The 113,460-nt window shown below is 38.4% G+C and overlaps 4 protein-coding genes across 7 annotated transcripts; 2 read left to right on the top strand and 2 right to left on the bottom strand.

The window, feature by feature from the left end:
- Window positions 1-2,079: 2,079 nt before the first annotated feature.
- cfap43 (cilia and flagella associated protein 43) lies at window positions 2,080-48,344 on the bottom strand. Of its 2 annotated transcripts, XM_018092211.2 has the most exons (39): window positions 48,263-48,344; window positions 47,231-47,460; window positions 42,998-43,251; window positions 42,305-42,401; window positions 41,633-41,800; window positions 41,130-41,280; window positions 37,065-37,218; window positions 35,381-35,463; window positions 33,205-33,336; window positions 32,512-32,628; window positions 31,080-31,160; window positions 30,011-30,159; window positions 28,614-28,717; window positions 27,586-27,741; window positions 26,777-26,946; window positions 25,224-25,379; window positions 23,426-23,556; window positions 22,394-22,553; window positions 21,836-21,925; window positions 20,131-20,208; window positions 18,136-18,261; window positions 16,565-16,669; window positions 15,504-15,620; window positions 14,205-14,411; window positions 13,483-13,689; window positions 12,405-12,494; window positions 11,396-11,476; window positions 10,175-10,300; window positions 9,691-9,810; window positions 8,952-9,059; window positions 7,891-7,977; window positions 7,726-7,814; window positions 6,870-7,077; window positions 5,953-6,065; window positions 5,534-5,693; window positions 4,674-4,838; window positions 4,130-4,210; window positions 3,406-3,559; window positions 2,080-2,383 (listed from the first exon to the last, which is right to left on the bottom strand). In XM_018092211.2, the coding sequence occupies exons 3-39, from the start codon at window positions 43,125-43,127 to the stop codon at window positions 2,211-2,213; spliced, it is 4,824 nt and encodes a 1,607-aa protein (XP_017947700.2). In that variant the 5' UTR covers window positions 43,128-43,251; window positions 47,231-47,460; window positions 48,263-48,344; the 3' UTR covers window positions 2,080-2,210. The 2 variants fall into 2 exon arrangements, with proteins under 2 accessions (XP_017947700.2, XP_017947698.2); XM_018092209.2 differs by lacking the exons at window positions 47,231-47,460; window positions 48,263-48,344 and adding an exon at window positions 45,992-46,096.
- kiaa1191 (KIAA1191) lies at window positions 46,352-60,587 on the top strand. Of its 2 annotated transcripts, NM_001126878.1 has the most exon segments (9): window positions 46,352-46,479; window positions 48,299-48,412; window positions 48,598-48,672; window positions 49,493-49,683; window positions 51,388-51,505; window positions 54,036-54,160; window positions 57,648-57,751; window positions 57,981-58,105; window positions 59,480-60,579. In NM_001126878.1, coding segments are annotated over 7 exon segments (903 nt in total). In that variant the 5' UTR covers window positions 46,352-46,479; window positions 48,299-48,412; window positions 48,598-48,644; the 3' UTR covers window positions 59,692-60,579.
- Window positions 60,588-61,381: 794 nt separating this feature from the next.
- simc1 (SUMO interacting motifs containing 1) lies at window positions 61,382-69,161 on the bottom strand. Of its 2 annotated transcripts, none has more exons than XM_031898835.1 (10): window positions 68,878-69,161; window positions 67,024-67,707; window positions 65,418-65,647; window positions 65,014-65,083; window positions 64,793-64,935; window positions 64,357-64,446; window positions 64,143-64,271; window positions 63,235-63,391; window positions 62,737-62,839; window positions 61,382-62,156 (listed from the first exon to the last, which is right to left on the bottom strand). In XM_031898835.1, the coding sequence occupies exons 1-10, from the start codon at window positions 69,031-69,033 to the stop codon at window positions 61,939-61,941; spliced, it is 1,980 nt and encodes a 659-aa protein (XP_031754695.1). In that variant the 5' UTR covers window positions 69,034-69,161; the 3' UTR covers window positions 61,382-61,938. The 2 variants fall into 2 exon arrangements, with proteins under 2 accessions (XP_031754695.1, XP_012815268.1); XM_012959814.3 differs by having other exon boundaries at window positions 62,737-62,821; window positions 68,878-69,160.
- Window positions 69,162-71,211: 2,050 nt separating this feature from the next.
- Window positions 71,212-81,103, top strand: thoc3 (THO complex 3). The gene is made up of 6 exons (XM_004912853.2): window positions 71,212-71,478; window positions 74,147-74,303; window positions 75,792-75,996; window positions 78,696-78,857; window positions 79,313-79,413; window positions 80,691-81,103. The coding sequence occupies exons 1-6, from the start codon at window positions 71,227-71,229 to the stop codon at window positions 80,852-80,854; spliced, it is 1,041 nt and encodes a 346-aa protein (XP_004912910.1). The 5' UTR covers window positions 71,212-71,226; the 3' UTR covers window positions 80,855-81,103.
- The last annotated feature ends 32,357 nt before the right edge of the window (window positions 81,104-113,460 follow it).

Below are 113,460 nucleotides of genomic sequence, written 5' to 3'. Positions count from 1 at the left end.
AGAATATTATTAGCAGCTGGGTATGTTTCACAACAGGGGGTGCTCATATTAGTTTCAGTCATGTGACAAATTAGGTCACTACACACCAATTATAACAGACATCACCAAGCTCTGTATATAAGGATATTAATGACAGCATATTAATGGCTCTTGTGTATTATTATATACATAGCATGGCTGCTTTTGTGTTTTCAGGCTGATCTCCACTTTTGCTCCACTCTGTGTAGCTGCATGCAGGCAGAAGCTGTGATTGGCAGCACAGCTACAGGAAGATACTGATTAGAGTGAATCCACATAGCTCTGCCTGATTAAAACCTGAAGGCAGAGAGCAGCAGAGGTAACACACTCTGTGTGAACATGCCCTAATGTAGGGAGCAGAGTCAGACTGGGAACCCACCAAAAACCTTAGACCATAGGCCAGCTTTCCAAACTATTTTTCCTCCTTTCCTCACCCAACCTATTTATTCTCCCAGACTCTTTTATTTTCATGCTGGCATCTATTCTTCCATCTATTTCTCCTCTTTCTTCCCATTCAGAAATAGGGAATGACCATAAACAGGCCGAATGGTCAGGAGCAGGAGGGCCCACTGACACCTAGGCCCACTCAGCAAAATTTTTTGCCCATATCCTGGTGGGCTAGTCTGACACTGGTAGGGAGAACCCAAGTACACAAGTGTTGGATTATTGTATTGTTCTGAAAAAAGACACTTTTGGGTCATTTCGAGTGCTTCCATTCAACTGTTTTATAAGTACATGTTTAATTTAGTACTTACTCAGATCTGCCACGTGGGCTTTCCCAAAACCCACACAACTTGCTAGTTTACTCAGAGGTGTGGGTTTAAGGAGATGCAAGGGTGTTAGGAGTGTAGCGAGTCTGGTTTCTTTAAAAATTATTTTGCCCCATTGTGACATGACTGCACATACCACATTACTTATTACACAGCACCATTCAACCTATTGCTCTTCCAGCAGTTATTGTATGACAACTTCCTGAACCCCTGCTATAAACAGTGTCTTGTCTGCTATTCCTGCCAAACCCTATATTTTCTGCTTCCACCATTACCCTTCTTTGCTTCAATCTCCTTGTTCTCATTTGTGGGAACACTTTAAATATATAACATGATTAATGTGACATCAAGATTTCTCTTTTCCAATCATTCCCCAACCCCCATTACAAAAGCTCCCCAGCTTACAGCCTATTGGGTGCGGTTGGACTGCAAAATCTCATAGTCCTCTTAAGCAGATCTGGTTCCAACCTAGAGCTGGCAGTTGCTGGACTGCCCATGCCTGTACTAGAGTGTGGATAAGTAAGCATAGTTGCTTAGGCTTAATTGGTCCTTATAATCATGAATCAGAAACAGAGACAAATCACATTTGTAGAGTTTATTATTCTTTGTTCAAATCTACTTAGTTGTTCTTATGACACAAGATTCTGCAATGTCACAGTACTGATTCATTTCTATAATGAACAAAGTGCGTTGTTGCAGTAAACATACTAAACACAATATATAAAGATAAACATGACAAAATAAGGCACAGTATAACCAGGATAATGAAAACAAAACACTGGCTTAATATGACTGGTGTGCATATAAAACACGTGTTTTAAAGGAGAGGAAAAGGCTAAGTCACTTGGGGGTGCCAAAATGTTAGGCACCCCCAAGTGACTTAAATCGCTTACCTTGTACCCTGGGCTGGTGCCCCTGTTAGGAGAAAACCACACCAGCCCGGGGTACTTGTAGCAGAGCGCTTCCTTCTTCTGCGTTTCTTTTGCGGTGAATTCCCTAGGCCGAAAAAGTTTGAAAAGTTTTTAAAGTTCGGCTTTTCACTCTAATACGCATGCGCAGCGTGCCAACGCAGAAGAGGGAAGCGCTCGCGTCTACCCTGGGCTGGTGCTGTTCTCTCTTAACAGGGTCACCAGCCGGGGTACGAGGTAAGCGATTTAAGTCACTTGGGGGTGCCCCAAGTGACTTAGGCTTTCCTTCTCCTTTAAAGGGTAAATTAATAAAGAAACATAAAAGAATGCTTTTCCATTCAGTTTCACATCCACTACCCTTTAGAAGGGAACTTATCTTTAAATGAACTTTACATTGAACTTTATTTTTAATTGGAGTTTTTAGAAACTTTTCAGTTGGTCTTGATTTCATTTTTAATGATATGCTTATAGGTAAGGCTAATGGACAGTTTTATTTCCTGTGTAATGCTGTATTCTAATATTCCATTTGCACTAATGCAGGAAATGTTTTCATCCTCAGTCTATCTACTTCAGTTCTTAGCTCAATGATCTCTTGGGCTTGAATCTTAGCAAGATCCACTAGTTTGCGTCGCTGAACAATCTCCACATATCTTTCCTTCGCAGCCTTCTCTGTGCTTTGTTCTACACCTGTTTCAATGACAAAAAAGATTAATGAAATGAATATTTTCCACCAACAGAGTAAATATCTATAGAAATAGTAAGGTATACACACTATACTGCAGGAAGCTCACATTGGGATGTGGCAGGGTTTTTACAGCTTTCCGGTTTATTAACTGGGTGGAACTGGCATAATGGAGATAATACAAATAGGAAATACTCTTGTTCCAGCATATATATGGATAACAGTGATACCATGGTCACAGATAAAATAATATACACATGGGTCTGCACAAATGAAATGTAGTGTACTCCCACTCCCCTCTGGGATTCCCCCTCATCCTGGCTAGACAACATCTACCCCCTACAGTCTACTCTAGAGTGTACTCATTTAAAGAGGTAGTTCCCCTTTAACTTTTAGCACATTGCAGAATGTTTTGACCCCTGTATGAGTCCCTCAGACGGGCCTACCCAATCGATATCTGCCTGAAAATTGTCCAGATTTGGCAGGTTTAACAATCCTGTCGGGGCAAGGAGCCCGTGGGCTTGTTCATGTGGTCCTTATCCTGACGGCCACCATCTTGTCAATGTGACTTGGTTGTTTGGCCCTCGGAACAAACAATAGGATCAATCTGATATCGCCCACCTCAAGGGGGCACATATCGGGGAAAGATCCGCTTGTTTGGCAACCTCAACAAATTAGTAGATATTCACATGTATGGCCACCTTTAGTTTTTATTACTTATCTTTCTATATAGACCTTTCCTTAATAATTTTCTGGTCTGTCCTTCAAAGCACTGGCTGGTTGCTAAGATACACTGGACCCTAGAAACCAAATAGCTAGTAAAATTCCAAACTAAAGACTAATTAATACAAAAACTATAGGTGATACTAAAAGTTAAAAGCAAAGTTTCAGAAAAAGAGCTGACTTTTTATACCACCATTCTGTACAATGTATATCAGGCCTGTTCTGCATGCCAATATTTCCCATTTCCCATAAAAGTGCATAGTCTCTATCTATACATAATGCCATATGCTCAAATTTTACTCACCAACTACATCATAAATGTGCTTTCTTTCAGAAAAAGACACCAGCAATTCCTGCAGATCTTTGTCAAGGTCTAGGTTTGCTGTTCTCTTTTTATTTATATTTGTTTCTAGGTCCTTCAGACTTTTTTTGTAGGTCTTGACATTTTTCTCATGTTGCTGGAAAGAGAAATGTAATGAGTCTACGGCTGTCTTTAGCAGTATAACAAATATGTCTAAACAGCTTGATGCAACTTAGTAACCAAAAGGCCTAATTTTCATAGCTTTGCTTGTGGATATTTTCTTCTTTGTTAGACACGTTAATAATGTGGCATACCCCTAGGGTGGTGCTACGTTTCTGCTAAAATTAATAGCTTAAAGGCATTTGCTGGTATATAGGTGTGCTTCTTCCATCTACAAAGTATTGCTGGATGCTATTTGGCTTGGAAGCGGCCAGGAAAGTGAATGAACCGTAAGAAATCAAGCAAGTGGTGTGCTTAAGAATTTGTATAAACAAATGCACCTTGTTTCATGAAAAACATGAACAATATAAAATGACACATCTTTTTAACATTTTCTGTAACATTTAACATGTTACATATTTTAAAAACCTAATTATTAGATGCCAATGTTTTATAAAGAAATTAAAAATATTCTCAGCAGCACTTGTAACCATTGCTTCTATAATAAGGAATAGCAGAAAACCTGTGCTTTTGTCACCCACAATGACTAACTGACTCTTCTACTTACTTTTTCTTGAGCATTGAGAGTTGCTTCTAGGACCTGTATCTGATCAGATATGCGCTTGTCATAATTCTGCTCACTAAGGAACTATATTGGAATAAATAGAGAATCAGAGTTACTAAAGCAAGGAACAGAGACAGCAGAATTGTGCAAGAGATGTAGCTGTAGAGGAGAGTGACTGTAAGGTTCCATGATGTAGAAAAAATATGCACAGCACAACAATTCTGCAGACTGGTGGAGGGATGCCTTGTAGAAAACTACTGAATTGGGATCCACAGTGTCCCTAATAAAAGTGTTTTACACACATTACAACAGGCCTCTGCTCTAATCAGCAGATTGCCTGGAAGATAAAAATATGATACTCACAACAAGAGTGAGTTTTTTGTAGCCGTAAAGTCTGTTGGGTTAAAGAAACTCACTAATGAACATTTTAGAAATCACCCTATAGGAATAAAAATTCTGATGGCTTTTTGTACTACCCCACTACACTGCTTGCTGCAGCACTTTACATTATTAATATATAAATCCAAAACATCTGATAGCAACTTACTACTTGGAAATCTTTTGAGACGTGAAGCAAGCTAATATCCCTAGATTTCTGTTCCAAATCTTCCATTTCCATCCGTATTTTCCTATGTTCCCATTCCAGCTGAAAAATCCCTTTTCGGAAATCTTTGCTTTCAACCATGCTTGCAATTTTCTGTTCTCCCAAACCCTGAAAAATCATAAAAGACAGGAAAATTGGTAAACATAAAGTAGAAAACATTTGTAAACTTTGCTTTCCTAGCTCACATGCATCATGCCTAAAAGTCAAAAATGTATAAAAATGGAATTCATATACAGGTATGAGCCCTGTTATCCAGAATGCTCGGGACCTGGGGTTTTCCAGATTCACCCATCACTACTGCTCACCTTTCCTGGTTTTCCCTACCTTAGGGTTTTCTTGGGGATTGGCTATTTGGGCTAGCTTGGGGCTAATCTCCACTGCATTGCATGATGCATGTGAATACCTGTGTTTAAGGAAGGAAGTGTACTTTATTTTTCTTCCCAAATGATTTTTTTGCAAAGTCTGCTCCTTAGAAGACATGTTTCAATATCTTGCACTGTTGGGATAATACAAGAGACAGGCTGTTTGGAGATTTGAATTTCTTTGGCCTTCAGCTTACTACTGTATGTGCATATGACAGAATTGAATACATACAGTATGGAGGAAAAAGTAGTTTTAGAGGCACATAGCTTTTATTTTTTTACAATCCCTCCATTGTGGTGACTGATGATTTTATTTTATTTTTTTATGCAATTTTTTATTTGGACACCCATGTTGCTCCAATAAAAACTCATCAGCCTTGTGACTTTCCATTCTAGCAATGGTGGTTAAAATAAAGAGCTATTTTTTTGCATTTAACTAACCCGTATGGTGCTGTTTAAATCTTCAATAACACTCCTATGAAGAAGAATGGCGTCTTCAAAACTGGGAATTAAATCTGAATTTTCCAACTCAACTTGACCTTGTTTAAGAAGGAACTGGACAGTCAAATCGAGCTGAAATTTCATTTTTTCACTCCGCAACCTAAATCAAGAGAGTATTATTAAAAGATAAATTAACATCATTGTGCAAATTATAACTTTAATAGGACTGTATGGTTCATAAGAGGCATATTTAGCATTTATGTGAAAAAAAATACTAAGGTAAGATCCACTTAGGTTGTCATCTTGTGGTAGAGGGGCTATTACTACAGTCAATTTATATATATACAGCCTCAAATCATGTATGAATGTATTGCAGAATTTATGCCACTCAGAATTTCTGTTTTTGTAATGTTTCTTACACATTGAGTTCCTGCATGATATTCTCAGTATCCTGACGTATCTTCTCATCTTCTTCTATCCTCTTATCTAGGAATGCCTGCATTTCTGCTAAGACAAGGGCCTTGATCTTCACCTAAATTAAGGAACAAAGCTTGTAAGAAAAATAAACCATTTCCATAACCAAATGGTTAATGAATCTTGGTCAGGTAAGGTTTTACTACACAAAATAATGTGAATTTGACGTGGGCAACTCTCATATTTCATTCTGACAACTCTGATGAGTAGTCATCTATATAGGGAAGGAGAACCATCAAGTGGAATATATATAAAAAACATTTTACCACGAGGAGGCCTATCCTATAAATTGATTGGCTTAGGTATATTTTCTTGCATGCATTTTTGGGTTTATTTTTTTTTAAATATGCATATATATGCTATACTGGCCTTATAGCATTGTTCTGTGTCTCAAAGGAATAAATAAAATAAGAATGAGGAGCAGCTGCAACTCTCACTTCCTTTTCTGCCAATGGCCAATCTGATTTGTCAGAAGTGTTAAAATTCTGTAAAAGTAAATTTTCAATTTAGTAGACAGGGTCACAGACTCTTAACTGAGCCCTGAAGTGCCATGCATGGTGCGACAATTGGGCAGTATAGTCATTTTATTAAGGAGGTACAAACAGTTACAAGTGTACGAGGAAAATAAACTGCTATGCTTCCTGCAAACATACAAAGTGACTATAAAAACTATAAAAAGTAAAGTAACACAAATTTTTCACCAAAACTACACTACTTTAGGCATTGATCTTAACTGAACTCAAACACTGCTTATTTGGACAGCAGTATCAATTTAATTGATAAAAACAAAAATCATCGATGCAACAAGCAAAACAAAAAATACAAAAGTATGGAGCAAAAGAAACAGACATGCACTTCATACCTGCTGTTCATATTCTATCTTTGATCGTCTTGCAAGACAGAAACGCTCCCACACTGGAAATTCTACTCCTTCAGGCATATTTTCTGGGGTGTCAAGTTCATCCATAGCTTTCATTAGCAAAGCAATGGAATCCTTATTTGCCTTAGCTGATCCTGGTCGTTCTCCAAATGGTGCTGCACTGTCAGTCTGAGTCCTCAAGCGCTGAACCCTGAAAAATAAACCAAATAAAGAAGCAAAAAATCTTTGGCTCTCACAGAATCTTCTATCTGTCCCTCCCTACACCCGCCTGCGCTTGGCCTTCCCGCTTGCACCAGTTTAGGTTAGTAAGGAAGCAGGATTTATATGACCACAGAGGAAAGCAGACCCCATGGTCTTGTATGCCTACATTCCATACAGTATGTTAATTCAGTAAATATAATGCTTATTGCAGTTACTTTTATTTGTAAAAAAGTAACCTGTATATTACCCAAAATTGTATGTTAACTATTGACCATATGAAGTTATCTTACAAAACAAAAGCCGGTATGACTGCACACTGTAATTGCAGAAGCAAACAGTCCAATCAGTTCTGTAAAAACAATTTATTTTGGGCAGAAGGAACATATTTATTTATTATTTTTCCCCCAAATTGCTCCCCACTGTACTTCACTGTTATGTTTCTGTGCCTTGTAGTGCACGGGCTTAGAATACCTCACAGATGGGTTCATACTCGAATGAGAAATTTTGACATACAGTTTAGTATTTTCAGTAACATCCAGTAGCAAATGAAATGTAAAATGTCTTAATTGCATTATATTTGATACAAACATTTCTCTAAGAAGAAAATCATGCAATAAAAATTGAGAAACTTAATTACCTTGGTCTTCGTTTGTAAAGCTTATAAAGTTGATCAACTTGGTAAGATGTAATGTCAGAAAACTCCTTCTTAAAGCCACGATCTAAAAGCTAAAACCAAATACAGATATACCATACAGCTAGTGGTGTAAATATAACAGTAAAACGTAACAAGTAGTGCCTTTACCTTATCCTCTGCTACCAGATTGTCATAGGACTCCCTAAATGCAAGTACTTGTGTTTTAAAAGACTTGACAATTTCCGCTGTTTGATTCTAAAAATACAACATGGGAAAGAGAGAGAGAGAGGTAAGTTATACAAAGGGAATTATCTTACTTAGCCTGCTACATTGTATCATATAGTGACTAGTGATGAGCGAATCTGTTCTGTTTCGCTTCGCCGAAAAATTCGCGAATCTTTGAAAAGATCCGCGAAACGGTGAAAAATTCGCGAAATGGCGGAAATGTCGTGCGACAAAAAAAATTGTCGCGCGGCTATTGTTTCGTCTCCCGCGGCTATTGTTTTGTCGTGCGGCTATTATTTCGTCGCGCGCGGCTTTTGTTTTGTCACCCGCGACTCTTGTTTCGTCGCGCGGCTCTTGTTTCGTCGCCCGCGGCTCTTGTTTCGTCGCGCGGCTCTTGTTTCGTCGCCCGCGGCTATTGTTTTGTCGCGCGGCTATTATTTCGTCGCCCGCAGCTATTATTTTGTCGCACGGCTATTGTTTCGTCGCGCGCGGCTCTTGTTTCGTCGCGCGGCTCTTGTTTCGTCGCACGGCTCTTGTTTCGTCGCCCGCGGCTCTTGTTTTGTCGCCCGCGGCTATTATTTTGTCGCGCGCTATTGTTTCGTCGCCCGCGACTATTCTTTTTTGACGCCGGCGACAATATTTGGACGTGCGGCGAATTTTTCCGCAGCGAAATTTTTCATCCGTTTCGCGAAACAATCCGCCAATGGCGAAACGCGGAAATTCGCCGCGAATCCATGCCTGGCGAAACTTTTTGCCCATCACTAATAGTGACAACCAATAATCAGTTTAAACACTGAATGTCCTTACTGCATAGTTATAATATTACATATAAAGTGCAAGTTAATATTTTGCACAGGCAATCTGCACAAGCTTCAACAGAAACACATGAGATTTTGGAAAATTGAGAATTAGGTACTATTTACAAGCAGGGTCTGTTTGAAGAATGCACCCCCTTTTTGAAATGTAATGTGAGATTGTAAAGGAAAGCTTAGCCTCCCACGCACCTTTTGTTTGCGCTTCTTATCCAGAATATGAGCTAGGTGTGCCACTCTTGTGTTTATTTCCTCTTCAATGAGAAGTGAGAAAAGGAGATTATTGATTTTCAGTTCCTCCTGCAGGTAATGATATTTAGAAAGATAAAGTCAGCAGACTTACAAGAATATATTATTATGATGCAGGTGTCACATGTGATTACCATGAATACAATACAATTCTAAAAGCAGTTTTTGAAGTACTGTTTTAATTATGTTGCCAGTTTTAGAGAGACATCAATTTACTATACATTTACATTTGAGGGGGAATTGCTGCATAATTATGTATCCTAATGTACCATTATAGTTCACTTAACAAAAATCTATGCAAACAACAAGTCCTTAGAATACTGTACGTATGGCTCTGTATCCCATATGTACATGTCAATTTTTGATACCGCGATCTATGAAAAGTACCAGCAGCCTTGCCTGCTGAAAGAAGGATCCCAAAAGATAAGTAAGTTCATGATAGTTTGCTTTTATCAGTGTAAATACAATTGAAAGTGTAGATGCCATCAACAGAAAAGTCGAGTGACAACTAGAACTGCATGTATAGATTTGTCTATTGCAAAAGACCTATTTTTGAAGTTTCCCTGAAATTAGCAGATATTTTATGTATTCAATCCACCCACTAATAATTTTTTTCAACTGAAAGTTCTGTGCCTGTGTGGGCAGGAAGACATTAAATGTAATTATACTTCTTACACAGTACCTGGTAAATTGCCATTTCTGATTTCACTTTTTTTTCAAACAGTCTGGCCAACACATCATCAAAACTCTGGGTGGTTTCAATTACAGACAATTGAAGTTTTTTCATTTCTGCTTCCAAAACCTAAGGAAGAGATATTCTTTTCTTCACCAAGAAAGGAGAATCACAGGAACACACCTTCGGTAATTTGGTACTTTGCCAATAAAAAGAAAGGGACACTTCTAGCCTTAATGTTACTGCTTTCTTCATTATCTATACCTGCTATATCTATTAATCATTTCACAAAGCAAGAATAGCAGGAACGTGCTAATATGATATGTTATTAATTCATGCTTAAATTGCCATGATCGTAACTTCTTTAAATATATATTGATCATTTCTCTAAAGATTTCTGGAGTTGCATTTTGGAATCAAGGATGCGTTATATTTTACATAAAACAGAAAATATCAGTGTTTTGCCTGACACAAAGTAGCAACTTGTCTTTACCTTACTGTATTTCTCCTTTTCTTCACTGAGGTCCTTACATTTTTTCTCGTACTCTTTGAATTGCTTCTTTTCTTCGTCAGTCCATTCAGCCTCAGCTCGAGCTATAAAACCTGGTTGTGGAACTTCCTAGAACAGCAAATTGATCAAGAAAGACCCCATTACACAAAAAGAAGGGGTAACTGCCATTACAAAATAAACTGTGTTTCTTCTGAGTTTGGATAATAAAAGAAAGTTTATGATAGTAACCAAAAATGCAATTAGTAGAACAGAAATCTTGGAAGTCCTTTAGGAACTGTTAATAGGCAATAAAGCAGCTGGGCTACTGGCCCTGCAATGATCCTTGCATTGATACATGAGATAGCAGAAAATATACTTCAAAAAGATACTTCAAAAGCCTCTTTTCTCAAAAAAAGGTTCATTAAAAAAATTAAAGTAAACCATAATAGCAATCAGGTGAGCACTTCCTGTGTATTTAACTTTATTTGTTTTAAAATCCTTAGGGCTCTGGCACACAGGGAGATTAGTCGCCCGCGACAAATCTTCCTTGTCACGGGCGACTAATCTCCCTGAACTACCATCCCACCGGTGAACATGTAAGTCGCCGGTGGGATGGTACACGCTGCGCGAGGCATTTTCAACGATTTGTCGAAATCGCGCCGCCGCGTGTGCCAACTGATGGCTCTTGGATGGCAACTCGGGGAGATTAGTCGCCCGCGAACAGGGAGATTTATCGCGGGCGACTAATCTCCCCATGTGCCACAGCCCTTAAGCTGCCATTGTTATGGAGGGTGAAGACACCCAGAGCTACTAGTAGCAGCTACTTGTCATGGCTACAAAAATAGACAATGCTGATAATTTACTGATAATTGTCTCTATGTGTGTTTCAGCAGAGGAAATTCACAGAATTATCTACGGCAGGGTAAGCTGTGACAATTAGCTGCTACTAGAGCTGGCCATACACACACCGATAGTATCATACAAAACCTTGTTTCGTATGATATTCGGTGCCTGTATGGCAGATCAATGAGACAACTGATATCGCAAGAGCATTGGATATCGGTTGTCTCGTTAATTGGGAGGGTGAACACATCTACATTTAGGGCTGAATCGGCAGGTGGAGGTAGAATTCCTATTGTTTCTACTTCCATATCTGACGATTCTGCCCTGAACGTCAATGTAATTTTGTTATAATGAGAAATTATTAAAGATAGGCGTTCTCACCATTCGAAGAATATCTTCCTTCTTTACTTCTAGGACACCACCCATCATGTCATCCAGGGCTCGCTGCTTAGCATTGTCTTCCTGAAATGATTAAAAAGTTACTAGCAATTAGCATTATTTACCACTATGAAGGCATAACACTGCAAATATTTATTATATGACTGCAATTGTTTCACAATTGTTTCATTCAGAACCACAACATCATTTTTAAGTGTTAACAATACAGAGAACAAGCACCACAGGGTTAACTAACTCATATCATAACATAGGACATGGGACACATTACTAACTTGTTGGCACCAGACCTTACAAAGGAAAAAGCAAAGAAGCATTTTTGAAAAATATATCCTATAAACTATGAAATCATTATTTTTTGCAATTATTTCACCCTCTAGTTAAAGACAACTGCACATACCTACATCATTTACATATTTTTAACACTGTGAAATCTACAGCCTACCATTTTGAGGCAATGTACACACCAGGGAGAATAATAATCAAGTGAGATCATCTCTGCTAATTCAGGTAGTCATCTTTCTGACACTGACTGCCTTGCTAATGAGTCAATTAAATTGTTGCCATTCTCTTAGTAACGATTAGTGATGCACCAGATCCATAAGTTTTGGATTAACTGTACACAGAATCCTCCACAAATACTGAACTGAATCCGAACCTTAATTTGTGTATTTGAAATTTGATATTTTTAAAATTGCTTCAGAATGCTCAAACATTTACCTATACCTTCAGGATGAATACTTAACAGTACTTAAAAAATGCAATTTTCTAGTTAGGATTACCCAATTGCACATACTACTAAAAAAGTATATTTTTATGAAAATGGTTTATATTGCAATGGTTTACACTGCATTGTTTGGGGGTATATTTTTCTCTTAGGGGTTCAAGGATTTGGAGTTCAGAACCAAATACTGAATTTTCCTGTGTACTAAATCGTAGACCCATCAATGGTTCCTTCAATCCAATAAAAATGAAGGAATCACTTTGCATATACCTGTTCCGCAAGGCGCTTTGCTTCTTCCTCTTTTGCTAGCTTCTCTGCCTTTGCTTTCTGTTCAGGTGTTAGGTACCTTTCTACTTTTACCTGCCAGAAGAGAGGAAAAAGTTAGCTGCAATAGGTAAGGTAGCTCAGTAAAGATCAAATAGTTATTGGGTGTGTTTTGAGGAACCATACTTACACAGCTTAAACAACACTCACTGAACAGAATTCTACCCTTGATATTGGGTATGCGATTTGTGGTTGTTCAGCAAGCAAATGCTTGTCTTGGTTTTATTAACTTTGAGGAAAGCATTCTACCAATTTTTAAGGAACAGAATACAACACTTTACAACATGAGCTCAATGAATAGGGCTTGAGCTGTATATACTTTTTGTCTACTGATTAAGAAATATGTTTTTTAAGTAAGCTTTATCAGAAAGGTCTAAGTAAATACAACCATAAGCACTCACAGAAAAGATGCACTCTATCAAAAGAATCACAGGATTTCTTGTCTCCTTTTTTGAAAACATGTTCTTGGGTATCTGACTTGCTCTCTCAGAAAACCCCTTCATTCATGGGGCCAGAGTTTGCACAGTTCTCTCCTCTCTCCATTCTCCTTCTCCCCCATCCCATAAGAATTCATAAAGCTCACTCCCCCCACCCTTAGGAATGTGTAATCTGAGCTTTAAGGGCTAAGCTGCAAGCAGGAAGCTATGAAGACCAAGCTAAAATGGCAGCTTCTAGGGCTGTTTACTCAGGTATGATAAAGCTTTCTGCAGAATAAATATATTGTTCTAGGTGGCACTAATGTGGTGAATCTATTGGCAGTAAAATGCCAAAATGACATTCCTTTTCTTTTAAGGGTACATTATTGGGCAAAAAGCAGCACTTTTTGGAAGAAGCTCTGGATTTTTGTTTGTTACACAGTGCTGTCTTCTGCCTGAGGCTTCTGTGACCACTCTATATTATATTTTCTAAAACTGCATATACTGAAGATTTAGTAGGGTTAAATTAAACAAGTTTTTCATTTACACATATATAGAAACATACTTGCAGTACTTAGGTATAGAGGTATGTGACTCTAGTTTTATACCTCTGAATCATCCACAGTCAGCGCTCTCTCAGGCTTCTCATTATCAGTAAATGTAGGCTCCAGGAGTTTCTCTTGCAGGTTAAGTTCGACCATGATCTCCTGAATGCGATTATTTCTTTCCTTCACACGTGTGACCTCTTGCTCTTTTTGACGACATGCTATATCAAAGTCTTTGTTGAAGGCTTTCTTGATATTGTGAATGATGTCCTGTGTTGACAACATGCATTTTTCTATTATCCTTTGCTTATAGTGTTGACATGTGTTTATTTACAACAGCCCCTGCCCTAGTGGAGCTTAGAATCTAAGGTCCCTATCACAGTCACACATCAGACATGTACTAGGGTCAATTTTATCAGGAACTAATTAACTATTTATTAGTTGTGTTCTGGCAACAGTATGTGTACACAGTAAGATAAGTCTCTATTGGCTATCTATTAATAGGTAAGAGAACATAACATTATCGTTGCTTTTCAATACAGTACAAATATCCCTTTATTGGAATTAATAAAAAATGTATTCGGAAAATTAAAATGTAAATGTCTTGTAAATATCCCAAGTAACCATACAATTAGCTTAAGCATACTGTTAGTGCAACATTCATGAAGTCACAAAAATACTATAGGTAAATACAGCTGCAGTATTAAAATGGCCAATTATAACATATATTAATGTTGCCAAGAGAGACATTTTCCTTATGTTTGGAGTAAAAATCATTTTCTTACTTGCAATAGAATGATCTGGTTAATCTTCTCTTCTCTAGAATGAAGAATTAGCTGACTGTACAGGTAACTGGTATCCCCACCATAAAGATCACTCAGGCTGCCAACCAAAGATGAGCTGTCTTGACTCTTTGACACTGATTCCTCTTCCACTTCCTCTTCGTCATCAGCCTTAATTTTTGGCTGAGTCTCAACAATTTCCTTTCGAACCTTACAATATCAGAATAATAGTTTGTTGTTGCTGTTCCATGCTAATGATTACTTGTTGGTAATATAAGTATATATTTAGTATAGTATTGTCTCTCCATTTCTCCCCCTCATCTTACTGCTTTACTCTGTCTTGTGTGGAAAGCTGAACTTCTGGAATGTTCTTGCAGATGAACACAACATGCAACTACTTACTTCTAAGCATCTCAGAACTTCTGAGCTTCTCATAGTATTTACTTTAATACCTCACTTTCTTCCTTTGTTAACTGTTGCCTCTATTCCCTTTTCTTCCCCATAAGCAAGTATTTTCTAGGTCACTGTTGCTCTAATTCTCCAAACATACCCATGTATCATCTGACATGCTACAAGATACAAATTAACTCATCACACCATCCTACTAAATGTTTCTACAAACATAATTGCATATTTGGTTCCTATGTTCATTATAATAAAGAATAAATTCTGTGTGTGCAGATTCACCCACAGGCCCCCCTGATGGATTCTGTTCTCAAGCTAGCCTTAGTTACGTCAACCATGGGCTTGAAGATAGAAACACCTATTTGGCAAAAAGAAACTCCTTGTTTTCTGTGCTGTGAACAGATATTTCTATGCACGTACACTGGTAAACTTGAAACGCCTATGCTCATACATTTCTTATGACATATGCTGCTATGTCACAAAGTCTATATAAACCCAGTGCTGTCTTTGTTCTGTAGTTCTGACTATCTTTTGCTCAGAACCCACATACGTGTCTAATAAACCTTACCTATTTGCCTCAAACAACTTTGGATATCTGAAATTTCAATAACAGTTACTATCATCAAAGTGAATAACTGCATGAAATCCTAAAGTTTCATTTACAATGCACTTGCAACTAGTGATGAGCAACATTTTTCACCAGGTTTAGTCCATAGACTCCAAGGGCTGCAAAAAAAAGTCATGCAGTAAAAAAAAAATTAGCATGGTAGCCATAAAACAATTCCTTTAAATCTGATTGCTTAGATTTGGATCGTAGAACCCTGACTTACATATGCATTTTTATTTTTATAAATAACAGTATTCATATAATTTGTATGAAAGACCAGAAGATCTCACCTTGAGATCAACAGCTTCAATTTTCTTGAGATTTAACACTCTAGCAAAATCTTCCAGTTCCTTTGGTGTTCGTTCTTTCATTGGATAATTCATAACTTCATATCCTGTATGGAAAGCCTTCAGTAATTCAAAGGTAAAATAATATAAAGATCAATTAGCCTTGCTCTTTAAGAGTAAAATTACAAAGTTTCATAGGATACAAATAAAAAAAAGACGAATGTCCATCAAGTATCAGACCCGACATCAGACAAATTATAAAAGAACAACTCTTTCCAGTTATAGTACAATAATCAGATGATCTTAAACAAGCGGTTTAAAATGAACTTTAAATGCAAATTATTAATTCACATAAATGAATGACCGGTAGGAGACCATTGTAAACCTAAAGGTATTTGTTTAATAAAATATAATTGGGATAATTTGCATGTTCAATTTACATAGAACATTACTACTTTCACATTTATTAATAAGCAGTAATGACTTAAGTCTGTTTTGGTATTTAACTAATTCTGTTTTGTAGTATTCAGTATTCTGCCACATTAAGGCTAATGTCCCACGCAGAGATTAGTCTCCGGTGATAGATCTCTACTACCATGGGCGACTAATCTCTTCTAAATGCCTTTCCACCAGCAAAGGGAATCACTGGTGGAAAGGCCTACTGTACTTCAGTTTTCCGAAGTCGCACAAAGTTACCTACAGGAGGAAACTTCAAGCAACTTTGGAAAACTGAAGTGATGCATTGGCCTTTCATTTTGTTGCTGGTAAAAAAGGTATTTAGGAGAGATTAGTCACTCTCAATAGCAGAGATCTATTGCAGGCGACTAAATCTCTCGGTGGATCATTAGCCTAAAAGTGAAGACTTTTTTATCTACAGTCTAGGCAACAAGCAGGCCGACACTGGTATGCTCCTTGTTTTCATTCTGAAAGTCCCTATTAGGGCTATGACACATGTAGTTATATGTATCTACCTTCTTGTCACAAAACACCAGAAAATACCCTGACATAGACAGAATTGTCTCCGCTAAAACATATAATATAAAACATATAATAAATGTATTTACCATAACAGAACGTCCCTTTACAGCCATGGAATCCCAGCATTCCTGCTTTATAACTTCTCGAAGATATTGTTTGGACAAATTTTCCAACTCAATCTCTTGTCGCACCTTCCAGATACCAAAAGAAAGTGTAATTAAATTATTGTTGTAAAAATATACCCACATCATGGGAAAGCATTTGGAGGAGATTTGTTGCCAGTCCTGGAGGAGATACATTTTGGGGCAACTACTGTATTTTGAACCAAATACTGTAGTAAAATATTTTATATCAACTGTATAAAGTTAATTGTCTCTAGGCTCGCACATAATGAGGCTTCCCCCAGGGCCCCCCCCAAGCATCCTTCAGCTTCCCCCAGGGCCCCCCCAAGTATCCTTCAGCTTCCCCCAGGGCCCCCGAAGTATCCTTCAGCTTCCCCCAGGGCCCCCCCCCAAGTATCCTTCAGCATCCCCCAGGGCCTCCAAGCATCCCCCAGCTCCCCCACGGCACCCCCAGCATTCTTCAGCTTCCCCCCCTAACCTGCCCCTGGCTGCCTCCGGCTCCCGTGATGTCTTCCTCTCTGTGCCACAGCTCCCAGCTGCCTCTGTTCTTTTATAAGTTTGCGCCCTGTGCTTGTGACGTCAGTACGCACGGAGAGAGCCGCGGCAGTACGCACAGAGAGCCGTGGCACATAGAGGAAGATGTAGTTCGTTGTATAAGACGCACCAACTTTTTCCCCCCCGTTTTGGGGAAGAAAAAGTGCGTCTTATACGGCAAAAAATACGGTAATCCTCTTGTGTGTCAGCGCCCTTAATAGTAGCTTGTATAACAATTAAATAAGCTTGTTAGTTTTCAAAGCTCAACTTGTTATTAGCAATAATATAGAAGATTTCCACTAACTTACCTTACTTACCTAACTGGCCTTAATTTGAAGTCTTGAAGAAAAAAAGAAAAAAGAAAAAAATCCTGAAATGGGCAGTGCTGGGTGGATCATAATAAGAATCAGTAGTGCAATCACAGAAAAGGAGTAGAGGCTGGTTGCACATTGAAGTAATAAGCAATGAGCAATTGTGGTTATAAAGTTTGTAATAAGATGACATAACTATTTATTATACCATAAGTTGGTCTTTTAAGACACCAGGAGATTCGTAAAAGGTGTGCTGAGAAAGGGTTTTGTAAAGCATCTCACAAAATAGTTTTTTTAGGTAAAAACACATTTATCAAAACTGATGAGTGTATCAATTTATGCATATGTGTTTTACAGCTATAAGTAGTCAAACACATTTTTACTTGGCTATTAGTGTTCAATACAGTTTAGCAGCAGCACTGTACACAAACACTAGGTCTGGACTAAGATTCAAACTAGGGTCTGGTACTTGGAGGCCCAAACAGTCCCCTACAGGTTTAAGAGCTAGTCACTGGCATCCTGAAGCAACCCTCTGCCAGTTGCTAGAATCTATAGTTTGCTAGTTCAGGCCTGAGATAATTTATTTGGACAATTATATATCATGCTACAAATCATTCACGCACATAAAATATATTGTTAAGCAGGAAATGTTCCATTTTTTTAGCACGGATTGTAAAACATATTACTTACTCTTGCCACTTCCTTCTCACTCTCTAGATACAGTCTCTCCTGCTCCTCAGTGTCCAAGTTAAACTCCTGCTGGTCCAGCTTTTCTATGTCTGGTAATGATTCATTCTCTCGCATCATTGCTTGTATCTGCAGCCAAATATATAGCGAAAGCTGATTTGCTTCTGTATGTTTTACACTACAGTGTCTCACACGTAGACAGAGTTGACGTGTTTATTGGCAATCTGGCTTAAAGGAGAAGGAAAGGCAAAGTCACTTGGGGGTGCCAAAATGTTAGGCACCCCCAAGTGACTTTAATAGCCTACCTTTTACTCCGGGCTGGTGCCCCTGTTCATAGAGAACAGCACCAGCCCGGGGTACCTGCAGCACTTCCTCCTTCCTGTAGCGATGCGCGCGCATGCGCAGTAGAGTGAAAAGCCGAACTTTTACAGAGAAGTCGGCTTTTCACTCTACTGCGCATGCGCCTGTGTGTAAGTCTTAGCGAAACGCAAGCGGAAGGAGGAAGCGCATCGCTCCAGGTACCCCGGGCTGGTGCTGTTTTCTCCTAACAGGGGCACCAGCGAGGTAAGCGATTAAAGTCACTTGGGGGTGCTTAACATTTTAGCACCCCCAAGTGACTTAGCCTTTCCTTCTCCTTTAATCATATAAAATTGCTAAGGGAGGCAATATCCTGTGATTAAGCCAGATCGCCGCGAGAAATATGTTTTATTCACAGCTATCCCAATGTTAGTCTATGGCAGTGATCCCCAATCAGTGGCTTGTAAGCAACTTCCCACTCCCTTTGATGTTGCTCCCAGTGGGCTCAAAGAAGGTGGTCATTTTTAAATCTCTGGCTTGGATGCAAGTTGAAAGCACAGAGACACAGTTTTACTGTAAGCAGAGCCTCCTGCAGGGCAGCAGTTCACATGCCAATCACAGTACTTCTGTGTCATCCCCAAAGAGCTTTCTTCATGTTTGTGTGGCTCACCAACACCTTTTACATCTGAGTGTGGCTCACAAGTAAAAAAAGGTTTGGAATTCCTTGTCTATAGCAAGGCATTTTTGGGAAGATGTGTAGCCAGCGGCAGCAATTTTTTACCGCTGGATACAAATCTCCCCATGTTTCAGTGCCCTTAAGGGGCAGTATACTACCTTGCTTAACATGAGTAAAATGAATAGGACATGTTCTGAACTTACTTTTTACCTATCACTTTAATAACATAAATTATATGGGATTTGTTATTTCTTGAGCTAAACAGAGCAAACAGGGAAAGTGGGGTACTCCATGTTTGTTTTTTGGAGTAGATAAGATTTATATAGTCATATACTGTCCGTTTAAGTAGTACAGAAAATACTATATCATTTACATAAGTCCTTGTACCTGTGAGGTGTTGGAGCTTATAGTCTAATATTGCAACAAAGGACCCCCCCAAAATTTCATTAGAAGACACTTAACCGAGAAGCATGTCTACGAACTGTGGAAGGAGAGCCACCAAATGTGAGGGGTTGGGTTCATGTCCAACTCCATGAAATGCTCTGGTTCTAAATGAACCCAATAACTCAGTGCTGTGAGGGAGAAATGCTATCAGGCCACCAAAGAGTCCTAAAATATTGCATTATCACTGGCAGCTGCAAGTTCTAGTGGGCATGTGTAATAAGTGGTGTATTTTATGCCACATTCAAAGATTATATCAGGTCAGACTATGTTTGACCTAACAGCAGCAACATTTTAGACCTTCTAGAGTCTAGACATTTCCTCAAGCTTGACAAAAACACTAGAAGACAAAAACTTGACAAAAACACGAAGTTTGAAATGTTGATGCTGTTCAGGTTACAGCCCTTTCTACAGAAATAAAGTCTTATTGAAGAATATACTGTCCAGAGGTATCTTAAAGTGAAAGGATTTTTTTAATCATTGGTGGAAGTGGGGGACCTGAACCTAATTTAAGTTAATTCGGGTGACTGCTGACTTCTAGAAAAATTGATATGTACGTATAATAAACAATAGTGATTACTTACAGTTTTGCGAAGTTTTTTAATGCCGGTTTTAATTATTTCCTTTTCTGCTGCATATTTCTCTGTTTCTTTCTTTTTAGCCTTTTAAGCAAAAATACATACGATTTAAGTAAATAAGACCTCTAACAATACTGTTTTAAATAGTTTGCAAGGTAAGCAGTATAAAAGCTACAGGCTCAGAAACCAATACTATCTCATTTACATGGTGTGGAATTTGTCAAGCTATGGGATAACCTAGGGGGGGTCCAATAAAACCTTTCAGCAGGGGCCACATTCACAGCCTAATGTGATGCCTCCCTGAGGGGTTTTTGCAGCCTTTCTAGTATCTAACCATGGCTTAATCAGATACTTATTAGAGGTGCCATCCTTATTGCCCCATACATCAGCCAATAGGCTGCCAACTCAGTTAGCAAGGGCAATAGCCATATCTTGTGGGAAGCTATTAAATATGACAATGATTATTTACACCTGTATTTGTAATTAATTAATGATGAAACTGATTCACAGTTAAAATGTTTTGGTTCTAAACAGATTCTAACACAACTAGTCCAATCTATCTCCTCCTCATATTGTACATCAGCTATCAGCATTTTGTTCTTCCACCTCTGTGTTCAGCCCTCCATTTTCCCTCACTTCTCAGGCCAACTCTATCCATACACAGCCCTCCTCCCTTGGTGCTGAACCCTAGCCCTAGGACTGCCGAGATAGATGGAAAAGAATGTATAAGCACAGAGGAGGGATGAGCACCAGTGAAGATGGGGTGAATGCTGAGAACTAAAGCAGAATATGAGGAAGGAAAAAACAGATGTCCATGTAAAACTGCTGCCATGATAAAGAACTTACTGTTTAAAAGTATTTAGGGCATAATGTTCTAATATGTACTCCATAATACATTCATATTAGCATAATGCATCGTAATGCATGTAGTGAACATCCTTTCAAAATAAGAAGCTGCATTTCAGAAATGGCTGCCAGAATACCATCATCGTCTTTGCTTTTCACATTAGCATGAAGTTTTTCTTATTAAGATTCACCACATATGGTCAAAATTGAATCTTTCTCATTTGTAACAAAGGGATTCTGGGATCAGAATTTGGGATCAGATTCGGTTACCGGTTTTGCCCGGTAAATGGGAATTTTTTAAGAGCCTTAAGGAATTTGTTCCCAGTATCCCTTTGACTTACTTGCATATGTATGAGGTGGTCTCCTCAACATTTTAAACTGTTCGTGAATCCTCACTCCTGGCTCTACTTAAGCTGATCAGAAAACCCTGTACTACACTGATGAGACCCATGTAGGGCGAAACCAGTCTGTAGTTGGGAATCTGATCAGCTATTGTCCTGGCTTTTGCTTTAAAACCCAGTGGGTGAGCTTTAGCCTATAGGATAAACCCATGTAAAGAGCCTTAAGGAATTTGTTCCCAGAATCCCTTTGACTTATTTGCATATGTATGAGGTGGTCTCCTCAACCATTTTAACTTGTTCATATGTAACACAAACACCCCTTCCAGCTGTTACAAACAGAACAATATATTAACTTTTCAAGTTAAAGATGACTCAGTGTGGTACAAATTTATAAGTCAAAACAAATGCAACTTTACCCAGACAGCAACATTAGTATTTAAAACATAACCATTGTCATTTCTTTTCCAGAAGATGCTGTTTACGCAGCATTTTCTGGAATAAATACAAAGGTTTCTTTGTCTTACTTCCTCCAGCTTCCTGTAAATCCAAGTGACATCAGCAGAAGTGTTTGGAAAGGTGTCCTGCTCAGTTACATCCACACTTAGATTTCTGTACTAAAATAATAAAATGATGTTAAAATACCATATCATGCTCAAATTATTCATAAAAGCATAGCACAATTTCTACAACAGTAGTTTATGGGTATATTTTCAGATCCTCCAAACTCTCTGTAACATAAAGGCTCAGTGCATGCTTTGTCTGTCCCTTCTGGGTCAAAGTCATTTTTATCTGCTTAAGAATATGCACCAGTCAGTACATACATCTCTGATACCAACAAGAGGGTGCTGTTCAGGGGACAGAAGAGGGGCTATAAAATTTTGCTGCATAGTGACTAGAAGACAAATGACATTTCAATCGAATGGAAATCAATTGTATGTTTATCCTCTGGACCAGCAGACACTAATCAAAGGTAGATTATTGGATACTGGTTTAGTCTACAAGTCAGCTAACTATAAATAATTAGAATATTAAAATGATCATATGTCCTGTTAGGCAAGAATGCAATCCAATTATCTTTACACCTCTTTTTCCTTGCTTTCCACGGCCATAGAACTGGTATCTGCTGTCCATTCTGGCATTCTGCTCAACATCTGATTTTCTTCCTTCATTGCAGCTTGAAGAGAAAGTGTAAAAGCCTTTCCATACTCAACAGCTGCACCCAGTCTGCTACTTCCAGTTGATCTGTGAACAAATAATGTATTTCAGTAGCTTACTCTATGTACTAATAAAAGGCCTGTCTTCTGTCGCACAACAAGAATTACAGACTGAATTCAGGGCTTAAAGATTGTCCCACCAAATATTAGCAATGTGCTTGCCAAATAAATGGACAATAGGGCTTAATATTCAGTTATGGTATTTAGCCCATTTATGGCTATATCACTGTCCCGCAAAATATGGGCTTTTTCATGCTTTTGTCAGGTAAAAAAACAAGAAAAAAATAGAAATATTAAAGCAATAAACTAGTACATTTTGATATTTTGATTTTTTGCTTTCCACTATCCTGAGGACAAACAATTATTTTTGAAATTACCATATTTTATGGGATACAAAAGCTGAAATTGGGTCCTATCTGAAACCCACAATTTACAATATGTTTGTAGATCAGAGTATACTAAAAAAAAACAGGTTGGGGATTAATTACTTAGAAAACTGCCTCTATTCAAGCCCAATACAGAAAACCACTCTAATGCAGATTACAGCAGCCCTACATACAAATATTAAGTTTTAAGGTACAGTAACTTGTAGTTACACCATTGTCAGTATGCACAACAAAAAAAAGAATATTAAAAACAATATTATACAGTCAGTGATGGGCCTAAGCTTCAGGGCACCTGAGGCAAGAACCCGCTCCAAGAATTCCCCCCCCCACCCCCGTGCGACTCACACGCCAGGGCAACAGATTTAAAGGGGCTAAAAGTAGGGGAATGCAGGCAGAGTGTCCAGAGCCAACCCATTTTTGCGCCATATGAACATGCCTCTTCTGCCTACCCCTAGTTCCAGCCCTGTATGCAGTTATAATATCCCTTAATATTTTTAGTGCTATTTCTACTCACTTCCATTGCAGGCACACCAGGGCTCCATCAGACGTTCCTGTAGTGATGATACTTTGACCATCCAAGGAAAAGGATAAAGAATTGATACCGCCTGTGTGGTAGGAATGACATTGTACTTGTGCCACAGTTTCCTGGTAAAAGGAACAAAGACTTTATGTATGTATTTATTTTTACTGCACCACAAATGTATGCAGGACTTTACAAGGCATAAACACAAACAGGGGTATAGTTACTATAATTTAGTGAAAATAAATAAATATATGTTTAAGTGCTATGTAATACTAAGCTGGGATAAGGACCTTGTCACAAAACACTGATCTATTAGGGAAAAAAAGACAAACAAGAAACAAAAGTGGGCAGGGCAGGGGACATATACATTGGTCTGTTTGTCTCTATAATATTTTCCCACAATCTATGTTGAGAGGTTTCTTGCTAACATTTAACTATATAGCTGACATTTGGGAAACCAGTTTCTCATTTTGATTTCATGAGGCCTTCTATAACATCCTGAGAATATGAGGAGCTATAGATCAGTAAAATATGAAAAGTCACAAGTTTGTCAATCCAGCCACTAGTGATGAGCAAATTTTTTAGTGGCAAAATTCTGCATTTCGCAATTGCCATTTTTTTTGTGAGAAAATGACAAAATGCCCATTGACGTTAAGGTATTTAGCGTAAGAAAAAATTTGTCGCCTGTGTAATTCCATATGGGATTAATGAAACTGTACAGAAAATAGTTATATTAACCTAACTGAATTCTAAAGATGTTGAAATGATTTTCCTTTTTCTTTTTTTTTTTTAATATTGTAGATCAGTGCTGTCCAACTGGCGGCCCGCTCTGTGTGGCCCCCCACCTGTCTGGCTGCTTTGATGGCTTACCTTTGTGTAAGCTTTAAATAGTATCAGTACTGAGATTAACTGGCCCCCTGCATTGCTCACACCTCAGATTCAGGCTGTAATCCCCCTGTATTGTTTAAACATGTAATCCCCTGTGTTTTTCACACCTTTTAGTTTCTGCATTGTTTAACCCCTGCTGTGTTTACACCTCAGGCTCAGGCTGTAATCATCCACATTGTTCCCCTGTTCACACCTCAGACATTGTATGTAGTGCCTGGACTATGCTGCCTGTGTGTATGGCACACACAGACAGCATAGGGTAGGCAAAGTATGGCACATAGGCAGTATAGGGCAATGAGGGTATGGAACACACAGGCAGCATAGGGTAGGCATAGTATGGCACATAGGCAGTATAGGGCAGGCAGAGTATAGCACACACAGACAGCATAAGGGAGGCAGAGTGCTGCCTGTGTATGCCATACTCTGCCTGCCCTATCCTGCCTGTGAGAGGTGAACCTGGCAAGGGTTTGTTCTGGGAGTTTGTTAGTAGTTGGAAATAGCCATTAAATGGTCCCTAAGGTGTGTAATTATGTTGCTGGGGGTTGCTGTGCTATCCACAGGGGAGGAGGAGGCATATGGATTTAAGGGTGTGTCTTAATATGACATAATATAATTCTTTCATATTTGAATAACTGTTGATATCCCGGCAGTGAGGACCAAGCATTTGGGTTTTTGCTGCACTACCACCATTGTGATAAAATGGGTGTGGTTTGAAGTGGGTGTGGTTGAAAAAAGGGGAGTGGCCAAAACTGGTTTCCATTAGCGGCCCTCCACCATGTATGCTTGAGAAATTCCGGCCCTCGGCACCGCAGAAGTTGGACAGCACTGTTGTAGATCATTAGCTTATAAAAACATTATACAAATTGGAACATTTTAAAATAAAAGAATAAAAAACACTTACCATATTCTTTATGTCTTTTACATATACAATTCCATCCCTCCCAGACACAGAAATCCACTTGAGATGAGGAGACAAGCAAAGTACTCCAGGCCCAAGATGGCTACCCCGTACCACCTTCTCTGTAACAAGTGCAGTCAAAGGATCTCCAGATATTTCCTAAGGAAAAGAAAAGGTAAAATTGCAATAAGCACACCATACATTCGCAATAGTCTATACTGATTTATATTCAGCCACAGGATAGCACTGGTTGTTTTTACGTCACTGTTGTAGTTATTCCTAGGTAGACCTTCTGCAGACACAGAAGAAGGTGACAGACAGGCAATGCTGCTATAGAGTAAGAATAAGATGCAAGAAAAATGGAAAGTTGTGCTCAACCACTAAATTGTAAACCATTAGGCGGGGGTGCAATGAGGCTGTGACCACAAAATACATATAAACAACCGCAAAAAATCCTCTGCACTCACCCATTATCAATATGTAGAAATTGGACATTAGGACATTTCTGTGCATTCAGCTACTAAGAAATGCCTTCCCTCCCCACCCCAAAAAGAGGGATTGTTTGTCCGTACATTGCAATATACTTCAAGCTGGCCAACTACGTCAAAGTCATCCCTTCTGGCCAGTCCTACACTGACTGACCTATATAAGTAATTTAAGATTAGTACTGAGCAAAGGGACTAAGTTTTACCTGCAACATGCTTGCTTATAAGGTTAAAACTCCCATATGGTTGCCCTTTTATTGGCTCCATTGGGATCACCTGACTGTAGCTGGGAATAGTGGGGGCTACAACATGGAGCTGGCCACTGCTCCTGTATAAACAATAACACAAGAAAAAGGGAAAGTTGTGCTCAACCACTAAATTGTAAACCATTAGGCGGGGGTGCAATGAGGCTGTGACCACAAAATACATATAAACAACCGCAAAAAATCCTCTGCACTCACCCATTATCAATATGTAGAAATTGGACATTAGGACATTTCTGTGCATTCAGCTACTAAGAAATGCCTTCCCTCCCCACCAAGATAACAACAGGTAAACCAATTTACATCACATATTTACACTGCATAATGCTATTTAAAAAAAAAAGTATTTTTTGCAATGCTAAAACCAAGTCCAAAACCTGCATAAAAAGCTGCATCATTGTGAAACTCAAATAAAATGCATAGGTTGTTATAAAATAAACCTGCCTTATTTTTACTGCAATTTACATTTGCATTTTTTTTATTTGTCCTATTGATTTTAGTGGACTATGCCAAATCTATAGTGGTGAAAATATAAGTTTAATTTCTTATGCTTATCTGTTGTTTAAACAAAGCCCCACCTAACACGTTGGTATTCAACTGTTTGGCCTATAGACCAAATGGATTGATACTATAGGGGTGGCCATGCACGTTACGTGTTTTTGGACCAGCAGACGAACTACAGAAACATCAGAGAGTATAAGAAACAAAATTATACATAAAGGGCAAATTGCAGTAAAGCATGATCAGTGAAATTTTGTCTCTTGGATATTAAAACTTTTACATTCACACAGTAATGCCTCTACTGTACCTTGTGGATTACATATTTTAAAAGCATTGGTGCATAGCTGCCAAATCCAAACACGGAGCTGACATTGTAACCCAGAACTGCAGAAAACAGAGGCTGATCTACATCATAAGAAATCTTCTGAACCATTGCATCCTTAAACATTCCTTTCTCATCAATATATTCAGATGGACCTAAGAGGAAACAGGACATTAAAAAATGGAGCAGCATTGACACATGGCCCTAGCAACTTCTGGCCAGTATCCATAACCTTGTCCAGCTTTCTCTGATAGTGTATTTGTAAGTGCATGCACTGACAAAAGGGAACCTAACATCCAGCTTGGACAGGGTAGTTCTGGGGTTCCACTTGCAGGCTGTGCCAATAGCCACTACTAACTGGCACCAAGCAAATCAAATGGTAATGCTGTTATTATTACTGTGTTCATTGGTGCGCATGCCGTGATGCCATCCCCAAAATATTTGCCTGCCTACCAACATCTAAAATTTGTGGCCATATTTCACTGTGCGATACCTGTAATATTATTTAATCAGCCACAGCAAAAGTGGGGCCCTCAGAATCAAAGATGGCAGTTGCAATTGCTGTGCTACATAAGACCAAATAACAGCTGGTAAACCTCTATACTTGGGGAAATCATTGACCATAAATACAGGTTTTGACTTTTACTTGTTTTTTTTTAATAATTTATCAGAAGTCTGAACTCATACCAGTCAGCTAGCCTACAAGATGGATGTAGTTGCGGGGGTCAAATATAATGGGTACTGATACTATCCACTGATCAATTACAACTGAATACAATTTATAAAATGATTACTTGATAACATTTGAAGTGGTAGAGAAAACATCTCCAATCGTGTTCCTCCTTTCTCTTCTTTCCCTTCATTCACAGGACAGATAAGCGCCATAGCTTTTGTTTGCTGTGAATCTTCAGAACTTAGTGACGACAAGGTGAGAATCTCTCCGCAAACCACTGGATGAGAAATCAGGGTGTATTTTATGATATCTTATGATTTGCCCAAAGTGTTAATTTAAAGGTCCCCATACACAGGCCGATAGTAGCTGCCGATATCGGTCCCTTGGACCGATTCGGCAGCTAATCAGCCCGTGTATGGGCACTTCCGACGGGACTGCCCGACCTATATCTGGCCTGAAATTGGCCAGATCTCGATCGGGCAGGTTAGAAAATCTAGTCGGATTGATGCCACAAGCATATTTTGCATTTATTCATCTCCAAGAGATCTGCTAAACCATTGCCACTCCTGAGGCAATCGTAATGGAAAGCTGGTACTATGGAGATTAATGTTGTATATATTAATATGTTCATATTTATAAAACCATACCTTTGCTATAAATAACTTTAGTATTATATGTGACCACAGTGTGTTTAAGTAGTAGTTAAATTTCACAATATAATATAGAATGGGCAAAAAATAGCAAGTTTTTAATTGGTCTTCCCCTTCTTTCTTTTTCTAGCTTGCGATTCAATATGATATCTGGTTGTTTGGTTCAATGACTCTCTGGCAACCAAAACCGTGATGCTACAATTTTATTGTTACTTTTTATTGCATAGCTTTCTACTCCCTTTTTCCATTCATTTACAGTGCTGTCATTCAGATCACTGTCTGGTTGGTAGGGAAACCAGATAGCAGCTGAAATTATGGAAAAACAGAAAAACTGTTGAACAAAAACTTAACTCAAAAATGACAAATAAATTATAGAATATAAATAATATCTCAATAAAAGTTCATTTTAAACTGAACTATCACTTCAATAATGAGTTGCAATTAATTAAAAACAATTTTAACCAATCTAAAAACGAATGTCATAAATTATGCAACTTACCGATGTATCCAAGAACCTCAAATGAATGGGAAGGTCTGGCATCCAGAATAAAAATGTGTCTGTCAGCTGCCCCAGTGAGAAGAAAATTACCCCTTGGATCAAAACTAGAAGACAAAAATGTTACTAGAGATACTGTTGAGTGATTAGAAATAAATGCAACTCTCTGACTCCACATGTGCCACATAAGCTGAGCATGCCACACTGCTTTTGCTCAGCAGCTTATTCATTTAGGCACACACAGGCAGCATAGGGCAGGCAAAGTATGGCACACACAGGCAGGGTAGGGCAGGCAAAGTATGGCACACACAGGCAGGGTAGGGCAGGCAGAGTATGGCACATGGGGCATAGGGCAGGCAGGGTATGGCACACACAGCATAGGGAATGCAGAGTATGGAACATATATGCAGCATAGGGAAGGCAAAGTTTGGCGCACACAGGTAGCATAGGGCAGGCAGAGTATGGCACACACAGGCAGGGTAGGGCAGACAGAGTGTGGCACACACAGGCAGCATAGATCTAGGATGTGAACAATAAAGGGGCTTAGAGGTGTGAACAATACAGGGTTAACATATGTGAACAATCCAGGGGCCTTCAGTCTTAATCTGAGGTGTGAACAATGCATGGGGGGCAGTTAATCTCAGTACTGATACCATTTAAAGCTTACACAAATGTAAGAACAGCCAGACCGCACTGCCCTAGTGGATTCCAGTGTAACTATTGATCATACTGTTATGGACTGGCTATATTATATTGCACAATAATTACTGTTAATATATCAATATTTTAAAGAAAATGCACAGAACATGCTAATTTATTATTCATAAATGTCCCTGCTATCCAGGGATATTTAAAGGAAGATGTAAGCCTAAAAAAAAAAAAAGTAATTATAAGCTTGTAAGCATCTTCTCTATTTACATTAACTAAATATTTGTAATTGTTTCATTGTAATTGCAGTTGAAAGCAATCCTTCCTACACCGCTGGTTCTAATTCTAGAAACAAAGTAGCAAAATTTGGCTCTCCTTCAGCCAAGATGCCATTTCTAACAATACTTTGCATGTTTCTTCACAGGTCTGTTTAACAAAGGGCTTCTGCTACATTGTTTCAAATGAACCAGAAGTACAGATATTAATTTCAATATCAATGATATTAACAAATAACTAAAAACACTGGAAATTAGTAGGAAGTCAAAATTCACCAAATAGCTTTTCATAGTTTATCTTACTGACAAAACTGCCAATGTTATACCACACACTAACATATGACACCTATAGCTTTATTGACCCTAGCAGTTGTACAGTAACGGGATTCTGATTCAGTGAAATTCTGGTAAAACTCAGACACTCCCCAGACAAGATCGTGAAACTGGTACATCATAGGAAAAGCAACTAGAACTTACTGAATGTGTTGTACAGGAACACAATAAAGTCTCATTCTCTGGACAACTCGTAGAGCTTCTATTTTCATAGCATCAATAAAATATATATGTCCAGTGCTGCTACCTACAGCTGCATAATTAGATGAAGGGCAGCATGCCATGGCAGTGGCCTTAAGGGAAGAAAAGGAATAAAATAAGATTTCAATACCCAGAACCTAGCATTGAAAACATTTAGTCAATATTAACTGTAACGCATATATATCGCCCCCATCCACAGTTTAAAACATACATACACCTTTAAAGGGATGTCACCTTCAGGTTAACTTTTAGTATGTTATAGAATAGCATATTCCTAGCAACTTTTCAATTGGTCTTCATTTTCTATACTTTTTGAGTTATTTGCCTTCTTATTCTGACTCTTTACAGCTTTCAAATGGGGGTCACTGACCCACTCAGCCAAAAAACTATTGCTCTGTAAGGCTAAAATTTTATTGTCAGTGTTGTTTTTTATCACTCATCTTTCTAAATATGGCCTCCTCTATTTATATTCCTGTTTCTTTTTCAAATCATTGCCTGGTTGCTAGGTTAAATTAGACCCTAGCAACCAGATAGCTGCTGAAATTTCAAACTAGAGAGCTGCACAAGAAAAAGCTAAATAATTAAAAAAAACACAAATAAAAAAACAGTGAAGACCAATTGCAAATTGTCTCAGAATAGCACTCTCTACATTATACTAAATGTTTATTTAAAGGTGAACAACCCCTTTAAAATAAGCCTTAGGTTGTGGACAGTCGAATGTCAACGATTGTGACATTTTCAAAACTCAAATCTGAATATGCAGATTACAATTTGGTTTGGTATTCAAACAAATCTTTTATGGAGGATTTTGTATTCAACTGAATTAAAAAATAATTTAATAATTTTAAATTTTAAAAAATGGATTAATACAGAAATGCTGATTTAATTGATCCAGTGCATGCTTTAGATTTATTTCTATGTGTGGTGGAAGTTACGCCCAGTGTCCAACTGTCAACTAGGCTAATTTAAGAGGAAAAAAAGTGCACATTATAAGTGATTACATTATAAATACCTGTATATTTAGGCTGAGAGAGCTTACACTTCTTCCATCCTCCACTGACCATAACTGCACATGTCCTGATATATCTGTGCTCTTTAGAATAAGATACAAAGAAACAAGTACTTTTTTAGAGCTATGCCAAGTTATTGCACAATGAAGCGGATTTACCGCAGAAAGTTTCTATTTCAATATTCAGTGACAAATTCAGCCAACTTATCAGGTGGTAACTCATTGGTCAGTCAGGCTACACACATAGTAGGACAAACTGACCAGTGTAGGGCCAGATCCAAAGTTTTAGTTGGTCATTAGACATAGGCTGAAGAACTGACAATGGTAAGTGCCAGAAAGTCTGTTTCACAACTGGCCAAATGGTTGATTTTATGTATGTATGTCTTTATTTATAAAGCACTACTTATGTACGCAGTGCTGTACAGTAGAATAGATTTATACAAACGGGGTTATTAAAATAATAATAGATAAATACAAAATATAACAATAAATATAAATAAATACCAGGTACAGTTGTAATAAGTTAAGAGTCAAAGAGACAAGAGGATGGAGGTCCCTGCCCCACAGAGCTAGATTGTATCTGCACAAACATAGCCAGATTTACTTTAATCAAATGAAATAGCCCAGACAGGTGATAGATTTCCCTTAAAGGAGACATATCCTATAAAAATTAAGAATGTACCAGGGAATTATACTCCTCTAGATATAGAAGGATTGTGCTTAAAAAAGTTGTGTTTCTGACTGATTTATTGAGAAATTCCACAAAAACCCCACTAGCCCCGCCCATCTGTTCCACTTCCTGCTGGCTGAATTCTCTGGATGAGCTGGGGAGCCGGCGGCCCTCCGTACACTGCACTGTAGGACAGGAACCAATCAGCAGCTAGGCTGACCTGATAGGGAACTGAAGCCTCTCTGTGCTTGTGTGAGTGCAGGGCTGTGATTGGCTCTCCCCCTCCTACTGTGCTTCAGGCAGGGGCCGTTAGGACACGCCCATCCCTCATTTCAAACTCGGACAGAGAAGTGAGAGGATCTATAGGGAGCTCCAATAAAGGGGCCATTGTTACAGATGGGGTTAATGTTTAGCCCAAAGGGAAACCAGCACCGGATATTATTCATAATTGCCTACAAAATTACCTTTTTTTCCCATTTATCCAATATGTCTCTTTAAGGATTAACACCTCTGACCTAGTGCATACACAAAATTGCATATTCTAGGTAATGGACTGATTCTGTATCACAGAAATTAACACAAAGGGCAAAGCCATTTTTTTCACAAATTACAACAATGTGTTATTTTTTTATATTAAATGATAAATATTATATTCCAAGTTTGTTCCCTGTAAACAATTGTCAGTAAAAGAGGTAATGACGCTCTCATCTCTGTCTGAGTGACAATATAGTAATATTCTAAGAGAACAATGTGTAAATCACATACTAAGCAGTATTTGTTTCCAAAGGTCAGGAAATCAGCAGCAAGCAAGTCTCCACTGTAAACATCAAATACTTTATATGTTTCTCCAGGATTTCTGTGGTTGTAGAGATATACAGATCCCTACAGAAGAAAAGAAAAAAAAGGAAATTATACTTAACAATCATTCTCTGTGACTTTAGACCAAAACAGACTATTCTACTTAAGAGAATAAGCCTACAACAGTGCTATAGCCACAAAAGGGCTATTCTTTTTTCACAGTTTTAACTGTTGCTAGAACTTTACTAACAAACTATATGACTAACAAGGGGTCTGCCATATTTGTATATCTTTTCCAATAGTAAAATTTCTATCTTCTTTTCTTTAGCTATACAGTTATTATAGAAACTTACTTATCAACAGACATAATATCAGCATATTATTATTGTGTGTTTCATTAAATATCAACTTTATATACATATTATATTGTCAAAACTAATTATAATAGTGGTACAGTATTAACAGTAGTTACTACTAGGTAACAGTACAGGCTTAAAGCCCAAGTACACACTTGTCAGCCCCCAACCTTATAGTCTTTACATACCAAAGACCCCCATCCCATTAAAGCCTTCCTGCAGCATTATGTGTTGACCCTTTAACAATGCATGGTATTTAAATTATTTAGCGAATAATATCATATTTGTGTCCCAGAGCTCCTACCTTACAGGTTGCAATTGAGAGCATTTTGTAATTGGGGGAGAAACTGATGCTTTCAATGGATTCCTGCACACTCCAGCAGTCTTCGAGTTTTAATTCTGAACCTTTTATTGTACATGAACGCAACACACCATCCTAGATTATGAAACACCAACAGATAGGTCAGCACCACAGATGTCAAAAGTGAGAAGAGTAACTACTACACAGCCCATAGCCCATCCAAATGCACAGGGACCGTGGAACCACTGTGTATCCCAGAAACATTTATTTTTAAACTCAAGAATATCACCAACTTCTGGACACTGTGGGGATAATTTATTATTATTGGATGGTTTTCCCCATGCAGTAACCCATAGAAGAAACTTCATGCAGGTAGAATAACAAAAGCAAATATTTGATTGAAAAGAGTGCAAATGTGTCCATTGTGTATCCAGCGACAAAACTAAAGCCAAGTGGCTTTTGTGAACAAAAAGTTTACGTAAGTAGTTATATGTACAGGTATGGGACCTGTTATCCAGAATACTCGGGACCTGGAGTTTTATGGATAAGGCGTCTTTCTGTAAGTTGGATCTCTATACAATAATTTTACTAAAAATCATTTTAACATATGATGGATTAATTATATCTTAGTTGGGATTAAGTACAAGGTTCTGTTTTATTATTACAGAGAAACAGGAAATCATATTTAAAAATTCCAATTATATAATTACAATGGAGTTTATGGCAGATGGCCTTCTTGTAATAGAAGAGAGATTTTTTACCTGTACTATATATGTGGGTATATGCTTACACATATGTTATGTTTACTTCTAAACTCCCAACTGTTTCTGTATATAGTTACATGTACAGCAATCCCCTGTAATTTATCTATAGTTTTCATTATCTGACTGAATACAATTCTGGTTGTAGCTAAAAGGTCTTATTTTTGTTTCTGCCTTATCGAAATGGAGTAGAGGTAGGACTGTGAAACAACAGATTAACATGCCCGGTTAAACCTTGAGCAGCATGTTATATGAGAAGCAATACTGTGAGCAGTGAGTCACTACACAACAAATGCAAGATATAGTGAATTATAGTAATTATTATGTGAATGTGCATGTCAAGGTTATATGTGCAACGTGCTCAATGTAAAAGCCAGAAAACAAGCTCATAAGGGTAGGAGAAAAACAGCCTGATGAGCAGCCTTATCTATTCCCTATCTTTGAACTGGTATTTGTTTGCTTGACATACGCCTGCAAAAGTAAAATGAAAACAGCATTCTTTGGATGATTTGAATGCATGGGTTTCCCTCAACAGGATTATATTTAAACACATGCGAAAGTTATGCTAGCCTCTGTTGTGCAACTCACAGGAAAAGAACATTTAATCTGAGAAATTATATTTAGAGTGAACCATATTTGATCATATTTGTCAGATTTAGCTGCATATGCACTGAACTTCAGCCACTTACAAAAGAAGGGTCACATTTAAACAGAGGGATATTATTAGACACAGAACTTTTTACAGAGTGGGCAACCCTAGTCTGCCCCTTTACAGAATAGGCTAGTTTTGTGCCAGCTTTTTATAGGGTTAGTAATTTGCCAGTTGAATTCTGCTGCATCTTGAGTCAGAATTAGAAAACAGAAAGGGATAAAGGGATAAACATATACTGCTTTCAATTAAATATCTAAATACCCTTAATGTTAAACCCTTTTAAAACTGGAAAGATTTAATTAATTTATATTAGAAAGTTGCTTACAATTACATTTCTTTCAATAAGCAAAATGTGTTTTGCGTGGAGATCCCCTTTAACTGTACTGTTCAGAGTATGAAAAAAACTTGGTAAATATGTAGGTCATGAAAAATAGAAAATGATTTCAATATAGTTAGCCAAAAATATAGTCTACAAATTCTGGAGTGAATTGACATAATTGTGTTGTGGCTATAACGTTAGACATCCGTTCACTTCGGCCTTTATAGATTACATTTTTGGCTACCTAACTATACTGTAAGTACAGACTAACTTTTTATTTAGTGTTACTGTTACACTGAACTGTTATTTTAAATATGGCTCCATATCTCCTTTATTAATAAGAGGCCAATGTTCTCTGAAAGATACAAATGCTGGATAAAGTCTATCAATCATTAAACTGGTCCTTGGAATGTATATTATGGTATTATCTACAGGATATTAACTTACTTTCCCAGCTATATAGAGTCCTTCCTTGTGAAACGCCATTGTCTTTATATTTCCTTCTAGAAGAGTAACCCCAGATAAAGGATCTGAAAAAAAAATCTTGATGAAGCTAACCAAAGGAAAGAGATACTACAGCAAAACAACACAAAAATTTCATTTGTGCTTCTATTACAAATATAATCAGCTTGCTGTTGATATTAAAACAGGGCTTTTCTTCCTTACAGGTCAGGACACAAAGTAGCCACATGACAAGTTGCTATTGTGTATATTCAGCATTTTAGTAAGTTGAATATCATACTTGTTCAGCTTAATTTTCCTACTTGCTTAAAATTTCATGGAAAATTCATTTTGAGACTTTTCTTGCACTTGTTACCACATCTTTAGGCGTTTGCGATTAACCCATTTATGATTATACATGAATACTCACAAAACTGAGAAAAAGTCATGCTTGTAATTAATAGTTTTTTTGTTGCTTTTTCCTTTTTAAAATGATTTCATATGATGTTTGATCATTGTGCCCCATAAAGAATGTATGTGTGTTAGCTTTGCTTGTGCATCAAACATAAATTCCCTGCAATATTTATGAAGGGAAGCTGACTAGGGGTGGTAACAATATTAAAGTGATACTGACACCAGAAATTAAATATTTTTTAAAGTCTGTCATAACATTGGCTTTGCATGCTATGTTTAATTTGCCCAATGCTTTTACATTACCTAACTGATCTCCAATGTTTCTCTAGAGGCGGCTGCCATATTTGTGCAGCAGCAGTCTGTTACCATTAAAAGTTATAACTGTTTAGAAGGGACAGTCAGGTTGGCAAAACAGTCTGGTTTGGAAACTTCAAGTAACAATTACTTACAAAAGCAGCCCTATCAGTGAAAAATGATCAACATGGCCTATAGCTAACTTTTCACGTACAGTTTTTTAGTGTCAGTGTCACTTTAAGAATGTTGCAGAGATTGTTTTTTGCAGAATTTGGTAGAAGACAGTTTAAGCTGCTGCAAATATCCATCAATGGCATAAGCCTAAAGTAAACATAATACAACTGTACTATGGGCTGAGTGATTCAATTAAACCCTACACATGGAACAAAAAAAACACAGTAATCATTAGTGGAATAGGGCAATGACACATAGGGCAATTTTAGCAAATCTTGTTGCCAAGCTCAGCAGAAAGGTTACAAAACGCACAGAATAACCCACTTCTGCCAAAGACCTTCTTTATTCCAAACATTAGAACTTCCCTGATATTCTAATGTAACATTCATGCCAGAGGAAGTTATCAGGAGTCCAAATTATCCTGTCATGCTGCTGTTGAGAAATGCATCCTGTGTGGTATGTACAGGCACAGATACTGAAGCAGTAAAGCAACAACGAGCCAAACTTCCTGACTACAGAAATGCATGTTTGGCCAGCTGTAGCCATGTGCTTTTAAATACAATAGCAAACAAAGACACAGCAACATAGAAAGAAAAATTGCACGTCTACGAAACAGATCTACAATGAAATTTATTGATCCTTCATAAATCAATAAAGAAAGAAATGCAATGTCAGTGTGGGTGTCATCCATATAAACATAATATATATATAAATATAATAAGGGGTAATACCTACTTACATATACCATATTATTACCTGCATGTGGGTCCTGAGGATATAAAACTTCTCATATGTACCATTTAATTACCTGCATCTTGGTCTTTTTGGGCCAGTACAATGACTTTCTGTGTCTCAGCACTGATTGTTAGAATCTTTCCCCTTTCACAGCCCACATACAAATCAGAAGTGGCATTCCAGCAATGGAAACTTGGCTGGACAGAATGTTTTCTTTGTTCTTTAGGCTGAAAAGACATCCAGAAAAGACACTGGATGAATTGTGGACAATATCTTTGTAAACAACACAAAAAATAAAAGTGTTTAAATAAATAATAATTATATAAATAAGCTGCTGTGCAGCCATGGGGGCAGCCATTCAAGCTGAAAAAGAAGAAAAGGCACAGGTAACATAGCAGATAACAGATAAGCTCTATAGAATTCAATGGTGCTATGCAACCTATGCTTTTTCCAGACTGCTCTGTGGCTCTTTGCAGACCAAGACAATTTGTCTGCAGCACTCAGTCTGTTCCTGTGTCTGCACTCACAAAACTGCATTTTTCCTAACCCAACATGCCTTGTCGCAAACAAGACTGAGACAAGTTTCTCTCAGAAAGGCTGAGTCAGTTTATTAATCAGACAAAATACAAGTCTTGTGGAAGCAGTCTGTATAGCACACCAACCAAGGCAAAAGTATGTGATACGAGAGTAATACAGGAACAGTATGTGCTTTTATAACCCTTCATATATGACAATTTCTATTAGACGCAAAATATTCAGTAACTTCCATACAAGGCAAACAAGTTAGTTGCAAAAATATTTCTGTTATTAAGAGCATACAACCGTATATTAAAACTTATAGCTTCCTGTAAAAAGAGGAACCTCACATGCTGTCTATTATTACCCATGGGTGCAGTATTGTTCCCTAGATGTCGCAGTCTTGTTTCTTCCAGCTATGACCTTTAAATAAGTATTAACCCATTTTTGCCTTTACCATTCCTCTTATTCCACCCTGCATTAGGCCTGTCTATATTGGGGATACAAATTGGGGCTACAGATCAAATAAAGGGCAGTGTCCTATCCGCAGACAGGTCTGTCTTCAGGTGAAAGTCTCTTCAAAGGACAAGGAAAGGCTAAGTCACTTGGGGGTGCCAAAATGTTAAGAAAACATTTAATAAAATAATCAGCACCAGGCCAACTCTATGACTAAGGGTGCAGGCAGGACAATAAGATTTTTGAAGCATAGAGGTGTATGGCTTCAGCAGGTTGTTAAAGGAACAGTAACACAAAAAATGAAAGTGTTTTAAAGTAACTTAAATATCATTTATTGTTGCCCTGCACTGGTAAAACTGGTGTGTTTGCTTCAGGAACACTACTTTAGTTTATATAAATAAGCTTCTGTGTAGCAATGGGGGCAGCAATTCAAGCTGGAAAAAAGGAGAAAAGGCACAGGTTATAGAGCAGATAACGGATAAGACACCATTGTATTCTACAGGGTTTATCTGGTAGTTGCTATGTAACCTGTGTCTTTTCTCCTTTTGAAAATCTGCCCCCATGGTTACACAACAGGGTTTTATATAAACTCTAGCAGTGTTTCTGAAGCAAACATACATCTTTTACAAGTGCAGGTCAGCAGTACATTATGGTTTTATTTCTTTGATATATTTTCATTTTTTGGGGTTACTGTTCCTTTAAATGCTTATTGTAAACCAAGTGCATTTCCCTTTAAACAAATGTGCTTAGCTTGGTGAAAGAGCAAGGCAATCTTGGCAGCCACACTCTGTTCTTGGGAACAAAGGTTGTCTGTGGAGCTGGCAATGGCACAAAAAACCATGCCTCAGTGATTAAACTGGCTGTGGTATTTTCAAAAACAGGGTCAAACTAATTGAGAAACAAAAAGGAAAAACTTATTTAGAAAGTTCAGCAAGAGGGGACTTCAGAGAACCAGTTTTGAACAGATGCTCCAGCACTCTGTATTATAATCTACAGTGACACAAAAACATAGCAAATATGTTGATTATATAAGTATGTAAAATGACCCCCCCATGCATTGTATAAAATAGGGTTTCTCATCATTTTCTCACCAAGACCTTGTTTGAACAACAAGGACTGAAATCACTTGCACTTAGGGGATAGGTTATAAGCTAATATTAAAGAAATGTACCAAATTTACTTATACATAAATATACAATAAATATCAATAAATATTGATATTATACCAATATATATTTCCATTTTATAATCTATACATTGAACACCTTAGGTCTAGATTTTGCCCAATCAATCCAATCTCAATTAATTAATACTATGTCTGGGTTTCTTCTGCATTACGCAAAAAAACTTTTGTAATTCGCTTTAAAAAAATAAGAACTCAAATGTTCTGAAAACTTGCTGTGATTATCATTTTAATAAGACAATAAATATATCTAAATTTAAACCAGTTGTACTATATTTACCCTATAACATTTGGACTAACTAAAGGTGGCCATACACGCACCGATAATATCGTACGAAACCTCGTTTCGTACGATATTCGGTGCGTGTATGGTATGTCAGCGAGTCGACTGTTATCGCAGGAAACTGCTGATATCGGCCGACTCGCCGATCGGACCAGTTTGAAAATTTTGATCGGGCGCCATAGAATCTGCCTGACCAAAATCTCCCTTCAGCGCTGAATCGGCAGAAGGAGGTAGAAATCCTATTGTTTCTACCTCCTTACCTGCCGATTCAGCCCTGAATGGTGTGTGGCGGATCTGATGATGTTTCGTGCGACCATCGGACATAGTCAGATCGCCACGTGTATGGCCAGCTTAAGACTGTGTGTGTAACAGTCACAGCTTCCGCCTGAGTACAGCTCTACGGAGTGGAGATCGACCTGAAAAGAGTCACTATCAGTCAATCTCTGCTCCACATAGCTGTATACAGGCTACAGCTGTGTCTGTCAGTGCAGCTACAGAAGAAAGTGGATCTACTTCTCTCTGCCTTTTTACAAAATGCAGGCAGAGACAAGCAAAGCCCATGCTTAATGTGACTTTGGTCTATGTGTGCACATGGATATCTACAAATGGTACATATTGTTAAAAAAATATATCTTAAATTAAAAGGCTACGCTAAAATAGATTAAATGGGTTCACTCCAAGGCTAAATAGAGTATACAAATACAATGGAAGTGCGACTGATCTGGCAAAATTAACTACAAGCATACAAAAAGAGAAGGGGATTGATCAATGCACATTCCCTGGTCCCCTGTTTCATAAGTAAATTGTCTATGCTAGTGCACGTATTGACAAAAAACAGGGGTTTTTAGTTCTACAGGCTTAATCCTCCCCCACTTGCGGCTTATAAAGGAGAAGACTGCTCATTAACCAACACTCATTTTTTTATAAAGGCATAAGACCACCATTAAAGGGACGCGTGTGGGGGTGCTAACCCACATGGAAGTTTGGCCATTCTTCCTGCAGAATAACTCTGCTAAAATACATAAATACACAGAAAGGGGTTGTGGGAGCACTCCAAGGCTAAATAGAGTATACAAATACAATGGAAGTGCGACTGATCTGGCCAAATTAACTACAAGCCTTTATAAAAAATGGGTGTTGGTTAATGGGCAGTCTTCTCCTTTACAAGCTGCAAGCGGGGGAGGATTAAGCCTGTAAAACCAAGCTGTGGTCCTGGCAATCTCTCTCTATAAAAGCTAAAGGTATGGGAGTGACTAAGCCCTCTGACTCAAACCAGCCCCCAGGTCAAGAATGGCAATAGTGCACGGGAGTGCCAGCCTTTGAAAAATATGACCAGAGGTAAATAGATAGGACCACCATACGGGGTTTACCTTGACGTGGTATGGTGGCTTACCAATCTTATGATCATAATTTTGTAACTAAAAACCACTGTTTTTTGTCAATACATGCATTAGCATAGACAATTTACTTATGAAACAGGGGACCAGGGAATGTGCATTGATCAATCCCCTTCTCTTTTTGTATGCTTATATTTTAAAGAGACCTACAATATTCACAGTTTGAAAGAAGCTTCTAAAACAGTAACTTGTTTATATGATTGAGCAAAACACTAAAAACCTTTGGCATCTAATGTGTTTGTTCCAGATAATCAGGGCTGGTTATAAGCTGGCTTGTCACAGGTAATAGAAATTTGAACTCACAATAAAGATTTCTGCTTCTTCGCCCACTAATCCAGCAACTGCAGATTTTGGCATTACAGGCCCATAATAGGACACACCGTTGGGTGCAGAAGAATTAAAGTTCTCCTCCTCCACACCAATTGTACCATCCTCACTGGGAAGTTTGACTGGCCTGTAGATAGAAAGATTATTTGGTTTTGATTTTACATCTACCTTCAAACACATTTGTGCTTTAATTAATTTCACTGTTATTCAAACTGACTTAATCATAGGGGCCCCAAAATTTAAACAAATGAATAATAATAAAAAAGGACAAGGCTAAGGGACAGACATAGTCAGCAGAGGTGTACTGTGCATAAATAATGTAGATGCCCCCCACCAGGAAACACTAGTGCTCCAGAGCACAGTGTTCTGATCTTACTATATCAAAAAGCCACTCGTAGAAACTGCCACACAAGGAAACATTGGTTGTCTGCCATGGCCACAGAAAGGTACTGACAGAAAGGATTGGACAAATAACTTACATTGCTTTCAACTGGTACAGGTTGTCACATATTTCAATGTTCCACACAATAAGAGATGTCTCACTGGACAAACACAGTTGGTGCCAGTTCATAGGATTAAAGGTTAACGTAGTATAAGTGGTTTGAGATTCTGACTGGCTGCACAGAGGAATACCTTCTTGCCAGTTCCTTATGAAAGAAGAAATACATTTATTAATAGTATGAAATATGAATGACATTAATATGCACAATTTTACTGCTTTTTAAATATTAAAAATGGTGGCAAAAAAAAGTCACAGAACTGTCTCTGAGGAAAAGATGTCTCATTTGTTCCAATTACAGAATAAAAATACTAAAGATACAAGAACATTTACAGATCTACTGTCTACAACAAGCCATTTGTTTTACAATAGAACCCTGATTTTACGTCTTTACAGATTTAAAGTTTTCCCAGAATTGACACCATTATGTCACAGCCCCATTTGGGCAAGTTGCATTTCTACTTTCCCAGATTTAACGGTTTCCCAGAATTTATGCTGTTTTGACCACGTTGCCTGGTAAAATCGGGGTTCTACTGTATATTTGGTATATGTAAAAAGTCTGTATGTTTATATATAACACATTGATTTCTATAATCAAAACCAGAAGATAAGACAATTCTTTTTTCTTAACCTTGCAGTTTCAAGATCTTACCAAATTGTAAGTACATGGTCAGGAACAGAGGAAAAACTAGCCAGATAAGGTGCAGCATTGCTAAAAGCAATTAAAGAATAATCCAGCTGTGCTCCCTCTGAAAAAGGCAAAAATAAAAAAAAAATAGTTATTTCTTGGAATTACTTTAGCCCTGTCAATGCAATGGATTATCAGATTTCTAGGCCTTTACAACTATATGTCCTTGGCTAAGTGCACTGACACTGACTGGCACTTGGCACTGACAGTTCTAATTGGACAGTGTTCACTTCTGATTTGTTTACATACAGAATGCTTTAAAGGAGACATGTAGGATATATGGAAACTACCCCTAATTTTGTAGGCAATAATGAATAATATATGGTGATGGTTTCACTTTGGGCTAAAATTATTACTAACTTTAAAATAACCCCTTTACTGGAGTTCCCCACAGATCCTCTTCAGTCCCTGTTCATGTTTCAAATGAGGGGCAGGTCCCTGCACAGTAGTAGGGGGATAGCTAATCACAGTCCTGCAGTCACACAAGCAAAGGCAGGCTTCAGTTCCCAAGTTCCTATCGAATTCCTTTTGTTATCCTCAAGGTGAAACACTTATTAACCAGCTCTGGACATAACAAACTGACCAAAATTATATTAAAACTAATTTCATTAGGCCAAAAGTGCTACAACTGTGTACTTTAGTAAAATGAAATGTTACCTTTAAGTTCAACTCGTTTCACAAATCCAGGAAATGTGTAAACATAAATACTGGGATGAAGCTTCTGGTCTGAGAAAGCAACCACTTCACTGTAGGTGTTAACTGAGAATGCTCCTATGCTCCCTGTCATGCACTGCAGAAAGGACTGCTTCCTTGTGTTTGTGTCATGAAACACAATAAAGTTCCCACATGGATAGCATACTGTGTGGTCATTGATGAACGTGACTTTCTTCTTGTTAATTCCTTGTACCCACCTAAAATTATAAGAGAAATAGCAGATAAAATAGTGAGGGCAAAAGAGCTGCATTTAAAATGAGTATGTAAACAAAACTACCAAAATAAATACTTCTTCATGATCATCATAAAAAATGTGTAAAAGCAATTCTGTGCCTGCCCTGCCTCTTCCTAACATTTGAGGTGGCCATACACTATCAGATCCACTTGTTTTGGAGAGGTCACCCCTAATATGCCCACCTAAGGTTCTAATCTGATTGTTTAGCCCTAGGGCCAACCAATCACATTACAATGAAGAGGATAAGAGCCGTCAGATTGAGGACTGCATTTTCCCTTGATCTGATGGGATCTGATGGGAAAAGTCCCATACATGGGCAGAAAGCTGCCTAAGCGGTCTGAAGGACCCGAATCGGCAGCTTAATTCTGCCAGGTATGGTAACCTTTACACAGCACTAATCATACTGATAGTAGCACTTAAACCCACACTGTAATGACTGATTTCCACTTCCAGTTGTCAAACTAAGCACATGCAATGAACAGCTAACAGCTACAGGTAACAGTTTTATTTGCTTATTACTATCATATTAAAGTTGAACTTCAGGAAATGAATTGCATAAGTACCGGTAGGACTTTAGAGGTAAATATCCCCTTTGATGCACTAGAATTTATCAGTTTAGAACATTTTTCAGCAGGTCAGACAGCCAAAGCAAATATTTGGTAGGGAGACACTGTAATGGACAAATAACATTTCACCTATGTTTTGCAAATACTGGTTCATAATATTTTGAAAGTTTTGTAGTTGCCTTTGTGTTATAAACATGTATACAGTATATTGCCTTAATTTTGTTTACAATTATTTTTTTTCATTTAATGGCTTTGAAGTGCAGCCAACTCATTTCATTTGATGAAGCAATTAAATGCCTTTTTTTCTCTACTACCCTAATTTTATGGACATTACAATTTAAGCTTTATTATTCAGGATCACTTAGGCTGATGCAACATAGGGCAGATTCAAGGTCTGTGGATAAACGCAGGTTGAGAATCTGCCCCTACACTTTAAAAATCTTCTTGTTGTGCCTGCACCCAGAACCTCTGCATCGTCCCAGGTGAAGTGGAATTCAGATCAAAACTGCTGAAGTTTGGCAGGGCCTTAATTATGTTTCTTTCAATAAGTTACTGCTGCCCCACATTAGGGGGCCAAACGAATTGAAAACTTTATAAAGGTTTATAGCCGACAAAAACAAATGATTTACCCAATCAACCAGTGGTGTACTTTCACTATAGTTGATACCAAACAGTAAAAGCATAAATTATGATTATATCTTGCTAATTCTGCAAGACTACTGACCTAACAATGGGTAACTTGGGCCATGTGTGGTCAGCGCAATATAAGATTTCAACCCTGTCCTGAAACATCCATTTTTCATAACTATATGAAATAGAGAAATGCTTCAAACAGTTGGAACCCATTTGCTATTACAGCTTTTTATTAAAACTGTTAAACTTAGGGCCCTTACACAAGAGCATTTCTAACTGTGGGTTGATCCTTCATGTGTTCCACCATAGGGGATTGCAGGAAGAAGCATGGCCCTTTATTCCGGATGGGACTGTAATCATTCATCAAGTTGCATTTCACCTGGGTTTGGTGCTTGCATGAGCCTAAATGAGTACGGTCCTATTATGAAGAATTGGCCACATTTTGTCTTGTGTCCTCCTGTGGTGGTACACATGAAAAATCTTTTGCAGGGGAATGGCAGGGCAAAATGCCCATGTGTAAGGGCCCTAACTAACTAAATCCACCTTTCAACCCATCATCCCAACATGCTGCAATCTCATTACAATATAGTAGACCTACTTAAACAAGACAGTGCAAAATATAAGCTATGACCAGTATTAGGGTACCATGAATCATATTTTGTTGTGTGAAGTTTAGCACATGAATTTGCACATTTACACAAGAGCTCTTGTACTTTTGGTAAGTTTTACGCTAAACTTGCACTAATTTATCAGAAGACACAAGTGAGGGGATGGGGAGGGCGGTGTTCTCTAGCACAGTAAAAAAGGCAAAATCTAGATATGAGTGGGTGCGCCTTGCTGCACCCTATCCACAAGCACAGCAGCAGTGTAATTTGCTTAATCAGAGATTTCTACTAGATACTTTTTATCAGAGAGCACTCAAGGCATATATTTATATATATATATTCCTTATTTATATATAATTTTTTTTTCTTTTATAATGCAAAAAAAGTTTTTGGCTAGATATCCCCTTTTATCTCCCAAACTGCTTTGGAACTACAAATACTTAATCAAAGAATTCTACTAGATACTTTTAATCAGAGAGCACTCAAGGCATATACTTATATATACATTCCTTTTTTTATATATTTATATATATATATTTATATATATATATTTTTTTACTTTTATAATGCAAAAAAAGTTTTTGGCTAGATATCCCTTTTTATCTCCCAAACTGCTTTGGAACTACAAATACTTAATCAAATAATTCTACTAGATACTTGTAATCAGAGAGCACTCAAGGCATATATTTATGTATACATTCCTTTTTTAATATATCTATATATAGATTTTTTTCTTTCATAATGCAAAAAATGTTTTGGGCTAGATATCCTCTTGAATCTCCCAAACTGCTTTGGAACTACATATACCAAAACTTTAGCTCGCCCCTATATGTAACTTTACGGATTTATGTTTAAGATTACTATACTGATAAAATATGACCACAGTCTGGTGGTTTACCTAACTTCCAGAGCACAACCGGAGTTTTCAACCATTTTCCTAGGTAGCCTTGTTATTTCCCGGCTTCCAGCGCTATGACGCGTTGCTAGGATACACCAAACACCCCCTCCTAATGGCCACTGAGGGATTCCTATTATTAGCTAGTAACAAGAGAAAGGCAGTGATGAATTGTTTGGGAACTGCGCATGTCCAGTTTCATTTCCCCGCAAAAAAATGGCGGAAAAGGCATCAGCCAGCAGTACCACGTCTTCAGAGTCAAGGCCTTCGCAAAGGAATGGAATGCGCTTGCGCTGGCCCCGCCCCTACGCACACGCAAGCGCCTCTTACTTCTTTTCAGGTCGCCATTCTGCTATTGATGATGGATTTGTTTCTTGTTTTAATTACCGAACCTAATTGCCACCGCTTCGGGGTTCAACACGAAAGGAGAAAGGACGAGTTCTAGTAAAGAGACCGCTGGGAGGGGGGACTGAAGACCGACTGGTCTCCAGGTGAGATTTGACTTGTTTTGTATTGCCGCCGCCATCCTGATCTCTCTTTTCTGGTGTATTGCTGTCAAGCATGAAGGTGGTATCGCCGGACTCATCCAAGGCTGGGGAGGGGGGGGGTCATTCTTCATTTTACTTTTTTATATCCAGCCTCCAACAAAGAACCATCCCCCACTTCCCAGCCATCCAAATATATAATAATTCTGGCTGGAACACATCTAGTTAAAAGCCACTCCAGGGTTGCCACCTTACCTGACAAATGCAGTCCTTATCGTTATCTTCCTTATTAATGACATTCTTTGACATCTAAAATACTTATTGCCTGTGAGGTGGCACTTTCACTGTTGGGTATTTGGACCCTGCTGGCATTGCAGTGGCCCATATTGTATGTATTCTCTTTTTGTTAGTTGTGCTGATGCTGCTTTTCCTTTAGCAGAAGCTAATTAGGCGCCTTCCAGCTGTGATAAACTACAAATCCCAGAATCCTCTTCCCCTATTACCTGAAGCATGCTGAAAGTTGTTCACAAGTGTTTTCCTGCCCTAAAAAGGGGAAAAAAACACAAGCTGCACTTTGTTTTTGACTTTTCTGTATTTGTTTCTCCTCTTTGTATGAGAAATGTTTTATTGATGTAACAAGGAAAGGGGATTCAGTGTTTGTAATCAAATATGTTGCAATATATTTTGTCTGTAATGGAACTGCAACATAAAACACACTCCTGCACTACAGAACACTGATTGGCTGACAGAGACACACCTCGATCTTGATCTCTTGGCTTTGGGAGATGTTCTTTCAATCCTGCTGACTCAAAATGCTATATAAAATGCAGCAGCAGCAGAGGAATGTTCCATGATGGCCCGGCGGGCCTTGCGATTGGTTGTCAGAGACACACCTCAAAATGTGCTGTGCTGGCTGCTGGAGAAACTTCAATCTGTCCCACACTCATATGCAGTATTTCCACTCAGCCAGACACACTCAGGGATGCCCTAAGTAAGTTAAGAAAACAGAGATGATTATTCTTAACAAAACAGTTTGCTAAATTATAATACTTCATCTTTTTAATAAATTATAACTATTCTCAATTATTTTCAGTAGCTACCTGTGACATATATGGTAGCTATAAACTGTTTTTGCTGCTGTTTGTAATAATAAAAATTAGAATTTTTTTGCTATAGTATTACAGGTCTATGTATGGCAGATTTATCAACATGTGGGATTAGATATTACCACAGAAAAACTCACCCACAACTATGCATTGCTATAGAATTTTTAGAAGTTTACTGTTCGATAAATATGCTTCTAAAACTGTCATAGGAATGAATAAAAAGTAGGTGAGCTTTTCTATGGTAATCTTGGATCTCATATTTTGATAAATCTGCCCCTTCATTTTAACGTATAAACCAAATGAAGTACAGGTATGGGACCTGTTATCAAGAATACTCAGGACCTGGGGTTTTCTGGATAAGGGATCTTTCCATAATTTGGATCTCCATAATTTAAGTTTTCTAAAAATCATTTAAATATTGAATAACCCCAATAAGCTTGTTTTGCCTCCAATTAGGATTAATTATATAGTTATAGTTGCAATAAAGTATAAGGTACTGTTTTATTATTATAAAGAAATCATTTTTAAAAATTATAATTATTTGCTTATAATGGAGTCTATGGGAGATGACCTTTGTAATTCGGAACTTTCTGGATAAGGGATCCCATACCTGTATTTCAGTTTTAAACATTGCCTACCACACTGGTCTGTCAGTAAGGATGTTGAGTAAACATGCTTAATACCTCTTCTTCATGCATCATTTGTTTCCTTGCCTTTAGATACCCTGCATGGACCACTTGCTGGAGTGTTTTCCACTGTTTCAACGTTATTTTCCACGATGTACCGCTTTGACTTCTTTCATTCCAGTTAACTTTCTGTAACCCAGTGGCTTGGTGAGGCACTTAATAACTCTTTTCTGTATCCGCAGTGTTTGTTTTGCTATACAAATGTGAACATTGCTGACTCATGATTTGCTTAATGCTTTGGTCAATATTATTGTCCCTAGTTCTGTTGTCTGAAAATCTGTTTGCAGATCCTATTTTTGCTTGGGCAATAAATAGTTGCTTGTCTTTGCCAGGTGACAATTTCTGGAATACCATAGAGAAAAAAGGGAACTCTATTGTAATGGCATCAAGACAGCCTGATGTGCCTGGTAATGTTTCAGTATTGCTTTTCATTGATAGGACACCTACTTACATATGGGCTCAGATAGTGTTGGTGCACTTAGCTTATCATGTATAAGAAACAATTGCAGGACTCTTTATGCATTACTGTTGGTGTTCTCAAACTTATGCTCTAAAACATCTTGTTGGATTGCAGAGCTGAGTACAATAAATACCAAACTATATACAATATTGAATGGTTGTCTTGCTGACACATGCATTCACATTTATTCAATTCTTGATTCAGTATGCTGTGGTAATTTTTTAAAGACACAGGGCTTCACTTCTAAAGGGATGTGGTTGCCTTGGGCTGGTACAAAACCTAAAATATAACATGTAGCATTTCTAGCCTTTTTTTTTTTTTAAGCTTTAGTTCTCCTTTAAGCTGCCACTTTTACTCCTGACCATAACTAACATGACTTATCTGAAGGCATGGTGCCAAGCTGTGGAGTGACTCTCATAACATTTTGATATTTATAGGTTATGTTAGTGTCTGGCAGAAATACCAACATATGTACTTAAGCTGGTGTCCTTTCAGCTACTGCTGCTGAGTCAAGGCCACTCAAATAGAAACACTTAATCTTGGCAAAAGAAATGCCTACTAAGTGGTTGTCTAGAATGCTCTAGAAGTCACAGTTATCACATTTATTTTTTTTTAAATTTAAGTGTTCTCTTGTGTATTTCTAGTTTCTACATAGATCTCATGTAGCAAGCTCGGAGCATTCGGTATAGAAAGAAATGTTACTTGAGATAATGTTTTTTTTACTTGAGTACAGTTTATGAAGTAAGTTGTGGGCTCTCTGTCTTCAGCCATTGAGCACAGTTCTAGTGGGCTGCTGGGAAAGATGTCCCTCCCAGTTGGGATGCACCGTCGTGCCTTCAGCTATGACGATGCGCTGGAGGATACGGCACCAATGACTCCGCCCCCCTCAGACATGTGCAGTAACACCATATGGCGAAAACCTGTAATTCCAGAACGTAAATACCAGTTACTGTCCAAGGTATGCTGTGGAGAACATCTCTTCGTAGTACCCTTTCATTTTCATGTTGAGTTTTCTGGTTTAAGTTTGCCTCCCGAATCCGTTTATCACAGTACTGGTTTGCTTCAGATTAATAACAAAAAAAATGACTTAACAAGACAACAAAACACACAGCATTTAATGGGGAATACAAAAGATGTTTTAAGATAGCCAGACATACTGGGGTCATCCTCCATTTCCCTTCTCTTGTGGGGACCTGGGCTGATGGAATGAGTTTTAAATGCATTTGTTCAAAACAAGTAAACCTGGTCCCATATACACGCTCAACTTTTGATTTTGAGGGCTTTGTATGGTACTAGGAGGTAGTATATTTCATGTGTCAGGACTGCTATCAGAAATAACTTTGCTACTACTTTGCTTGAAGGCTTCCACCCCTTCTGAGCGTCTGGATTATTAGGCCACTTTCTGCCCAGGGTCTGAGGTTGGTAACAAGTAGAATAGGGCCCCAACTTGGGGCCCCAAGCTTACTGAAAAAGAGTATGCCTGTCCAGGCAATCTGATCTGTCATGAGGACTGTGCACATTTTGTTTCTTTTTATGTAGGGTATTTGGAGCTGTTTGTCATTTGACACCTGAATGTCATGATGACATGATATTTTTGTTGGCATTCTGTGCTACCAGCAGTACTATTGGTTTTTCTTTTTTGGGGTATTTGTCAGCAGATGTCACCATAAAAAATTGGTTTCTATAGTGTTATTAACCTGAAGCATAACATAGTTTTGCTAATCCTTTCTATGGCACCTTGAAAGATTGTTTTGTATAAGTAAGGCTTAACAAAGTGATTTCCCACTGTCTTGGTGAACAATAAACTGTGGTGTATTTTTTGAGAGTATATTGTAACATTCACAGATACATGAAGAAGTCATACTTTGTTTTTAACTGACTCTGTGGACACAATCATCTATTTGGCTGACAAATGTAATTTACTGACTTAATAGTAAATGTAATGCCTAAATTCTGCATCTTGCCCAACTTGTATGTGTTTAGTCTGTGTACTAAGCTGCTTAGACCATTAATAATTTACTATTAGTCAAAACTCATCATCAAAACACTCTGTATTATACCTTTTACAGCAATTTAAAATTTGCCATTTGAATTTCTGCTATTTACCGGAACATAGAAAACGTGGGTGCAGTAGTGCAAATATTGCCCTCTAGATCAAATACATTTATAGGAATTGAACTTTTGCTAAAACTACAGAGACTTGACTATTGTTGCCAAGTTGTTGTAATACTGATGTCTTCAACTTGCGGTCCTCCTGCTGTTGGCACTGTGTCTCCCAATGTTTGAAGTTGCCGGAACAGTAGCTGGAAGACTAACAGGTTGCACATCTACTTGTAGCAACCTTTAGCTTTCCTAGTAAAGAAGGCAATTATACCTTTGCACAAATTATGTTGCAGAGGCTGTTTCTAGCAAAATAAGCTGTTAAATTGTCAGGTTTTATTCTCTGGGCTTCTCAGTGAAATGCAAAATATTCCTATAATAACTTCCTCACAAACAAGTCTATGAATGTCACAAATACTCTTACAAGTGTCATTAGCGTAGATGTAATAATGTCTCTGTGATTTTACTGAACCTGTAAAAGGAAATAACTTTTATGTCATGTTTTCTTTTGTTTTACCCCATCCCAAAACTTGTCAACCTCTTTTCTACCCGCTTTGAGCAGGTTGAGGATGGGGATAATAACATTCCTCCACCTTCTTTGCCCCCTTCCTCTTCCACTGAGAAAATCCCTGTGGTGAAAGCTAAAGCCACTTCTATCATCATGAACTCTCTTATGACAAGTAAGGATGCCACTTCACTGATAATCTTTCATATTTATTTCAACTGTAAGGTAGATTTACTGCATAACAACTTCCAGATAGCCTTATTAGAAGGCAGAGGATACTGGGGGCTGTAACTCATGTAACTCGGCTAAAAGTCAGATATTTATATCTGTAAATGTACTTGTCACCCTGTGTATATTGCACAAAATTGTCACTGACTTTTGACTGCTGCCTTCATCTGATAAACAGCTGTTGGAAGATACTGGGTGTATTGTCTCGACTAATGAAGTGCTGGGGGCTGTCCCTGCTTGTTTAGGTTTACTGCATATGCTTCCTTTTGTACATATTCTCGTTACTAAGGCAGTTCCCTTAATGACACAGGCTGTTGCATTTGTAAAATAGAAAGGAGCCGGTCTTGGCTTGTTAATTTACTAGTTGTTCCTGACTTATCGAGTCTCTAAATCATTTGCTGTCGTGGACTGGCTCTCCCTGTTGTTGGCGCATAGCCGGCTGAGGTTTCATTTCAGTTTGTTGGTTGCTTTGTTTAACACTTTGATATGCAATGAAACCTATCAAAGTTCTCCAAACTGAATAAAATTTAAAAAAAATGGTATATTCTCCATTCGTTAGAGTGGGGGTCAGGCAACAGATTATTTAAAACCAAATGATTTATAGCTTGTTTATTTTTCCCTTAAAAAACAAACATTCCTGCTTTGCATATGTGCAAGTGTGTGTGTATATCTATATGTATATGTGTGTGTATATATATCTATATATATATATATATCCTTTTAACACTAGATCAGGACTGTTCTTTTAGCATGTATATGTAAGGGGATAATCTGCATTGTATAGTCATTGAACAGTGTTGTGTTAGATCTTCAGATGTCTGTGAAGAATATTTTGGCATACTCTCATAATAAATAGGCTGGTAAGTAATTGGTGTAGGAGAGTGGAATGTGCATTGTCACTTATACTGTACATTTTAGGGGATGTTAGGCCAAAGAACATAAATGGGCAATATAAAGCTCCGTTACCTTTATGTAGTTTGTCTACTTAACTATGTTAGTGCACAAGATTTTTAGGTCACTTATATGTTTCCTGTCAGAAATCAAATAAACTGTAATAAATAATGATCTTGGCCCTGTGTAGGTAAAAACTACTTAACCCTGGAAATGGCTTAGTAATGTAATTATGAGTTATACATTATTTGCTTGCTAATGTTTATCTGTAAATTGTCTAATCTGAATCTCTAGCAAAAAAATCTGATATGCTGTCAATATTTAATAGAACAGTGTTTAATTGTACTGCTATCTAAGGCCCTTGACTTAATAATTTTATATCATTTTATGAGTTTCTAGCTGTGTGTTGGTACACTAAAACAGAACATACAATATGAAAAAGTATAATTAAATCTTTCAGTTCTGTGGAGAAAGAACCGTTGTCTGTCTTTGGCAGTGATTTTTATGAGCATGTTACTATACAGTACTTATGTTGAATGTATTAATGGAGTCCTGTCTCAGAACAAGTTTCAGAATCCAGCATTCCTAAATCAGCTTGTGGAGGCTTGATAGCCAGGAGTTTTATTGCCTCTTCTGGAAAGCACAAAGCACCTGAAAATACCTGCCCTCCAGATTCATTGAATTTGCCGAATGTAAAACCATTGACATAAAGCAATTCCAGTGGATGTGTAGGGTCAAGTATTTTCTTGGGCTTTATGCCCTGCGGGAGACAAAACATCCTGTTTGTCATGGCCCTAAGGAATAATGGTCTGAAAATGTACATTTCTCAATGTATTTTTTCAATATCAATGTATAATACTGTGAGTGCTATGTTTGTACTGCAGTACAAGCAGATGCTTGTACCCGAAGACTTACATGGCGTTTGCAAAGCAGCCATAATGTTCTGGTCCTCTTCTAGGAAGCATTATCATGTGTACGTTCCAAGTGTTTCACTGACTGCTTTTAAGTCTGTGTCTTACTCTGTGGGGGTGTTACTTCAGAGAAAGCTGCTAATGCTTTTTTTTTTTTTTTGCTTTCCCTCCATATACTGTAAGGGGGGGAAATCTACCATATATATATATATATATATATTTATTTATTTGCATAAGGTTGTAGTGTATGCATATTGGTGTTTAGTTTTAGGCTGCACCAACAGCCTTAAACTAAACTCTAAACAGCGGTCTTTAAAGGCCAAGTTATCATAGTAATACCAAAATACTTGGCTTAACTGTGCAGTAAACACGGCTTCTGTGCAGAATATTCATTCATAATGTGTTAAAACTTGTACATACAGGTGGTCACTTGGCCATGTCAGGTACCAATATTCTTTTAGTACCTAAACTATATGGAGCATGATGCGCACACACACACCTGTTTCTCCAGCCATGAAGCTTGGCTAATTTATCCATTTGAACATCTTAATTGCACATTGGAATTGTGTACAGTGTCTGTGCCATGTTCTGTGTTGTGATTGTAGTTGGTATAGTACCAGTCTATGGCTTCCATGCCTGCTTGAAAGCTGTGTGTGCGACTGTCTCCTTTTCCAGAGCATACACAGGAAAGCATTCAACGCTTCGAACAGCAGGCTGGCCTCAGGGATGCTGGGTATACGCCACACAAGGGCCTCACTGCTGAAGAGACTAAATACCACCGCGTGGCAGAAGCCCTGCATGTAAGAATCTCTCCTGGTTTCCCCTGTCAACTTGAGCCTGAATCTTTTCAAAAGCTTAACATTTGCTTAGATGCATGGTTATTTAGCGATGATGTGATAAAAAAAAAAAAAAATGACCACTCTCGCCAACACTACTAATGTACACACTGCTCCATTTTTTAAACATATACAATAATGTAAGTATATATTTCCCTAACTAAATATGTGAACAGAGCAACCTTCATATGGAAGTTTAAGGTTGTTTACCTTCCAAACACTTTTCAGTTTGTACACCAAAAAAATACTTCTTTGATTGCTTTTTTTAATTTTTGACAGTTGTTGTTGTTGTTGTTCTAATATTGAAATTTAGAGGTTCATTTTGCACCACCTCATGTTTCCTTGAAGCAGCACTGTGAGGGGGGTCTAATTTCATACATGTGTTTATACCTTTCTTATCTTTGGCCCTTCTGAGCATAATCCCAGAGCTGTTATAATTGATTCAATAGTTGCTAACATTCCGCAGATGCTGCTGAGAAATGTATTAGCTAATGTAGAAAGTTGTAACTGCTCAAAGGCTGCACCTGGATTACTGAACTGCCAGACTGAAACACCAGAGAAAAACATTAAACTTTAAAGTCAAAAGCCTGCTGAACAGAAAACAGTGTTTGGAAGGTGAACAACAAGTTTTATTTACTATTATAACATTGTTTTTGCATGAGATTTAGAATTTCACAATAAAAACATTTTCCCAATGCTTTTACTTTACCTATCTGATCCCCCATGTTCCTCTAGGAGGGGGCTGCCATATTTGCACAGCTGTAGTCCATTAGAAGCTATAACTGACAGGTTAAGAAGGGACAGTCAGGTTGGCAAAGTGGTCAGGTTCAGAAACTTCAAGTAACTGTTACTTAAAAAAGCAGACCAGAAAACGCTCAACATGACTTAGGTTACTTTTAATGTACATTAATATTTTGAACAGTAGTTTTTTTTGTGTCAGTATCACGAATAATATTTTTCTGTTTTTTGTGTTACCTTTGGTTTTCAGATCCAAAAGTAGGGAATCGCTCAGATATGATTACCAATGTAAAATGTTCAGTCTGTACAAACGATGGCAGTATTCACCATTTTTCAACATGAGTACATTAAGTAGTGTTTGTATTGAATATTCTGTCTGCCTATAGCCTTAAAGGAGAACGAACCCCCTTAAAACCGCAGCCCCCCTTAATTGTCCTTACTCCCTGCTCGTACAGTACACAGATGCCATTTTCTGCCTGTTGTATCCCCTTCTGACACAGTTTGACAACATGGTGCCTACAGGACCGTGTGCAGGGAGCTTTAGCAGTCCATGCTCCTGTAGGCAGCCCCTTGGCTGTTCTCCTTAATGCTTCATCTGCTACTGGGAGCATTGCAGAGTGCTGAGGGGGTCACACCCTTATTGGTTATTCATCTATTTTACCAAAATCTGAATCATTCCAGTGACTCTGATTCTGTGACTGGGACATGATTGTATGATTGCATTTCGCCATACACTATGGTCATTGGTGTACATTTCTCTAGTGTTATCTTGGTAGCCAGGAAAGAACCATGTTGTGTTTTAGTCACGTTCTACCGTCTGCTTGGGGGTTTTCTTGCTTTTTTCTGTAAGCTTGACTCTTCTGCAATGAAAAGTCTAACTAAATTGAATAAATTCTGCAGTTACACTAGCCTGTAAATGGAAATAAGGGTTTTTACTTATTTATTTGTTGTCCTTGAACCTGCTCATGGATTCCGAAGGCTTAGTTGTATGGCATAATTATTTTAATCATATGCCCAGATGTTTTGAATGTGGGAGGAAACCCGTGCTAAAACAGGGAAACATTTTGCAGTTGTTTCGTTTTATTGCTGAGCAGCTCCCCATTTTGAAATCTCAGCAGCTATCTGGTTGCTAGGGTACAATTTACCCTAACAACCAAGCAGTGAATAGAAAAAGGCCCTGGAAGTAAGTAAAAACTAATACTATACTGTAGGCGTACTGAGCAATAGTTTTTTTTGGTTGCCAGCTACCCCCATCTGAAAGCTGGTGGCAGAAGAGGGTGGCATATAATAAAAACTATAAAAAAAATGTACCAGAATGATCAGATGAAAAATATACTAGGAATATGACATTATATAATATAAAATGCAACTACTGTGGTTTCCCTATATATTTTTTTCTTTTGGCACTTTCTGTACTTTAGACCCAGATGTGCATTTTTCTGGCCTTATATTTATGCGTTTTATGTAAAAAGCTTTTAGCTGAGCTAAGACATGTTCCTCCTCTAGCACCATAAATGTTTATGCTAATTTTCCTTTTAAAAATTCTTATTATTTAGGAAGGGCAGGGAGGAACATTTGTGTAATGTGACACAGCACAGTCAGAAAGTATGTAGGCAAATATTAAAGACAACAATGAAAGAGCTTAGTTTTTTGAACTGGGAAAAGTTTCTCTTTAAATGCTGTAATAATGTTCATATAAATAATGTTTTGTGTAGCTATTTTGTTTCACTAGGGTTGTAGTGAAACAAATGGGTCAGTGCCATAATAGACTGAAAAGCCTAAAATCTCCTGATCTCTCCATGTGATTTAAAGCTTAAAGGGGAACTATTGCAAAAATGATAATGACTCCTCATACTGAAATAAGAAACTGTCTAAATACAATCAATTACAAATTCTGCACCATTTCTGAAATATTCTCTTCCCTTTCTGTCTATGCTGGAGTCAGATCTTGATTGACAGTGAGATCTAATTATTGGGGGTCTCAATTCCTAGCTGATATATTGGAACTCAACTTGCTGATTCCTTTAAAAACAAAATCTAACAAATTAACTGACTTTGGCAAAATCCTGCATATGGAGAGAATTTTTAGTGATTTTAAAAGAGTGAGCTCTAATACATCTAAGCAAAAGGAACATCCCCCCCTCCCCACAACAACTGTATTAGACCTAACTGTCAATCAAAATCAGACTCCTGCATAAAGACTAAATCAAGACAAATGCTGTCTGTAGGATAGGGATCATAGTTAAAATGTTTCTAATTGTAGTATGATGAAGCTTGTATTACATTTTCATTTTTTGCGATCGTTCATTTGACTGTATGGGCTTAAATAATCTTGGCCCAATTACTGTTTCTCTCTGTTTGAATGTGTCACTTAGGACCAGTAACCTATATTCTAAGAGTAGGATACCATTTGCTAACTAACATTCTTGGCAGTTAGATAAGTTGATATCTTGCTTAGTAAAGAGTTTCTTCACTTTTGTATTAAATTGCACCTATTTATTTTTTGCACTGCTTAGCCGTCAGATTGCCTTTTTGCCATTACTTAAACATCAGTCAGCTGTTATTGAACCTAAACAAAACTGCAGTCATGTCTTGCTTTTGTATCCTTGCTTGCAAGTGCAGTCTGTGTCGCAGCTTTTTACTTTCATGGCAGCTGAATGTGTATGGAATGCAGCCATTTTAAATTTTTTTTTTTTTTGTTGTTCCTTGCTAGAAACTTAATATGCACACTGGGGAATCCACTGAAGAGAAGCAAAGTTCATCAGCCCAGTCAACTCCGTGCAGCACTCCCAGCTCTTCTCCTAAGCAAATGCGCAGGTAATTATTCGGGTATTCCTTTGGAATCTAGATTTCAGATTGCTCGTTGTAGCTTGGAAAGTATCTAAAAGTCAACCAGTATAAAGTGATCAGATTTTCTCCTGCACATTTGGGTATAATTTTACCCCAATGTATGTTCAGAAAGAAAAAAAAAATTACAATAGGGCGACTGTTTTCATTTTTAATCTTTTATGTACTGGTGCTTCCTTGACGTTGTTCTGTTCTGCAGATCGTGGTTCAGTCAGGGATCCACCAGCTCTCTCCCAGCTGGGGATTTAAGCAGCTCTGATGCAGGAGTGGATAAATGGAGTATGTTTGGACCTCGTGCTGTACAGAAATCCACCACAGATCCAGGTAAATATTATTCCTGAGGCCTATTTTTCTGTTACATGCAAATCAACGTGGGTGCATTAGTAAATATAGCTTTTCCTTAAAGGAGCAGTTCAGTGTAAAAATAAAAATGGGCAAATATACTGCGCAAATTTAAAAAAAATGTTTTCAATATAGTTAGCCAGAAATGTATTCTATGAAGGCTGGAGTTAGCAAATGTCTAACGTAATGGTCAGAACACTACTTCCTCCTTTACAGCTTTCTAAGCTGTTAGCAGTCAGTAGCCAATCAGTGACTTGAGGGGGGGGGGGCATAACTGTTCAGTTAGTTTGCATTTGAATCTGACCTGCGTGCTCACAAACTAACTGAACATTATGTCCCATGAGGCCCCCCCCCCCTAAAGTCAGTGACTAACTAAGCGGTTAGAGAGCTGAAAGCAGTAAGTAGTTCTGTCCATTATGTTAGACATCTGCCCTTATAGATTTTTGCCTAACTATATTCCAAATATTTTTTTTATTTTGCACAGTTTATCTATTTTACCCAGTTTCATTTTTACACTGAACTGTTACTTTTCTTCTTCTGTACTATTTGGCAAGTAAATACTGTGATGCCTCAGGCTGTCCCAAGGCAAGCATTATAGGAATTAGTAAAACACCATTTGTCTGCTGACTGAAAATGAGGAAATACAAAGAGCTTAAAAAATGAATAAAAAAAAAAGAAAATTTAAAGGTAATATGTATGTAGCTGTATGGCTACAGATGGCCAGGTGGAGGAAATGCAGTAAGTTTAAAACAGGAACACACAAATGGCTGTAGGATATTACACTTGGCCCACTGTCATTTCTGTGGGCAGCAGGAAATTCAGATGAAAGATTTGAACAACCATAAAATCTCTCCAAAAGAACAAGTTTTCCTCAGGGGCCTAAGTAGTGCTGACTTTTTGCAAAATTGTGTAAAAAAAGGCTCCTCATTCTAGCCAGCAGAAATAACATTATGTTCTCTTGGTAGTGATTGCTGTAGTAAATCTGGAGGTTTTAGCATTTGTAGTACTTGTATGTCCACTAATATTTTCAAAATTATCTCATTGAACCCCATCCCTATGTGTGTGTTGGCCAGCAACACCTCTTCCACTATGGCTTGGGAACACATCAACTTGCCTTCCTGCTTATGTACAGATATGGCTGTTGACTATCACAGCTGTAGCAGCCATGGTTATAGACTAAGCTGGCTAAAACAGGTGAGAGACAGCAGCAAGGCAAGGTGATCTGGGAAGTCGGTATTACTTTATGGTCTGTTAACATACATTCTTTACTACACTGAGATAACTATTAAACACAAGCAGTTTTCCAGCATCTTACTACAAATTGCTAATCATTGTGCCATGTTTGTCCCAATTCAGGAGGTTTTACTGTTCAGCCATATAAAGGTGCTCAGAAGCCAACCCCTATGGAGCTGATGCGAGCACAGGCTACAAGGATATCTGATGATCCTGCTGCTTTGAAACCCCCCAAGATGGAAATGCCTTCACTGGTTTCAGGAACTAAGAACATTCCCCGTGGCCATAATCTAAAACCTCGTGACATGAACATACTCACTCCAACAGGATTCTAACTACCCAGCTGTCTTGTTCCATAGTTCTGCAGCTTTTCTTTAAAAAGAGACTAGCGATGCGTTTCCTGGCTTATCCTATCTGAAGATGACTAGTAAGATACATCTGGCATTACCTTTTAACTTCCGGACTTGAGTTTTCCATCTTGATGAGGATGTACTTTGTAAGCCTTTAGCATTCTGTATATATATGTGTAAACAAAAAAGCCTCTGATGTCCTTTGTTAGAGCATTAGATTGCCAGGTAAACCACTGTATAACTACGGCTATGCACAAGCTAGTAGTTAAGACCACATTTTTAGGTATTTTCACCTGAAACAACCACTTTCCAGTTAAATCAGAAGTTTAATATTTACTGCACCTTCCAGGTGGGTAGACCTATTCTGTACAAGTGACCTCATCTTTCAAATTTAATTTGGGCCACCATTTAAAAAGATGCCGCCATTTTTTCTTAATGTAGATATGTAATTATAGTTGACTTTTTTTTTTTTGGCTGGCTGCTTTCTTGTCTACCTTCCTAGAGCATACCCTTAAAACATATAGTTCATCACATTTACATATCACTGCGAACTGCAATTATAGGATCACGTGGCTCTGAACGATTAAGCATGACTTAATTCTTTTGGTTCTTGTTCGTAGGCCTAGTCATTAAATTGTAAAAAAAAAATGTACTTAAGACAAGTAACCCTACACCTGACTCAGGAAGTAAAGGTTTAATTTCTTTTCCCTTAATGTACTGTTGAATACAAAGGACGTTGTAGCTTTATTCCAGTTTCGAAAACTTGCACTCGGTTCTCTAAGAACTAATTTATTTGTGTTAACTTTTTCAAGCTTGTGTATTTTTTTTTTTATTGTGCCTAATTTTATGCTTCAGAATAAAAAGATAACAGTTTTGTTTGAGTTATGAATGATACTCAACATTTGCATTTTGGTTGCCACCAGCCTAGCTGGTAAATCACTAACTAAAGCCGGCTATATACGCACCGATAATATCGTACGAAACCTCGTTTCGTATGATATTCGGCGCGTGTATGGCTGTGCAGATCGGCCAGGTCAAAAGATTTTGATCGGGTGCCATTGAGGGCGCCCAAGCAAAATCTATGTTCAGGGCTGAATCGGCAGGTGGAGGTAGAATTTCTGTTGTTTCTACTTCCATCCCTGGATGTCTCTGGAGGGTGGAAACAATCTTTTGTGCGACCAATGGCCCAAATGCTCATTTAAGCCATTTATCCCTCCCCCCGCATCCTTTTCTCTGTCTCGCCACTGCAGGCCAGTAGCATTACCCTAGAAATGTGGTAACCCTCTGATGTTGGTCAGAAAATCGACATTTTTGTTGTACTCAATGAAAGTTACCCACTGTCCAATTGTTTGCAAGACCAAGCAGGTAGTTTTTCTAGCTTCCTAGATATCGCTTGAAATGGCCATTTTTATAGATTTTTATATACTTTACTGTAACAAGAAGTTTGAGATTAGTGTTAATTCTGAAGTGAAATATCTTCTGGGCACATTACCTGGATGTATTAATAACTGAAGTAGTGAAGCTGACCCTAACCTGCTGTTTCATTCTTATTTAAATACCCATCCTGTCCCTCTCTGTCACTGGAGGGGGCAGGGTAGACAGGATCATTTTTTTGATGTATAAATGAATAGCTGCAAAAATGAGGGGGGAGTAACCACCAGGTAACACACTTAAATACAGACAAATGTGTAATATACACATAGAAATACAAATATAGCAAATGATACTACAAAAAAATCTTGTTTAAATGTATAAAGTGCTTCACAAAATGGTAAGCTGCACTGTAAGTATAGAAATGATTTAAAAAATGAATGCCTTGCGTTATAAATCTGTATAAGGTGCATAACTACACGTTCCTTTAAAAAAAAATACATAAAATACAAACTACTATCCTAGATAGGCTTGCCTTTATACATAGTGGTATTTTACCTACATGAGCCAGTATGAAGTGTGCTTCTTAGGGCAATGACAAACCATTTATCATCTACTGTTTCTACTAGCTCAGAGGCAGGTGCGATATTACTCCAATTACCTGCTCCTGCAAGCAAATAAAAGTGCAACTTTTGGTGCTACACCTGAATAAGCTAAAAATCTTTGGCACTAAAGTGCCCAAAATTACTCCATGTGTAATATGCTCTCAAATTAAGAGTAAGACTCATTGGAACTTGGTCTCTCCATGTAGCTTGTTTCAGCACTTTACATTTAGTGTTATAGCCAAATTTCTTCTTTGCTTTAAGTCTTTTGATGAACAGCTGTACAAAGTAAGATGCGCAGCATATGAAGTCTCTCTGTAAGTGCTGATGGTATATCAGTCTCAAGATTTGTGCGCTTTTTAAAAGTGTCCAGGTGAGAGTCAATCTCTTTTTCAGTGATGTCATCATCTGAATTCACAGCCTGTTGTACATGTGCAATTTTATCAATTCGGTCTGTTATTCGGATCAGTAAATTCTCTAGGAAAAGAGAAACTTACTAATTAAACCTTCTTTCTACTTTACTAATTACAGCTTTTCCAATATTAGACTTTTTTTCCCCTCTTCATCCACATCTATACTTGTCGGATCGTCAGAACACATCTTACAAGTTTAATGTAGTTGCATGGGTCAAAATTAATGGGACTGAAAGAAAAATCTGATGCGTAAACTACATGAAACAATTGCCATCCGACACAACACACCTGACATTTGCGAATGCTGCATCTGCATCCAACAAGATAAAATCTCATGGTGTCTGAAATACTTTTTTTTCCCCCCTAACTGAAATACATTGACTGTCGGATGTAGATGCAGGAAGAAAACACATCATCTGACATTACATTACAGCTGTTGGGATCAGATTTTGTAAGATCCTACAAAATCTTATGCTATTGCATGACAAGCTTTTGTGGGTCAGTTAAAATCTGACCTTCAAAATCTTTTGTGTAGTTTACCCCTTAGCAAGGCATTACTCATAGATGCAATCTTACTTAGGTTTACATGGATTGTTATGGTTTTATAGAGTTGCTCTTAAATATTAGATTTTATAGTGTCTTACCTGATTTTATTTGCTGGTAACTAAGAAACAGCAAAATCAGGAAATGAAGTAATTCATCCCATCTCTGCCACTCACTTTCCAGGTCCTTAGAAAGACAACGTAACTGTTAGTGGTGGAGACAAAACTCTGGATGTCTTATGTGGTCCAATTCCTCCCCTAGATGCCTGACAGGGCATCAAAAAGCTTAAGTTGCAAGCATTAATGAGTTGTCAGAAGTGTGTTTAATTTATTTCAGGTATGGGATCCCTTATCCGGAAACCCGTTATTCAGAAAGCTCTTAATTACGGAAAGCCTGTCTCCCATAGACTTTATTATTATCAAATAATTCAGAATTTTAAAACTGATTTTCTTTTTTTCTCTGTAATAATAAAACAGTACCTTGTAATTGATCCCAACTAAGATATAAATAATCCTTACTGGATGCAAAACAATCCCATTAGGTTTAATTAATGTTTTATTGATTTTTTTAGTAGACTTATGGTATGGAGACCTCCTTACCTGCTTTCCTAAGAGAAGTTTGGAATTCACAAGGAAGTACAAGATCTTTGCTACAGACAGTGAAAGGTCTTTTCTCTCCGGGCAGCTGTGCTGAAGGATCACTTCGATAACTTTGGCTCGTAAGAGGGCACTCTCTATACTGCTTAAAAACATCTCCCTACATTGGAGAAGGTAGAAAAGACTTGTAAACCCTAAAAACAAATTCCATTACATTTTTATTTTGTTTTCAATATATTAGCAGTATTGGCAACAACAGCACCACTTAATATTGACTTGGCTAACTGGACACAGCCGGCAGAAAATGAGGTTAGCGAAAAAAGAAAAGTCTTGTGACTTTGCTCTGCTTAAAACTGACCAGAGAAACTTCACATGCTCTAACTCAAATTTCTGAGTAGAGCATTATCACAAGGCCTTCCTTTTCTCGCTAATTTTTCAGTGTGGTTCATCCCAGGGATTATATTAGTTAATAAAATGTTGGGGGGAGTACCATTATCATTCTAAGTTAACCCCCGTGACCCCCTGTTGCAGATGTGTGTAACCACCTTGCAGAGTGCATACACAAGAGTGAGGGGAGGGGGGTGAGCGGAAGTAGACTTTCCAACTAGGAGTATATTATATCCCTGTCTTGCTGTACATTATACATATGATTGCAACTACACAGTTGTCTGATGTTTGAAACAGAAAGATGAATATTTTCAGTATTAACAGGTGCGCACAGATGATACAATGGCACACAAATGCAAATAAAAATGTGAAATGTTCCCTTGAAAAATATATTTGCAAATAAAAATATTTTAGTAGAAATCAATGTTTCTTTACATAAAGTGATGCTAAACTGGCACACCACTGGCAGATACAATTCCATAATTAGCACAATTCCTTTTATAAGCCTATGGTGGGCAGTTTACCTTTCATGGCGGCTGGTTAAGCAGATCACATCAGGAAATACAGAATCTGCAATCCGAGATGAAGAGCAAGAGGGTGACAAGTCCACTTCCACAGCAATGGAGAGCATACGCTGCAAAAGGCACATAATCCTGGAACAGGATAAGGCATTGTGTGTGTATATTTTACTTTGCCATGATTACAGTGTAGATATAACTGCAGCCCCCCAGTCTTTACCTTTGGTTATCACACCCAGCACTATCTTCCATTTCTGGAGTAATATGAGAAGAGTCATTCATTGTTTTTATCAGCCAATTAATTACATGTCTGTAATAAAAAACAGTCAAAACAAAAATTGGTAAAGAAGATAGCCTTTTGCTAAATATAGATATGTTGCACTTATGAATATATGTTAAATTTTACACTGACACCTACCTACTGCACTTTTCAGGGTCAGGATCTCTCCTTCCTAGTTAAAGCCACCAGAGTTATCAGACCTAATGAGCCTTGGGACAAATGGCTGCATATTCTAAGATGTGGCCATGCACAAGTACACACTAATCCCTTATCTAACCAAGTGAGTAGATGTACATGGTATGGAAGTGACATGTTGTCACCATAAAGTTTGAGTATTAAATGATTATTAGAGCTTATGAATGAAAAATACACTTGCCTGATGTTAGAGAACTTCGTATCACAAGAAATCATTACTTTAGATAAGCAAGTATGCAGATTCCGTCGGTGTACACAGAGCTGAAAATCATCTTCTAGTGTCTGAACCACATACTGAAGAAATAGGCACAGCACTGGCTGCTCCTGCAGAAAGAGCCACATTGTAGCACCATTTAAGGATTGCGGTTCAAATTAACACGTTTTTTAACAAAATGTTCATACCTTGTTTTCCATGGCTTTACTAAGTGATTCCCAGTCCCAGGGTACTGTATGTTGGTTAGCTGGGTGTAGCCTGAAAGTTAAAGTTATATTTATATTAGAAAACCAATAACACATTCATGAATCTCTACAGTATGAATTGATATAAATTAAGACAAGGGGTAGTACAAATATAGAGGACTAACATGTAAGGTTAAAAAAAAAGACTATAAATGACACATTGTTGCCAAATAGCATGAATAGCTATGGAAAAAAAAAGCCAACAACTATGATGACATGATTTTGGAGCCACAACATACGCAAATGAGAATGCACAATCATACATATAATTATCACATATATATTAATGAAATGAGGAAAAGGCCTTGTTGAAAAAATGTCTCTCTTTATCCTTGCAGTTTATTTACCTCTGCACTTTCATAAGAAAAGTGTAAGCGTCATTCCTGATGCCTGATTCCTCTGACCCAAGCAAGAAGTCTGAGACAACGTGGCGAAGAACTGAGATTTTTGGATAATGATGAATGGATACAAATTCATTGAGAAAGTGCAGTGTGCCCTGTGGAAAGTTCTCTTCCATAGTAGATTCCACAAAATTCATACGACGTGAAGGGATTTGCTGTGGTGTTATTTTCAGCTTCTAGAAGGCAGGAAAAGCATAACTAAAGGAACATGTCTTCTTTTTTTCTTTATCTTATTTTTGTAAGGAAGGCATTTATTTAAAGAATAAAATGTTAATAAATTCATATTGGAAAGTTGCTTAGAATTATGTTTTCTTTTATTAGGCAAACATTATTTTTTGGCTTGACGTGTCCTATAGTTTTTTTAACTGGTGGTACATCTACAAACAACTGAATACGATCAGAATTTCTTAAATGGCCTCTAGCATCAGCACCAAGAAATGTAGGGCTATTCTTCAATACCTAACAGTTTTAATAGGATGCAGGAGGGCTTTCTATCTTCCCAAACCAGTTCAGTAAAGTTTAGGTTGGGACTTGACAGTTTAAAGTACCCACTGCCATACAACATGTTTAGATAATTGTAAACTTCTAGATGTGGTATAGCATTCTGAAATAGAATTTTATAATATAAAAATACACATAGTCCATTAGCAATGACTGTGATCAAAGAAGTCCTGAACTATGATACCCCCACCACAATTCTGGACATTCAAGATATGAAGATATACACATATGACCAAAATGTAAAGCTTGAAGGAGAGCATGGGTCACAATATGAAAGCTGCGGTGAAGACTTGGGACTTTTCTCCAAGTTACTAATACTTTGCTTCTTCAGCTTAAATAATCTTTTATAATAAAAGTTTTGTTTTTCTCAGGTTTGTACAGAAGAGCTGTTCAAATGGAGGCCCATGGGCGAGATGTGACCTTTAAAATAATTTTCTGGCCCCTAGTCTGCTCAAGAGCTCTATAGGCTCCCTTGTATCACATCATTCTTTACATATAATCTGGCCCTCAAACACAGAGTAAAACAAATGTTGCACAGCACTTTTCTTTCCTCCTCTAAACTGAAGCACTGTACAAAACCCACATTAATCTCCATCAAATACATTTCATTAACAGATTTACCTCCCTTTGTGCTTATGGCTGATATCTGTCCTATTTTCTTTAACTTCTTCATGCAGCAATGAATATAGTTATATATCAGATTTTAGGGGCCTCACATTTGGCCCCTTATTATCTATAAGTATCACACATTACATTTCTATACAAAACAATACATTTTATAAAAGAAAAAAACAAACACAAATCAGTAACATAGAGGCACCACAGAAAAGGAAAACAGATGCACTTCCCCTCCTAGAGAAACATGAAAGACATTAGCACATTTGCAATTAGATAAGCAAAGGGGTATTCCATAGAAATGTGATTCCAGAGGTCCACAGTAACTAAAAACAAAATTAAGGTGACAATGAAATCTGCTCATATATGTGGTAAAAAAAACCTGTGTGCCTCTGGGCAAAAAATTGCTTCTCATTTAGTTTCTGTTCACATTTACCTTTCTGGTTTCTTCATTCTGTTTCAGTCTGTGGAAAAATAAGTGATGTACAGGGGGATTCCTATAGCATCTCAGTTTGTACAGTGAAGCCTTGTTGAAAGATGGCTCCTCTTTGGAGACCAAGTCAGCTTGTTGTGTATTGATAGGAGATAATAATAAGGAATTTGAGTTATCTGAAGGATATATCTGAAAAGCTGCTGCAGAACATTTTGTGGAAAAGTCTGATTGTGGTGTTTTGTTTAAAGTTGAAATGAAAGAGTGCAATGCAGGTACTTCCAAATTAAGTTTAACGGTATTGCTTTCACTTGGTTTACAGTATTCATCTTTACTTCTTCCAGGAGAGTTGCTTTGCCCTACCAAGGGACTTGTCAAACTATCCAAGGAGTCTATGTCACTATTAACACGGGTGCTGCCACTTGAAACTGAGTTGTGTCCAGTAACTGAGCAGTCATCATCTGTTGTTAGATACTTAATGAGTTTCTGATCCGAGCAGCATAACTCTTCTGCACTCATCAGCTCTGAATCTGAGTCAGAGCTGCCATAGTTCCACTCAGAACTGACAGGAGAAGTTTTTATAAAGGTTTCATTTATGTCCTCCGTCAAGTCGATGACCTCATTGTCTGATCCGGATATGTTTTCCATGTTATAGTTATAGTTATTTTCTGTCAAATCGATGATGATGTCCTAGAGTAGGTCAGAAAAAGATAGTGTTCAGGCACCTTTTTACTTAGAAGTGCTAAAATAAAATAATTTGTTAATGCTCATTAAAACATTAAATGAATTATTATACACAAGAGAATTGTTTCTGCTAATATTAGATGAGCAAAATAGAACTGGAGCTGTAAGGACCATGCAGGAAACTTTGTGCAACCAGGGATTCAGTTTATTTCCAGTAGGGGAGATTAGTAGCAAGCGGTAATGGAGATTAACCAGGGGTAATTAATCTTCCCGTGTGCTATTGCCCAAAAAGCTTTCTACTAAAACTAGTCCAAACTTTGTGACTTTTATTACATTACCCATAAATGCACAAAAGGACCATCAGTTATGTCATGACAGACATCCTCAAAGATACAGTTAATCAAGCCCCAGAATAAATAAATCAAAAGTGTATCATTGACACAGCTGAAAAAAATGCATGAGTTGGTGAGAACCTCCTTCAAAATTCCAACATTTGCTCAGGACTCATAAGAGTTTGTGATTCAAATGAATAAATGGTGCATCTTATACTGTATAGCTGCCCTGCTACAGACAGATATCTACTAGTGACAAGTCTAAAGCAGATGGACTTGTAATACTGAAAACATTTCACAACTCCAGGTGACTTTTTTTTTTAGCAGGGGTTCAGCAAGCCAATTTGGCTTACACTAGCAATTCTTTACCTATAGACCAGCACCTTAATCTGGATCCCTATGTTGTTTAGTGATTGTCCCCATGGTATAGAGTAGAATATCTACCATAGACAATAGTAGTTATATTGTCATGAGTAGATAATTCAATACTAGTCCTTGGGTAACAAGGGCAGATTCCAGATTTAGCCCCATTCACAAAATAACCACTGCTTTAGAAGTAATGCTTTATATCCTGAGTTGGATGAACAAAAAAAGGGTGGCAGAAATACAAGTACAGAATGGGATAGCAAGAGTCTCTAAACAACAATGTTAAAAGAAGTGGCAACAAAAGGTAACATTGTGTTTCCACTTCCTCTTCCTGACAGAACCAGTTCCTCTGGCATAAAGCAGCGCAGTGTCTCCTGCTGCCTGTCAGGGTAGGGTAGGGGCGCAGGGTGTTTACCCAGTAGCTGCTGCCACTTTGCCAAAGTAACAGCGGTGCTAGGACAGGAAGAGGGCGGTTTACCTGGTGACATCTCTTAATCTTTGGTGTGGAAGAGTCTTCACCCAATATATGCCCCGGTATTTTCCGCCGCGCCCGATGCCACCGTATTAGAGAGATATCCGCCTTGGTACCCGAATCAGATTCATCCGATATGACTATGGCACTAGCCATACTCATGCTTTGGTACCGAGCATGTAATACCTGCAGCGCTGCGTCCCGCAAATATCAAGCTATTAGGAACGCCCCTACACCGACAGGCATGCCTAGCGGAACGCCGAGCAATCACACTGGCTAACCTGCAGGGCCTGCATAGATCACAGACAGATAGATCACAGTTTTACATTCAGTGCGTAAAAACACAAGAAAATATTACATTTGTACTGGGGTTAATATATGGGATCCCCACCCAAACCCATTTTGGGTTACTCTATCCCTGAATCCCTCCGTTAGGAACACTCACTCTCTTTAAGAAAAAGCTCAGCTGTTACCTTCTGGAGCACTAAAAAATTGCTTTGCCTGCAGCACTAAAACATTATTTTGCCTAGTCCTGCTGATGCACTCTTACCTTCCAATTTGTGCCTGTATTGTAAGCTCTATGGGGGCAGGGACCTCCTTCCTACTGTGTCTCATACCCCATGGCACTTATTCCTTGTGTATTTATACATGTATTTATTATAACACTTGTCCTCCCTGTGTGTAATTTTGTATTGTGTAAGATTATACAGCGCTGCGTACCCTTGTGGCACTTTATAAAGTTATACATGCATACTGTACATACACATACCCCCCAACTGTCCCGCTTTAAGCGGGACAGTCCCGCTTTCTATAGCTCATCCCCCTGTCCCGGGTTGGTTTCCGGAAATGCGGGACATTCATAGAAGGATCCGTGACAGCGGGATGAGCGCTCCGACTCCTTGCGCTGCTTCTCTCATGTGGCTCCTTCTCCGGCGGTCCCTGGCCCTTTTATAAGGTTGCGCCCGTGCGTAATGACGTCACATGTACACACGGGGCGCAACCTTATAAAAGGGCCAGGGACCGCCGGCGAAGGAGCCACAGGAGAGAAGCAGCGCAAGGAGTCGGAGCGCGTATGGGGGCTCTGTGTTTGGGGGGCTCTGTGTATGGGGGGGCCTCTGTGTTTGGGGGGGCCTCTGTGTTTGGGGGGCTCTGTGTATGGGGGACTCTGTGTATGGGGGACTCTGTGTATGGGGGACCTCTGTGTATGGGGGGCCTCTGTGTATGGGGGGGCCTCTGTGTTTGGGGGGCTCTGTGTATGGGGGGCTCTGTGTTTGGGGGGCCTCTGTGTATGGGGGCCTCTGTGTATGGAGGGGCACTGTGTATGGGGGGCCTCTGTGTTTGGGGGGCCTCTGTGTATGGGGGGCACTGTGTATGTGGGGGCACTGTGTATGGGGGGCACTGTGTATGGAGGGGCTCTGTGTATAAAGGGTACTGTATATAAAGGGTACTGTGTATGGGGGGTACTGTATATGGGGAGGCTCTGTGTATGAAGGGCACTGTGTATGGGGGGCTCTGTGGGCTTCCTTAGGTAGTACAGTATGAGGGTATAGCACATTTGCATCTGATCCCACCATTTCAACTATATAAAAGGAGTATTTTTAGAAAAAAATGGGGTGTGTTAATTGGGGCGTGGTCACAAAAGTGGGCGTGGTCAAAAATTGCCCCTCTTTTTGTTTTTCAAATGTTGGGAGGTATGCATACATTATCTATGATACTGCCAATACCTGTCATACTTTCCATGTATAACCATACCGTGGGGACCTCACTTTAACCACCTTTTCTTAGACTAAGCACCCATTACTGAAATGGCTAGCTCGAAATAACGAGCTAGTTAAATCAGAATGAGCAGTGTTTGGAGACCTAGTAAATAGCGTGTCTCCAGCCACCTGGATCAATATAAATTCTAAATAGATAAAAAATGTATTGGGAGGAGAGATGTTTTCCCAAACATCTGTGGGGCCCCTTCCCTCCGTCAGCCTCCTGCCACCTATACACTGCCCGCAGCAAACAAAACTACCATGTAGTAGACCCACCGCTCCCGGTCCTCTTGTGCCCTGGGATCCACCGCAGCCGCAGGCGGATATTATACCATTAATAGTTCTGAAACTGCGTTGCTTATAAAATAATAATCTTTTTTTTTATAAAATAATATAATCTTTTGTCAGTGCTTATCGATACCAGAGTTTTTCCACTCTAGTTGAATTAAAACTTGCAAAACAACCAACAAAAGTAGGTTATGTATTTATTTAAATAGAAAGTAATGTTACACGGCACTACTACAGTTTATAAAAACGGGGGCTGCAACTTTTAATAAAACTTCCACATGATAAAAGTATCTTCTAAACCGGTTGTGTAATGACCCGGAAGTCGACTCTGTGTCGCCAAGGTAACGCGGAGCCGGAAGTCTGCTGTGGCCGTTGCTTCCGGTTAAGTACCATGTCTGTGCAGGAGATACAGGAGCATTTCAAAACCAATAATAAGACCCGAGAGTTCTCGGCGCACAGTGCAAAGGTTCATTCGGTGGCTTGGAGCTGTGATGGGAGGCGCCTGGCGTCGGGCTCCTTTGACAAGACTGCGAGCGTGTTTGTGCTGGAAAAGGACCGGCTGGTGAGTAATAGCGCCAGACAGAGACCCAGGCGTGTGTTGGGGTCGCTGTCGCATATATATGTATATATATATATATATATTTTTTTTTTTCTATCATTTCTATCCTATCTGCATACCGTTAAACTGCACTGGCACCCAGGTAGTATCTGAAACACAACCAGCACCAAGGGCCTTGTGGTTCAAACAAATATTGGTGTATTATAATTGCATGTACAACTGACGTTTCGGTCCCTTTTGGGACCTTTTTCAAGGTACCGAAACGTTGGTTGTACATGCAATTATAATACACTAATACTTGTTTGAACCACAAGACCCTTGGTGCTGGTTGTGTTTGATTTGGTGTCTATTTGGTATTCCGTGCCCAGGGGCAGCTACATTGTAGCAACTTTCGGAGTGTGGTGCTGTCGTGTTGACTTGTATGTATGTATGTATATAAAAAAGATGCTAGTAAGCAGCACACCATTAGTTAAAAGTTGATACCTGGGTGCCTGTGCGCAAAAACAATATACAGGCTCGGATGACGGCACACACAGGATTTGCACATAGAAGTCACTGGGTCAAATGAAAATTAATTGCATCAGAGGTTTATTAATTCCAACATTTCAGCTCCCTGACGAAAGCTCCTGTGTGGAGCTGAAACGTTGGAATTAATAAACCTCTGATGCAATTAATTTTCATTTGACCCAGTGACTTCTATGTGCAAATCCTGTGTATGTATGTAATTATATATATATATATATATATATATATATATATATATATATATATACACACACACACACCCCTTTCTGTGGTGCTGCTCAGCATTGAGGTGGGCTGCCAGCCCAGTACATTCCCACGTTCAGCTTCTGGGGTTTCTTTTGCATCATAATCAAAGCTTTAATAACTTCTCAGTCTGCTTTAATCTGAAGTTGAGAGACAGTGAGTAGCATATACCTACATTTACTTTACTCAGTGTCCCCCGCACCCACAGGGAAGTGCTGTCACTGTATGCAAGGGGTGTATATGCTATCTCTGTCCCTTAGTTACTTTTCTCTAGGTACTGAGTTACCTTTCCTCCCCACTACAAACACATACCAGCAGATTAGGAAGGACTGTATTTTTTCCCAGAAAAGGTGGCAGCCCTACAGCAGATTAGACCATAGTGTATGTAAATGTGATAGGGATTTTTAGATTGTTAGCTCCACTGGGGACAGGGACTGACATAAATTTGATTTAATCAAGGGTAATGGAATATGTTGACATTATATAAATAGAAATAAAAAAATCCCAAATTACTAAAAGGTTGCACACTGTCAAATCACTTTTATTAAGGGTGAAGATCCTCTGCCCAAGACGTCTGTGTAGGCCTGCAGAATGAACAGATCGTTGCCCAACCCAAGTCAACATTCTAATCACCCTCATTTGGCCTAGTGTGGGGTCAGGCTATTAGGCTGAGATTTACTCATTTAGCTTTCTGATGAAATGAGCAAATTGTTTAGCCAGCTTTACATGTACTTAGACCCTTATGTCTCTAATAACAGTCACCTGATTACAGAGCAACAAAATCTCAAAATATTTTATCTGTGCCTCTTTTTCAAGTTTTTAGTTCTAAATTCTGTGCATTTCCATGGCATCTGTGGTTGTGTTGCCATTTGTGCATGTTAAAAGCAAGGAAAGTGTTTCTTACCGGCTTATTCCCACTAACAGATTATATTGAGCTGAACCTAATCGCTAAGTTATATTATGTAAAAAGTGCCTCCCTGACTTACATTCACTTCTTTTGTTGCGTGGTCTGTATCGCTAAGCCACGCCGCCATGTTTTTCTGAATTACATGATGGATTATGAGTTCTGCAGTGTCTCTGTGCATGCGCCAACATAATCTGTCCCCTTTACCCTGCATGTTGCTGACTCATTCTTGCTCACGCTGACCAATCCTGCTGCTGACTTGAAAGTGATACTGACACGAAAAAACAACTTTTTCAAATCTAAATCTACATAAAAAGTTGGCTATAGGTTGTGTTGATCATTTTTTGCTGATAGGGCTGCTTTTGTAAGTAATTGTTACTTGAAATCCCAAAACCTGACTGTTTTGCCAGCCTGACTGTCCCTTCTCAGCCTGTCAGTTACAGCTTCTAATGCTAACGGCCTCCTGCTGGACAAATATGGCAGCCCCCTCATAGAGGAACATGGGGGATCAGATAGGGAATGTAAAAGCATTGGGCAAATACTTTTATGGCAAAATTATAAATAGCATGCAAAGACAATGTTATGACAGATGTAAAAATGGTTTCATTTCTGGTGTCAGTATCTCTTTAAGGCGCATGCTCCGGTCTTGGTCTCAGACCCTACAGAATTATGGGTAATTTGAAAGGAGAACTCAGCCTTTTTTTTTTTTCCCCAGTGCACTGCTGCAGGCAAAGGACTCCGCTCAAGGTGACTTTGTCAAATCGCGCCACCGTGTATGCCATCCCACCAGTGGTTTACATTCTAGCTGGTGGAATGGCATTTTGGGGAGATCCTCGTGTGTCACAGCCCTTAGGGCTGAACTGGATGCACAAACAATGCCACATATAATGGAGAATAGAGACAATAAGGAACTTGAGTAGGCACATCAGGACTACTATCTATTGGACTACTCACATTGCATTTCTACTTTCATTCTGATTGTGTTTATTTTATTTTTAGACCAAAGAAAATAACTACCGTGGGCATGGGGACAGTGTAGACCAACTCTGCTGGCATCCTTACAATCCAGACTTATTTGTCACTGCATCTGGAGATAAAACAATACGCATATGGGATGTTAGAAATGAAAAATGCATCTCCACTATTAGTACTAAGGGTAGGTATTGTCAGTTGCAAAGCAGCTAAATCCCCTTAATATTTGATTAATTGTTTCATGAATCACGTTAGAAATTCCCTGCATAAACAAAAACACTTTGTATACTGAAACTGACTCCATCACTGAAATCATTACTGTGCCTGACACTTCATAACCTGATTGACTTGCACTCTTTCCTTTCATTAATGTGGAGCTAGTGTGGGAGAGGCCCAAAATTGGCCAGATGGGCAGGCTTGATTGTCCTGCATCGGCTCATTTATGTGGTCCTTGCTCCAATGGCTCCTATACCTGTTGGAATTTGATCGCTTGGCCCTACGCTCTGGTATCACCCACCGTAGGTTGAGCATATCAGGAGAAAGGTCTGCTTGTTTGTCGACCTTGCCAAATGAGTGGATCTTAAACTGTATGGCCACCTTTACTTATCGAAATTTACTCAGTGTTCATTATCTGTTTTAGGTAGTTTTATCTGTTTTAGATATTAGCTGTTTTTTTTAGTTTTTTACAGGTATGGTATCCCTTATCCAAAAAACCTATTACAGGTATAGCTGTTTTTTTTTAGTTTTTTACAGGTATGGTATCCCTTATCCAAAAAACCTATTACAGGTATAGGACCCGTTATCCAGAATGCTCGGGACCAAGGGTATTCCGGATAAGGGGTTGTTCCGTAATTTGGATCTTCATACCTTAAGTCTACTGAAAAACCAATAAAACATTAATTAAATACAATAGGATTTTTTTGCATCCAATAAGGATTACTTATATCTTAGTTGGATCAAGTACAAGGTACAGTTTTATTTTTACAGAGAAAAAAATCTGAATTACTTGATTGAAATGGCGTCTATGGGAGACAGGCTTTCCGTAAGTTGGAGCTTTCTGGATAATGGATTTCCGGATAAGGGGTCCAATACCTGTATCTAGAAAGCTGCAACTTAAGATCTCCCATAGAGATTTGAACCATATACTTTTTAAAAATGATTTATTTTTTATCTGTAATAATAAAACAGTATTGGGATCCCAACTAAGCTTAATCGATCTGTATTAGTGGTAATTCATAATGGATTTATTTAATGTTTAAATTACATTTAACAGACTTAAAATATGGTGATCCAAATTATGGAACAAACCCTTATCTGGAAAACTGCAGGTACCAAGCAGTCCAGAAAATACATCCTATACATATACAGCTAGGAAGCTTTTTGAAGGCCCATACTGTCACCAACCATAACTGTCTATGCACTACTTTGTACTTCCTGCACTTAACACTTGGGTTGCTGACTTAATTGAGCCAAAAGTTTGGTATTAGTAATTTAAAAATGAAAATATCTCATGAACCATTTAAAATAAGAAATTAATGTAAATGTCAAATATTTCCAGGAAGGTTGATTTAAGTTTACATCATTTAATTTTTTGGGTTTAGATTCCCTTTAACAGTTTGCATTTTAAATGTTGTTTTTAGTTATTTTTTTGTATTTTCAAAACAATTTTTAGGGGAAAATATTAACATCTGCTGGAGCCCAGATGGACAGACAATTGCAGTGGGTAACAAAGACGATGTGGTCACCTTCATAGATGCAAAAACTCACCGTGTAAAAGGAGAAGAGCAGTTTAAGTTTGAAGTGAATGAAATCTCCTGGAACAATGACAATGATATGTTCTTTCTCACCAATGGGAATGGCTGTATCAGCATTCTGAGGTAAAATCTTATTGACTTTGCATGCAGTGGCAGCTTACTAAGATTATTTAGTTGCACAGAGAAAGAAATGAATTTCTAGTTTCCAAAATCTGTTGAGAGTATGTACATATGCGTATTTTTGTAGCATTCAAACAAATGTCCTCACAAACATAAATCCCGACCACTATCTGGACTTATATGTTAATGTTATCCTTTCCTGATGGGGATGCAAAGACTATATATTATGTTTGACCTAACCCTGCTAAATTAGCGGTTCTTTTAATTTGTGACCAATTTTAGCTTTACTGCATGTTAAATACTTAAGACACACTGCTTCTGTCTCTGAACAAAGCACTTGGCAAAAGCACTTTTGGCAAAAAGCAGCACAAAAAGGGTTAAATGGATTCTGTCATAAATTCAATGGTGTTGTTTTTATTATTAATTATACTGTGTATATTGCAAATAATTCTGCCATTTTTATTCAAGGATTCAAGAATTTTATCCTTGACCCAATAATTGTATATTTTTTATTTGTAATATTGGTGTTTAGACCCGCTATTTCAGGTCACTGTGCTTGATCCTGTGCTTTCATGAAGAGTTAGCAGGAAACAACTGTTTTCTGATAAGCTATTGCTTCTCCTACTCTGTGTTACTGGAGAACTTATGACTTGGTCAGATCTGGTTGTTAACTATTAAATGCTATTCCCATACTTTCCACTAGGTGGTACATGGGAGCATTTTAGCAATTTAGCTGTTATCTGGTTACCTTCCCATTGTTCTGTTGATAGCCTGCTGGGGGGAAAGGGAGGAGGTGATATCACTCCAACTGCAGTGAAGCAGTAACCAGACTGAAGTTTATCAGAGCACAATTCAAATGGCTGAGGGCACTTGGGAAACTAAGGTATGTCTAGTCCCAGGTCAGGTTTCAAAATTAAATATAAAAAAATTGGTTTGCTCTTTTTGAAAACAGATTTTGATCCAAGATTCTGTTGGACTCTGTTAACTGATGCATTTTGTAAAATGTTTTTTCCTGACAATCACTTTAAGCAAAAGCCTCTGGCTTTTTATCATTATTTATATAACACTAACCTGTAACAGTGCTTTAAAATCCAACAAACTAGGGTTACAGAACGAAACAAGGCTAGGACAGATAGCCACATGAACAGGCCTTGAGTTTATGTTGCAAACTATAGTTTGTAATAAAAGTTCTGTTGTTAAAAAGAAAAATAACACAACAAATTTTTAAGTAAAAAATCTAATCTACCCTGCACCAATAATTGCCCTATCCTGCAAAACCACTATTTTGAATGCTTTATTAGAAAATACCTGCTAAAATTTGTCTTCCGGTCATTTAAAATACAGCGAAGGAAGGAGCAGCATCCACTATGCGACATTTGATTGATTGAGCCTAGCCTGACTCCTTCCTATACAGAAGGAAGGCTAGGCTTGATCAATTGATTGTCACATAGTGGATGCTGCTCCTTCCTTCGCCGTATCGCTGTATTTCAAATGACCATAAGCCATGTTTTAGCAGTTATTTTGTAATAAAGCATTCAAAATACTAAATGGTTTGCAGCATGGGGCAATTATTGGTGCAGAGTAGAATAGATTTTTTTTACTTTTCCTTTAATTATCAAGGAAGTCCGTGCACTAAAGCTAGACATAGATTGTCTGCCAATTTAGCCACTCCTGACCAAACTGGCAGCTTACTGGCCTACCTAATGAGAGGATCTTATCGTGAATGGCCAGCTGTCCCAACACTTGGCTAAAAGACATTCTAGCCAGTAGAATTTACCCATTACGTTTTAGCAAATGGATCGGTGGTAACAGGTATTTTTTCTCTCAGGAAAGAAAAATCAAACAAGTGACATAAGTGTGATATTTAGAACAGTATACATACATCATTTAAATACAAAGCAAAATACTTGAGTGCAACTTCCACAACAGGGCCATAAAAATACCGATTTTCATACCCCGCCCTTTATAGAAACAACTCATTTTCCTCTCACCCCAGACCTGATTTTCCAATCAGCAGTGAGGACTTATATCCTTCATTTTGATTCCTTAACAAAAAAAAAAAAAAATTTTTAAAAAACATATAGACTAATTCAAACCATGAGTTGCCAAACAACTTGCCAGTCATGTCAACCTGTAACCCAGAGGTGAGACTCTGGCACTGGAATACTGGTTCTCCCATGTTATTGTTGCTGGTTTTACAATTTATGACATGGAAAGGGGGGTATTTTGTAATTTGTATGTATAAATGTTAGAGGGTAATGTATAATAACACCAAAAAGGGTATTTGGCACTTGATAAAGTTGACCACCATATCTGGGGCAGCACTGTGTATGATGTATAATATCTGTACTGCAGAATATGTCAGAGCTGTATAAATAAAGTAGCATAGTAATAATTATGTATGCATTATGGTTTGCACCTAACAGTCAAATGTGTATTGAGTATGAGATAACATTTAGATGTATAAATATACATTAAATTCATGACTATGGGGTGGATTTTCTAACCTCCTTTAATATTTTAAATCTGTAATATTGTATTGCCTAAACTCTTATGTATATTGGCTGAGATGTTAACACTGTAACTTTTTTTTTTATTATTTCCTCTAACAACATAAACTATTGTAATACAAAATACTCTTATGTGATTTTATAGGGTGTTGCACTATGATTGATGTATCTTATTGATTATATTTCACTCAGTTACCCAGACCTGAAGCCCATACAGTCAATCAATGCACATCCTTCCAACTGCATCTGCATAAAGTTTGACCCCACAGGAAAGTATTTTGCCACAGGCAGTGCAGACGCTTTGGTCAGTCTTTGGGATGTAGATGAGCTGGTGTGTGTTCGCTGTTTCTCCAGGTAAGATCTTGCCACATTACCGCCTTTTAGTTACTCTCTGGAAAGTCCTAGTTGTAAGTTTTACAGTACTACTGCTATTCATGAATAAACGGTTAAACGCACAAAGCGTTAATGGTTTCAGGGTAGGCAGATCTGTGACCAGCCTACTCTTTATTAAGTGTATTGCTGCACTTGTATCAAGAACTTTTATGTTCCAGAAGAACTAATTGGTTATTATGGGAACAGCGCTATTCTTAACCTTTTATTAACACTAATACATTTATGCTATTAAAATAAATGATATTGTAAAAGCTTATTTTTGTGTACACAATAGCACACCATAAAGTTGAGGAATTTCTCTAATTCATGATGCATTTGGTATTATATGTATTTGTGGTCATTATGAATTGATATCTCTTTTTATATATCTTTCTGGTGTTTAGCAGTTTTTCTTATTCTGTTAATGTTCTCAACAGATTGGACTGGCCTGTCAGGACACTAAGCTTCAGCTATGATGGCAAAATGCTAGCCTCTGCATCTGAAGATCATTTTATTGACATTGCACACGTAGAGACTGGTAAGAATCTATTGTTTGGTACAAATTATTTTTTTGAATAAGGTGATTCTTGTCTGTGACATGGGTACAGGTACGGGATCTGTTATTCAAAATGTTTGGGACCTAAGGTTTTCCGGATAAGGAATCTTATTAATATTAGATCTACATACCAATAAAAATAATTTAAACATTAAATAAACCCAATAGGACTGTTCTACCTCCTATTAATGATTAATTATATCTTATTTGGGATCAAGTACAAGGTACTGTTTTATTATTACGGAGAAAAAGGAAATCATTTTTAAAAATGTTAATTATTTCCTTATAGTAGAGTCTATTGCTGATGACCTTCCTGTAATTCAGAGCTTTGTGGATAATGGATCCTATACCTTTTATTAACTAGGTTCTGTTACATGCAGAATCAAAGTTGCTAATACAAAAGAAAGAGGAGTGCATTAACACAGGAAGGGAATACACCACATTTACTGTAGTAAAAAAAACAGACCCACAGTGTTTGGGGTTTCAAATAGTTTTCCCTAAATGCCTTAAAGGGGTAGTTTACATTAATGTTAACTTTAAGTATGTTATAGAATGCCCTATTCCTAGCAACTTTGCCATTTTTATATATGTTTTTTAATTATTTGCCTTCCTCTTCTGCTTCTTTTCATCTTCTAAATGGGGGTCACTGACCCAGACTGCCAAAAACGTTTGTTCTGCGAGGCTACAATTTTACTGTTATTGTTACTTTTCATTACTTATTTGGCTATGCAGGCTGCGTCCTATTCATATTCCAGTCTCTCGTCCAACCTATTGCCTGGTTGCTAGGGTAAATAGGACCCTAGATAGCTGCTAGTATATCAAACTGGAGAGCTGCTAAACAAAAGGCCAAATAACTGATAAAAAAAATGTAAAATGTTGACCAATTACAATATGTTTTAGAATAGTAATGTCATACTTAAATTGAATCATAAGGTGAGCTACCCCTTTTAAAGCACTGGGCTGCTGTTTTTTTAATTCCTTTTCATTTTTTAAGTTACTTTTCTGTTTGTGTTCTGCTCAAGGCTATAACTTTGGTGGCACATACTTTCTGTTTAAATGCCTCTCAGTTAGAGCAAATATTTTACATTTATTGATATTGGTAATTTTGTAAACTAATATTGCCGTTCTTGAGGGGATATATTTTCTGCAAATTTCTTCAGGGCACTCCAAGTGGACTCACTACAAGGAATGCAAGAGGGGCAATGTTTCTGTCTCGCTCTTTCCTACCTTAAAATACTAATTAAATTTATATTTTTCAGGGGAAAGAATCTGTGAGGTTCAGTGTGAGTCTCCTACATTCACAGTGGCCTGGCATCCTAAAAAATATCTCCTAGCTTTTGCCTGTGATGACAAAGATGGAAAATATGACAACAGCCGTGAAGCAGGGACTGTGAAGCTTTTTGGCCTATCAAATGAATGTTAAGGCAAATAAATCTGTTTGTTTTAAAGCATCATTTGGTTTGCACCTATGCAGGTGAAAGGAACTCATCTTTATGGGCATTAAATTCCTGGAAAAGCACTGTGTAAGCCCATGGTAGTCGAGATGCTCAATATCATTAACACAAGATGTCTTGTAGCACTGCCATGTCCAAAAGGAAAGAAACCCATTGCAACATTCTTCTTATGATATTTTCTAATAAAACTTTTTTTAAATAAAAGTTGATATAAATGATTTGCTTGTTCCTATTTAATTTGACTGGTGCTTCTTTACTGTAGAGGCCAAACCAAATTATTAGGGCCAGGTACATTTTTGACATAAGGTCTTTCAGTTGGTGCATAAGTACTATCTGCACTGCCAAATTATGAGCATCAGTTAGAGGAGAAGAAGGAATACTAAGTAATTTTAGGGGATTCTGCAGCCTTATTATTGAACGTTTAACAACCAGAGTGGCAGGTACAGGTGTGGGATCCCTTATCGGGAAACCCATTATCCAGAAAGCTCCGAATTATGGAAAGCCTATCTCCCATAGACTCCATTTTAATCAAATAATTCAGAAATTTAAAACTGATTTCCTTTTTCTATGTAGTAATAAAACAGTACTATGTAATTAATCCCAACTAAGATATAAATAATGCTTGTTGGGTGCAAAACAATGTTACTGGGTTTAATTAATGGTTTATTGATTTTTTAGTAGTCTTAAGGTATGGAGATCTAAATTATGGGAAGACCCCTTATCCAGACCCTTGGTCCTGAGCATTCTGGATAACCGGTCCTTTACCTGTATTTAAATATTACCTGGAACCTGAAGTCCCTTTGCTATCCATAGGGATCCAAGATCATAGGGTCCATCATTTCACAGTGAAAATGACTGATCAAAAGGTGTTGCATTACACTGTGAGCCTGAAGTGTGCTGAGAAATGGTTCTTGGGAGTATCGTGTTTTCTTACCTGTACAATCCGGTATATGTGTGGGGAAAAAAATGTATGTATATATACAGCAGTTTTATATAGTGTTTATGCACATTTTACAAAAGCGCAACTGTATGGGTTTATATTTATAAGGGAGTATATTTGCCCCTACCACCCGAAACTGCACTGTAAAGCTGCCTATATATGTTGATGTACACTGGTTTGGAGAGGTCACCAAATGAGTGGATCTCTTTGACTTAGGCACCCACAATAGGTGATGACCTCATCAATATGTGGATATATGCCATTTCCAACTGGACCTTCAAAACTGCCTGATATCTGACTGATCTTCCTTGTGAGGGCCCCATACCCTGGCTGAAATACTAGGCTACAGACCCTGTAGGTTTGCAAAAAAGATATCTGATTATCCCAGCTAATCCCAGCTTCACTGCACTGCTCAACCAAACTTTATTCAGCTGTTGCTGGACTACAAATCCCAGAATAATGTAACATATAATGAAGGGTGAGGCATGCTGGGAGCTGTAGTCCTGAAAAATTAGGGTTGTTTTCTTAAAGCAATGTGGCACAATAAAACTTTTCAGGCTCTTCAGTGTCCGTGGCAGCATTGTAATGCGAAAAAATCCTCCAATGAGATTCCCAGCTGATGTGTGTAAATCTGGCCCCATGTTCTCTGTTCCTGCAATTGGAGTTGGGAGCTTTAAGCATAGTTTAAGTCTGTCCTTTATCCCCATGTCCCCATTCCAGTGTCACATAATGAAAAAAATGACATATTTATCTCAATATATAAGATAACAGCAAGATGCCTGGCATAGTGCTGGGAATCAGCATTCTCACTGGTCAGTTCTCTTGCATCCATTGTACTAGGTGACTTTAACATACCTGTTAACAATCCTAATGCCCCTGCTACCTCTAAACTCCTTTCACTAACATCCTCCTTTGGGTTATCTCTGTGTTCTGACTCCCCCTCTCACTCTAATGGAAACTCCCTGGATCTTATATTTACAAAATGTTGTTCTACCTCCAACTTCACTAACTCCCCTTTCCCCCCTCTCTGATCACAATCTGCTCACATTTCACCTCTCGCTAACTCCCTCTACACCCTCTGCTGCCCCCCAAACATACACATACCGTGACCTGCAATCCCTAAACACGTCACACCTCTCTTCTACCTTTGACTCTCTTCATTCTAACATCCAAATGGTCTCTTGTCCTAATCAGGCTACCTCTGTCTACTACAGCACACTCACCACTGCCCTCAATGTGCTTGCTCCTGCCAAGACTAAACGCATGAGGCCCAAACCGCTCCAACCCTGGCACACTGCTCATACCAAATCCCTCCAAAAACAGTCACGTACACTTGAGCGCCGCTGGCGCAAATCAAGGTCAGAGTCAGATTTCTGCAGCTACAAATCTGCTCTGCTCTCCTACAACACCACCCTCTGCTAAGCTAAACAAACCTACTTCACTGCACTTATTAACTCCCTCTCTAAAAAACCTGCACAACTCTTCTCTACCTTTAACTCTCTGCTGTCCCCTCCTCCGCCCCCTCCGTGTGCTTCAGTCACTGCTCAAGCTATTGCTGAGCACTTTAAAAATAAAATTGACACCATCCGAAGTGACATTGCACAACTAAATCCCCATAACCATTCCCCTCCCTCCCTACATGCTCCCCAGTCTCTTCTTGGCTCCTTCTCCCCTGTGACTGAAGAGGAAGTCTCAAAACTGCTGTCTTCCTCCCACCTTACTACCTGCCCGCTTGATCCCATTCCTACCAAACGTCTACGTAATGCCAACCCCTGTCTTATCAAAGCCTTAACTCATCTATTCAATCTCTCGCTCTCTACTGGAATCTTTCCCTCCCAACTGAAACATGCACTGGTAACCCCTATTCTGAAAAAACCCTCCCTAGATCCTTCCAATCCTACTAACCTCCGACCTATCTCTCTGCTCCCATTCATTTCCAAACTGCTTGAGCGCCTAGTATACAACCGACTGGCGCTATTCCTCTCTGACAATAACCTCCTGGATCCCCTACAACCTGGTTTTAGACAACAACATTCCACCGAAACTGCTCTAACCCGACTAACAAATGACCTCCTTTCGGCTAAGCCAAAAAACACTACTCGCTACTAATACTTCTCGATCTCTCTGCTGCTTTTGACACTGTGGATCACCCTCTTCTCCTCCAGACTCTCCGCTCTCTTGGCCTTCGTGACACTGCCTTATCCTGGTTTTCATCTTATCTCTCAGATCGATCCTTCAGTGTCTCTTACAATGGGGAATCATCTTCTCCCTTGCCTCTTTCTGTCGGGGTTCCTCAAGGCTCTGTCCTGGGCCCCTTACTATTTTCTCTCTATACCTCCTCACTTGGCAAACTAATCAGTTCTTTTGGCTTTCAGTACCACCTCTATGCTGACGATACTCAGATCTATCTTTCCTCTCCTGATCTCAACCCAGAGCTTCTAACTCGCGTCTCTTCCTGCCTGTCCGCTATCTCCACTTGGATGTCCCAACGTTACCTGAAATTAAACCTCTCTAAAACTGAACTGGTTCTCTTTTCCCCATCCAACGCCCACATTGTTCCCGAGGTATCTATAACGGTTAACAATTCTACCATCACCCCATCTTCCCAGGCCCGGTGCCTTGGGGTTATCCTTGATTCTGCCCTGTCCTTCACCCCTCATATTCAATCGCTTATCAAATCATGTCACTTTCACCTAAGAAATATCTCCAAAATCCGATCATTTATCACCCAAGATGCTGCCAAAATTCTTATTCACTCTCTTATAATATCTCGCCTGGACTACTGTAACTCCCTATTAATTGGCCTTCCCCTCCAAAGACTGTCCCCTCTCCAGTCCATAATGAATACTGCTGCCAGGCTCATACACCTCTCCAACCGCTCCTCCTCTGCCGTGCCGCTCTGCCAATCCCTGCACTGCACCCCTACCATCCAGGATAAAATTCAAGCTATTGACCCTCACATTTAAAGCAGTCCATAACTCTGCCCCACCCTACATCTCTGAACTCATCTCTAGGTACCATCCAACCCGCTTGTTACGCTCCTCTACTCCTCTACTGACCTGCTCCTCTACTCCTCTACTGACCTGCTCCTCAACTCCTCTCTCATTCCCTCCTCACACGCTCGCATTCAAGACTTTGCAAGGGCTGCCCCCCTTCTCTGGAATTCGCTCCCACAAACTGTCAGACTTTCTCCCAATCTCTCTGCCTTCAAGGAATCTCTAAAAACACATTTATTTAGAGAGGCTTACCCTAATCTAGTTTAGCAATACCCTGTGCCCCACCTCTCACAACTCTGGTCATGCCCATTCCCACACCTTGTGTCTCAACCCTTTCTCCTTGTAGATTGTAAGCTCTTTTGGGCAGGGCTCTCTTCACCTCTTGTATCGGTTATTGATTGCTTTATATGTTACTCTGTATGTCCAATGTATGAAACCCACTTATTGTACAGCGCTGCGGAATATGTTGGCGCTTTATAAATAACTGTTAATGTAATGTAATAAAATGCCTTGAAACCGGCTGTTTCCATTTTTTGCAACAATGTATCCAATATGTTCCGGCAAATCTACATTTGAGTGAATGAATCGTGCAGCCTACATATTGAATGGAATAACGAGCACAAGTCAATAAATAAACCACAACAAGTATTGCAGTTTTCGTAAAAACGCATCTCAAATGACTTATTAGTAATAGGACTTTTAAAAGTGGCGGAACGCTTTATGTGGGTACAAGTAATACATCTCTGCCCACCACAGGGGTAAGTTCCCTTGGTTGTAAGCCAAGTGGGTTTAGTCAGTTCAGACTTCCTTTTCGGTTTTATTTGTGTGATGTCATTAATTAATGGACTATATAAACTGTGTATTCTCTTATCATTGTATGCCTATGACTAAGAGGCCAAATCACTAAAGGTCCATAAAACGAGCGCTATTTATAGAATGCGTTAAAATGTTATCACTTCTTATTTTTTGCGACTTAACACTTGATTCACTAAAAGGACACGCGTCATAATTAAGAAGCGAAGTTCTTTGCATTATTTATCTCGCAATGACATATTTTCAAGCGATATATTATGCAGCGTGTGACATTTACGCACGTAACCATTACTTCTTAAAAACTACTGTTCTGAAAATCACCATTTCCCTGAAAACTGGAGGATGCATCACTCTAGGGCCAACACATACTTAAAAAAATACGACTGCAAACTCCATGTTGTGTTGCCAAAAGTTCACGAACCGCAATTTTCTTTAAGTACCGCCTACCCCAAGTAGGTGTTAATATTCGCACAGATTAACGTGATATTTTCATATGTTTGTGATTCATGCATTAGTACTATTTCTATTCGCTATGCTATTCGCAATGCGTTAGAAATAATGCAATGATGCATTTTTTTGCGCATGCGATATGCAGATTAACGCATGCAAAATGACTTTGATAAATCAGTACTTACTTATCGCATGCTTTTTAATGCAAAAAAGCATTCAATAAGCGTTATCGACCCAAGGAACGTGTTAGGCGTTATGACTTTAAGGAAATGAATAAAGGCTGAAGTTTTACAATATTTCATGGCTGTTCAGTGTGCTATTGAAACTGTAATTTTGCTGAATTATGCAATGCAAAAACAACTTGATGCAAAGCATTGAATGTTCACCAATATGTGCACAGTTACCACAAGAGGTCAGTGGAGGAATGGGTATAAAACAGCAATTTATATTTGAATATTACTAATATTTGATGAGAAAATTACCCTTTCTGATAACAAGACTGTTACACTGTTGCAGTTTTTGGCAATAATGAAGTGTTTTAATGGCTGCAACAGTGATTTTACTGTAGTTCATTTAATGATTTCAGTGCCATCTGCTTTTTTCCCCACATGTGCTTGCTGGTTAACAAGCATATTTTCACCTATGTCCTCTTTCACTTTAGGGGCATATTCTGAGGCAAATTTAACTTTACCTATGAATACCAAATATATACAGTTTTTATTTTTATCATTTGGTGCTCTTTGTGGTCCACCCATGCATAAAATATCCTACATCTTTATTGGAGCTCTCCTAGGTCGTGCTCCCAGGAAGGATTCAAAACCAAATGCCTATATAGTCCGTAGGTAAGCACAGAAGGTGTCCAGTGGTACATTACCATCTATAATTCATAAGAAACTCAAGTGATGTGCTCAGTATAACATTCTCATAATATAAAATTGATAAGGTATAAAGTGCTACACAGAAAAGTGCTAGAAGTGCAGAAAATCAGCAAAAACTATTTCTAGTGAGGATTGAATCACAGCTCCATTGCTTTATGGTGAGATAACTAACTAAACTAAAGCATAAACTTGATAAACGCCAACATCTCTTCAGATGTACACTTTTTGCTCTGTAAGTAGCCCATGTACAGTAGTACATGACAGAGTTGTAGTGTGAAAACAAAAATATGAATTGGTACAGATGTTTTTATTGAAAATGTATAGAAGGGGTACTTACAGAGCAAAAAGTGTTGGATATAATCCCCTTCCACAAATTACAGCTAATTAGCTCTACATGTTTTATGTGATCCTGCCATGGTTTTCAAGATTTTATCCTGGGGAAAACAAATAATTTACATATAACGGGGAAGTAAAATCTACATTCAGATGTGTACGTTAAGGAGCAGCAGAAGGCACAAGCTGCAACAGAGGCCCCCCAGCACTACACTCTTTTGGCAGGAGGAACGTGTTGCTTACCCTGGTGCTCAAGTGCTTGTGCAGGAGCAGTAAATGGCTTGTTCTTGTGTGCAAGGGAAATGCAATTGTGCTGCACTTAAGCAATCAAGTTTTTGAGATTCAAATACATTATTATTTAAGCACACGTTCGAGTTTGCTAAGTTTTTCTTAAATTATAAATTAAACAATGAAGCTCCACAAATATGCTTCCATTATGTCATATAGAGATGCCAAAATATGAATAGTGAATGCAAAATTTTATGGCTGACCCTTTAGCCCCCAATGTATATGTTGCTAAAGCCCCTAATAGTAAGGTAGGCCAGCAAAAAAATAAAAATAAATATATGTTTATAAATTGCTGACTTTCCATTAAAACAGTCAATATACCAAACAAGGATCTTACTAAATAATGCTTAGTATGGAGGAATACTTGTGTATTCCTCTATTTAATAATATAATTTTAAAGTATATTGGCTATTTAAATGGAAATTCTACCCCCCCAAAAAACAACAATAAAAATCATTTAAAAATCAAATAAACCCAGTAGGACTATTTTGTCTCCAATAAGGATGAATTATATCTTAGAACCAAGTACAAGGTACTGTTTTAGAATGAGGGAAAATCAAAAGGGAATACTGAAATCATTTACAAAATATAAATTATTTGATTATTTGCTCAAAATGGAGTTTTCTGGATAATTGGTTATTTAATCATGCATCACATGACTACATTAAAAATGGTATTTAATGTTATGTGTAAACCTTTCATTCTTTGCTGTCACTTCTGGCCCGGGACTCTGACTCTTGAACCAGTGCAACAGATGTTGGTTCTCCAGGTCTGTTAATCAGCTGGCTGCTGCTACATAGTTTAAGAAGATCAGAATGTAAACACCAGACAGATATTACTTTTGAGAGCTTTTACAATTTACAAATACTTTAAAACTGCTGACTTTTTAAACTAATATATATTGGAAAGTTGCGTAGAATGAAATGTTTGCCATCGTGCATTAAACCAGTGGAGATATATTTTATTATTAAGGGCATGAGGGGGTTGATGGAAACTGGAGTTTGAAGCAAATATTTGTTTCGTTATTTTTCTTTTTGTTAGCTACAGCCATCAGATTTTTCCATGTTCTGTGCTAAAACTGCTGTTGTATTAAGACTTCATAAATCTATTTAGTCTTTTTCCTACACTGGACGTCATTCACCCTAATGCCTTACGCTGGAGACCTGCAGTCGACTGATTTAGTAGAATGGAAATGTGAAAAGTCCAACTAGAAACATTAAAACAAACGAGATCACTAATGATTATTATATGCTGTTCCACAGGTTATTGTATGCAGCTGATTCATAAAGTGCTGTGCTATTCTAGTACCATGCATGAATCATCTCTACATAATAAAATATGATGAAATAAATGTATAAGCACACACACACAAATATATACTTACACCTTAACTTCATCATATTTTATTTTGTAGAGATGATTCATATCATATCTCTGACTCTATTATATATAATATATATAATAATATATATTCTAAATAAATAGAATACGCATGTATGGATTATGGTTTATTGCCATTAACAAATATGATTTATTTATAACAATGTAGGTAAAGCCCCATGAACTATACAAATCCAGCAGATGTATTCATTACTTGTGATAGTTTTGAGCGATGAACCTCAGAAGAAGTGTGAAGTATTAAAGCACAGAAGAAATACAAGGCATTTGACATTATGAGAACTTCATATCCCTTTATAAACAAGAAAAAAGCTTTTTTAGACATTTGTCATTTAAAATGTATTTCCTACAATTTTAAACCACTTCTGTATATATAGTATATATGTGACTTGTTAGGCGCAGAAAACTCTGTAGCTAATGTACTGTATGAAGAAGAAAATGATCCATTTCCAGAAGGACAAACCTTACATTGCAGTTAACTGGCCTATATATTGAGAGTGTAGGAGCAGATATGTAGATGCAAAGAGAACATATAAATTCCTTACAGATAGTGCCCATGCCAGAATTGAACTTAGGACCCCAGTTCTGCAAGGCATGAGTGCTACAGATTTAGCCACCAAGTAGTGCACAGGTCAAAAACAGTGGGACCTGTAAGGCTACCTGCTGTTGGGGTTGGTTTGGACTTACAAAATCTCCTCCAATGGGTTATGGGTGACAGGTCTGAATGTCCCCAGCCCTGTCTCTCCTGCCATCCCAACCAACTCTGCTGACAGTCCAGAAATACTCTATACCCCACCCCCTCTGGTGGCATCAGAAATATGGTCTAGGTTAGGTCTATGTTGGGAGATGCTGGGTTTGGCATACCGTGGGTCGAGAATACCCCAAAGGAACCCCACTATAAACCTTACTCCAAGCAGAAAATGTACTTGTGTGCCAGATCCTGTAGCCAGTTTCCTATCCATGTGCAAATGACTTTACTAAAACCAACAGACCTTAGTTTAGAAGTAGTTGTTTGTGGGGCACTGTATCAAACACTTTGTCAAAATCCAAATACTGTAGATCACATCTAGTGATGAGTGAATCTGTCCCGAAACGCATTTGTCGTGCTACTTTTTTGTCACCTGGGTCTTTTTTTTACGCAACCATGCCCATGTTGACCGCGTCCAATTTGCTTTGACCGCACCTATTTTGATGCCGAATTTTTCTGCACCAAATTTTTGGAAATTTCACAAAACAATTCATCAATGGAGAAATGTGGAAATTTGCTGCAAATCCATGTCTGGCGAAAAAATTCGATCATCACTAATCACATCTACTGCATCCCCACTGTCCATCTTCTTACCTCATCATGAAAAGCAATTAAATTGGTCTGACATGACCTGTCCTTCATAAAGCCATGCTGATTACTGCTCATAATGCCATTCTCCAGAACATGTTTTTTAATGTGATCACTTAACAAGCCTTCAAATAACTTGCCCACCACAAATGTCAAACTTACTGGCCTATAATTGCCAGGCTGAGATCGTAATCCCTTTTTAAATATAGGAATGATATCAGCTTCCCTCCAATCCATAGGTATCATACCAGATGAAAACATGTCTGAGAATATCAGGAATAGAGGCCTGGCTAAAACTAAACCTAGCTCTCTCAGTACCTTACGGTGTATACCATCTGGCCCTGATGCCTTGTTCGCATTAATTAGTAGCCCTTTATGTACCATAACCTGCGTCACTCACTGGAGTGAGCTGATCCATTGGGTTGACCTTAGAGATCTGACTCCTTTATTATTACAGGTATGGGACCTGTTATCCAGAATGCTTGGGACCTGGGTTTTCTGGATAAGAGATCTTTCCATAATTTGGATCTCCATAACTTATGTATGCTAAAAATCATTTAAATATTGAATAGACCCAATAGGCTTGTTTGCCTCCAATAATGATTAATTATATCTTAGTTGGGATCAAGTACAAAGTTCTGTTTTATTATTACAGAGAAAAAGGAAATCATTTTAAAAATTAGAATTATTTGATTAAAATGGAGTCTATGGGAGATGGCCTTTCCATAATTCGGAACTTTCTGGATAACGGGATTCTGGATAAGGGATCTGATACCTGTACTATTAATAAACTTCTAAAACTTCTAGGAATGGATAGAAAGTTGGTGAATTTTTCTGTGGTAAACTCTGTCTTACACTTTGAAAATCTGCTTGTAATTCCCACAGTGTCTTGCTTGTTCTTGGGGCTCAGTCACAGAACATGTAGGGCATAGTGGAAACTGAGATGCATTTCTTAAAGAGTCAGGACTGGGAGAGGGTAAAGGGACAGACATATTACTTTCAATAGAAATACCTTTGTAAATGGTCAAATTAGGTTTAACAGGCTACATGTGTTAGAGAAATAGGGGTGCAATAGGGAAATTTAAAGTGATACTGACACGAAAAGACTACTTTTCAAAATATGAATGTACATAAACAGTTATCTATAGGTCATGTTGATTATTTTTCCCTGATAGGGCTGCTTTTGTAAGCAATTGTTACTTGAAGTCCCTAAACCTGACTGTTTTGCCAACCTGACTGTCCCTTCTCAGCCTGTCAGTTATAGCTTCTAATGCTAACGGCCTCCTGCTGCACAAATATGGCCGCCCCCTCATAGAGGAACATGGGGTATCAGATACATTATGTAGAAGCCTCAGGTAATACTTTTATGGCAAAATTATAAAACTTATGCAAAGACAATGATATGAGATATTTAAAAATTAATTTAATGTCAGGTGTCAGTATCTCTTTAAGTCGAGCCTATCAGATTATATATGTCATGTACCTGTATATCTGTGTTAAACACTGAAATCCATTAACAACCCTTATTTATTTCTCTTTAAATGTAATTACTAGTCTGCTGAATTAGAATTTTCCGACTGGTTGATTATTCAAGGTAAAGACAGAGACCTCACATGGATAGATGTCCCATTCACATTCATTTTAGTTTTTAAATGTAAAGGCTCACATAAACCTACAGCATAAATATACCAGTTTTCTTTTCATGTAATGTAGTGTAAATGCAGGTTGTCATGGAAACAAAAGAAAAGTTCAGAGCAACTGATAATAACTACTTTGCAGATCTTTTTTTTCACATGCCTATTAAACATATATATCAGAGTGGTCATCAATAATTGCAGGAGTAAAAGGAGGTATATTTATTGCTATTATTATTGGGAGAAAAGCTTGATAATGTATCTGTCGCTCAGTTTTCCTTTTTTTTACTTAGCATTTCTCCAATTCCAGGAATCTCATATAATGACTGTTTGGAAATTAAGGGTTTTACTTGATTAGTCTTGTAAAGGGATACTGTTATCAAGTACTTTCCCTCAAAAATAATACTGAAATACCAATTGGTGTGTTGTAGGTTTCTGGTACTTAAAAAGAATATGAAACATTTTTAAATGACTGTGGTTTTATTTGATCTGCTTTTAATCTATACATTAAACAAATACAAATAAATGTGGTTTGTAATCCATAACGAGCAATTAAATTAACAATAATCTGTTGAACAGTTACTAGTTGGAGAGCTGGTAGTATTAGTTGCCATATTTGTCAGGAAAGACTGAATTGCTCAATAGATAATTGCTTATTGGTGGCTTGATCCTTGCAAAACAGCACCTTGTGCCTCATGACAGAAGCCCCACTATACTAACAGAGCCTGAAAACAGGATATGATAAAACAAAGTAAACTTACACATGAGTCGAGAAGAGGCATATCCAACTATTACCCAGATAACATTGCATTTTGCATGCATTTTGTTGAATCAGTTTTGGCGCAAATATACCAGAGTTAAATTACCCAATTTGGTTATGAAAGCCCACATAAACATTGAGAATCATGTAGTTTGGTCAAGAGTGATTCCATTGTAAGCTGAACCCATTTTTCTTAGATCAGTGATCCCAAAACTGTGGCTTGTGAGCAACATGTTGTTTGCCACCCTATTGATGTTGTGCACAATGGCCTCAAAGCACGTGCTCTTTTTTAAACTCCTGGCTTAAATACACATTTTGCAGGCATGCAGCTACAAACAGAACTTCTTGCAGACTAGTAATCCACATGGGGCTCCCAGTTAATCAATCACCTTATTTGGCATCTTCATGAACTTTTCTAATGCTGGTGTTGCATCCAATAATTTTACGTTTAAGTGTGGTTCACAGGTGAAAAAGGTTCTCCATCCTTAACTAATTTGTACTAAAAATTATGCTAATAACACGTTGGATAACCTTGTGAGGCCATATTACTACTAACCAAATATCCTCTGAATGAATTTATTAAACTGATGATGGCAGCCATCATCCACATGTCATCATCCAATATGTGTTGTTCATGTGTATAGAACAAATTCTACCAAATCAGTTTGGTTGTTTTTCAGCAGATGGCAGTATGCCTGCAAATATAAGGCTGAGTATTCTTCAGTAGATATTCTTTTACAGTAGCTTAAAAGCTTTTTGGCAAATTGCAAATACAGTTTGGAGAAGGAAGCTAGTGTTTATATTACTGTAGAATAGTTTATGCTAGTGTTATACATGATTTACATTCTCAATTTTACATTAAATATACACACTTTTCCAAGTGTAATATATGACCCCTGTATGTTAGGTATTGATGATAAAATATGATTCCTTGACCTAATATTTCTTGATTTCTTTGGACTAGTAGAAACATGAATTTTTATAGAAAAAAAATACCACTACCAATCCAATAACAACTTATTAGTGCACCAAGTGCAGTTGAAACTGTGGAGATGTTTTTTAGCCAAATACAGGCCACACAGCAGCTGAAATGTTATGATGATTGACTATTGCACACAAGGGTTTCATAGTACACACATCATCATCATCATTTATTTATATAGCGCCAGCAAATTACGCATCGCTTCACAATAAATGTAAACAAACAGGGATCTTAAAAAATTTAACAAACAAGGGTATACAGAGTAACAAGAGCAAGAGCTTATAATCTACAGGGTTTAGGGGTACATTGAAACAAAAGGAATGTGGATACTGATTATGATATATAAATTGCATATGCTTCCCTAAACAGATGGGTCTTTAGGGAGCGTTTGAAGGTTTGGCAGGGGAGAGTCTGATGGGCTGAGACAGTGAGTTCCAGAGACAGGCAGAAGCCCAGGAGAAGTCTTGCAGAATGGGAAGAGGTGATGAGAGGAGAATAGAGGCAAAGGTCAGAGGCAGAACATTGGTTGCGTGAAGGAGAGTTGAACTGTAATATTTGATAAGACAATCCATGAAACTGTGAGGAAAAAAAGGAATTCAGCGCTGATCCCAGGAATATGTTGACATCCAGTTTATTTTGTTATTTTTGCCCACCACTTTTGCATTGCCCCTATGCAAATATCTATTAGTATGGTCTTTGAAAATGCTTTACTCTCTTATGAATCTAAAGCAAGGAATAAATGCATTAGAGGAGAGATGTCATTTTGGCAAAAAAAAAAAACATAGATTTCTGTTTTTCTTAAAAACTTATGAGGTTGTTGAAACATGAATGCACTTACCGGTATGTGTTTCACCTTGGTGTACCTAGCACATGTAACCTTACCTCAGACAGTAGTACTGTAGTACTACTGTCTGAGGTAAGGTTACATGTGCTAGGTACACAAACCCTTCTTCATGTGTATGACAATCTTTGTATCTTCTTGAAGAACAATATTCTACTGAATTTAAGTCACTGTTTGAAGTCTTCCTCCTGAAAGTGCTAAATTTCAGTAAACTGGGATTAAATAATTAATGCTATACAAAATGTAAAGTTTACACTAAAGTCAGAGAGATGTAGGCATATTTGCTTATGTAGTTCAGGAAGTTTGTTTAGAATAGTAGCATAGTTCCAGTTTTTTAAAAGTTATTGTTATTATTATTATTATTATTATTATTATAATTATTATTAATAATACTACTACTACTACTAATAATAATAATAATAATAATAATAATAATAATAATGACATATATCTATAAAGTGCCAACATATTCCACAGATCTGTGAAATAAATGAGTGCCTACACTGAACAAGATATACTGTACATACAAAAAACAACCAATAACCCAAACAAGAGGTAAGAGGGCAAAACTATCTGTAGCCCTGGATAATATTCCTGTTCAAGAAGTGATCCAAGCCCCTCTTAAAGTCATTAATCTGCCCTCTCCTGGCCTCACCACCCAATGATGAACCATTTTGTTGCTTCAGGTGAAATTTCAGTTCCCTTAATTCTATATGGGTGGCATATTGTACTTTATTCTATGTTAAAAAAATCCCCCACTATCTGTCTATAATGTCAGTTAATGTACTTGTGTAGAGTGATCATTTCCCCTCCCACGCGCCTTTTCTTCATAGAAAACAACCCTGACTTTGAAAGTCTTTTCTTGTTGTTTTTTTGTGTTCCACCTCTTGTATCAATATCATTTCTAAGGCCTGAAGCCCAAAACTACACCAGATACTCCAGGTGAAGCCTAAAATTCTGTTCACCCTGTTCCCATCTTTTCTTTACAGTGAGCCATTGTTTTTGTTCATGTGACCTTCTTTGGATGCATTAAGCTTATTTGTCTTGAGCTCTGAAAAACTAAAGAACATTATATCTTCCTTCTGATGATTTATTACAGTGTAATTTTGGCAGAGATGATTTTTAATGAAAGAAACTGCTCTGTACATGTGTCAGTAGAATAACAAGAAGCTTCCGCTCAGCAAAATACTTTAAAATGAAGTGCTTCATAATAATTAATAAATATTTATATACCATGTATATTATTCAGGATTAAATTCACAGGACCCGGGAGCTGCTAGGTTTGCTTACTAAAACTCATTGGATTAGCTTTGTACAGCTGCAGTGTTCATACCATTCCGGTTCCTTCTCAGCAATGCTTGCCTTTTCTTTTGCATTGTAATTATACTTCCACTTGTGATACTAATTTGTAATGTCTTATGTGCGTGCTTCAAACCAGAGGTTGGTTAAGACATCTCAGTCTAAGCTTGTGTCATTGCAGTAGTTTCTTTTCACTGGATTCACTTATTTAATCTGTTCATCCATAAAGTGTAGTGTCCTCTATTTATCCTTGTTTCCTTAGATTTCAACCTGGGCTGTTCCTGACTATGATCATTGCAGCTTGTGTAGACTTTTGCTTTTTCTGAATACAATCATTTATCTTTATTGTGCTGCTATTCTTACTCTTTCTCTGGACTTTTTCACTCCCAGTCTCTGCTTTGGGAACACTTTGCTGGCCCATTCTAATTGTGACACTTTGTATATACCGATACGTAGCTTTGTGTGGTTGAGTCTAATAAGTAACACTTGCAGCCACAGCACTTTGGGTCTTACAGCAAACCCAAGAGCAGGGGTCCCCAACCTTTTTACTCGTGAACCACAGTCAAATGTAAAAAGACTTGAGAGCAACACAAACATCATAAAGGATGCAGTCATGGAGGTGCCAAAGAAGGGCTATGATTGACTTTTAGGCAGCCTCTATGCACACTATCAGCTTACAGGAGGCTTTATTTAGTAGTAAGAATTTAAAAATAACTACTGTATATACTTGAGTATAAGCCTAGTTTTTCAGCACCCAAAATGTGCTGAAAAAGTCACCCTCGGCTTATACTCGAGTCAGGTGCCATGGGTCCCTCTAGACTAGCACCCACTCTCCTTTGTGTGCAAGTTAGGCCACCTGCGACCAGACCCTCCAGTGCGCTGGCCTAGGCTCCCACTAGCAATACTTATTTCCCCTTACATCTCCTCCGGGACCGGGTCTGCTGCCAGTTTGCCAATGTGCAATGAGCGTGGGGTAGTTGACCCTCTTCTCCGCTTACAGAGCTAGTTTACTGTTTTTCTTTGAAATAAATATTGAAGAACATATACCCCAGTGATGCCTCAATTTATATAATTTTATTGGTATTTATTTTGATTATTAAAACTTAGCATCAGCTGCTGCAATTCCCACCCTAGGCTTATACATGAGTCAATAAGTTTTTCCAGTTTTCTTAGGTAAAATTAGGTACCTCGGCTTATATTCGGATCGGCTTATACTCGAGTATATACGGTACCTGGTTTGGGGGCATTAAAAAAACATCCAAGGGGCCAATAAGTTTATTTACTAACACCTTTAACAGTATTGTCTCTGTAGTATTTATAGTAATGTCAAGCTGTACATTTACCACTGATCACTGGGATTCTTTTTATTCTGACCTGGACACTGCTAAAAATTAGTTAGGGACTGGTGTGAATGATACACAATCTCTATAAAGCATAGTGTGACCACGTCACATCAGCAGAGTAACACACAATACTCACTGTCACTGTCAAATACTGTCACTGCTACTAAATGCCAGAAAATACCCTGCCATAGACAGTACTGAGATTGCCTCTGCTAAAACACACATAGAGACAATTATCAGTAAATGATCAGCATTGTCTGTTTCTGTATGACAAGTAGCTGCTACTAGTAGCTCTGTGTGTCTTCACCCTTATGTTAAGTTGCCAAGATGACTTGTGCTTTACACTAACCTAGAGCTAGCATAATACATTATACTCTTTATCACCTTCTAGCTACAGTGTTTGTTATACATAACCCCACTAGAATCTGCTTTTAGAGTGTTGCACAAGTTTGTTGGCCATACATCTCATACATCTTAAAAATAAAAGATGGATCCGAGTTTGACTGTGCACTTATAGTGCATTTAGTGATAAATGGGCTCCATTATATTAGAAGGCTTTGTGCCATTAGGAAATGTAGAATTGTTCAAATATTTATTCCTAAGTATAACGGTTGTTAAGGGACAAAAAACAAGATTGGGCTTTGTTATGTGGTTCAGTGCTCCTGAGTTGTCAGGGTCATTAAAATCTCTCTAATTGTATTTCATCAGCAATAAAACATGGGCGCTCAGCCATGCATTTCAATCTGTACCAGTTGAATGCTTTACCAAAATGCCAAATGTGTTTAATAGGTTGGCATATTCAAGTATAAACAGGATCTTTTTTATGTGGTTTTCTGTCCAACTGAGTCATGATTGGCTTTATGAAAAAGGTTCAACAGAATGAAAACTTTAAAATATGAAAATATTATTATTAATATGAAAATATAATTAATATTATTTCAATACAGTAAAATATATCAGATAAAAACAATACAGTTGTAAGTCATTGTTAGCAGTGTTGTCTACATTCTTTGTAGTAAAATATAGAAAATCGTAGTTTATGAATGTTTGAGGCTAGCAACTTACTTCTGAGTGCCTTTTGAATGTCGCCTTGAACCTATTCTTGTGTAATATACAGTATAAGGGATAATATAACCATGTTGTAATATATAAGGATATGAAGAGTAACAGAGGATGTACAAGATTATGGGGGGAACTTGATTTTTTCGTAATTTATTATGCAACAAAATATGACAAATCCAAAAGCATAAATAAAATAAATGCTGTTGAGATTATGTAGAAGTCAGTGCCAGGTGTAACTTGGAAGGTTTAAAGGTTTTGGGGGTTTTTTTGCATTTGTGCAACAATGCTATAAAGTCAATTTTTTCCACATCTTTTCAGTCTGTGCTTTTCTGATTTGGTTTTAATAATCCACTATACTTTATCATCCCACTCCCACAGGTACTATACTGTATCATCCCACTCCCACAGGTACTATACTGTATCATCCCACTCCCACAGGTACTATACTGTATCATCATCCCACTCCCACAGGTACTATACTGTATCATCCCACTCCCACAGGTACTATACTGTATCATCATCCCACTCCCACAGGTACTATACTGTATCATCCCACTCATTTTCCCACTCCCGCAGGTTCTATACTGTATCCTCCCACTCCCATAGGTGCTATATTGTATCATCATCCCACAGTGGGTACTGATGGCAGATATTCAGGCATGCCCTTGTTATAGTGCGAGGGCCTTACTATCTGCCATCAGTACCCACTGCATCTCACTGCATATAATGTGCTGGTTTTGTAAATACAGACTGCGTCTCACTGTATATAATGTGCCTGGGATGTCAGTACCCACTGCCTTTCTCTCTATAAAACTAACTAAAACACATTTAATCTAACTGATCACAAACACAAATGGACGGAGAAGCCTCACAGTGCACGTATGAATACTTTTAAATCCTAAACATTTTAGGGTGAAAAAAGCACTCCCACCTGCACTTTTGCACAGAATCCCTGTTTTATGCCAGCTGCGAATCCACTAAGTCTCACATTAGCTTTAGGTCAGTCTATGTATCTTTAGCCTCCCCAATCAAAAAAGTCACCATCCGACCTATGTTCTGCATGGTAACAGTAAACTAGGTAATGGTACGGTTTAAAGCAATAGGGGCTGTTAAAACTATGGGTCCCTACAGGCCAATGTTTTCAATATGAAATACATAAAACAGAAATAGAAAGGCCGGTAGTTTTTGCCCATAAAGTTGGCAAATCTCCATGCGTACATAAAAACATTCATCTGTTGCAAAGGGGTTAATCACACAGATGCCAACATTTACTGTCTTGTTCCCAAAAAAAGCGTTACCTGCCATTCTTTTTCATAGCTCCTTCATTTACACAGCACAGTAAAAGGTAATTTTCTTTTCTATGAAAAATAACAGGCCTGCAGTGTTAGCGTGGGAAAGTCAAAGGCCTGAGCGCCGTCAGGCCTCAATTATGTTCAAAAACCTCTCACTCTGAGGCAGCAGTCAAGCTTTCCTGAGTCGCAAACAGCCGTCTGCCTCTTAGCAATCCACTACTGGTAAGTTAATGACAGGTTGTGCTCATATGCGCACACATACACACTTACGCACGTGTGCTGACAGAAAAGCACAGTCAGGTGCTGACTAATGTAGCCATTATGGAGCAGAACATCGCTGGGAACAGGTAACGGTCCAGCGGGAATCAGACAAAGAGCAACTTTGCTTCCAAGAAAATAATTAAAATTAGGAGGGAAGCTAATCTCCCTGCATTGGTAAAATGCTTGCTGTGGATGCCTTTTTATAGGCGGCTGCTGGGAGGGAAAATGCTTATAAAATAATGCATATACCTTTTTCGTGAAAGGGACATTTTTGCTATTGATAAAAGCACTAATCATAATCTAAATTGGGAAAAAACGATTTTCTAAACAAGAGAACAATAGGCATTCATAATGTTTAGCCCGCTAGGGGTATAGGAGGATTCTATAATACATATAATATTGTGCTAACAGTCCTGTTTGTTCTCTCTGACCTAGGGCACCATTGCAATAGGATAGGCTCATGTAAAGAAGGCAAAGGCCAAACAAAAGTGTTTATAGGCACATTTTTCATGCTTAACATACATGACACTAGTAACATCTACCAATATGTTTATTCTAAATGGGCATGAACAGATCTTTACTGCATCTGAAATGCTATTACAGTTTCTTTTGTTTTTGCTTTTTTCTCAGGGGTTCTTAAGACCCAATGCCACCCTTGGGCAGAGTGCTGGATGGGGTTAGTTTTCCTCTGAGTTCTGAGCTGCAATCTTGACTACTTTTCCCAGGGATACTTTTCAGCTGACTAGAACTGGAACATAGTAATATTAATAATAATAGAACTTCTAGGGGAGTCCTAACTAAGACCTTAACCCTTTCACTGCCAGCCGATTTGTCCCAAAAGTGAACATCTACTGCCAAGCCGTTTTTAGACAATTTGCACTCATTACATTTGCTTCGGTTTCTTGACAAGAAAACCTACATGAAATTAAGCATGTTATATATCGTTTTTTCCGGAACGAATTGGGCTTGAACATTGTAATAAAATTTTGTACTTTTTCTGGAGATTTAACACATTTTTTGAGTGAAATATGTTAAAAAAAAGTGAAATAAAGAAAAAAGTATTTTTATTTTGTGTTTTTTTTCCAAGAACGATTACATTAACTTACAAAAATTTTACTGTTTGTAAAAGCCCTGCTTCTGCTGAATCCAACAATACCAAATATGTGTTGGTAAGCCACTTTTCTTGTCCAGAAGACACCCCAATAATAAAACAGCGTTTTGTGCAATTTTACATCGAAAAAAAAGCGAAAAGGCCATCTCTATTTTAACATGGCATATCTTATGACAGAAATGGAATACCCTCATAAGTCACAAATTTTTAGAAACTGCACACCTCTATATTTTTAGTTGTGGTGTAGTTTTTGCTCTAAATGTAGCTCCTGTCATACAGATAGCGTAAAAACATATACCATATTTAAATTTTTTTTTTTTTTTTCTGAAACACTATCACCGTCACAAAGTCCAAAGTAAATTTGAGAATAAAACACCAATGAAAATTTTCAAATGAAGGCAGGTTATGAAAGAACAAGTTATCCCGAGTAAAACGATACCCCACATGCATGGGTGCACCTAAAGACACGGCCTCCAAACAGCCCAAAACAGGGGCAATGCATAAGGGCAATTTCAGCTGGAAAGTTTGGAGCTGCGCTCTAAGTGCACTCCATGCAGTTTTTCAGTCTAAACACCCCCTTACCTGTGAAATACCCCCACAAACTATATGTTTTCTGAAAGTGCACATCTGTAGCTATTCAGCAGCACCATTCTTGCTTTCCTACATGCAGAATTGTGGACGCAGTTCTCCGTAGAAGTTTGCAGTTTGGCCTGAAATAAAGAAAAAAAAAGATCCAAAGTTAGATTTCTCCCCAAAATTGCCATAGCAACGAAAAAAAAACACTAGAATATCAATCTACAACTTGTCCTGAACAAAACGATACCCCACATGCATGGGTGCACCTAAAGACACGGCCTCCAAACAGCCCAAAACAGGGGCAATACACAAGAGCAATTTCAGCTTGAAAGTTTGGAGCTGCGCTCTAAGTGCACTCCATGCAGTTTGTCAGTCTGAACACCCCCTTACCTGTGAAATACCCCCACAAACTATATGTTTTCTGAAAGTGCACACCTGTAGCTATTCAGCAGCGCCATTCTTGCTTTCCTCCATGCAGAATTGTGGACGCAGTTCTCCGTAGAAGTTTGCGGTTTGGCCTGAAATAAAGAAAAAAAAAGATCCAAAGTTAGATTTCTCCCCAAAATTGCCATAGCAACGAAAAAAAACACTAGAATATCAATCTACAACTTGTCCTGAACAAAACGATACCCCACATGCATGGGTGCACCTAAAGACACGGCCTCCAAACAGCCCAAAACAGGGGCAATACACAAGAGCAATTTCAGCTCGAAAGTTTGGAGCTGCGCTCTAAGTGCACTCCATGCAGTTTGTCAGTCTGAACACCCCCTTACCTGTGAAATACCCCCACAAACTATATGTTTTCTGAAAGTGCACACCTGTAGCTATTCAGCAGCGCCATTCTTGCTTTCCTCCATGCAGAATTGTGGACGCAGTTCTCCGTAGAAGTTTGCGGTTTGGCCTGAAATAAAGAAAAAAAAAGATCCAAAGTTAGATTTCTCCCCAAAATTGCCATAGCAACGAAAAAAAACACTAGAATATCAATCTACAACTTGTCCTGAACAAAACGATACCCCACATGCATGGGTGCACCTAAAGACACGGCCTCCAAACAGCCCAAAACAGGGGCAATACACAAGAGCAATTTCAGCTTGAAAGTTTGGAGCTGTGCTCTAAGTGCACTCCATGCAGTTTGTCAGTCTGAACACCCCCTTACCTGTGAAATACCCCCACAAACTATATGTTTTCTGAAAGTGCACACCTGTAGCTATTCAGCAGCGCCATTCTTGCTTTCCTCCATGCAGAATTGTGGACGCAGTTCTCCGTAGAAGTTTGCGGTTTGGCCTGAAATAAAGAAAAAAAAAGATCCAAAGTTAGATTTCTCCCCAAAATTGCCATAGCAACGAAAAAAAACACTAGAATATCAATCTACAACTTGTCCTGAACAAAACGATACCCCACATGCATGGGTGCACCTAAAGACACGGCCTCCAAACAGCCCAAAACAGGGGCAATACACAAGAGCAATTTCAGCTCGAAAGTTTGGAGCTGCGCTCTAAATGCACTCCATGCAGTTTGTCAGTCTGAACACCCCCTTACCTGTGAAATACCCCCACAAACTATATGTTTTCTGAAAGTGCACACCTGTAGCTATTCAGCAGCGCCATTCTTGCTTTCCTACACGCAAAATTGTGGACTCAGTTCTCCGTAGAAGTTTGCGGTTTGGCCTGAAATAAAGAAAAAAAAAGTACCAAAGTTAGATTTCTCCCCAAAATTGCCATAGCAACGGAAAAAACACTAGAATATCAATCTACAACTTGTCCTGAACAAAACGATACCCCACATGCATGGGTGCACCTAAAGACACGGCCTCCAAACAGCCCAAAACAGGGGCAATACACGAAAGTTTGGAGCTGTGCTCTAAGTGCACTCCATGCAGTTTGTCAGTCTGAACACCCCCTTACCTGTGAAATACCCCCACAAACTATATATTTTCAGAAAGTGCACACCTGTAGCTATTCAGCAGCGCCATTCTTGCTTTCCTACATGCAGAATTGTGGACTCAGTTCTCCGTAGAAGTTTGCGGTTTGGCCTGAAATAAAGAAAAAAAAGGTCCAAAGTTAGATTTCTCCCCAAAATTTCCATAGCAACGAAAAAAAAACACTAGAATATCAATCTACAACTTGTCCTGAACAAAACGATACCCCACATGCATGGGTGCACCTAAAGACACGGCATCCAAACAGCCCAAAACAGGGGCAATTCACGAAAGTTTGGAGCTGCGCTCTAAGTGCACTCCATGCAGTTTGTCAGTCTGAACACCCCCTTACCTGTGAAATACCCCCACAAACTATATATTTTCAGAAAGTGCACACCTGTAGCTATTCAGCAGCGCCATTCTTGCTTTCCTACATGCAGAATTGTGGACTCAGTTCTCCGTAGAAGTTTGCGGTTTAGCCTGAAATAAAGAAAAAAAGATCCAAAGTTAGATTTCTCCCCGAAATTGCAATAACAACTAAAAAAACCTGCCCAATTTAGCCCCAAAATATATTCTATTTACCTTTATCTGTTTAGTTGAACATCTTTTGACTGTATAGCTTCATCTGTATTCCTGCGAATCTTCGGGTGATGCGAGGAGGTGGTGAAAGGGAGTCATTGCCCCCACCGAGTAATGACAACCAGCGGGGGCAAGTGGCTAGGGTTAGGCAGGAGAGGCTTCTGCCTGGCACCCCCCAATTGTTGCACCCTAGGCAGGAGCCTCTAGGGCACCAGTTTTGCCCCCCCATACACAATACACCCATAGAAAGTGCACCCAAAGACAGCACCCCCCATACACATTGCCCCCATAGACAATACCCCCATACACAGTGCCCCCAATTGCCCCCATACACAGTGCCCCCATAGACAATACCCCCATACACAGTGCCCCCAATTGCCCCCATACACAGTGCCCCCAATTTTCCCCATACACAGTGCCCCCATACACAGTGCCCCCCATACCCAGTGCCCCCCATACACAGTGCCCCCCATACACAGTACCCCCCATACACAGTACCCCCCCATACACAGTGCCCCCCCATACACAGTGCCCCCCCCATACACAGTGCCCCCCCATACACAGTGCCCCCCCATACACAGTGCGGTAATCTATTACAGAAATGCGGGACATTATTGCATAAGTTGCATAGCACCACAATTCTGAAAAAAGCTGAATGCCTGCACCAAGAACAAAATATATATTGCCCAAAATAAAGGCCTCAATATCTGCATTGAAAGCTGAGCTAATGAGTTTTGAATTTGCCAGTTTCTCTCCAACCAAAAGAGCTATGCCATCAGAACAATACTATTACTCATAATAAGGAGAAAGACTACAATTAGCATAAGTGTTGAAATGTAAACTCCCATCTACCAACAAACTATAACTTTCTTTTCACTACTGCAAACAAAGACCCTAACTGTGCAAAAATAATAAAAAAAATATTCCATGGAGAGCTAATACTGTACACTAGTAAAACCTAAAATGTCACCCAGAAATACATATAGCCGTAGCAACTGCCCTGAAAGGGTAGCTTATGAGGTGTCCGTAAAAAAAAAAAACCTTGTGGCATCAGCAGGGGAGATGAAATCATCCGCAGGCAAGATGAAACATCATGATCATCACGCACCACAAATTTTTAGGGGCCCAGTCCGTCACGCAACACCTCAGTTGGCTATACATAACCTAACGTAACATTTTAGGTAAGGAAACAACCAAATTAACCATGACATAAAATTCTGACCTGAATACATAAACCATAAGGCTACTATATTAATTTTGCACAAAGCGGGATGCCAATAATTATTATAAATTCCATCAGTGCACAACAATTTATTACCCTTTCAATAGTGCAGACGAGTATGGTATATTTCAAAACATGGTTTGAAACATAACCCGGGGTTGCGAGGGCACTTAGGGCAGTAGTACCGTGTATCTCGTCTTATACCCCTTTTGCGGCACACTCTGCAAGCTTTCTGGGCAAACACTTTTCCAGGTGTGGGTGGAAGCGTATCAATAAAGTGCTTCCCAATCAATCGGGCCACATTGTCACTAGGGGGCATCTCAGGCACAGTCTCCTCTACACCACTAAACAACAGGGCAGGGATTATCTGCAGCTGGTATTTATAATAGGATAATTTGCGGCCTGGTACTGCTGCCTTATATACAACGTATGAATTTCGAAGGGCCATTTGAATCAAGTATATACCAACTTTTTTGTACCAGGCCTTAGTTTTTCGAGTGGCGTTGTAGTAATGTTGGAGTTGATCAGTTCTGTCAACGCCACCCATGTACCTGCTGTATTCCCTGCAACAGAGAGGTTTTGTTTTAGGGGGCCTACCAACTCTCTGTACCACAGTTACTGACTCATCGTGGGTTGTCGTCAGCATGAATACATTTTTTGTGTCATAATAATTTATGGCAAGGAGCTCATCATTTCTTAGGGCATAAACTTCTCCACGATTAAGTTTTTTGCTGACCAGATCCCTGGGCAAGCCCTTTCGGGTACGATTTATAGTGCCACAGGCTGGGGTATCTAAGCAATATAGGGCAGTGAACAGGGGGATACTAGTGTAAAAGTTATCCACATATAAGTGGTAACCTTGGCCCAAAAGTGGAGAGATGAGCTCCCATACAATTTTGCCACTGACAGTCAAATCAAGGGGACAACCAGGGGGGTCTAATTTGGAGTCCTTGCCTTCATAAATCATGAAATAGCTGGTGTACCCCGAAATGCTTTCGCACAGTTTGTAAAATTTGATCCCATAGCGGGCACGCTTGCTTGGGATGTACTGCCGAAATGCGATGCGCCCTTTGAAGAGGAGAAGTGACTCATCTATACAAATGTTTTGGGAAGGGGTATACACTTCTCCACACCGCTCAGACAGGCTATTTATAAGGGGCCTCAATTTATGCAGCCTGTCATGGCCGGGCACATCAGGGGGTACAGCCGTTGCATTGTTATTGAAATGCAGAAACCGGAGCAGTAGCTGATACCGGTTTCTCGGCATGGTGGCAGAAAAAACAGGGATAGACAACACAGTAGTGGTATCCCAGTAGGACTCCAAAGAATTTGCTTTTATGAGACCCATAGCTAAAGTGAGTCCCAAGAACTTTTTCATTTCGGCAATGTCAGTGGGATGCCATGCCTGCGCTCGAGCATACCTAGGTAGGGGATTATGGGTAAGGTATTGCTCGGCGTATAAATTTGTATAGAGGACCATATCCTGTAGGATGGCCTCAGTGATGTACAATTGAAAAAAATCAATAGGCTCAAAATTCCTGGTGTCCACCTTAACACCAGCGACTGCAGTAAAAGGGGGGATCTCAGGGGGAAAATTACAAGGAGGCCTCCACGCAGGCTCTCCTCCAGCTGCAGCATCAGCCCTATCACCCTCTCCCTCATTTTGCACACTCTCCTCTACCTCCATGGGCTCCTCAAGAGCACTAACCGTGCTACTACTACACCATGACTCCTCAGTAGAGGAGTCACTCTCTGAACCAGGGGGCACATACTCGGAATCAGAGTCACTGAACTCCTCCGAGCTAGAGGCCATGCACAGTGCAGCAGCCTCTTCAACCGAGTACAACTTTCTGGCCATGTTGCCAACAAAATATTTTTTTATAACACCCTAGTCCAAAATCACAAAAAATCAAGTAAATCAGAATATGATCAGAAGCCAGAAAAATCTAACAGCTACACAAAGATAAACTACTGCAACACAGGCAAGGCAGACACTAGAAAAAAAAAACAGGTAAGATCTGGCTAAGAAAAAAAGCAGCTTTGGTTTCAAACCCCCCCCCCTCTAAACCCCCTTGAACTCCTGAACTCCCTAAAAAAAAATACAACCAAGAACAATCAGGAACAATCAGGAACAATCCAGAACAAGCAAAAAAAAGCAAAAGCCAGTAGATGCAACACACAAATAAAAAAAGCCAAGATCAATAAGCAAGAACAGTAAATGAACAGCAACACAAATCTAAAATGCAACGAAACCACTGAAAAATGCAAAATCAAGTTAACACAAGCAATATAACTAATCAAAGTATAACACAAAACTGAAAACTCACAAAACCACTGAACTATGCAAGAAAAATGTGATTATGCCGTGTGACTTGTGTTCAGGCTACCTGATCACTTGTCACACTGCAAAATCAAGGTAACACAAGCAATATAACTAATCAAAGTATAACACAAAACTGAAAACTCACAAAACCACTGAACTATGCAAGAAAAATGTGATTATGCCGTGTGACTTGTGTTCAGGATACCTGATCACTTGTCACACTGCAAAATCAAGGTAACACAAGCAATATAACTAATCAAAGTATAACACAAAACTGAAAACTCTCAAAACCACCGAAAAACACAAGAAAAATGTGATTATGCCGTGTGACTTGCGTTCAGGCTACCTGATCACTTGTCACACTGCAAAATCAAGGTAACACAAGCAATATAACTAATCAAAGTATAACACAAAACTGAAAACTCACAAAACCACTGAACTATGCAAGAAAAATGTGATTATGCCGTGTGACTTGTGTTCAGGATACCTGATCACTTGTCACACTGCAAAATCAAGGTAACACAAGCAATATAACTAATCAAAGTATAACACAAAACTGAAAACTCTCAAAACCACCGAAAAACACAAGAAAAATGTGATTATGCCGTGTGACTTGCGTTCAGGCTACCTGATCACTTGTCACACTGCAAAATCAAGGTAACAGTAATAACAGTATATATATATAATATAACAGAAATAAAAGTATAACACAGAACTTAGAAATCAGAGTAATAGAGTAAAACAAGTAATAAAACAGAAATAAAGCACAATGCAGAACTGAAAAAGCAATGAAAATCAATAATATACAATAAAACTGATGAAACAGTGATTAGTGTGTAAAGGCTAAAAATGGAAAATAAAATAAAGGCAAAGTAAAAAATATGTATGTGTGTACACTTGTGAGTGTGTGTAAGTGTATGCCTGTGCAAAAAAAAAAAAGTGGAAACTGCAAAAAAAAAATCAGAAAAAAAAATTACAATTAGTGTGATGTGTAAATGGTGCAAAATTGGTACCTGGGGCAGGCAAGGCAGATCTCAAAGGCAGGCAGGCAGGCAGGCAGATCTCTGGTGCTGGAAGACCGCAGGGGGATGCAGGCAGGCTCCAAGAGGCTCCACGATGCTCCACGAGTGAAGGGGGCGGCGCCAGGGGCAGGATTAAATACCCCAAGCAGCAGGCACGTCCTGATGACGTCGCTGCGACTTGGGGTCACACAGAGGCGATCGGAGGGGGCCCAGGAGGGAGCAGCGCCGGTAAGCTCGTTGCCTAGGGGGTTTTGGGCCTGGCAGCGCGTCTCTGCACTCGGATCGATCGGCGAGTGCAGAGAACGCGCTGTCCTTATGGGAAACGTAGCTTCTACGTGCTTGGCATACAACGATTTTTTATGCCAGCACGTAGAAGCTACGTGCTTGGCAGGGAAAGGGTTAAAGGTAGCCACTACTGATAACTGGTAACTACAATGTACACAATTTTCACAATGTGCACTTTTAAACAGCAAGGCCAGCAGCCCACTTAATTCAAGAGTATCCTTCAGTGAGAATCCCTTTGTAAATGGGAATTTCACACAAACACATATAGCAATAATACAGCTAGTGACATTCCATGACAAACTTCTGATGTTCTGATGTTTGATTACAATGTAATACAGCAGAAGTAGTTATGTCCCCTTTATACCCGTTGTTTTCTAGCAGTGACCACATAAGCAGCACTGATGCTTGATTAAAATGTAATATTAGAAAACCAAAATCCCCTCCTCTCCTTATTTTGATCTATAATTAATTTTAAGCTAGTATAGAGCTGGAATATACCATGTAACAGAGTCTTGTAAAAGGTTTGTGTCTGACTTTTTTGATTAAAAGAAAAAAAAAAAAACAACCATTATTATTACTAGTGAGCTCAACCTTACATTTGGTTTTTAACAGGTCCTGATCTTTGCTCTGAAAAGCTGACAGCCAACCTAGACTTAATAAGAGAATGTGAAATTCTAAAATACATTACTGCCTGTGTAGTCTCTAATAAACACACAGAGCTGGGTACAACAGTGTTAGTATTTGTATTATAATATTCCTGTACGATATCCTGGGGAGAGCTCAGAGGCAAGTATTGAAAAGCTTGTTGCTTTCTGCATGTTATAACTTTTGTCCTTTATTCACAATCTGCTGGAATAAAGCATTTTTATTACTGAAACTGCCTCTGTGCTAACAAACATTATTTGCTTTGAGCATCCAAACACTGGAAAAATGGTTACATGAAGGAATAAGTAACAGAAACGACCACATAATATTGGTCTGTTGTGGCACGCTCTGTCAGTTTTTATGAAGAGTGACGCATTAAAGTTAGACATCTTAGCAATAACTCTGAAGTGGTCTCATTAGAGCTGCAATGATGAGAGCTACTCTGGAAACAGGCAGTAGGCTTTAAATAGAACTCAGTGAACTGCTGAAGCAACAGGGAGAGATTATGAGGGCAAAAGTACTTTTATTGCACTTTTTTGAGGAAGTCAGCTCTTTGGACAAATAAAAGTGTGTCTAGCTAGGTATAGGGTTAATGCCTTAACAAGAGTCCTTCAAGGATTGAAATGAATGACAAGGGAAAAGGGTAATTCTGCACTAACTTTGATATCAGTGCTGTTAACGTGTCATGGCCCTAATATTTTGTTCAGGGGCTGGATTACATTAAAATGATAATACCATGCAAAGAAGTCTATGTAGCCCTTCAAGGGCACCTATCAGAGCAAAATGTTCCCATCAGATGTGCTAATAGGGTCCACACACTGGTTCAAGGAAACAATACCTTTTTGTGCAGAGTGTTAGCGGAAGCTCTTGTTGCAGGTGGTCATATTTAGTCATATGCATTCTCTTAATGAGAGAGCCTACCGGACATCACACACATGAGCATAATGAGCAAGCTGGGACACTAGGCTTCATTTGCATGCTTGTGTCCCAACATGGCTGCCTACACCAGGGCTCCCTCCAGTTGCAGGGGGCATTGCGCTCTTTAGAAAAATCTTTTGCACAAAATTGTTTACCACCAACAGTATTGTTGGGGAAAACAATATCCAATGATCGGTGCCCTTTAAACAGATTGGTGCTATAAAAATCTCTTCTGAATGCAGGATTTTTTCTTTTGTTGATACCACTGTAGCACAGTATTATATAAGCATCTGAACCTATACATGAGAGTGGTTACTTCCTTTTGTGCATCTATGGAACCAATTATAAAACAGCAATTTAGGTGGTAGACTAGTAATTCAAGTACATGGAGGCTGGACCACAAAGGGGACTAAATACAGTAGAAAGGGGCCACCTAAAGGCCACTGAGAGCAAGTTAAAGCTAGTGTACCCCTATCTGGCAGGTAATGGGTATACAGTATATAAAACATGGTAGTAACAGTTGAGCTCAGCAGGTACTGGACCACAAAGGTGGATCTTGTGCCTTTACTGCCAATAAATTATATTTCTTTCAAAGTTATAGACATTTGGAAAGGTTAGCTTAGTTTTATAGATAAAGAAACAATATAGTTATGTAGTTCTACTTTCTATGTATTTTCTTTAGCGGAAAAATCAGTTGTATTTCTTAAAATACCAAGACATGTTAAGACTTGTGAGATGCAAATTATGTATGAGGGAGAGAGTGGCTGACATATGAGAATTTATATACCTCTTTATAGATACAGTGCATGCATGACGCACATAAGATTGAGTCATGTTTCAAAGAGAGCCTCGCTGTGTAGGGAAAGTTTCTAGCTAATGAGATCTAAAAACACAAAGTCTTTTCAGGGAACTTTTTGAGAGTGTGTTGGCAGGTTCTGCTTCCAGCACCAGGTACATATTTTACTCGCCCAGAATTATAGACAAGCTTTGTTTAGATCTGGGGCTTTGGGTATATACTTCCTTGACAAAATATCAAAAATAGAGATGTCATTTGGATAGATCTCTGGCAGAGAGTACTAAAAACTGAGAAAAATGTTTTCTGTTTGAAAAAGAAGACCACATTTATAATGAGAAGAACGCAAACAGTGATAGAAGGCCAATGAGGGCAAGCTATAGAGTGAAAGCTAGAAGTGATTATACAAAAGAAATCTGGGTAACATGTCAAAATACATATTGCTAGAAAAATGCTTTTAATGCTTGCTGTGACAATTGTATAGAGTAATGAGAGAAGGCAGGATGCTCACAGGAGGATTTTTTGCATCTACTGGATTATTGGCCCTGAAGGACTTGAAGGAGTTTTATAGTACTTTGTAGCTGTAAGAATCCATCTCTTTGCTGGATGGATTGCTCCATCCCATCATGCTTTAAATCTTGATAATATTTTGGAAAATGAGTTCAGCAACATTTGGATACTGGAGGTCTCCTTTAACTACCCCCAATAATAAATTAATGTCAGCATAACTGGTCCTCCATTATTTATGTAGGCTTAGTGGGTATTCCCAATGTTTATAAACAGAGTCAAGTCCACCCATATCTATGTACACATAATTTAACCCCATGTTTACCTCAATGATTAGAAATACAAAACCCTGACTCCTTGTGCTTAGTTAAGCATAAATTTGATACCTACTATACAATCCACACCTAAAGCTCCCTTGCCTTGTCAGGTACCCGAGTACATGTTTACAGCATGCACAGTTCATTTGGCATACATGGACAAAACTGCATACATTCTTACTTACATTGTGTTATTACTTGTTACTTTCCTGCTGTTTTGGTTCAGGTGTTTGGGTGCTTTTCCCTCCTGGCTGGCACTTTCTGTTTTCATCTTAATCAACCAACCCATTTATTCTTCTTTTCCTTCCTTAAAATTACCTTTGCTTTACTCTTGCACTTTACTTTTGTTTTTTGTACTCAGTTCTCCCTTCAACATTCTCCTTTTTATTTCTATCACTATTCAACTTTTGCATGCTTGTGTATATCTATTCCATCCTTGCCTTTTACAATCCAGCCTCATATGCTGGGCCACATTGGGTTTATCCAATTATGAAGATGGATTACGAAGATACGTTAGGCTAGGACAGCACCTTAAATTGAAGTTTTTAACTTTAAATTGATTGAGCAGGGCATTAGGAAGCCCGTATACACAGGCCAATAAGCTGCCAACTCAGTCTGGAGGGGCCAAACTGGCAGCATAAATTAACACTTTGTCAAAGGTTTTTATAAAGTGAAGCAGACATGTTGGCTTGAGATCTATTGTTCTTGGTGATGATATTTTTACATGGATAGAGAACTGGCCAAATGCTTATGTACAGAAAATACTGTTGGTGCTACTTTCTATAATTGCCAAGATGGTGGGGAAGTTTTTTTCAATTATACTGCATGAGCTGTGATCATATATCAGGGGATAATGTGATCATATATCAGGAGTATATGTGTAATGTGTAGTTGTTGAATTCTCACCCTGATGCTGTCGTACTGGCATATTTACAGTGGCTTGCAAAAGTATTCGGCCCCCTTGAACTTTTCCACATTTTGTCACATTACAGCCACAAACATGAATCAATTTTATTGGAATTCCACGTGAAAGACCAATACAAAGTGGTGTACATGTGAGAAGTGGAACGAAAATCATACATGATTCCAAACATTTTTTACAAATAAATAACTGCAAAGTGGGGTGTGCGTAATTATTCAGCCCCCTGAGTCAGTACTTTGTAGAACCACCTTTTGCTGCAATTACAGCTGCCAGGCTTTTAGGGTATGTCTCTACCAGCTTTGCACATCTAGAGACTGAAATCCTTGCCCATTCTTCATTGCAAAACAGCTCCAGCTCAGTCAGATTAGATGGACAGCATTTGTGAACAGCAGTTTTCAGATCTTGCCACAGATTCTCGATTGGATTTAGATCTGGACTGTGACTGGGCCATTCTAACACATGGATATGTTTTGTTTTAAACCATTCCATTGTTGCCCTGGCTTTATGTTTAGAGTCGTTGTCCTGCTGGAA

Source organism: Xenopus tropicalis, chromosome 3 (genome assembly GCF_000004195.4).
Source record: "Xenopus tropicalis strain Nigerian chromosome 3, UCB_Xtro_10.0, whole genome shotgun sequence".
Classification (NCBI taxonomy): Eukaryota; Metazoa; Chordata; class Amphibia; order Anura; family Pipidae; genus Xenopus; species Xenopus tropicalis.
The sequence above is the reverse complement of the archived record's forward strand: the minus strand, read 5'-3'. Positions and strand labels throughout refer to the sequence as shown.

Coding starts and splice junctions, on each gene's coding strand:
- cfap43 (XM_018092209.2), bottom strand. CDS start 46,026: ATGGTTGAAAACTCCGGTTGTGCTCTGGAAGTTAG. Junction 30,160..31,079: donor CTCTCAGCCTAAATATACAG/GTATTTATAATG, acceptor TCTTCCCTTAAG/GCCACTGCCATGGCATGCTG. Junction 16,670..18,135: donor GTGAGAAGGAAGTGGCAAGA/GTAAGTAATATG, acceptor GGTATCTGGAAG/GTGCGACAAGAGATTGAGTT.
- kiaa1191 (XM_012958576.3), top strand. CDS start 49,528: ATGTCCCTCCCAGTTGGGATGCACCGTCGTGCCTTCAGCTATGACGAT. Junction 51,506..54,035: donor CATGAACTCTCTTATGACAA/GTAAGGATGCCA, acceptor CTCCTTTTCCAG/AGCATACACAGGAAAGCATT. Junction 54,161..57,647: donor GCGTGGCAGAAGCCCTGCAT/GTAAGAATCTCT, acceptor GTTCCTTGCTAG/AAACTTAATATGCACACTGG.
- simc1 (XM_031898835.1), bottom strand. CDS start 69,033: ATGAGTATGGCTAGTGCCATAGTCATATCGGATGAATCTGATTCGGGT. Junction 63,392..64,142: donor TTAACCAGCCGCCATGAAAG/GTAAACTGCCCA, acceptor TCTCCAATGTAG/GGAGATGTTTTTAAGCAGTA. Junction 62,840..63,234: donor AACTTCTCTTAGGAAAGCAG/GTAAGGAGGTCT, acceptor CACCACTAACAG/TTACGTTGTCTTTCTAAGGA.
- thoc3 (XM_004912853.2), top strand. CDS start 71,227: ATGACCCGGAAGTCGACTCTGTGTCGCCAAGGTAACGCGGAGCCGGAA. Junction 75,997..78,695: donor GGCTGTATCAGCATTCTGAG/GTAAAATCTTAT, acceptor TATTTCACTCAG/TTACCCAGACCTGAAGCCCA. Junction 78,858..79,312: donor TGTGTTCGCTGTTTCTCCAG/GTAAGATCTTGC, acceptor TGTTCTCAACAG/ATTGGACTGGCCTGTCAGGA.